A 117,258-nucleotide genomic window follows, 5' to 3' on the forward strand; every position below is an offset into this window, starting at 1 on the left:
TTGGGTCATTTTTTTGCTGTAATTTCGTGGACAAAACTGTTTTAACTGAATTTGAGTCATCGATGACAAAAATACTGGTTAATTGCTGCACTAGTGAGCATGTTAGCATGCAAGAATTAGCATTTAGCTCAACAGAGGCACTAGTCTGGTGGTGGACTGCCAGACAGAATAACATTATTAATATACTGACAAATATTTCAAGGTGCTAAATGTTAAGTTGTCTGTGCCCCTAAATGTGCTTTCTTGACAAGAGCAGGTGGTGGTGGTTGGAATAGACCCTCCTATCAGCACTAAGTCATTTACTCATGCTGAACTAAAGGCGGACTGGACACTACAGTGACTCACTACCACAGAGTAGTATCATGAGCTGTGGTGGGCCGGGGCAGGGGCACGCTGTTAACATACAAACTTCACATTTTTTAAATTTGGCCTAGAAATTGCATTAACAGTTTCAATTCACACTGTGGCCACAGAGAAACAGCATGTGTCTGCATAATCGCTACACTTGTCTCCAGCATGCTGCTCACCCTGATGGGGGCGGGGGGCTTCAAACTGTCATATGCATAAAGGGGAAGATTTGACATCCGAGAGAGACCCAGTTATTGCACAACAAAGTTGCTTAACAATCAACAGGGGTGATGATCATCCAATAACTAGTAATTATGCTTTTTACGTAAAGACGCGCATTGTATTGGCGCTCACACATTGTAATGGTGTTAATCTGACAGACACAAATCATATGTGAATTCAGGGCGCGTGCACACACACACACACACACACACACACACAGCTACATAACTCCCACGCATCGGCTTTGTGTTGAAAAGCATGAACAGACTAGTGTTATCCAAAATAACAGACTGAACAGATTGCAGCATGTCCCACATCTAAAAACCCAGCTGATTTACTGGACACTAATATGGAGAATCGTTAGATAATAAACCGTGAAACTGAGGCACAAAACGTCAGGTAACCACACGTCCTTGTGGGCCTTCATTCTTCTAGCACGGCATTCACATCCAAGTGACATACTTACTATGCACACACAGCCTTAAACTAGATTTTCAATGAAATGCTGTGGACACTTTCTCTTCCTGTCACCCATTCATTGTGTCATGTAATCATGTCTCAGGGCGACGTGAACTCAGTGACACTGAAAATATCACTGTAGATCAGTGGTTCCCAACCTGTTTTGGCTCGTGACCCCATTTTGACATCACAAATTTCTGGGGACCCCGCAATCACGTTACTGCGGCCGCCAATCAAAATGCGCCAGCTCAGATATTTCTATATGCTGCATTTTATTTGAACTCAATTTATATTTGAGAAAGTGAAAGTATAGAATACAGTTGTTTAAGATTGTGTAGTGTTTTTTAATCATAACAACAGTTAAAAAAATTAATCAGTAATGTTCTTTATCAATTACTAGACGTTTTAGGCGACCCCACGTGGGGTCCCGACCCCAAGGTTGAAAAACACTGCTGTAGATGGACATAGAAGTACCTCTCCATCTCCGCTATACATGTTGAAAAAAAACTGTATCTGGCACACAAACACTTAATCTTTTACACTCACACATGCATATGCATATAAGAATTCCTAAGTCAAGAACAAATTTTCAGCTCTTTAAAAAACAGTTTATTACACACGTTGCTTTTGAATGTCACTTTTTTCACGACACTCTACAGTAAATATCTTTGAATAAATAAAGAAAATACGAAGACAAGACACTGAATCTCACAAGGAGACGCTGTTTGAAGTCGATGGAAACTGTATTGCTGTTGTTGGCAGGTTGTTTAACATGCAACAGTTGTTGAATGTTTAGCCACATATTGTATCCAGGCTGCAAGACGAAGCCCAGAGAGGCTGATGACAAACACGTAGTAGAATATACGTATTAGTCATCTATATCTGAAGTGTTATGTGGTGTGTGTTTACGGAGCTGTGTGAGAGATGGTCGTCTGGAAGGCGAAGGTGATGTGGTCTCGCGCGTGATCGAGGTAGGTGTCTGAGAAGGTGTGTGTGTCACCAGAGAAATGTCTCCACTGCATCAGCTCGGACATGCTGAGATGCTTCTGTGCCTGTGCCGCCGCCGCCGCCGTCCCCCCTCTGCGGTCACCATGACGACCGAGCTGGCATGACCTGCCTGAGACCGGGTCCTCCTCCTCTGTGACAGCTGAGAACGAGGACAAGAGTGAGTTGATGGCAGATTCTGGTGCAGGTGTAAATCGGGGGGCGTGTGTGTGTGTGCGTGTGCGTGTGCGTGTGTGTGTGTGTGTGTGTGTGTGTGTGTGTGTGTGTGTGAGAGCCGTACCCTGGACTGATCCGTCCATGCTGCAGCTGCAGTTCAGCAGGTCGTGAGTTAGAGACGGCGTGTCCGTCAGGCTGAAGAGATCTCGCAGGTCATTGGTGGAGAAGCTGGTGTGCTCCGCCCCTTTGCCCAGGTCAACCACAGTCCCAGAAAGCCCCTGTTTGGACACCTGTCTCTGGAAGATACGCTCCTCAATTGTGCCTGGGAGGAAGTGACACACCCAGACTTAAAACTGCAAATCCGTCCTCATTTATCATAGTCGAGTATTTCCTGGCTCATTGTGCGTTTTAGTGTATTCTGACCTGCAGTGAGGAGACGGTAGATGTGCACAGTCTTCCTCTGTCCATCTCTCCATACTCGAGCCATGGCCTAAATACAATACAGAAGTATTATTGCACTGGAGAACAACACACATGAACACAGTGCCACCTGGTGGACGGGAACATATACATCAGTCTGGTGGTGTTTTCACACCTGTAGCTCAGTTGTATTTGGTCTGAACTCAGGAGAAAGACTCATTGTTGCTCCTACTCACATTGACTTTGAACACTGACAGTGAAGAAATCGAGAGCTCTGAGTGTGAAGTCCTGTGTGTACGTAAGTAACTCATTAACTGGACAGTTTTGTTGGTGATGCCATCATGAGGACACACCTTGGGAAATCTAATTAATCTAGGTAATCAATAGCTTGTTATCCTGTATTTTACTGCCTTTGTGTGTGTGTGTTCTTCAATGTCACAAAAACACCTGAGCAATATGTGTCTGGACTGTCTGGACTGCAAGTGGACCCTTTTTAAGCACATTACATGGGTGGGGTCGGCGCGGGACGTTCATTCACTGGCTTTTCATGATCACCTTCCAAACAGAACAACACATCTCTATCACACCTCAATCTATAACCATAAAACTCCTGTCATTGATCTGCTTTTGTATGTACGGCTTTGAAGTGGACACACCTTCCTTTACAGGCAGATTCAGGTTGATTGTTGCGTAGTGCAGCTATTACAACACTTTACAACAGTTGCCTATTACAACAATAGGCAAAGACACAACAGTTTGATAAAACCAAACGGGACAGATTGGGACAGACAGTTGTACAGACTTTGGCCGTTGGCATGACACTCTCACTCTCTCTCTCTTTATGTATCTTACCTGAATGTCATTGGCAGGGTTCCAGTCGATATCGTACAGCACCAGGTGGGACGCACCGATTAGATTAAGCCCCACCCCGCCGGCTTTAGAGCTCAACAGAAACACAAAGTTCTGCGAGTAGGGGCTGTTAAAGCTGTCGACCAGGCGCTGTCTCTGGTTGGTGGGTGTGTGTCCGTCCAGTCGGCAGAAGGTGTAGCTCATGTGCACACAGAAGTCCTGGAGCAAGTCAAGTGTTTGGGTGTAGTTGGACACCACAACCACCCTACATTGGCACACAGATACACGGTCAGATCTTCAGATGCAGTTTATATGGACAAAACTACACTCTCTACACACACACACACCTGTCTGAAGGGCTGAGTTGCTTGATGGCAACAAGCAGGTCTGACAGAACAAGGAGTTTCCCTGAATCAGCAGCGCTGTATCCACCAGAAGAGTAGGTTTCTGGGAAGAGATCTGCCAGACCGTCGTACATTGAACTCTCCTCTGATCCACGGTCCGCTCTCGCCTGAAAACAAGACATCACTCACAGTTAGACAAATCGCACAGAAATACAGTCATTACCACACAACTTTTTCCCACAATGATACTGAGCATTTCATAAATAACAACAACGTAAGTACAATATTCATATATGAATATGAAAAAAGCAGAAAAGAATAAACATTTACAACCTTGACAGTGGAGTGGAGCAGACCAGGGTGGTTACAGAGTTTCTTCAACGCAGTGATGCAGGCAAGATGTGTGTGGGTTTGCGTGGTGCTCTGGAGGCAGGCTCTGAAGACCCGGTGGCACAGGAGATGCCTGTAGAGCTCCAGCTGCAGAGGAGACGGCTCGCAGAACAACGTCCAGTCGAGACGAGGAGGCAGGTAGCGGTTGATGATCTCCTGCGTCCGCCTCAGGATGAACATGCCGGTCAGACGGGAGAGCTCAGCTGCTCGCTCGTCCCCCAAGGCTCTCTCCTCCTGTTGACAAGGAAAGATATGAGATATCTCTACACAAGGGATGCAGATTCACAGAAGAGAGAGAGAGAGAGGAGAATTACCCCTCCGCAGGACGGTTGTCTAGAGCGTAGAATTGGCTCCTCATACACTTTCCTATAAGCAGTTGATGACCCGAGGATCCCTGGGTTAACAAAATCTATGATAGCATAGAACTCCTGCAGGTCGTTCTGTACAGGAGTGCCTTCAAAACACAAACAAGTCGTTATAAACCTTTACAACACGTCCTCATATCTTGTTCAGTAGCCGCAACTGCATACCTGTAAGTATGACCCGGCGGTTACAGCTGAGGCTGCTGAGAGCAGAGGAGGTTTTGATGCTGCTGTTCTTTAACCTGTGACCTTCATCACAAATTATAAGACCAAACTCCACTTTTTGCACCTGGAAACACAAGGAAAATTAAATATAAAAAGCAGGTTTCAACTGGTGCATTTTAAAGATTCATGCTTGAAAGCCGGACCTCGATGTGAACGTACCTGCTCCAGGCAGCGCAGCAGCATCTCGTAGCTGATCACTAGGACACTGTGGAGAGGAGATAACACAAACTGCTCGATCCTGTGGTCCTGTACCGCAATGAAGAAGTTATGTTGATTATGTAATACACACATTTATAAAACCTACTAACCATTAAACCAAGAAAAAATACAGGTGGACCAATATATTAAAGAGGAACTATGCTACATTTTTACCATAATTAAATGGCTTCAGAGTAATTGTGATAAAAATAAAAAAATGAGAAAATGAGATGTGACTTGTTACGAGGGAGAATGAAGTCTCTCTGCCTTCCACGTAACATCTCTGAAAACCAACTTTACAAGATCGGGGTCATCGTCTCTGCGACACAGACGTGCCCCATAACCTGTAATCTCTTGTTTAGGACAGATAAGACTATAAAAATATACATGTCGTGACATCGTATATGATATATAACATTATGTACCGCTCTACTGATTGATTTCTCATCGGCTTCGTTGTAAACAAATGCGCATGGCCAGGACGAGGGTTAGCAAAACAGCAGGAAAGCGACCGGACTTGCACAGTTCCCCTTTAATAAAAACTCTGAATGGAGAAAGACAGAAATAAGAATGAGCATGTAGGACCCCACCCACCTGATCCACAGTGAAGACGCTGATCCTCTCGCGGCCCAGCCACTTGTTAAACTCCGCCCCCCAGTTCTGCACTAGGCTGCCGGGTGTGACCACGAGGACGCGCTTAGCGACTGGTTTCCCACCGTACGGCCCCTGCTTCAGCAAGGTCCAGGACAGTGCGACACTCTGGAGGGTCTTCCCCAGACCCATCTCATCAGCCAGGATCGCACCATAGCGACCCACAGCCCTGAAGCAAACACACCAAACAAACCAACACAGTCTATTAGGAATCTGTTTGCAGCCGTCGGGCTAAATGCGATTAATTTAGATTTTCACAGGAACAACTCCCTCACTTCATGCCCATGACAGACTCATAGAGGAAGAGCAGGCCGTCTCTCTGGTGGGGTCTCAGGTGAGTGGTCAGGTGGGGGTCGACCACAACATCAACGACAGGAAGCCCTGACCTGTTATAAGACCACTGGTGGGTGGAAGATGGTCGAGGCATCACCAGTGCACCTGAGGATGTACAGAAGAGTATACACCAATCAGACATGACATTACGACCACTGACAGGTGAAGTCAATAACACTGAATAACACTTCATCGTGGCACCTGTTAGTGGGCGGGACATATGAGACAGCAAGTGAACATTTTGTCCTCAACGTTGATGTGTTAGAAGCAGGAAAAATGGGCAAGTGTGCAAGATTTGAGTAAGTTTGACAAGGGGCCAGACTGTGACAGCTATATGACTGGGTCAGAGCATCTGAAAAACTGCAGCTCTTGTGGGGTTTTCGTGGTCTGCAGTGGTCAGTATCTATCAGAAGTTGGTCCAAGGAAGGAACAGTGGTGAACCAGCGACAGGGTCATGGGCGATCACGGCTCATTGATATACATTGGGGAGCAAAAGCTCAGATGAGTTGTTGTTCAAATTGCTGAAGATGTTCATGCTGGTTCTGACAGAAAGGTGTTGAAATACACAGTACATCGCAGTTTGTTGTGTATTTGGCAGCAAAAGGGGAACGAACACGATATTAGGAATGTGGTCATAACGTTATGCCTGATCGGTGTATATTATAAGTAAAATATGTTGACACATATTGGCATAGCAAATACAATCAAGACTCACACATGAAAATGTGCATCCAGAAAAAGTTAATCATCCAGCATAACATCTGTTCCTAGAAGTTGAGTTCCTGGTTTAAAACTCTGTACCTTGTGCTAGAGGGTCATGGCGGGGTTTACAGATTTGTCCCTCCTCGGGTTTGGTTCCTGGCTGCTCTGCTCTTCCTGCCTGAGTTGGGGGGCAGAAAGGTTTGGATGCAAAGCGACGAGGAGCAGGTGGAGCCGACTTTGTGAGCGGCTCCTCTTTCTCTATTTGGACCTCTTGAAAACAACGTCCCCTGGCAAAGTCCTCAGCAGAAATAAACCCCATCACCTCCACCTGCTTCCCACCAATCATCAGGGTCTCTCCCTCGGAGAGAGAGGCCAGCTCAGACACCTTGTAGCCACTACCTGTACACAAACATGCGTAAACATCAGTAATTAAATAGCTTTAAATGAGGCTTCAAGTAAATGCCTGATATCAATGGCCACAGCTGTTATTTAAACATAAAAACATATAGCTGTAGAGAAAATATAGAGAGCAGCCTAGAACCATCTAATGTACTTTCACTGCTAGTCTAGTGATGTTATACCGGTAAGTTCAGTAAACCAGCAGCAATAAAATGAAATAACAGTTTATGTTAAAACATACAAGAAAACAAGAAAACAGTGTTATAACTTATTTCATGCAGTAAAAAAATATTACTGACTTTAGTGCAAGCACATTATAAAGGATGTGATTGGTCAGCGTCAGCCACTTTTCAAGGCTGAGCTAAAAAACCCAAATCACAACATAGTGTAATGAACAACATCCATCAAATGAGTGTTAGTGTGAAATATAATATAAAAAATAAAATAAAATATAATGCTCTACACAAAGTGTTGCCATTTGTATCTACAGTACTTACCTGCTACTGCTGAAAGATCTGGGATTAGGATTTAAATGCTGCGTGAACGTGGAGCTGCAACTCTACTGCTTTTTCCATCGTCACACAAAGTTCCACTCACTGATTTAAAAAATCAAACGCAGGTCTCACCTTTGCCGATGTCCTTTCCCTCCATGTCTTTAAGTGTGGCTGTGCGTCCTCTGGTCACCAGGACTGCGTCGCCCTCCCAGCGCTTGTGTTTCTTCTTACTGGCTTTGCACCACATCACACTGAGGTAACGCACTCCATCCTGACTGCAGCCGGAGTCTGAGCCTGCAGGAGGCTGAGGGGTTTGTGGAGAGCCATTCACGCCTGTAACACAAAGACAGAGTGAATTTAAACACATCACACGAACCATCAGCAGAGGTCACTGTTGCACCAAGTCTACACATCGCACTCGTCCTTCAACCATGATGACAGCCACACACCTGCAGCTCCGAGTGCTCCACGGTTCAGTGTGAAAATACAACATTTAATGCACAAAGAGTTATTGCAATATGCAATAAAAGAGCAGATGTACATTTATTTGGATTCAATCTGATAAAATAATAATAATAAAAAAGACAGAATAGCTGTAACAAGGTAAAGGAATGTCGGTCATGTAATAATCATAGGACAATAGAGTACTGACTTTTAATTTGTTTTTAATAGAAATGAGGAAACATATGCAAACAAACATGTACACTTGTAGACCAACATAACAATTCAATCATTATTGTGATTACACATTTTAAATAACAGTTTACATCACAAAACCAAAACCACATCCGCCTTCGTTTGTTTACTCGACTGGCCAAATCAGCAAACAAAAAGAATTTCTGACTGACCGTGATTCACTGAATTTCTCGTTATTAGCATAATAAATTAAGGCCTTTCAAAGTTTAACTTGTGCTCAAATCCTGGTATGTTTGGAAATCTCTCAGCTGATCTAGAGTATTCATCTTCTCTTACCTCATAAAATCAAAATTTTCACATTTCATTTCCAAGGACGCCAGATTACACGGACGTTTTCAACAGGGCACTAGGTAATCTCCTTGATATGACTGTCACACTCCTGTCATTACCTCATGACAGTAAATACTGTCCTGTACATTTAATGCCAACCTCACATTCTCAAACGATGGGACAAAGTCACAACTACAAATATTCCCTTCCAAATCTGGACGTTAATGTCTTTTTGACCTGTTTTGGCCCTTCACAGTGCTAGTAATGTGAGCATTTAAACTTTTTTTTTTTTTTTTTTTTTTACTTCTGCTCTCAAGAAGTGAAGGAATGATGATGAATATCTAACCTGATGAGTAACACGATGACTGATCAACAACACAAGTCAGCCCTATCCTTCAGTATGCGTCTGTGTGAGGCACTATGTTTGAAAAAAGAAATTCATCAAACAAATGTGTGCGTTCATGCTTGTTATAGAGGAATCGGCAGTCCGTGTCTCAGCCGAGCAGCCCTTAGTTTCTCCACTTTGATCTTGGCTCTCAGAAGTTCCTCCTCCAGATCCTGCTTCCTCTTCAGCCCCTCGCGTTTCTCCTCCAGGTACAAGGCAACCTTCCTGTGATTGGCTACCACCAGCTCGTGCTCCTCTTTGGCCAGGTGCATGGGGCGAAACCTGTCGGGTTCGTGGTGGGGGTAGATGTCGTTGGGGTAGAGGTCGTGGCGTAAAGGCAGCGGCGAGGTGGACAGTGGGATGTTAACGGAGGAGGCGGCGGGAGACAGGGATGCTTCGTAATCGTGGATGCTGCCCAAGTCCTGCTCCCCCTCCTGCTCCTGGCCTCCATCCAGCGCTGGCCCCGTGTGCGTGGAGAGGATGGGGAGATCTGGCGGTGGTTTTACATCCTCTTCAGGGTCCAGCTGGACCACCTCATGAGGGATACTTGGGACAGCTGCTGAGTAATCCTGGAGTCCAGCCAGAGAGGAGCTGCTGCCAGGATGTTCAACTGGAGAGTTGTGCTTGCTGTATATTAATCTACAAATGGAAAGAAGGATGAAAATAAGTGAGACTGGAGTGCTTAAACTATATTTACAGAGCGTCTACATCTGTTGGTGTTAATGCATACTAAATAAATCAATCGCAGGATTATCTTATTCATCAGAGCTGACGCACAAATCACTAACATACTGGCTGCTCACTGTGGTTGAACAAGTTGAAAACACGATTTAAAGTTCAAACATGTGTTACGTTTTTGTCTCAAAACAGCAAAACAGTAAACAAGTTAATCAATACCGACTGCTGAGTGTTTTCTGACTAAAGCACATTACTGACCAGCTACAGGCAAGTTACTGCAGGACACGCTCTATTTTCCCGCTCTGCCTATGTACAGTGTGTGTGTGTGTGTGTGTACTCTGACTAGACTTGGGAGGGTGAGCTCAGCCCCTCCCCTCCCTCCCTCCCTCCCTCCCTCCTCCTCTAACAGTTGAATCAGTGAATTGAACACATGCTTGGAGCCAAGGATGGATACCTGCGTTACCTAAACTCTCATCTGACCTGCTCCGTTATCCTTTTTTGAACTTTATCAATCAGTGTGCGTCTGCTCGTAGGCGTATATAACATTGTACCTGCGCAGCGCCTGGTCCTTTTCGTGGATGGGCACGTGGTGAAACAGGTGAGGGATCATCTCCATAATTCTCCTGGTTGGCTCGGAGATGCTCGCTCTGTACTCCGGCTGGGCGTGTCTCCGCTGCATCACTTCCTGTTTGCCCGACTCCTTCAGCCTCTTGTAGAGGGTCCTGAGGCCCTGAGCGGTGCGATGGGGTCTGTCCCCCCCCAGCGCGTTGTACTGCTCCGCCACTGTGTCCCAGCACTTGTTCTTGTCCACGATGACGGCGTGTTTGTTGGTGTGCTCCTCCAGGATGCGGATGTGAGGACGGACCAACTTCAACAGGTCGAGCTTCTCGGAGAGGGTGAAGTTGGAGGAGCGAGCTTTTCCCACCATGCTGGACAGAAACACGGAGCTGGACGCCATCTTATAGCATAGCGGACTCACAGAGACCAAGTCAGGCCTATGTGGGCTGTCACCACACTCAGCACTGTGGCTCTCCACTCTCCCCACCTGTCTTTTTCCTTATCCCTGCTGCTGGCTTTTCTTGGTCCTCGGTGATAAAGCCACTACTGGTCTAACTCCCCATGCATGTCTCATTTGTCTTCTCTTCTTCCTTTTCTAAATCAAGCATGAGCTATGTCTAACATGTGCATGGATTCATACTCTACTTCTGGCTTCCCCTCTCAGCTACGTTGCAAAACAAAAACAGGCTGTGCAGCACACAATAAGAATCAGGCTTAACTAGGCCAGCCTCGTTTAGGCCCCCGCCTACCGCGGAGGGCTTTGGATGAATTCCTCCCAGCTTAGGCTGACGTAGCTAAGCCGCTTAAGCCCAGCCCGACCTACTTACAGCTCGGTCTCTGTAAACCCCAAACCAAGCACAGCACAGAGCAGAGCACGGCCACCACACCGCCTCCACATTGTAAAGACAAGGACGGCAGCTGCGGCTCCGTGTGCCCGACACATATTATTGGGGTGGTGTGTGTGTATGTGTGTCTTCAAACAGCGTGTGTCAGGTTAGTGGAGGTCAGGAGTCTATTTTCCTAAAGTGAGTGAGGTTTTGAAATAGCGCTGGCTTAACTAACTGAGTAAAGGGGGGAGGGGTTTGTGAACGCGCTGCGCATGCCCGAAAAAAAAACACACACACACACACTCCGTCCGGCGGAGGTGGTTGATTACAATAAACCCGCAGCTGTGCGCCCTGCTGCACATTAAACATCTATTCACATTATCGAAACACGTGCTCGCGGGGACGTTTTACGGGGAAACTGTAGCCCGCCACATGCACACAGAAAGAGAGAGGGAGAGAGAGGGGTGTGTGAGTGTTTCCAGGCTGGAAAACAGAGGCACTAGTTGCTCCTTCAGACACAGACAGAGGCAGCGGTGGCTCACTGATCCCGAGCACAGTCCTAATCTGCCCGGCGCTGCCGCCGCACTACCGCGCTCATTTGCATAATGCTGGACCTGCTGTCACTCAACCTCAGCAGCCCGCCTGGTTTAACATCTATATCCAGTGTGTGTGTGTGTGTGTGTGTGTGTGTGTGTGTGTGTGTGTGTGTGTGTGTGTGTGTTATTATTAGCCACGGAGACGGGACACTCCAGCACCGGGGAACCGGAGAGCGCCGCCACTCCTGGCTGTCGCCGACAACATACGCTACACGGTTATTTGTGTAAACTAGAATAGTGACAGGAAGGAAATGGATATTTAACCGCAGCTCACGGGACCTGTAACGCAGCCCCGGTCCGTAATTACCGCGCAATCAGCAGCGACTGAGAGCAACACCGACACCGTGTCGCCGCGTGCAGCCGCTGGTTAATGTTTAGCAGGAGAACAAACCGGTCGGGACCAGGCTCTGGGTTTTAAAAATGGTCAGACAGACTCATGTCTACACACACAGAGGTCAATTATCTGTCATGACTGAGATAAAAATCCCTTTGTAAATAAACATCATATCTTTGCAGAGAGGATCAATCCACTGTTACACGTAGTCAGTAAATTACACAACAATGAATGGCGCATTTTTCACGTTTCCCCACATCATCTAATGTTATTGTCCATCTATGCACTCAGATTCTGGTATAAGGAAATGCACAATGTCAATTTCTCTGATTATGTTTGTATGTTTCTCTACAGTGTATGCAGTGATTTGCATCAATTTTTGTATTGGAGATAATGACAACTAACACGCAACAATGAAGTAGTTGAAGTGTCCTTATCACTACAGGATGGGTCAGATGAATTTAGTAAAGCAGTAAAATGCAACAGCAAATACATACAAAATACATCACTTCAATGATTATGACAGTCTCCCATACAGCTTAGGGGTAGAAGGAAGACACATTATGCAGGTTAACATAATGGAGAAGTGATACAGCAGAATGAATTACACTGTATATTTGGATTTTACTTTAGAAACATATGTACACTAATTGTAAATGGCCATGGGTAATATGACTGGCATAAATTGATTGAGAAACATTTGTGACTAAATTACCCACATCTAATTGGAGACGACCTGTCTGCTCTAATTAAGCACTTGTAGCAGGAACACACTGATGTCTGATGACAGTTTGCATGCCTGCGCTGCCTTAACGGGTGATGTATTCACTACATTAAACTGATCACAAAGTAAATTTCTTAGTGAAGTGTTTGTTTGAAAATAGTGTTTGAAAATCTTTTCATTTGTGGACACTTTGCGGCCATTATTGAAGGGAAATGACAGGTGGTGACAGAGAGGAAGCAAACTTTTAGAGAAATTAAAAGACCTAAAAAGTATAATTACATTGTCAGCACACCTGAGACCCGTCAGAGCAAAGAGAAATGTTTTCAACCTTTGGATGACATTTTGAGTTTTAATATGATATCAATGTGGGCTTTGAATATGCATTCCCCTCACTCTTCAACCATAGCCATAGTTAACCATTATGACATCAGTATAACTGTTAGAGCTGCAACTAACGATTATTTTCATTATCGATTAATCTGTAAATATTTAAACGATTAATCGATTAGTTGTTTGGTCAATTAAATGTAAAAAAATGTTGAAAAATGCCAATCAGTGTTTCCCAAACCACAAGATGACATCCTCAAATCTCTTGTTTTGTCCACAAACCAAAGAGATACTCAGTTTATTATCATAAAGGAACAATGAAACCAGAAATATTCACATTTTAGAAGCTGAAATCAGAGAATATTGACTTTTTTCTGTAAAAAAGAACTACCCAAACCGATTTTTCTGTTTTCTGTTTCTGTTTTCTACATACACAACTTCCATGAAGACTCGTGTTGGGACAAAATGCCACTCAAAACCCCCCCCCCAAAAAACACACAGTTCTGATTTCTGTGTGTAGCTGCCTTTCTATTTTCACTCATATTACTTATATCCAGCAGCCACCAACAAGGACTCAACTTGTTGGTGCTCTACAGTGTGCAAACACAGCCGTTGTTTCAGCCATAAATCTTTGCATCTTACCTGCTGGTCGGTCCTCCTCTGCATAGTCTCTGGTGCCACCGTCAGGATATTCTGTCTCTGCCTCGTTTTCCTTACTTTCCGTTGCATTGAGCACACGAGCCAAAGCCCTGGACAATGCTGGAGCGACCTGTGCAGGTTTCGGCTGGACGTCATCACTCTCTGTTTTACTCAGAGCTGGTGCTGCTAAACTCCTCTGGACCTACACGGTAACAGGGAAGGAAAAGAGAAGAGAATTTATGAGAGGAAATTTCAAATGTCACCAGTAGATGTGTGAAGATGATGGGAATCAAATAAATACTGGAGGGTGTGAATAAATTACCTTTTGCAGGAGATTGCCTAATCCAGGTTTAGGGTTCAACGGCTTTGATTCAGCCACAAGATATGAGGTAGAGGCTCCTGGAGGCACAAATCGAGGCTTTTTCACTGCATTACCCTGGAGCTGGCTGGGAGCTGCTGAGCGCCTCATTCTTCCCCACGGTAATATATCTCCTGCACACAGGAAGAAATTAATGTCAACATACTCATATATTGTAGCAGTAAATTACATTACAACAAACAATTTATTATATCTGTTAAAGATACGCCCCTGGCCATATCCTAACTCGGTGCTTGCTTCCTCTGTAACAATTTCATATGTTTTTGTCCACAACAGAGAGGAGGTTCATACCTTTTTAAGTAGCTTAGAAACAAGAAAATACAGATATATCGTAGGCTAATGTTTAGAGAGTGTGCAGGGTTGATCATGAGAAACAAACTGATAACAAATGCGACACCGACTCCAGATCCTGATCTCTTAAACACTCTTATCATCAGACACATAACACGTTACAGGTTTAACCAAGGATGGTTTGTTTACATCATAACGAATGTAACTCATATTGTATCATGTAGGCTACAACTTTCCTCCGATTTCGTATCTCTATGTTTTGTGTCTTGTGATTAGGAGAGGTGGGGAGTGGGCACCACTTTGACTGTAGTAGCCCGTGTTTTGACATTTAACACTTTCACTCACTTGGTACATGATGACCCCATGAACCGGAAGACTGATTTACAACTGACAACGTTTGATTTAAGTATTACATTTGCCCTTTTTTCCCCAAAAAAAACAAAAAACATGTAACGTTACTACGCGAACTGCGAGGTACAACCAAAGATTTTCTAGATGAAACTAATGCTGTGATTTGTCACGACGTAAAGTTACGTCACTCTTGCAGGTTAGTTAGCAAAGTTAGCTCAATCGCTAGTGACAAACACACGCTGACACGGCCTAAACTCGGCCGTAATGTCATGTCACACATACACACGTGTCATGCCATACATACCCGGTCGAGATAAAAGTTTAACGAGAGCATAAAAGGTCAGAAAATTCTCATTTAATCCCACAAACTCAAAGACAGTCTTCCTTCTTCGCTTCAACTCTCTTTTCCGTTTCTCCCGCTGAACGGTGTGAAGAAGCTGATTGGCTGAGCGCCGCGCAGGGGGCGGGGTCAACGTGAAAGGGGTGCGTTCGATATGTTACGTCACCAGAGTTCAGCGCTCACGGTTTCATTGGTAGTTTAAGCGACCCCGCCGATCCCTGAGTTAAATCGAGCTCACCCAGCAACCTCAGGACAACTGACCTCACTTCACCCCTCAGCAACAACGTTGACAAGGAAAAATGTAAATATGACAGGTTTGTTGTGGATGTTGGATCTTTATACTATCATTTCCCATCATTTACCAAAGTCAATTACTGTATCATAGTACAATTCTGAGGCACATGTGCTTTTCTTGAGGTTTTTCATTCATTTTTTTTGCTTTATAGCCTTCTTCAATTACACAAGATTTCAGAGGAAAACAGTGTGTATCATTATTTTAGAAACTTGATTTGATTGATTGTTATTCATTGCATAAAATGTCACCAGCATTATACAAAATAATTTAAAATAGAATAGCCTCACCCCAACAAGCAACAACTTTGCAACTTTGCAGACCCAGCGATACAAATCATAGGTACAAACATTGGTTTACTTTGGTAAATTTATGGTAAATACAAGCTCTAATTTTCGGTTGAATGTTTCTATACTGTAAAGGATCTGCTCTTCCATCACAGTATAACCTAACAGACTATAAAGGGCCTGAGATGAGTTGAGGCATTTTGGTTGCTGTTTGATGTTTGTGGTCTGAGAGTATGTGTCATCTGATGTCCTGCAGTCTGTAATCCAATCAGGGAGAGAGAGAGAGTGTAATCCATGTTAATCCCACATCCAGAGAGAGGGAGAGGCAGAAAGAGAAACCCAGGATAGGGTGGGTCATTAAGGGAGACAGAAACATTTGAAGGACAGCGGTAATCTCTGACGGCTACACTACAACCAGGCTTTATCGGTGAGGCAATGAGCAAAACACACTGCTGCAAAAATGTGTCTGTCATTGAGTGTGAGTGTTATTTCACCTGTAATTCTGCCTGTCTCTCTGATCTGATCTCGTCTGACAGCTGCCCGCCTGTGTCCTGAAACCGTGTTGTCAGGGATACCTCTCCATGGAGACACAGTCTCAAATGCAGGGGAGGGCTTTAACATAGAGGAGACCCTCACTCAGTCACCCTGATGGAGCAGCGAGTCAAGACAGAGGATGAAGAGGGAAGAGCTGTAGCAGCAGAGCCTTAAAAAGTCACCGTTGGAGGAACCAGTGGAGTGGAAATCAACAGAAAGAAAGGAAGAAAGGGGGGGAAAAGGAGACAGTAGAGTTGGATGAAGTGGAAGTTCACCTGTCAGGTAGGAGAACTAATGTCAGAGCAGATAATGAAAAAAAACAAAAACAAAAAAAACAAAGACATGAGCCAAAACCATGGCCACATTTGACTTCCTTCCCATGTTTTGTCATGTTTTGTACAACCTGTCTATATGGTTGCAGGATGGGCTATGATCTTGAGAGGTTTGTGGGCTATGTGAATGAGGGTCTGCTGTGCTGTGTGTGTCGGGACGTGCTGGAGCGCCCCCTCCAGGCTCCCTGTGAACATGCCTACTGCAGCGCGTGCATCAGCAGCTGGCTGGTCCATCACCACTCCTGTCCCGAGGACAGACTGCCGCTGGATGTTGGCAGTCTCAAACCACTGTACAGGTGTGTCCCTCCCCCGTCTCGGCACGCAGCTGTGTGCATCTTTGTCTGCGTGGTCACATCTTTGTCACTCTCTACATTTCACAGCTTGTTTTCAGAGGCATCATTGACTTATACTACGCTTCATCTTCCTTTGTGTTTCATGATAGGTACATGCGTAATGACCTGAACCGGCTGCAGATCCGTTGTGTGAATGCAGGGCAGGGATGCGAGGTGGTCTCCTCCCTGGAGAGCTTGCACACACATGAGGATGAGTGTGAGTTTGCCTTCATATCCTGCTCCAACACAGGTAAGACACCTCACTCTGACTATTTAACAAGTTGCTCTTTAAAATGTGTTACTTTACTTCCTCCTCTGATAGTAATTGTAAAATCAAATAGGACTGAGGTAATGTGACACCTGAATGTGTGTGTACGGGAGCGACAGGTGGCCCTTTTGTTGTCATGGCTACCACACAAACGAGCGCACCAATGGGACTCAAAGCCCCCACAGACCTCACACTCAACTTCCCATCATTCTTTAATAAGCATTTTAGCAAAGTGTGCTTATAGTGTACACACACCATCATCGCATCTTCTGCTCATAAACTGTGACCTGTCATTGGCAGGTGGAGAATACATTTGTTACCTTTGTGGTATGTATAAAGTGTAAAGTGTGTGCATGCTGTGTGACTTTTTTTTGCAGTGTTAAATACAACAGGTGCTGAGAGCAACATGCAGAGAGGCTGCTAGATGTTTTAGTCACTGTCTGTGTGAACTGTTACACATAGTGCAACATGAGGTATAAAATAGTAGTGATTACAATAACCAGAAAATAATAACAATCATCATCATCATCGTTTATTATCAGACTCAAGATTCATAATATAAACATACAACACACAATACATAAAAACAAATCACTCAATCAAGTAATCTGACAATTTATCAATATCAACAACATATCCTAAACATAAAAAAAAGTTTAAGAATAATACAAAATTTCAAAAAAAACAATGTGATGTAAACTGTCACTTACACAAAGAAGAAAGCAGATTTGTAATGATTTGAATTATTTTGTTAGGGAAACTCCATTTATGTTAAGTTACATTTTTACCTTTTTTTTTTTTTTTACCTTTTTGCATGTTCATATTGGATCTGTGCATCATAAGTGATCAGTCTTTGAGATCTCGTCATTTTGCATGAGTCATTTCCAACACAAGGAATCTGTGTTATAATCAAGTCAAGTGTAAATTCTACTTCAACGATATTTTTGGTGTTTCCATTTCCTTCTGTATAAAGTTCAGTAAAACCCACGTATTTATCACTGCTCCCCCTTCTGCTCAGGTTGTCCTGTGCAGGTGGAGAGGCGGGGTCTGGAGGCTCACCTGTCGGAGTGTAACTTCCGCAGCAGGGAGTGTCCCAACGGCTGCGGCCACACACTTCTCTCCACCGATCAATCCCAACACAACTGTGTAGCGGAGCTGCGCACAGAAGTGGAGATGCTCAGGTGTGTGTGTGTGTGTGTGTCTGCAGTGAGGACAACATCTTCACTTTTTTCCCCCTCATGAGCAGCTGAGCGGTTTGAATTAGCTCTGCAGGTTGTAACTTCAGTCTCGTGTGATGTGCACGGCAGGGCCGAGATGCTGTGTAAGGTGGAGGAGGTGAGGCGGGAGATGGAGTCTCGGTTGGATTCACAGAGAAGACACATGGTGCAGAAGGAGTCGCAGCTCAAGAACGAGGTGGAGGAGCTCAAGGTGACCTGGCAATTCAATACACTACAGCACAAAATACATTCCCTACATTTTAAAGTGCTGACACACAACTGAAGCTCTTCATAGCACCTGATGGTTAGCCAGTGCTGTGACAAAAGAGGTTTTATACCCTGAGTCTGTACTAATGCTAGGGCAAGATCATATTTTCTTTATTTTATTGTTGTTTTATCTCTTTCATTTTTTTGTCATGTTTTTTTTTAAAATGTTCTTATGTTCTTTTAATGTTCCTTCTTTTATATATAAATCTTATAAATCCAAGCCATTGTTATTATGAATTATTGTGAAGCACTTTGAGCTGCTATAATTGTATGAAATGTGCTATACAAATAAAGTTATTATTATTATTATTAAACCATCTGTCTCATGTTAGACCATGTGTCATGTTGAGGCATGTTGGGTAATATTGTGCGTCTCCTCCCTGCAGGGTCAGTTGTCCCGTGTGATGTGCGACATGCGAGCCCTGTTAGGAGCAGAGCGTCTGAGGAGACAGGAGCTGGCAGAAGCAGAGCTGGAGAAGAGGGAACTGCTGGAGCTACTCAAAGACCTGCAGCCGATCAGAGGTCAGCATCCTGCCGAACAGGCGGCCACAGAGCAGCACCAGGGAGCGCAGCAGCAGACACCCGGGTGGGAGATGCACACTAAGCCGACAAGACACCAGCAGAGGGAGTCGTCCTTACACGCCTCCAGTCTCTCTCTGCATTCAGCTCAGGCTTTAAACGCATCAGGTCCACCACCATCGCCGCAGCTGGGCGAAGGGGCTCGCAAGGGTGGTACCCGCAGTCTGACTCTGGACTGCATCAAGAGGAAAAGCCGGGAGGTGACGGTCATCTGAGTGGATTTAAGATGGATGAGGGAAGATTAAACCTTTATTTTTTAATAAGATTTGGCAATAAATTTCAACAAAGGTCTAGTACATTCATTGCATGTACAGTCAGAGTTTCTGGTACTTTTTCTTTTTAAATCAAATGCAAATATGAAGTTGTAGATAAATTGGTATGCCGTGGACTGAAAAAGTGAAAGTGATTAGACAACCGTTTACTTCATAGACTCACTCAGCCCGTTCCTTATCCTTGTACTGTCCCTTGAATTTTATATCCATCAGTTTCCAGTTAAAAAGTTACTTTAAGTTACTTCTCAGGACCAAGTCATTTCAAGTTTTCTCATTATTGACCCGTCAGGTGTAGGATTTTCTGTGCAAAGATATATTTTTGAATTTCTTGGAACAACTTCCCCACAACTTTTAATATTTTTGAAATGTAAGAATAGCTGGTGTATCTTTTATGATATTTAATGTAGAAAACATTGTGATTTAGCTGTGACAGAGACGACAAAACTGTATGTATCACTGACAATACAACTTTTGACATCATAGTGGTGACCTGGATTGTTCATGATGTAAAAGTTTCACTTCAAGTGGGTAATAAGAGCTTTTAGGAAACCATGGTTACTGTCTGTGTCAGTGCACTAGGTGTTTGCATAAAAACACAAGTAAAGCCTCAATTACTATCATCTTTATTCTCCAATCACAACTCAAGATTACAAAACATAAAACATTAACACAGGATCTGTTCGTCGTCGTCGTGATGACGTCATCTCGCCACTTTTTCATGGAGTCAGTATATATAATATCCTGATTGGTCCATTTGTCGCCGTTAGAGGCTGCAGTCACATCCCAGGTGAATTTACCTGGTGAAGGAGCGAACGTGTCTGCCCCTCCCTCCTCCACTTCCTCCCCCGCCACTGAACTTGCTCCCCTGAGATCCTCTACCCCCGCCTCCTCCTCCTCCACCTCCGCCACCTCCTCCGCCTGCGCTGCCGGCACCTCCCCCTCCGCTAAGCCACGACAGCCCGGTGCCTCCTCGGCCCCGCGGAGCTCGGTCCCGGGGAGCCAGGCGGTACGCACCTGGGGGAGAGGACACAAATATTTCTTTTAACTACATGCTGAGATATTCATACAGCAAACTCATTACAAACGTGTGTGTGTACTTACTTGCTGGGGGTTGTCTGGAGGGCAGCGGTCCACGTGTGAAGTTGCTCTGGCCACCGCGGGGTTCGCTGTAGGTTCCTCTGTGAGTGACAGCTGGAACTTGTCCGCTCCACGATGAACCTCTGCCTCCTTCTCTCCGTGTGTAGTTACCTACCAAAACAAAAAGAAAAGATTTGTCACCCTCTAGTGGCCATGAAGTAGTTTTGAAAAACAAACAAACATCAAAATTACCACTTTTTACTGTACAGTAATGGTGATCATCTCCATGACAATAAGCAATTATAATGTGCTTGTGGTTGAAAACTCTGGAGGATGTTCACATACGATTTTTGAGTCAGACCTTTGTTTCTATGGTCAAGATTGAATTTTCATGCATGCAATGTTTTAAATCTATTAACCATATGTATATTGCCTACAAAATGATCAGGTTGCAAACATAGAAATCTATAATAAAGTTCAATTTCATCATTGTATTGATGGCACAAATAGCTGGTAACGAGAACTATGTACGTTTACAATGCAGTCACCTGAGACATTAAACAGTTGTTTTGCATTGCTGAAACATAGTGGCCCATAAAAACACTCAAATGGAGTGATGTTATAATGCACATGAGCAGCTTTGACCAATGTCTTATGATTGAGCACAAGTTGAGTCTATGAATACTTAAACAACACAAACTTAAACGATCATGAGCACAAGTCTTATTGACACAAAACATGTAATGCTTTTAAAATACGATGGTTGCAAGGACTGTGTCTATGACTGAACATGTGTACCCACCTGACAGCAGAACACCTTTAGGTTGTGGAGGAGTGAAAAAGCGCGTTTGGCTGTGAAAGGTGGCTCGGCCTCTGTTCCCGGTGAACAGTCCTCTGGTGGGGGGTTTGGGGGAGCTCTTGGGCGGCCGTTTAGGCGGCAAAAGCCCGAGAGGGGTAGTAATGTCTTTAAACTCTGCTGCCACAAAGTCATCCACGTGCATACTGGGAGGGCGGGAAGTGTTCTGTTTGCGCTGGCGGAAGATGTCGTGGGGTCGGTTGAGATTTTGTCCGAACCCTCCTCGACCTCCACGGCCGCGCGGAGCAGGCATGATGTGGGCTCTTTTCGCCGGCTCAATGTAGTCCGATTTGCCGCTGCAGGGACAGACATGAAATGACAGTCGGTACATTTATTGAAACAAGTCTGTGAACAGCACAGATGAAAAGATACCCCACACTTTAGCCAGAGACTGAAACCGCACCTTGATGTAATGAACGTCTCGTGCTTGTGTTTGCCCAGTCTGAAGCCTTTTGGAGCCTTGGTGTGACCTGGGGAGGAGGGTTCGGACAGGAAGGAGCGCTCCAGCTCGGCCTTCAGGTCCAGTTCTGGACAGCACTCCTGAGCCAGACCCACCAGATCCACCTTCATCTGTCGGACAGAGAGGGACGAGTTATGACTGATTACAAACTATTCACCCACAGACAGAAAGAAAGCTGTGCTGAAGCAGTAATTATTTATTACTAGAATTTGTAAGAATTATATTCAGTCAAAAATACATTTTTGCTGCGTAAATTTCTGCCTGAATTATTTGTAACTTTGTGTTAAAAAACAGAATGTAAACAAAGTTGAGGAAGTTGACATATTTTGACAAATATTGCGAAGATGAAGATTAAATATAATGTGAAACGGGGCAGGAAATAGTCGATTCCACCAAAAGATAATAACCAAGCTGTGGCAAAATGTGCCAAATGATCAGGATAACAGATTTTGCCATAATGGTGAAGTCATGAAGCTTTTCCTGAGGGTCTTGGGAATACATGTACACATATACACTTACCATGTCGGGGTCTGTTTCTATGTCATCAGTGTGGAAAGGAGAGAACCACAGAGCCTTGAGCTGCTCATCCAGGGCCTCTGACAGAATGAACACTGTCCTACAGGTAACAATACAAACAGGTAACAATTAGGACACAGAAAAAGCAGAGCAAAAAGGACACAGAGAGAAATCTTGATCCATGCTATCTGTACCTGTGATTGAACTGGGCCCCGAGTGTCTCCGGTGCTGGCAGCGTTGGCTCAGTATCAGCTGCTGGAGGTGTGTCTGTGGATGTCTCCAGCGTCTGCCTCAGAACAATCACATTCTCCAACATGGTCTCCAGTGACTCATCTTCTTTACAAAGTTTCTACAAACACACACACACACGGTCATTAAGTCAAGCCTGCACCATCGCATTTACTCTAAACAAATTAATGTGAGTGTATAATTTTCTACCGTAATCTGTTTCTCTAAAGTAGGGAGCGGATGTGAATCAGACTCCTCCCACTGCAGCAGAGCTTTCATCTCAGAGCCTGACAGCAGCCGCGGAGGAGGAGAAAAGTCCTCACCAGACCCCTGACCCTCGTCAACACACTGGATCAGTACAGAAGAAATAACAATCACACACTGCGTGGAACAGATGCTCGACGTAAAACATGAAGTGGGCACAGAACAGGGACTCACCATTGTTTCTGTGTTAAGGATCTGTCTGAGGAAGTCGAGCAGAGCTGAGAGCAGATCTGCTGAGTCCTTGTTAAATGGAAACACCAGCCTCTTTAACAGTGAGCACAGACCCGCACCGTGTTTCTTCAGAGCACTGAAAACAAACAGAACTGTTGTCAAAGTCTGGACTAAGAGAAGGACTCTTTTCTTAGAGAGAGAGACAGCGGTGATGCCGAGGAAAGAAAAACATGGTAATTTACACTTTGAGGTGGTAGAGTCCATAGTCGTGCTCTGTGAGGAACGTCAAAGTCCTGATACAGGTGAGCAGGAGCGGGACGCTGCTGTCCGAGTTCCCCAAAGCCTCTAACAAGGCGTTGCACACCGACGACATCATCTCTCTCCCTGGAAGTGCGTTGGCCAGCTGCTCGGCCTCCGACAAGCAGCTTTCACCAGGTGGAGACACCACCAGAGAAATGTCCTGATGGAGATACGGATTTCCATTTTAGATTTCGTCCTTCTTTTATACAGATTGTTCACATGTGCGGTTTGCCTTGGCGTCTTACCTGGTCACAGAGTGACTGTAATATCGTCCCCACTAGTTCGCTGCATTGCTGCTGTTGCAAGGAGTGGTCGGTCGGGGGAACCAGCAGGGACAGGAGCAAGGGGAACAAATCGGCCAGTTGCTCGTCTCCGGACACGGACCCGGAGAACAGGTGTAACGCTGCGCTCTTACAAGCTCTCTGTGACACCAGGGCGTCCATCAAAGAAAGCAGACGCAGGGGCTGGCCCCAGCACACAACTTTACCCTCCGCCCTGCAGTTAGCACACGTTACTTACAGTTAGAATACAATTTACAGCGCACACACACACACATATAATCACACGTGTTGTGGTGTCCTTCACTCACGGCTGCAGCTCCTCCAGAAGCAGCTCCACCAGGGTCTTCATGATCAGAGTTGCAGTGGGTGAGGACAGGTCTGCCAGCTGAACACACACTCTCCTCAGCATTGCTAAGAGAGGAGGGCAGCTGGTTGCGCACACACACCTCAAAGCCTCAGAAAACACTTTCCACTGCGCCCGAATGTGCATGCTCCACAGCTTCCTGGTATTTAGGGCTACAGCCACATCTTGGACGGATATCACCTACGGAGGCAGCAATATGTCATTATTAAAGAGGAACTATGCAGGACTTTTAGCTCAACTATGCTACATTTTTACATTAATCAAACAGCTTTGGAGTCATTGTGATGGTTTATTTAATGACATGTGATTTGTTACAGGGAGAATGGAGGCTCTCTCTCGCACCTCAACACAAACGCGGCTCGTAACCCATAATATCTTATTTATGACAGATTTAACTACACAAATATACACGTTGTAACATCGTATATGATATGTAACATTATCTACCGCTCTATTGATTGATACCTCACCGGCTTCGTTGTAAACAAATGCACATGGCCGAGAGGAGGGTTAGCAAAACAGCGGAAAAGCGAAAAGCATGTTTACCTTCACTTTCATTTTCTGGGGAAACAAAGTACAACTATGTCTATTTAGTTACCTGAGTGCTCTGCATTGGCAGTGGTAAAGGCAGCAGCTCGGACAGCAGAGTCAGGCCAGAGAAGAGACCTTCAGGGGCTTTGAGCAGTGAGCCCAACACCTCCTTCAGCATCAGAGACCAAGTGTTACTGGCCAGAGTCTCTTCTGTATGGGTCACCTGCAGTGAAAACACACTCAGTCTGAGAAAAATGACTGTCAGAGATTTTTTATCTTTGTTATTGTTACATTAATTGGCTTTAATGCCGCTGCCTTCTTCCGCCCTCCCTCCCTCACACACCTCTTCATTGACACCCTGTGTGAAGGTGAGCAGCACGTCAACAATGAGCGCCTGCACTCTGGTCTCCTCCCCGTCCAGACGGCCAGTAGCAGGGATGGAGCAAACGATCATGTGGAGCGTCACCAACACGCTGGCCACACGAGTGTCCCTGAACTGGAAAGCCCCCCCGCGGAGCAGCTCCGTCAGCATGGTGCGCAACAACCTGAGAGTGCTGATGCATATGCTGAGGATCATGCAGCGCTGCGGCGTGGGCCCCATGTGTCCGTGCACGCGCCATGGCTGCAGCAACACGCTGCAGAGTTTCTGCAGGACACGCACACACGTGTCCAGACCCTCCCCTGAGAACAGCTGGACCCCGGCAAGACTCCACTTAAGATCCCTCTGTTGACCTATAGAAAGGAGGAAAATACAATTCATGGCAATGTGATGAAATACTCTTCAGTATATTGCAAAAAAAATGTTTTATCGAAATGTAAAGGCAGAAAAGTCGATGTAGCTACAGAATATTTTTGGTTTAATGAACACTGAAAAAAAAAAAAAAAAAAAAATTTGGCTTTACCTTCTACAGCAGGAGGGGGGCAGGCAATGTGACAGAGGACCCTGAGCGCAGTGACGAGTCCCGTTCCCTCAGCAGTCAAAACATTTTCCACATTCTGAATTCAAGTGAAAACACAGGTTTAAAAAAAAGTGCACAGGACTGTATTTGCATACAGCCTTGACAGAGTCGTCCTACACAGCAGGTATATGTCAGACTGAGCAGTTCAGACTTGTCGGTGAGTCATTGCAGGACACATAGTTGAGTGTATGACTTCAAAATACTTCCTGCTTTGCTAATAGGTTTGTTGTTTATAAAAATTGACATTTCGTCAGCTGGTCTAGTTACTGTATAAGCAGCGACAACATTGCACTGTTTTCTTCTAATAGTAATATTCAATCATATATACAGTATATATATATATAAATGTAAATTTTTATAAACAACAAAACTATTGCCAATGCAGGAAGTATTTTGAAGTCATACACACATCAGCTGAATAAAAAACAGTAAGTTCTTCTCTGAGAGGCCAGTCCCTGTTGGTTAGTCTAGGATGAGAGGTCTCGATACCTCGACTGAAAGAGTTAATGGACTCCCTGAATGAAATGTTACAGACACTTCACTGGCAGCTGTCCAAAAACTGATAACTGAAGACATTTATCACTCGCTATATTCATATAACTCAATATTATAAAGATTGACAGCAAGTTATATAGGAGGATGAAAGATACATTTACTCAAATTGAAATGTTGGCTTCCTTTAGCAGAGTAGATATTGAATGAGAGAGCGAGAGATTTGTACCTGTTTGATGTAGTCTATGAGGGTGGGAATGCTGCCCATCTCAAAGCGAAGTTTCTCCAGGGGCTCCAGCCATTTACTGAGCTCTGACAGAACAAAAATACAAACAATTTGTAACGAGATTTGCTCACATTGCCTGATGCGTGAGTTCGACATTTTGTAATAGTTACCCTGTAACTTGGCATTGGTGTCATCAGCTTTGGCTAAGGTGAGCAGTGGAGCGGCAAATTGTTCCATCGTCCGCAGATCATTCGAGCTCTGCACCACCAATAACACCAACATACAGGCGTAATTGTACGTCACCGCTTTGCGAGCCTTCGCCTCACTGAAGAAGACAAAAAAGCGAAACCATACTCAGACATCAATGCAAGGTTGGCTGAAATTAAACCAAGAGGAACAAAAGATGGAGGAGACGACCGCCCCTACCCTTGTCCGTCTTTGCTGTGGTGTTGGAGCAGAGTGACCAGACACGAGAGGTTGTTTTCCAGGCTAAAAATGTGGGCCACAGCGCTGCGACCGGTCTGAGTGAAGGTCATCAGGTAGAGCGCGTGGAGCATGCCCAGCACCTCCGCGTTGTCGCCTTCCTCCAGCCCGGCTCCCCCGTCCCCTCCCGCTGCGACGTGGCTCATGAGCTCAGACACGCCCTGCAGAGCGTGCAGACCCTGCATCAGCCACACGCCGAAGCCCTCTTCACCGAACCCGGGCCCCGTGAGCGCTCCCTCTCCGCCGGTGAATGTGCTCTCCTCGCCCTCGGCCTCCGCCATGGACGCCAGGAGGCGCAGCAGCAGGTTGATAGAGGACGGTTGGGCGAGCAGGAAGAGCAGACCTGACTGGGTGAGCGACAGGAAGCGCAGGAGCTCTCTGACGGCCTGGGTGACGCTCAAGTGGCCGGCGGCCGTGGCAGCCGACAACACCACTGTTGTGCTCTCCAGGAAATGACACGCATGCATATACCTGAGAGAGGAGAGAGTGCAACATTACAAATCCACACATCAGCACTACTGACTTTTTTATTGTTATAAAACATTTAATTTAATTCTTATTTATTTATTTATTATTATGATCTTTTTATTCTATTTTAATTCATCCAGTTTTTATTCTATTTTATCCTACTACACCTGTCTATTTTACTTGTCTTACTTATCTAGTGTCTTTCTCGTCTTCTCGTTTTATTTATTTTACTTAGTGTTTTCCCCATTGCAAATGACTGAGTGTAAGATAGCGTTTCCCTGATGTTTCTAAAATCCTAAAATGATTGTGTGAATGTGTATGTGAATGTATGTGTGTCTTCCAATATGTGTTCCCTATGTTCCTTGTTTTTATCATGTGAAGCACTTTGAGCTGCCGTGGGCATGAAAAGTGCTATACAAATAAAGCCTGATTGATCGATTGATTGATACATTCAGCTTTTCAGAGTCTCTACAGGGTGCAGGGCTCGAGATCCTGTGTGTGAGCACGTACCTATACAATGTTGGATATGGATCGTCTCTCTCCTGTGGTCCCGTTATCCTGGCACTAGTTGGGAAGGCTTTCCCAGGCGGCTGCACCATGCAGTAAGGGGCCGTCTCTAGCAGGTGATGCAACTCTTCCAAAACCCCTGCCAACCGATCGAGCTCTGCTTCGCTGACAGGGGGGGAGCTTAGTGATGGCTCCTCCTCCATGGGACTGTCGGCATCCTCCATCTCCTCCTGTGGTAGACAGTTGTGATCAGCATTAAAAAATACTTTATCTCCGTGTGTGTGTGTGTGTGTGTACGTACCTGCTGTGGTTCACTCCATGCTGCTGCTGTACGCTGTAAGTCAACCAGTACTTCATACATGTGACTTTTTTGTAGTATGGCGTTGCCAGCGGTTATGACCCTCACTGTTTCTTCTCGCAGGAACAGCTGGACTAAGTGCTGGAAAAGAAAGAAAGACCAGTGACTGCTCCTGTTAACGAGTAACACTTAAAATAATATTGTTTCTTTAACTAGTCAATATTTCCTGATGGTTTTCTGCAAGTAACATCCAGCTTCAATAACAGAATCAGTTTAGTAAGTGCTGCATTTAAATAAACTGTAGACACTTTCTCATTTTGAAGTGAAAGTGAAATCAAACCTCAAAAATTTTCATCCCACTTTTTTTCTTAGAAATACAGATGCAGTTTAAAATACTCTACTATTTGTGATCTGGTGTGTTGCTAACCTGATAACCACTCTTCTCCAGCTCTTTTCCATGCAGGAAAGCCTCCACCCCATCGGGAGCACTGATCAGAGCATCCAGAGCTCTCAGGATACTGAGCTTCAGCGTGGATGAGACGTGGCCGGCGTGGAGCAGCTCTAACAGCACGCCCAGGGCCCCCTCGCGCAGCAGCGCCGTGAGGCCCTGCGGGCACTCTGCCAGGTGCGATGCTAGCTTGGCACCAGCTTTCAATTGTCTGAGGTTAAGAGCAATGGGTTGTGTGAGAGCAATTTCCATATTCAGAGCTTGGAGAGCCCACTTGACTAAAACTCCAATAGGATCTGCCGCCTCAGCCTCTCCCTGTTTCATTAAATATGCCAACCCTTTGGCTAACAGTCCGGTTGCCTCTTCCAGAGCAGTGACCCATCGAGTGTCTCTCTCGTCTCCAGTGCTGGCAAGTAACTCTTTCAGCTGCGCAACGGCTTCGGCCTCCTCCCCGACTGCTGGTTCTTTTGTGCCACTGGTGTCCATAGGCTCCTCCACCGTGGCCCTCTCGAACTGGGTCTCAAAGCGGGTTTTGTACGGAGGGGTGAAGTAGAGCAGGGGTCTGAGTTCTCGCTCGAAGGGGTCATACTGGACAGGTGGGACAGACGCCAGGTCCTCAGGAGTGTAGTCCATGTCAAAGGTGGGCAACTTGAAGCTACCGTTATCCAGGTCGTCCTCATCGCTGGAGATCTGCTCGTAGCCGTCGTCACCTGGTAGAACGGACGAGACAGCGAAGGGCAAAATTTGACAACGTTAATTCACTGCATAAAAACTCCATCATGGCTTCAAACGTCATCTGGGTCATTGAAATGTGCATGAGAATGAATGAGAATGAGGAGGCCGACGACTTTTTACATATACCCTTACGCTCCCTCGTTCATAAATGCACATTTCTGGAAAAACCTACTCACACATGAGCAGCATCACTGCAGACATGCAGGGTTAGATGGACATGCAGGATGATGAGACTACAGCACAAGCTCAGCCGGGGGCTGTGGGGACGTGTGAGGTGCACCTGGACACGACAGCTTATGAATCCTGATCATAAGCCTTCAGAGTCGGCCCGGGGGGCGAGGCTAGCTGAGAGTTTGGAGCATCCAGCGATTGTGGATGAAAGCGGCATGCCAGAGCGCACACACTCTCTCCAACTGCCACTCCCAAATGGACCCTTCTCCCGTGGCCCCCTGGGAAATGTCTGACGTGTTTGCAGCACTAAAGGGGGTTCACGGCCGAGAGTCCATTTGAAAAATTTAGCCTATCCTACTCTCGCACGAGAACTCCCCTACCTTCCTCCATCTCCTCTTCCTCGTCCTCACCCTCATCTTCCTCCTCCTCTTCCTCCTCGTCCTCCGGAGCGCTTCCCTCGGTCCGGGCGTCCTCCTCCTCCTCCTGCTCCTCCTCTTCCTCCTCCTCGTCACCTTCTTCCTCTTGCTCGGCGTCCGAGTACGTCTCTTCAGCAGGAAGGGACCTTTCGGGCGACACGGCCTCCAGGTAGTCGTCGCGGCCCTCGCACGGCTCGTCTTTGACCAGGCCCACTGCAAATGTCACGTGTTTGCACAGATCACACATGGACACACTGTTAAACCCTATGGGCTACAACTCATGCACAACCATAGTGGAGTTGCACGTTGAAACCTGCTTTAAAAAAAATACATTATACATCATACAATTGTCAACCATTTCCCCAAGCCATAACTTTTTCTTTTTTTGGGGGGGTTTTCTCAACTGGCAGGCAGCCACAGGTTTTCAATCATCAACAGCATGCAGAGACTTGCTGAGGATATATAACGGCATAATGAACATTATATTTGCCCTTTAAGTGAACAAGATAGCACTGGCAGAGTTTTCAGATGAATACACCACCTGTACAAAAAAATATATCTATAAATCATTGTAGAAAAATCACTAAGACATGGAAAACTATGTAATAGCTTCATCATATGTTGGTTAAAAAAAAAAAGAGTCAGCAGCCGAGTGTTAACACAACAGACTGCAACGCTATCGAGGAAACTGTAGCGTAACCGATCCTGTGTGTGTGGCTTTTAATGAACAAACCAACGACTTCATGTGACAGCACAGCACAGCCCTGACCTGTCACTTGGACCTGCTCTTCGTCATCATCATCGGGAGGTGGAGGTCCTGGTGGAGTACGAGGTCCTCTGGGCGCCGGTCTGGGCGGGCTGCCGTTGTATTGGTCGTCTTTTTCCCATTCTTAATAAGACAGACACAGAGTGCAATGGATTTAGGATGTGACAAACCTTTCAGTTTCAGGAGTTTCAGGTAGTTTCTGTGCAACGATGCTCACCCTGTTTAATGATCCTCTTGGGCCCACTCGGCTGTTGAGGGGGCGGAGGAGGTGGAGGAGGGGGCGAGTCCTGGTCGTGTCCATGTGAGCGCTCTGCTGTACCGTACACTGCCACCGTCAGACTGGTGTACCAGCCACGCAGCACCAGGCCATCCGTGTTTATCTGCACACACAGACACATTCATATTTTGTCATTCACAAATCAAAAGTAGGAAAAAATGAATAAAATTAAATAAGAATAGAAATGTTAAAAAACCACTGAGATTATTTTTGTTTGCTGACAACCATTTACCTTTCCACTGGGTCTGAACACAATGGACTTGTTCTCATCATACTCCAGACTGAGGACAGAAAACAAGATAGGGAAGATTAGAAAATCAGTGCAAACTGAACTATTAGTAACTACAGATATTATCTTTATTAAAACTAATTTATTCATTTTAAGCAGTCATGTTTAAACTTCTTCCTTTTTTCTTTTCTTCTTTTCTAAACTTCTTCCTAACCAGCACAAAACTGCTGTGCGATTGTGTCTGAAAAGCACTGCCTCATCATATGCATAAAAAAAAACATCTATGCAGAAATTTATTGTTGCTGTTTTTATTTTGGCTTTTGTTTGGTTTTGCCAAACAATTTCTGAGATCTCTGGAAATTATTCACATAAAATGATCTGCACCTGGTTTAACTGGTCTCAACCTGGTGCTGTTTTGCAATGGACAAACACATCTCAAAGGTCGGGAACACTGCTTTTAATCATGTCCTTGCCTATGATCTGGACAGCAATCTTTGTATCATTTCTGGCAAAACAAAATGCAAAATCTCTATTCAAAAGAAGTACTGTTAACAGTATTATGATGGTAGTCTGGACGATAATCCTGATAAGGATGGTCTGGATCCTGATCAAAACACCAAAACATCTGGCCAAACTCACATACTGGCTACAAATCATTTGTCAGAAAACATTACATTCACACGATCTGTTGATAACATTTGGAAGATATTTTGATAGCAATCAGAAAGTTTAAAAGAAACGTCCTCCCATGTTTGTCAGCAGAAATAATAATAACACGGGTGTGCCATTACGCTCCTGTGCTATTGTGCACACCTCTCTTATTATTATGAGGTTAGATTTTCAGTTTGACTCATTCAACACTCATCTGTTTCACCGCGACCTCCAAATCAAGTTTTTGTGTCACTTTCAGCTGCTGTGTGGGTGGGGTTGAGTTTCTGGAGAGACCAGTTAGCCGGCATAGAAACAAAGAGACGCGAATATGGGTGGGTGCAGAGTTGGCCTCTGAGAACGGGGCCTGCAGAACCGTGACTGGTTGTACAGGTGAGACAGACTTTTAAGACCTTGAAATTTATGGACGGAGGAGAATGAAGAGAGGCTTCAGAGGGAAACAAGAAACAAAACAAGGAGGAGGAAGAAGAGTGGAAATCATTCTGACCTGCCCAGTCGGTGGAAGGTGGGGCTGTTGGGTTTGGCGACATTATTGAAGAACAGCTCCAACTGGAAGGCGTGAGGGGAAGTTTCCCTGGGAACGCAGAGACACACAATGACACAGTTAGGACTCGCTCCTCTTTTCGTCCAACAGGCTTCACTCCATGTGAATAATGTTTCTATTTTTTCTCATTCCCAATTCACATACATGACATAATGCAGTCTGTTACCACTTTCCCACTAACTAATGACGCCAGTGCTTTATGACACCGTCAACAAAAACTTTACCAGATTTTCTATGTGTGCTGTCAAGGATACACTTTAACACAGCTAGGTGTGTTACAATTGCACATCCATTTAAATTGATAAATACAGCGGGGAAAATAAGTATTGAACGCGTCAACATTTTTCTTAGAAAATATATTTCTAATAGAGCTATTGACATGAAATGTTCACCAGATGTCGGCATCAACCCAAGTAATGCACATATACAAAGAAATCTGAACATTAATGTCCATAAATTAAGTTATGTTTAATTAAGTGAAATGACACAGGGAATAAGTATTGAACACATGAAGAAAAGGAAGGGCAGAAAGGTATGGAAAGCCAAGAAAGCAGCTGGAGTTGGTCAGTATTTAGAATGTAATCCTGTCTCCTATCAGTGCAAAGTAATATCTGCTGGTTTAGTCCTGATTGATGCCTTTTAAAAAGGTTTCTCACCACCAAGGTGTCAGACAAGAAGTATTGCATGGTGGGCAATGGCAAAGAGCTGTCTAAGAGCTGTCTAAAGACCTACGCAGCCAAAGATTTCAGACAGAAGAGTCAAAACAATAATCAGATGGGTTCCCTAACAGTCCAGGACACTGGTGGAGAGCTTCAGACAGACCTGGGATCAGCAGGTACAGTTGTTTCAGAGAAAACAATAAGTAACACACTCAACCGCCATGGCCTCCATGCACACACACCATGCAAGACATGGCGGTTGAGTGTGTTACTTATTGTTTTCTCTGAAACAACTGTACCTGCTGATCCCAGGTCTGTCTGAAGCTCTCCACCAGTGTCCTGGACTGTTAGGGAACCCATCTGATTATTGTTTTGACTCTTCTGTCTGAAATCTTTGGTTGTGTAGGTCTTTAGACAGCTCTTAGACAGCTCTTTGCCATTGCCCATCATGCAATTCTTATTGTCGGACACCTTGGAGAAACCTTTTTAAAAGGCATCAATCAGGACTAAACCAGCAGATATTACTTTGCACTGATAGGAGACATGATTACATTCTAAATACTGACAAACTCCAGCTACTTTCTTGGCTTTCCATACCTTTCTGCCCCTCCTTTTCTTCATGTGTTCAATACTTATTCCCTGTGTCATTTCACTTTATTACACATAACTTAATTTATGGACATTAATGTTCAGATTTCTTTGTATGTGTGCATTACTTGGGTTGATGCCGACATCTGGTGAAAATTTCATGTCAATAGCTCTATTAGAAATATATTTTCTAAGAAAAATGTTGACGCGTTCAATACTTATTTTCCCCGCTGTATATGTCCATATAAAGCCTGGTCTGATCTTCTTATTTTGGACATTGTTAAGCAGTGGGACAATTCATTCAGTTAAATTACATCACACATTACCCAACAGGCTCGGTGACAATTAGGGTCTGCTCAACAAAGGAGATCAGGTGTCAAACTTATTCATTCACACATTTACTCATACCATGGGCCCCTCCGTTTCCTACAGGCACACACACATCTCAGGTATCTGGAGCAAACAAGCAGTTCCAGAGGCCTTATATCATTAGGGCTGAGATTAAGGATTTCCTGCCACTAGGGATGCACTAATACAACTCTGATATTTGGTCTCAGGGTATCTGTGATACCAAGGACAGCATCAATACCAGCATTAATCTCATGTCCCAAATTTAAAATCTGTGTGGCAGGCATTGGTCATATGTTTTAAGTAACGTAACATAAGGCCAGGTAATGAAAAATAAGGATGAATGTAACAGTCGGTCCAAACATTAATTTCCACAATGACAGTAATAGAGAATCTATATTTATTATACGGGAACTGAGCTGTTATTGATCAAGTGAATTGGACTGCTTCATCCTATCTGCATCTACTGAACTGTTCAAAGGTTTTTAGCCCTTTAGATGTTTAGATTCCTATCCATCAGGCACAGCCATCTTATGACCTGTCCCAAATGAATTTAGCATCATGACGACAACATCAAACATGCAGCCGGGGTAATAAAGAATCATCGTCAGTGACTCAATGATCAGCCTAGTTGCTACAGACGGTCTGCCTGCCGCAGACCCCTGATCGCTACATCATGGACACTCACTGATTTAAACAGCCCAAATCCACAGAACAACTGTGGAACATTTTCAAAGATCAAAGCGCACACGTGTACCCAGAAAATGTATGCTTTTTTAAAGGCAAAGGGTTTTTTCTCTAAATACTGATTAGACCTATGTGTATTATGTAGATAAAGTCGACCGATAAATCAAAACAACAAAGAGGCAGATTGTTGTTGTTCAGCTGTAAATCACGAGATAGCATTAAACATGGTTATCAACATAAGTCATCTGCTTAGTTGTCTTCTTGTATGTAACAATTATTAAAACCCAGCTGATTGGGTCTAGTTGGAGCGGGCCGTCCAATAACCAGAGGGTTGGCGGTGCGAATCCTGCTCTGTCCCAGTCGCTGTCATAGTGTCCTTGGGCGGGCAAGACACCTTTCCCAACTTGCCTCGAGTGAATGTGTATGAATGATCACAGTGGTGGTCGGAGGGGCCGTTTGGCGCACATTGGCAGCCACGCTTCCGTCAGTCTGCCCCAGGGCAGCTGTGGCTACACACGGAGCCTACCACCACCGGTATGAATGTGTATGAATGAATAATGGTTTCTGTAAAGCGCTTTGGGTGTTGGGTGAAAAGCGCTATATAAATGTAATCCATTATAGTGGGGGGAGATTATAAATGTTTTTACTTGTTGCATTATTTTTGAAGGCATTCTCACTTTACTTTGATGTACCAGCCAGATACTTAATTTTGACTGGCTAAAACTTTTGCACAGTAGCCTATAGAATATTCAGATGTTGGTCAATTGTTGTTTAATAAGGTGTTTATAAACACCTGTATGACTCAATATAATTGACCATACATGTGAATAAACACCTTATTAAAAAGTTTTTGCAAAGCCATAATGGCAGGATATACTGCTGTAGAAGCTGTAAAAAAAAAAATAAATAAATAAAAAGGAGAAAAAAAGGGTTTACCCAGTGTGTGTGTGTGTGTGTGTGTGTGTGTGTGTGTGTGTGTGTGTAGTTGTGCACTTACCCAAATGCCCTGTTGTCAGGTAAATTGCTGTGAGCTTTTAGCCCTGGAGGAATGACCCGCACCTCTGTGATCAGGACGCCGTAGGGAAACCGCACCACATCCACGTTGGTTAACTGAAGAAGATTGATAACAATCAGTACAAACACTTGGATAATTGACCTAGATCCTGCATTTCCACCGCCCCCTCCCCGAAGTAAACATGGACATGTTGTCACTGTACAGTTAGCATTGACCTAGCCGCCTGGCTAACCAGAAAACAAACTGCTCATGGGCGCATAAGAAAAGGGGCTAAATAGTTACATGATTAAAAGACGTACAAGACTACCGCACACCCGTGTGTTTATTTTACTCTAGCTGTGTGTGGTGCAATAAAAGTTGTGAACTGCATCGTTACCAAAACAACCACGACACACTGGTGCTAAGTTACTGTTAGCCAGGTTAGCATCGTTAGCACGGAAGTTGAGCATCGCTGCACAAAACTCCTGAATAAATAACATGTACGTTTATGAATGCAGGCAGCTCTGGGGTGAATATACGACAATGTATGCAGACATCAGATATTATTACCTCAGCACTCTGGTGTTTAAATGTATCCAGGAAGAGAAGCTCCGTGGAAATGTCCCCCGCCATCGCTCTGTGACTGAGGCTCGGGCCGGGGGTCAACTTCCGGTCCGGCGAAACACTTCCGGGATGAGTTCATCAACATCAACATAAACAAACACACACACACAATGTATGAAATGATATTTATACACACATGTTTATATTTATATTGATTGATATCATGATAAAAAGGTTTTGCCAATGCATGATTATTATTATCATTATTATTATTATTATTATTATTATTATTATTATTATTATTATTATTATTATTATTATTATTATTATTATTATTATTATTATTTTTGTTGTTGTTGTTGTTGTTGTTGTTGTTATTATGATTGTTATTATTATTATTATAAATTATTATATTGTTGTTTTTGTTGTTGTTGTTGTTAATGTAAGGGCAAGGTCATAAGACTAATGGTAATGATCTTATATAAATATCTCATAGCCTACATATTAAATCTGAGGACAGCTGAACGTTTCTTATACTACATAGAGCAAGTGTAGCTAATGATTCATTTTTGTTTTGGTATTTAGCAAGTACAGCGTTTTAACATGTTGATTGACAAGTTAATAATATTTACATCAGTTAGATGTATTCCAGTGGTGGGCCTACACCTCTTGCTCCACACCTTTGGGTTAACATTTTTATAAGACAAAACTGAATTATCTCTGTATTTCTGCTTGATTTTTGAGTTTTCAGGACAAAATGCAAATTAGTAATTTTATTGTCCCTTTAATATTGGACTTTGACCTTTAGACCTAGGCTATTAGCCTATTTTAAAAAAAAATCTATTTCAATACTCAACTTAATACTTTGTGTAGGCCTATAGCTCGTGGGTCAAAGCTTGTGCGTTGATTATTACAACAGGTGATATAGGGGACCAGGTTACTTTCACTACCTCATGTCACTAAATCATTGCACACAGAAAACCTGTGTTAAACAAAGAAAAGTTCATGTTTTTCTGTTCTCCGTGGTTTGCCACGTCCTAATGTGTAAACCACCTGAAGGAGGGAGGGGGCAGGTAGAGAGTCACGTGGTCACACAGGTAGATGCACTACAAAAACGGGGGCCGTGCAGCCATTACTCTGAAATGGTGACTGCGGGAGGTTAGGCGTAACATTTCTCACGCGACGAAACCTGGATTTGAGGAGCTCACCTTTGCGTTCAGGTGTCAAAGTAAAGGTGATACCTCTCGCCTCCCGCCTGCGTCCTGTTTTTCCGGCGTATTTTCACTTTCTGTCCTTAAGTTTTGAGTAGTATTATATTAGTTTTCTTTTTGGCGCTGTTTGTGCTCAGATGACGGCGCAGGTAGACTACCTGGTGGTGCTTTTCACCGCCACATCTGGCGCGAGCGGAGAGCTACTGGGATCTGACGAGAAGGAGCTCGTGCAGTTGGTTTGGCAGCTGGTGGATGTAAAGAACAAAAAGGTAAAACAAAAAAAGTTATTCCTATACCATAAAGCTATTTAACTATATTTATTCTAAAACACGAGACGTGGTGGTAAATAAAGGAGTGAGCAGGTAAACTCAACTCCAGTCGGAAATAGACACAAATGAAAAACGACAGCCAAAAATGAAACTTAAAATAGTAAATAAAAGGCTGTATACACACAGTGCCTCAGAAAACATCTCCAAGTTAAATGTAAGCCAAAAAGTTATCCAGTGTGATAGGGTATAGCCTACAATGTGAGGTAAACAGCTCCCATGCTTTTGTTTCTCTTCCGTGTTATAATATCTACGTAATAAACTATCTATGTTAGTTCAAGTTAACACTATTATATATCACAGCGATACTATACAACATGTCCTACAGCCCGTGAGTATCTGTGTAAGCCTGTTTCAAGACTGACGTGTTTTTTTCTTTCTGTGAACCAGTTGGGCAGGCTGCAGGAGCTCCTCATTAAGCCTGACCTCTCAGACTTGACAGAGGAAAAAGAGGAGGAAGATGTGGTGGAGGAGAGCGCTGAAGAGGCCAATGGATCCGGGGCAGATTGTTCTTCCACAGCTGCAAGTCTTGAGGCAGCTTTAAACCTGGTAAAAATAAATAAAAAAAAGTCCAAGAAGTCAGCTGAAATAAGCTTTTTCAAAACAGTTTCTTATGTAGTAAATAGTGTGCTGGTTGAGATGCAAGAGTGAGATTGTGAATGTTTTTTTATTTCTTGTCTGACTGTTTTATGTCCCCCATTTTTGTTTCCCTTCTGCAGTTTAATTTACAACTGACAAACGACGTGAACAGTGCGGGCGCAGGCACGTCGGTGTGTTTGTGTACGGACGGGCAGCTCCACATCCGCCAAGTGATTCACCCTGAGGCCGCGAGCAAGGTGAGTTGAGTGAGCAGCTGGGTGGGTGAATGCCTCGCAGCCAGGGTGGATACCCACTCACTTTGTTGCTCAGAGCCTCCGCAGCAGCAGCAGCTCACACAACAGCGAAGGGATGTGTCGTGTCAGCACTTTGCTCCTGGTTCAGTTTAATGTTACGCTCACAGTCAGAGCTTGAGAGCCGCCAGTGCTGCAAACCTGTCTAATGACACATGCCCGTGCACATACCGTACCTGTACACGTAAAGCATAGCCGCGCAGTGACGCTGGTGAAATTCTCCCACATGCCTTGTGTGAAGTGTTGCACAGGCGGCTCTACCGGCCTGAGCAAACAGGAATAATGAGAGCAATAAAATGGCAGCTGTTGATGGGCCGCACATTCACATCCTCTCATCTAATCTCTTCCCTCTCCAGAACATCCTGGTGCCAGACTGTTTCTACTCTTTCTTTGACCTACGGAAAGAGTTCAAGAAGCACTTCCCCGCATCTGACCTCAAAGCTTTGAATGTCTACAACATGTCAGAGTGTATCCTTCAATACGTCACCTGTTGACGTTGTTGCGTGGATGTATGTGTTATAATTTGGACAATTGTTGACATTTTTGATTTGGTTACTCTAATGTGTGTTTTCCCTGATCCCGTGTGTCACATATTAAATTGCAAAACACACACACAACACACACATTAAGTTTTATAAGGCACGGGGTGTTGGCTGCAAGACTAGAGGTTTTGAAATGCAAATAGGAAAACAATGGCTGCACCTTACCTAGTGCTCAGTGAAAGAGTGTGTGTTTAACCAACAGAGCAAATCCCACACACCCTCTGGAACAGGAAAACTAACATCTCAGTCTGTGTGTGTTTGCTTTAGTTTCTTTTTGGTGAGCTTCTTCAGTTTATTTCCTTGTTATTTCTCTCCTACACAGAGGAACCTTTTCATTTTTCCAGTCAGACACCATTGTACACACAATATTTTCAACACAAGTGTTTACCTGTTTCTACTGTTTCTGGTTGTTTTCATTCCTTGACTTCCTCCTCCTCAGCTCTTAGTATACCTGTTGATGTGCCCCCCATGTGGGACCCCTCAGCAACCCCTGATCCAGCAGCCATATTGCCTGCAGAAATAGCAGTACAGCAGGTCCAGATTATGGCCAATGTTGTCCTTGCGCTGCTTTCTGAGCCATATTGTGAGTAGCACACATGACATTACACCATGATATCAAGAGTGAAACACTGGATATTAGTTAGTTTGACATATGGACACATTGTGTGCTCAGATCAGGTATGACACCTCAAGAAATTAATCTATTTTGAAAATTGTTTTATTCAATCAGTTGAAGTGACAACTGTAATAGAAAACTCTTGGTTAGAAAATAAAGTTTATTTTTTAGCCTAAAGACTTTACAGTTACCATGCTGAGTATGTTACATATATAACAACTGTATTGATAACAAATTGCAATCAAACCGTTGCCTTGTCATTACAGGTCACTTGTTTTCTAGCTCTGAGAGAGTTTATGAGAAGTTTGAGTCTGGAACTTGGTGAGTAAAGTTCGCTCAAGATAAATATTCATTTTGTTCTCCACCTCTGAAATCAACCCCACTTTGACTCCTGCTGAGCTAATGTGTGTGTGTGTGTAATTGTGTTTGTAGCAGTAAGATGGAGAAAGTGTGCGACAACACGGTGATCAGAGCCAGAGGGTTGCCATGGCAGTCATCCGATCAGGATATAGCTCGATTCTTCAGAGGACTCAACATTGCCAAGTAGGTTTTTGGCAAATTTAAGGCTTGCTCACCTACAGTAAACAGACTGTCACCATTTATACTGATCATACTGTGGGGCCTGCTGCTCATGTAACAGTGTGATATATGTTGTGTTGTATAGAGGAGGGGCGGCACTGTGTCTTAATGCTCAGGGGAGGAGGAACGGAGAAGCTCTTGTTCGTTTTGTTAGCGAAGAACACCGAGACCTGGCGCTGCAGAGACACAAACACCATATGGGCAACAGATACATAGAGGTAACCTGTCTGAACCCGGCTTCTCATTACAGATAAAACAAGTAGGCCAGAATACGTATACTGTACACCTGATGATACGCTGACAATCCTAATCATTCATCATAAACCCCTCTCCCTCTAATGGCAGGTTTACAAAGCAACAGGAGAGGACTTCCTGAAGATAGCTGGAGGTGAGGCAATAAAACTATGTACACCTAATCTAACTCTACTTAACAGCTGTAACCTGTATGCATAGTAAACGTTTCTTCATGTTATTATTTTGCTTTTGGTGTTATATTACAAAATATACAGTAGTTAAAATAAACAAATGATGTCCCACAGCAGTGACATGCTCTTACATACTCAAGGTGAAATTCTTGGTCAAGGGTTCAAATCACCCGATTAAAGAAACAAGAATTAAAATTCACTCATCTAGTGTTATTACCCAGACTTTTTGTGGCATGTAGCAGTTTATATTGATGTATGTCCATTAATTTACTTGGATTAATGATTATCAGAGTTCTTGCTGCTCCAAATCGTACACCCACTAGGAGATCGTCTGTCCTGAATGCACAGATTCCTATTGAGTCACCTGACCTGTATTTTTTGAATGGACTGTAACACTAACCTGGTTCCTTGGACGCGTTAAAAAGACGTCTGATTATCAGGCCGATACATATGGTGCTGATGTTTATCTTTGTAAAAATGGAAGATCTGCACTGTCACTCAAAACTAAACTATAAAGGGATAAGAGTCAAATTTAACTTCATCCCCAACAATTATAGAATCAGAAAGACAGGAGCATCGAAGACACTCCCAACCATTACAGCGTGTTACTCACGACATAAATACTTAATCCTGTGAAAATCTAAGGTGTGATAATTGCTGTTTATTAACTTAATGGTTAAATAGGTGTGCCTCTGTGTTTGTGTGTGCGACAGGTACCTCCAATGAGGTAGCTATGTTCCTGTCCCGTGAGGACCAGATCATAGTGAGGATGCGAGGTCTTCCTTTCTCCGCCACACCTGAGCAGGTGCTGGCCTTCTTCTCCTCTGGAGATGGTCTTAAGGAGACATGTCCAGTCAGTGGAGGGAAGGATGGCATCCTATTTGTTCACTACCCAGATGGGCGGCCCACTGGCGATGCCTTTGTTTTATTTGCCTGTGACGAACACGCCCAATGTGCTCTGAGGAAACACAAGGAAATCCTGGGGAGAAGATATATTGAGCTATTTAAGAGCACAGCAGCAGAGGTCCAACAGGTATGTCAGGGTGTCTCCCTGGATGTGGGCGTGCTTCCTTGTACACTGTGTACTTTTGCACTGTGGATTAATTTGTTTATTTTTAATTTGTTCATTATTTTCTGTATTAGTCTAATGATTTTGAATTAAGGCTTTCTCATCCAGTTCTTTTTCTAAGGACAAATAGACAGGTTTTAGGATCTGTGCTTGTTTGTGTGCACAGCAGAGTGTGACAGTGGGTGTGTTTCTATTTTCCTCCGTCAGTCCTAGGAATTATTAGAGTAGAGTTTAAAGGTGGGGATGTGTGTATTACCCTATAATAGATGGGTACACACAGTTGGTTTAGTCTTTCTTTCTTTCTTTCTTTCTTTCTTTCTTTCTTTCTTTCTTTCTTTCTTTCTTTCCTGTCCTCCACTGCTAAGCCACTTCACTTGTTGAGGTAGCCACACGTGGACTAATTTTCTTATCTTTGCGGGCCGATAAGCCTACACCCACATACATATCTCTGCAGCTGCTCTTTCGTAGGTATAGCAGACTTGGTGGTTTTATTGGTCCTCTCCAGAAATGCAAACATGCTGGTGTCCTGCCGGCAACAAGCCAGCTCCGGTCTGACACTGCTGCACATTCAAACACAATGTGGACATACAGTATCTTGGTTGTACACAGGATGTCTGTTGACCATGTGTGTATCATGGTGCTTAGGTGTATATTCCTAAAGTTTATGAGACCAAAGTGGAGAAAGGACTCCCTATAACAGTCAGAGGTTGAAACTCACAAAGACAGCACTTATTCTCCTTGACAGTATTTGCTATAGGCAGAGTATATCATTTGTAACTGACTGTTTGTTTTAGGTGTTGAACCGGTACTCATCGGCCCCTCTGATCTCCGTGGCCCCTGCCCCCTTGGTGCCTGTGCTGCCCTCAGTGTCACTCCTTCCCCCTCCTGGGGGTTTGAGGGACTGCCTGAGGCTGAGGGGGCTGCCTTACACAGCGTCTATAGAGGATATCCTCACCTTCCTGGGCGAGTTTACACACGATATCAGACAACATGGTGTGCACATGGTCCTCAACCAGCAGGTACATGCAACAACCGCACCGACACACCCACAGACAAACATGCTCATGATGACACAGCGTTGCAGTATTTTTGTTGACATATTTTTGGCCTGTTTCCAGGGTCGTCCATCAGGTGACTGCTTCATCCAGATGACGTCGGCAGAACGAGCACTTCAGGCCTCACAGCGGCTGCACAAACACGTGATGTCCAGCCAGCGCGGCGCAAACAGCCGCTACGTGGAGGTGTTCCCCTGCAGCGCAGAGGAGATGGGCCTGGTGCTGATGGGAGGCTCGCTCTCACACACACATACACACACACACACCCGGAGCAGGAGTGGGACAGGGCTCAGCCCGCCGCCATGTAAGTCCAGACGTAAGTGCTGCTGGGAGCTGGGGGTGCTTCGGGACTGCAGGGTAGGTGGGCTCCTGCCGTGGGGGCAGGGCTGCTGGGTTTTCTCCAATCTAGTACTGTGGGAGGATGAGGACATCTGGCCTCACTAGGAGGATTCAAAACTGTGTGTGAGAATGTATGTGTTGGCGTGTGTGCATTTGTGGAAGTGTGGTACCTCTTTGTAATTTTAGTGTGATTAAATCACCCATCTGCATGCACTGAGAAACCTCACGGGTAACAGATTATTCTACAATTTTCACCTGTGTTCACACATCCTGATTGAATCTTGTAGTTCATCTTTTCAGCAGCATGTTACTCATTCTTAATTTTACTCCCTTACCACTGCTTGAGTAATTCATAAAGATCTGAAAGGGTTGGAAAAGTGTAAGCAAGACAGCTTCAGTATCATCAAAACTACAATATGGCAAAATGGCTTACGACTCTCCAGTCTTATCAGATTGGTAGTGGTGGTTGTGGGCTTTAGCCTCAATAAACGACGCACCTCAGGTGCGTGTGTGTGTCCTGTGCTTGTCCAATCAGAAGCTGTGGGAAAGGTGGGCGGAGCTGAACGCTAGTGCGTAGATGCGCTTTGTTCTCTGTCTGTAGTCCTTCACTGTAAATGTGCACTGGAGCACTCACAGGTTACAAAATATTGTTTTTAGATTGGTTTAATTAAAACTCTGATGTACATATGAGTGAAAAGGATGCAGCACAGGAATTCAAGGCAAGACATGTGTGGTTGGAGGTGAGGTAGTATGATGTCGAACAGGAAGACCCTGTTCCACATGAGAGCAAACTGAGCCTGTGGCCTGAAAGATATTTTGAAGAAGGGAAAAGTGTTTAGATGTCGAGACTGAAACTAACAATAGGCCTAAAATGGCACGGAGAAAGAACATTTTCTAAATTAGTTGTTACTCGTATAACTTGTTTTTCTCATTTCCACAACCACTGCGGAATACATTCACAGTCCTGTTTAACATATACTGCACAAAGTGTCTTTCACTCTTTAACTTTTACATAGATACTCTACGTGCGTCAGGTGTTCAGTGAGGATAAACGTGGTCATTGTTTGCAAGTTTGCATGATCTTCTCATCATGAAGCAAACAATGACCAGACTTCACCAACGTGACTGTACTTCTGTTGTGTGTCTGATTTTAAGTCTTGTGTGTGTGTCTCTCTCTCTCTGTTATCTTCTCTCCAGGTTTATCTCCTCCATCCTATTCCTTTACTCCTGTACCGCCTGTGTTGCCTACAGAGGCAGCTGCTGCTCTCTACCCTCCCATTGGTCAGGTGTTACTGGCCCCTCGCCCCCTGCCGCCTGGACATGCCTACTACCCCAACGCAGCTCAGCTGTACATGAACTACACAGCCTACTACCCAAGGTACATAATAATTATCAAAGATGTGCAGGGATAGACCCTTATATTAAAATACAGCTATTTGTTCAGTTACCTGTTTCATCAGTCTAGTGACTTTTATTCTTGTAAATGTGACCAATCCTCACATTATTTGTAGGGTTAGGGTTATTTCAGTGATAGTGTTGATTTTATTTGATTTCACAAGAAAATTGTATCAATATCATTCTTTTTTGATACTTCCAATAATCTTTAGTAATTGTCATTAATCCTGATAATCATTCGCTATGTCTTAATGGCTTTTTGACAGTTTGATTTTATCCCCAAAAATTGTCATTTGTCAGATTTGGTAATTTGCCAGAAGTCCTTTGGAGATGTTTTCAAATTTAATGTACATGATGATTTCACATTCACACATAAAGTGAACCACTCCTTAACCAATACAAATCATTTTTTAAACCAACTGATTTTCATGCCCCACACTGAGCCAGCCACACAGTGTTTACTTGGAGGCTGTGTGGTGCTGAGTAAGCAAATAAACTTAACTAGTGTTGTTTACACGTCAGATTTTCTGAACCTTCTGTTTACATGGGTGTTAACGTGGTAAACTGAAGCAAACAAGTGCGATAAAGCATTTCATGATACATTCACTGGAACTTTTAAAAAACTTTTGGAAAACTGCTGCAAATTAAGTTATTTTGGCTGCAATGCTCAATATACATTGGGAAGTAGATTGGTGATTAGTGGGAGCTTTTTCCACATATTTTTGTTTGCATTGTTCATTCAGCTGTGGTTCACAAAAATAGACTCTTATTGTTAAAGTGCAAAAAGGGCAGCAGTTCCCCTTTGATTAAAATACATCTTGCTAAGGAGAAACACTGGTGCAAGGGTAGTTAATAACTGAACACTGTGGTATCAGAGAGCTTGGTAAACATCAGCGACCTCTGGTTCTCCCTTGTCGGCCCTGTGTCCTTGAGAAAACGGGTGATTTAAAGACAACACCCAGGGTTACTCCCACTTTTGTGATTCTTACATGCTTTGTTTGCTCGGAGATATGCTGTTGACAATACATTGTTTTTCTTGCCTCGTAGATGTTTTTAGGATAACAGTCTGTCTATACCTTCTCTCTGTTCTTTCTCCAGTCCACCTGGCTCACCTACCACGTTAGGTTTCTTCCCTTCCCCCTCCTCCCTCTCCTCCCCAGGGGGGTTGGTGCGCATGCCAGGTTTGACCTACAACAGCAACGGAGTCAAAGACCTCATTAATGCGATGCAGGGATACCAGGTAAGAGACGGCTCTGTACAAACACACCTTCTATGATAATAAGTGGCCAGTAATCCAGTTCCTATAAACTCAAATGTTCTGTACATTCAGAGTTCACACGGACGCTTTCTGTAAGATCCATGTGTTGTATTCAAATCTCCTTCTATTGTGGGTGTATACTGTGAGGCATCCACTGTGTTTGCCCAGAGGCTATCAAACGAGTTTATCCTGTCTACTCTCCCTGTTCTGTCACTCATGCTCTGTTGCTTGCTTGGACTTGAATTGGAGGAACTCAAACCTCATTTAAACTTGGAGTAGAGTGAAGAATGCCAGGGATATGATAAATAAGCGGATTTAAAGTAAGATTATAACAATTTAACAGACAAATGTGGATTGGATTTCTTTTTTTCTTTTTTCTTTTTTTTACAAGAACCAATTCTTCTTCCTCAAGGATTTAACGTGTCCATGTGGTCTTTAGGTTAGTTTCTGTGGTTACTTTTATCTCAGCCCCATGTCTCTGTCATTCCTCCCCGTTCCTCACACCACAGTACACCCCAGAGGATGCTCTCGTGCACACCCACGGGCCTGTGCACGCTCACGACCCGACCAGGACATTGCTTACGCAGCCCAAAGAATGGGTGTGTATTTAAGGTGTCTGAGGCAGGTGGCAGGTAAGGATTGGCTGAGGGCTCAGTGAAGGGGGTTTTAGTTTTAGACAGGGATCGTAGCTGTGGCTTGGGTCTCGACTGGTCCCCGTGGGGTACAGGGCTCGACACAACAGTGATACTTTTTGTGAAAACAGAAAACTTTTCACTGACTGCGCACAGTAGCAACAATGGCTGACTGAGTTGAGTGGTTAGAGGAATTGTCTTTGGATTTTATTTCACTCCTTGGGTTTCGTTTTGAATCATTTCGATGGGATGCTGCTCTGACCGACTGTAGGATCTTTTACACTGGCTGCTACTGTCATCTCAGAAAAGTCTTTTCTGGGATACAGCAATAGCTATAAGGGTCAGTTGACATTCACTTAACCCTGCCCCAGACACAGCTACAACTACAGGCACGACAGACCTGTCAAGCTTTGGATTTCTCCTTACGTTAAAACAGACTGGATCTCTAATTAGAGCTTTATTTGGTATCTGATGAGTTTGGATTATAGTCCTTTAATCGCACAAACATTTGAAAAGCTTTAGGGAAGTGATTAAGATATGTTTTCCACTCTGACGTCAAATGGGATTATTAAATCTAACTAGCTTTTTTATCAGTCGTAGTAATAAAGCTTTAAAAGAGCATGTAATGGCAAAATATCATAGAAAAATGAAACACTTATTCAGAGCTGGAACATTCACTGTGTGGGGGCTGAGGTGCTAGCCAAGTTTTGAGTTACATTACCGTCTGATTTCTACAAGACAGAATTGAAGAGGACTTTTGCACAAGAGGTAAAAATGTCCTCAATATCAAACAAGTCTGTTTGTCTTTGTAAAGCTCTGAGAGTCTTCGCTCTAGTTTTAGTTCTTCTTTAGCTAGCTACAGCCGTTAAATCTGCTGGCAACAGTAGCTTTTTTTTAAGCCGAGGTTGTCTGCTTATCATTGGAAACCGTTGCCAGTGTGTGAAAATGTGAGAAAAGCTTGACAGTCATAGCAACAAAAACTAAAAGGGGCGTGGCTTAGTGAATGGTCAATTGGTGGTGTTGTAGTGTAAAAGCACAATATTGGGTAATTACAGGTGTAGCCCTCAAGCGGTTGAGAAGGTGATGGGTAACATCTGGTGCTGGTGTAAGGGCTCTGTGTTTGTCGTTTTTTACCCTGAGATAATACTCCTCTGTCTTTCTCTCTCTGTTCTCTTCCCCCCTCCTCACCCTCCTGTCCCCCTCCAGAGTCCCGCGGAGTCTATGTCTCTCCTGAACAGCGGTCTGATTGGTCAGTCCAGTGGAGCCGATGCTTCTCTCATGTCCCTTCCCGCTCTCATGACCAAGCCGGCCGGACAGTACCTGGACCTGACCCTGCTGTAGGGTCGTACGTGATACAGAGGTCATGTGACAGTGACTCATAATGTATTGTTAGGTTTTTAAAAAATAGTCTTTTAGATGTGTTATTTATATCTTTAAGAACAGAAATTAATGTATTTTATACCAAAATCATTGTGGCCTTAGCCAAAAAAAAATAGCAGTTTTGTCTTATATTGCACAATGTGTATTTTAAAAGCTTTATAGAGATTTTTGTTATGTTATGATTTTATCATCGAATATGATATATTTGCTAGCCAAACTAGAGAAGAATGACCTAGTAGCAACTGAGCTAAATCTTTCCTTAAGCTTTTCTGTGAAGAGTGAAAGTGTGTGTGAGTGTGAAAAAGATGAGAATGAGTATTATGCATGGCTGTGTTGATACGTTTTAATACTTAATCTGTATATGCATTACATTTTGTGTTTATATACATTTGATACAGTACATAGTGATTGTATTGAAAGCTTTAGTGCATGAAGAAGTTAGTAGTAAAACTGTAAGATGTTTACATAATGCCAAATATCAATGCACTGCTAATCAATAAGACTTTTAATGACTATAATAGCAGTATATTTGAATGATAAAATGTTACACTGTGAGGTTGTCAAATAGTCTGATCCTTGCATCAGACTTCACTTACAAAAATGTGACATCTCACTCTTCATAAGCCCCCCCCCCCCCCCCCCCTCTCTCGACTTTAAGGCACTCTACATGGGTCCGTTGTCTGTGTTGTGTAATGCCAATGTTGTCTTGCCTTTTGTTTTGGAGTCTCACCTGAACAGAGGACAGCCCCAGTTCTGGTAACCCAACCATGGGATTTCATTCTTCAGGAATACTCATGTCACAAGCTATCACCTTACTGAGTGAATATCAGGAGCCTTCAGGAGTGCTTGACAGATTTTATTACATATTGTCCCCAGATAGAATCGCAAATATTCATCCCTTTGCCAGTAAATCATTTGGAGAGTTGATTGAAAGCTGAAAAGGGGAAGGATTTTGTTGAGATATGTATCTTGTGGATTTAATTGCCATTTGCAGCCTGAAAAAGCCGCTGTTTCGGGCTCCATGTTGCTGTACGACATCCTACAGTAGGACTTTAAACTCCAGCTCAGGACGTCCTGCTGCGGTCATGCTGACAAAAAACAATAAACATAACGTGAAGTCTGACTGTGTTCAGCTGTTTGATTTCACTTTTTGCCTTTGTGTACGTTTTAATCCACTTTGCAGCGTCTGTGCTTTTTGAAGTGCGGTGGCACAAACACACAGGTGGAGCTGCTGATGACAGAACGTGGCTCGAGGCAAAACTGGGGGATCTCACTGTCCTCTGTGATTACCACTGTGTTTCCCACATTCACACACATGCTATGGCAAAGAAACTATTGTCACTCAGACACACTAAACACATTATGTGAGACCATGGCCTTTTTTTCACAGGGTAGAAAAGTGGAGCATAGAGAGCGCAGGAAGGGGCAAGAGAGAGAGAAAGAAGACAGACAAAACCATGTCAGACCCCCTCAGGGCAGATTTGGCATTGTGTAATACAATCTTGTGCACTCCGCCCAACTTGATCCCTTTTAAACACACTCACTCATTCTCCTACTTTCAGTAAAACACACTATCTAAACCAGCATAGCAACACCATTAGTATCCATGCAACAAAGCCCAAAATACTTTTTCTCCCTAACGTTTCTCACTTTATTGGTGGTTTTGTTGTCGGCAGAGTTTGCTCAGAAACATGTTGTCTACCGAGGGGCGGAAAAGTAGCGTGTTGTTTCATGATTTTAAGAAACTGCTTCCAGATTAAGTGGAAATCCTGTGTTGAGTGCAACAGCTTTAGCCTATAGCTCAAAGTGTTTCATTTAAAATCTATTTATACAATTAAAATTTTGGATATACAAGTTGGAGTGAGCTTATAGGTTTCAACAAATTAGGATAGAAGAAACAATATTTGCATCTTTGTTAAGTATAATCCAAAGAAATAGAGCCTGTGGGGGAGGTGTGTACAGAAAAGGGAGTGTAGTCAACTTAAAATAGTCTCTTTAAAACCACTTCTCTTATTTTCCCCTTTGCTTTACTCTTGCATTGATTAAAATAAAAGTTTACAGCTACAGAGTTACTACGTGTGCCCCCATTCACCTCTAAGTAACTGTGGTTATAAATATTAATTTAGTATCTTTTGGTTCAAAGATACAGAAATGAAATGCACCATTTATGACCTTCATCATAATTTTGGCAAATGCTGATTTCACTCTGATGTGATTTGGTAGATGTAAATCCTTAAACCTCAGCAGATGGTTCAGGCCTCCTCCTGTTGAATACAGTATGTTTCTTTACTCACCATCTTGCCCACATAAGTATTTAATAATATAAATGTGTTATAACAACAACAACAAAAACACATTTACAGCACATTCTCTCACTAATACCAGAACCTGTCTGCTGCTGCGTTGTGCCGTTCAGATGAATTATCTCTTAGCTGTCTGTGGTTCACTGAAGGGCAGAAAGGAGCTGCAATTACAGGCTGACTCATTGTGCCGTAACAGGTGTGAAGAGGCAGATAAATCGGTTATATTCTTTATAACAACATTCCCTCAGTGGGTGGGTTAGGGCCTGCACACACTCTTAACGCTTGGGTACGCAGGGCGCGGCCAATCCACATTCCCATGTCAGTGCAGAGACCAAAGATGCTGCCACAGAGCTGTCAAACTGATGTGGTGACTTTTATTAAGATCCGACCGATGGCAGAAACAACTCAACACATACAGAACAGCAGCAGATCATATGCTGCCTCAGATGTGGTTGTGACAAAAGAGGGAAAAAAAAAGCTGAAATAAAGTTGCTGAGCAGCAGAGTCATGCTTACTAATAACTCATTTTCATGAACAGGACTTCTGAGAGCAGTTTTACACTTGAACCGTGATGAAAACGTGTAACTTCCTGCAGAAAATAAAGCAAAGTGATCATGACTTGCGTCTCATGACAACCTGAAACACAGGTCCAGTGATGTCAGCTGCTACAGGAGCAGCGGCTGCACATTTGTCTCCTCCTGGTGGACCGACTGAGACTACAGCTTCACAGTCGCAGTGCAATCCAATCACAGTTCACCTTCACTCTCCTCAGGATGTTTCTTCAACCTCAAATGCTGCAGATGTTTTGGCGTGTCAAAGTGGATGTTTGACATGAGAATAAATACAATAAGGAAGTAAGCATTTACAGCGCCTGCTCTGTTACAGTATCAGCATATTTATTACAATGACTATTTACATTTTGAACAAACTGATTTGAAAGAGAAGTGACTTTTCACCTCAGCAGTGCTATTTCTTAAAGTGTTCGATAGCTCGATGCTTCAACAGTCAGCGTCTGAAACACAGTTTAGGCATCAACGTGGACACAGTGATGATGAAATCACAGAAAACCTAGACACAACCCTGATGCAATTCAGATAAACATTTCATCTTGTGACACTGTTATCATGCAGGCAGCACCAGTCGTATCTGTAGCTTGTCTGTATAGTGTGTGTGTGTGTGTGTCAGTCAGGTAACTAGTGAGTCCATTTGAGTCACTATCTCACTCATAGCTTATACAGTCTCAGTTTGATGAATATAAAGAACCATCTTCTAAAATAACATTTAAGCAAATATAACAATTGCCTTTATGCAAATATATATTTATAACTGCTGAATGTTTTTATGCAAATGTACAAATGTTGATTGCAGCCAACGATTCTGGGACCTCAAGGGTCAAGGTCTCAGAGCTCTGTCATCAGGAGCGCCCTTAGTATCTTCTCTCTGTCCACCCTTGTTTCCTCTCCGCTATATAGACACACATAAGCATACAAACTGTTTGTTATAACAAGTTACAAAAAAAGATAAATAAAATCAGTTTTCATTAGGCAGCCTGGTAAAAGTGGCTTTGAGAATGATGCAGGGAGATGAGGTCAAGGTGGCAGCATGAAAGCATTTTTATAACAACATAAATAGAGTTACAGTAGACAAGAGACAGTGATCATAAAAATTTAGTTAAAATTCAAAGCCAAACATTACATAAAACAAAACAAAAACATTTGGAGACATTTTTTTGTTTGGTCTAGCTGACAGATTCAGTCATCTTCTTGTTTCTTCTTAAACTCTTGTCAGTTTGAACTAAATTAATTAAAATGAATAAAAAATGCTTAACCACATTAAATTATGTGATTTTCAACAGAGTTAAAGGCTACAGCGGTCTGCTAACCTAAGATAGGCTATTAGCTTTAAAAGGATTGAGCCTATGTTAACTTTTGAGTTAGCTACTGTCTTATCTAGATTATCTCTACACTTTACCTCGGTAACAGACTCAGTTTCTAAAATGATGAAGCATTTAAACTATTTTTTTTTAAGTTACAGGATTTAGTGGCTATGCTATCACACCAGATAGCTGAATCCACAAAGCATAAGTTTGGTTTTTACCTGTGTTCCCTGCTTCTAACAAATTGAATATTGTCTAATTACAAATTCTGATGAAATAATCAGTCAATAATTATCTTTTATGGGGTAAAACAGATATTTGACAGTCTGGTTTTTTAGCTTTAAAGCAGAAGTAAGCGGAATGTTTGTGTTAATGTAAGTCTTAAATAGTTATATCTTCCGACAGCAATCACTTATATAGAGTGTTTGGTCTGAAACACGGGTCTGTCAGTCACTCTGCTCTGCTGTAAGCCGAGGAGAAAACTTCTTGTATACTTCCCTGTATCCTACAACCTTTATCCAATGAGGAGAGAGAACGGCATGAAGGGCTGTGTGTGCAGCCAAGGGATGCGCGTGAATGTGGTGACGTAGGGACGAGGACCAATAGATCCATGACGAGGGCGGGGGCTGCTAACTCCATCGGCTGACAAAAAGTTAGCCAAAACGACCGGATCGCTTACTTCTGCTTTAAGTCAATTTTAACCTAATGTGTGGGGACTGCTCTTGCACTCCTGCACTGGCTTGGTAAAAACATAACTTATATGAATTATGGATTATGTAAACAATATAGTCCGGATGAAGAAACTGGTAGGCTACACGTTTCTAAAAATGAACACAGAACAAGAGTGCTATTATTGTCAAGTATTTTAGGCCTCCAAGATATTTTTCTTCTAAGTTGTATACAGTATTTGAATCTATTTTTAAAGAAAAGAGACAAGATATCCACAGCACTAGGCTACCAGGACCTGCTTTAAAATTTTCAAATAGTTTTGAGATAAGCAAAGAAAGCAAATATAAACATGGTAAAGGAAGCAAAAAAGGGGGCAAAGTACTTTTTTCTTCAATACTTTCATGTGAAAAGTTACTACAACTGTTAAATTTCCCTTTGCAGTGAGGTAGTGCAGGTGTTGACGTGCATAGTTCCTCTCTACCACTGTGTTAATGTGTCTCAGCGAACGGAGGAGAGTTACCTGTCGTTATGGGCAGCAAGGTAAGGGGCCAGGTGAGGGACGGAGCTACGGTAGTAAGAAGGGGACAAGTGGGGGGAAGGTGAAGGGGAGGGACGGCATGGACTACCCAGCTCCAGCGCTGGCATATTATCCACCTGGAATACACATCAGTATATTCGCACACAAAGAGAAATCTCTGTTTACTTACAGATAACACCGAGAGACTGAATTAATCTCCCCATAAGTGGAGTGTAATGCACTAAACAAACGTGTGTGTGTGTGTGTGTGTGTGTGTGTGTGTGTGTGTGTGTGTGTGTGTGTGTGTGTGTGTGTGTGTGTGTGTGTGTGTGTGTGTGTGTGTGTGTGCATATTACCTGTGGGTATATGGAGGGCTGTATTTGTTTGTCCAGTGAGCTACTAGAGCCTGACTTTGCTGTACTCTGGGAAGAGATGGCTGCAAGTGCTTCTGGGAGATTATCTTCATCTTCATGGTTACTGATGAACAAGATACATTGAGAGACTGAATGACATGACCTGCAGACTGCTCTGACCAAAATGTAATTTCCAAAGAGCCACAGATGACATTGCTCTGTGGAGTATTTTCATTTCAGTGCAATTTCCCACTCATGGAGGCCTGAGCGTTGCTATTTTCCTTCAACAGTAATCAAAGGCGGTGCGTACTCACAAGCTGAACTGTCGGACCAGTCGTTTCCTGCGGTTGCTGCTTGGGTTGGCCTTAGGCTGCAGCCTCTCCGGTGTTGGGCTGCAGTCTTGCCGGTGGGGCGTCTTGTCTGCAGTCAGACTGGATGCAGCTGAGTCTTGGGATGAGCTCTGGTACCTGAAGCCCAGTTATCACATGGAGAGTCAGTCTTTCCTACATTTGTGTTTAAATGTGAACATATGAAGAAGGAAGAGTGAGACCTCTCACCTGTCGTTGAGGGTCTCATTTGAGTTCCTCCCTCTGGGCGTTGTTGGAGCCTCCTTCTTCATATTAGAGGAGACAAGGATGGAAAAAGTAAGCCTCTGGAAAACACTGCTGTTCAATACCCAGCTCAGTGCACAGGACTCCGTCGTCAACTCACCCTGAAAGCTGCCTCCATCTGCGCTTTGAGGATGTTACATTTAAGATGGTCAGGCAGCATCGCTGGACAGGCAGGGGCGTGCAGAGACTTCTCAGACAGCTGCTTCTCCTCTCCCTGCCAAGAGGTGACAAGATAGACCTGAGTAACACTGCTTTATGTGAGCACAATGTGACAACATTCAGAAATGTGTCTAACCTTGTTGTCCATGTTGACGTGCAATGAAGGCCAGGGAGGAGAATCGCTGTCTGACTCCAGGGCCTTGAGCAGAGACTGAGAGATGTCCAACTCATCCACTGGGCAGGGAGGAGCTCGGCGCTCTAATGTACAGACATACAGGAAGAAAGAAAGAAAGAAAGAAAGAAAGAAAGAAAGAAAGAAAGAAAGAAAGAAAGAAAGAAAGAAAGAAAGAAAGAAAGAAAGAAAGAAAGAAAGAAAAGGGGAAAGTTCACCCATCACAAACCTGTGCTCTTATGGTATCCAGCCGTAATGCATCTGCAATGAATATAAAAAACTTGACAGCAACATTACTATGCAGACACATTTTCCTCACTCGTCTGTGTAACAAATAGATTTCACTGCATATTTTCCACTATTTTTTTTACTGTGTCTTGATGAAAACACTCAGGTCTGAAATATTCATCATAAATATTTGCCACTCATGGAAAGTATTAACTGATAGCTGCAATTTTTCTCAAGGCTGCCTCAAACAACACTGTTGGAACAGGTGCGGTTATCATTTCTCTTGTTCATGTTGTCCATCAGGATCATTGTTGTGAATTATTTCCACCCCCCATCCCTGGCTCTGAAATTGCATTTAATGGCCACTATGGACAGGAGTGATGAGTGGAGAACCTGTTTCTGTGTTATAAAAAGTGTTTATCTACCCGATAGGTAGTAAATTATAGCTGGCTTAGCGGACTGCGGTCTGAAAACGCAGGCTGCTGCTGACCAGAACACAGTGGTGAACATGAAAAGAGCATCAGGATACAATCTAGACATATGACAGATTTTGCTGACACTTTTTTGGACAGCTCCTCCTCAGGCTACGACGAGTACTCACTGTTCTTGGTGTGTGTGTGACAGAGCGTATCGTGGCTGTGTGTGTGGCGTCGGTGGTGGTGGTGGATCTTGCCAGAGTATGAAGTCTCATTCTCCTCAACGCTGAACTGATGCTCTGAAGCAGGACCGCTCAGAGGGAAGCTGAAGATGACATGTAAGCTCATCAAAACAAGCCCCCCCCCTCCTAACAAAATGACACTTTATACCAACACTGCAAAAACTCAAAATCTTTCCAAGAATATTTGTCTTATTTCAAAATGTCATTTCTAGTCAAAACAAATCTCATTATACTTAAAATAAGACTCATCACAAATAAAAAGTAGCTTGTTTTTAGACACCTTTTACTTCTTTCAAGCATATTTTCACTTGAAATAATCTGATAGTGGAGCAAGTTTTTCTTTCTTATTACAAGCACAAAAAAACTTGCTTTCACTGGCAGATTTTTCTACTTATTTCAAGTGAAAATTTGTTTGAAACAAGTAAAAATTATCTAAAAACAAGTTGATTCTTAGGTGATGAATCTTATTTTAAGTGGAAAGAGATTAGTTTTGACCAGAAATTAGACATTTTGACAAGAAATAAGACAAATATTCTTGGAAAGAGTAAGGAAAGTAAGAAAGTAAGGAACAATTACAATCAGGCTTCAATTATGAAATCATGCACATTTTTGCTTTTTTTTTTTTTTTTTTTGCAATGATAAACATTGAGTTTATTTGAAAAGCAATAAAGAGACATCCCTAAAGGCATCACATGATATATCGGAGTAAAAGGCAACACACAATAACAAGAAAACCTTGGCCACATTTTATGTAAACAGTTGGTCAATTAAGTTAATCCATGACCTGATATTAAATTAATGTTCAGTTTATTCAGCAGCCTAACAAACACAACATGTGCAGGATTCTACTTCACACTGATCTACGTACCATAAAGCAGCTTATTCCCTAAACCAGCATACAGTATGTGCTTAACTGGACCCCGTTCACCTGTTGAGAATTTACCTTTTACACACTCACAACACTTTATTCCATTTACATGAAGTTATTTGGATAAATTAGCTGTCATAAGGTTTCTAAGGCATTAAGATAAATTTAATCTTCATGGCAGATTTAAGAACTTGCAGTAAACAACGCAGAGCAATTAAAACATAAATTACATGTAAATGTTCACAAGCAAGCCAAGGCACAAAGCTATTCAACCTTATTTTTCTTATTTGTGTCCCAGTGTTGTCTCTTAGTCTATTTCATAAGTTTGACAAAAGGTGTGTGACACTGTACACACTGATCGAAACCAGGTGCCAGTATAAATGTTGTGGCTGACTGGTGTATGTGGATGTGAATGGACAGAGGAGAGTGACGGTGTTGACAGAGATGACAAAGAACCACGCTGAGACACAATGAGATGTAAAAAAACAAAACAAAGATAGTGCAACATGAAAAAGTGTCTGTCTTATTTCAACTTCAGCGCTAACTTTTATAACAATAATAATTTTGGAGTCTCTGGGGAAATACGATGTTGCCATTACGTTTTCTATCGGCTACAACATGAGCACTATTTTCTAGCTTATATTTGTTTACATTTTGGCAAACTGGCACTTTAAAATTTCACCCAATAAGACTTTAGCAGCTCATGTTTGTAGTGTTCTTGTGTATGACTAGATTTCTATCACTAGTTTCATTTCACACTAATAAAAACCTAAAACTCTGATTCTCAGGCAAAGGTGTGCAGTTATAAGGAGCATATTAATTTATAGGTGTTCAATTCACAAAGGAAATCAAAGATAATGATACCCCCCCCGAAAATGTTAATCACACTGAATCTAAAAATATGTGGATTACGTCCTATGAGACGTTGAGACTTCTGGTGCAAACTGCAGAAATTTGATTTTTTTTTTTTTTTTTTAAGTATCAGTATCATCGTGTTTATCAGAAGGCCAAATTTAAATAAATAACTTCCATGCTTCCTTGTCCCTTTCACCTCAAACAGCGTCTCTGCCTCACTTTCACTCAGCTTGATAACACCTCTGTGATATCGACGTCATAAGGTCTTTTGTCCAAATGTGGGTTGATGATGATGGTGATGGTGATGATGATGGGGAAAACTTTTGACTTGTTTTTTCTGTTGAGTCCGTCAACAGAGGCTCCTCTCTCTGTGTGCACCAGTCTGTGTCAGCTTAATAAGAGAGTCTGGGTTTGAGTTTGGAGCAGAGTCTCCCAGAGCAAACATCGGTCAAAGTGCAGTCATGACTTTATCCCTGTAAACCACACTCATGGCTCCACGAATCATGCTGCTGCTTCGCTCCGGGACGGGAGGGTGACTGGACACGGGACTCGCAGCCTCAACAGAAGGCCTGAACATGACAAGGAGATGGACATCACACACACACACACACAGATACACACACATACAGCGTGGGTGCCACACATATATACAGACAAACAGGTTTATGAGTGACACGAGGAGTGTGGTGATGAAACACAGATAAGGTAAGGTGGAGTACCAAGCGGTGGCTGTGAGATGAGTGACTTTGACTAAAAATAGGAATTTGCCCTCCAGTCAATTTCTGAACAAGGACTCATCATCATCATCATCCTGGAGCAATTTCACAACCACATCCTTGAGTCTCTAAAGCCTGCTCTCCTCCTCTTCCTCTATGTGTGTGTGTGTGTGTGTGTGTGTGTGTGCTCGGTCGTCTTACCTGTGTGGTGGCGTGTGTCCGGAGGGCTGCAGGTAAACTGGAGGCGTGAGAGCGGGGTGGGGCGTGTGCCACGGCTCGTGACCAATAGGAATGTTGTGCTGGTACTGGAGAGGGGGGGGAGGAGGGGGTGGAGTAAAGAGGAGAGGAGAGGAAACAAGAGGAGAGAGGAGAGGGATTGAAAAGATGCTGAAATTAAATGTTGTCACAAGGGCGAAGCCAGATCAGTGGCTGCTGCTGCATGTGTGTCCGTGTGCTCGCATGAAAAAAAAAAAGTGGGTTATCTGAGGTCAACTCACTGGATGAAGGCTGGGATCAGGGCTGGCGTGAGAGCTGGAAAAAGAATGACAACAATCATTAATAGCGGATTAACAAACTAACTGAAAATGTTAATTTATCTTTATCTAACGGTGGTGCAAAAAAAAAGTGAGGACATTTTATTTCTCTTTTCACAAAAGGCTATTTTAGTGCTAGGGTTAAGATTATCCAAGCCGTTACGTGGATTAAGGTCAAGGTTAGGGGATAAGGAATGAATGAAATAGATGGAAATCCTCACAAATGTGGTAACATGAATGAGCTTGTGAGTATTACGTATATTAATGCGTGTGTTTTACCTGATATGTGGCGGCTTGGCTGGAGAAATGGCAACTGACAGGGAGACATAACATCAGTTAGCAAAGACAACAAGAGAAATAGAAAACAACACTATTTGTCACTTTGTGTTTTTTTCCCCACAGTATAAAGTGTAAGTCCGATTTTTCAGCACAGACTTGTTGCCTCTTCTTCAGTCTTCATACATTTCTTTGTATTTTCCGTCTGAATGGCATCGACTAAACAGCAGCTGTTTGGACATTGACACTGGCAGTCTGAGAGTAAATGCTGTCTGCACTTGATCATTTATGTATGTATGTATGTATGTATGTATGTATGTATGTATGTATGTATGTATGTATGGCTGTGAGGCCTCTGTGGCTGACAGAAGGTGGGAGTGATGGAGGGCTGAAGAAACGTGACAGAGTCGAAGTTATCAAAGAAAAAAAAATGCAGAATTTAAACAGTGTGTGACCTTTACGATAGCATGTGCAAGCATGTGAAGGAAGAAAAAAAAAGAAGAAGCAAGTGCTGTTAGTCATCAGTGTGTCGAGAAAACCCACCTTTGCCCAGCGACTGTGTGCGGGAGGGGTATCGCTTGCTCGGCCTCCTCTCGAACGTGCTGGCTCTCCTCAGTCTGCCTCCGTGAGTGGCCTGATACTCTGTCTTACCACTGGCAAACAAACACACAAAAGTGTGACAAGTACAGAAATGCAGCTGTATGGTGGTTGGTTTATAGATTTCTCTGTTAAACGGATTAGACCTAAAATAATTTATTTAACATACACACTTTTTAATTGAATATGCTGACGTTGAAACGATTTAACTGTGCTGAAATGTTTTGCTTATTTCTTCTGACACACAGCCTGCTCAGTTTCTCATTAATGGCTTGTTATGAAATCAAATCACAAAGTTCCTAATAGGTGACCCTGATATGTTGATCATGCTGGATTATTACACTACAGTGCACAGGTATTCCCGTTTCTGCTCGCTGCCACCTGTAACTTGAGAGTTGCTCCACTCATTCTGATGTTAAAACACTCAGCGCTGCTTTTGTTTCAGCCGCTCCAACAAATGACAGGAAGTGCCCTTCGAGTGTGACAATTTGCTTTGGACCATCTCTGGTGATAGTCGGGAGAAAACAAACAATATGAAGGGAATATCTCAGTCGCCATAGGAACAGATCCACGTAACCATAGATACACTGTAACCATAGATACAAAGGCTCTGTTTTATGTGACATGCTATTCCCCATATGCTGGCACAAGTGCTGGCCGCAACTCCCTGAGTGAGCCAACTTGTATTATCCTTTTTCAGTTGTGTGTGTCAGTGTGTTCGCTGTGTCTGGTGATGTTCACTTTGTCAGCTCGTCTCCACCTGAATCTGAAGCGGGACCCGAGGCGAGTGAAGTCGCTGCGGCTGGCTTTGCCTGTGGCCGGTTGTCGGAGCCGGAAGAAGGCGTGGCTCTCCACCGCACACTTCCACAGGTGTTTGCAGGTCTTGGCGCTGGCCAGCTGGAAAACAAACGTATGCTCCTGCTCCCGGCCCTACGCAGTCCGAGACAAAAAAACAAAACAACGCACTGTGAGTGGCCCGTGGCTGTTTGCATGTAAAGTATGAGCAGGTGGCAGGATACAAACCTGATCATCGTCCTCCACCACAACCAACGTGAGTCGACTCTTTTTAAAGTCCAAACGAGTGATTTTGGGCCTAAATAACACACACGGGCAAAAAAACAAACAAGGAAGTATGAATGAAAAGTTGCTTTTGTGTTTTATGATGCCCAACAAACATTCACCTACACATAAATGAACCAACTAACATCAATAATAAGTTAACCATGAAAGACAAGTTTTAGGTCATGTTGCTGTAGATTGATATTCATATAAACCTGAAACTAACAGATGTTTTATTTGTCACTGGATCGACCAAATATTTTTCAGATAATCAATAAATAACTTGGTCTCAAAAAAATTAGTTTAAAGTTAAATAAAAACTCCCCAAAACCTTAATATTCAGTTTACTATGATATAAAACAAACAAAAGCAGCTGGAACCAGATTATTATTTGGCATTTTATTTCATTATTTTACTTTGAAAATGATCAAAAGCATTTTTTTTTGACAATATATTACTTTATTAATCATTTATGCTGCAATTCATATGAACAATTTATGCTATGTACCATGAAATGTCAGGAGCCAGAGAGAGTCTTACTTAACTACTACACAGCTCAGCTTTTTTTAAATTAATGCCTTTTTAGGGTATCACTGTGTACGATAATTTTGGAAATGTGACAAAATGATACCTTCTTTTATTTCAGTGTACAAAAAAACAAGAGAAACTGCCTGTCCTCAACGCACCCCACTGTGGGAATCACAGGTTTGATGTACTCACCAAAAGAAGAGGCCGATTTTGTTGGAGCCTTCAAATACTAAAATACCAGTGGGAGTGAGACCTAGTGCATATTCTCCTCCATCTCTGCCCTGAAAACAAAACACACACACACACACTTTTAGTTCTCTCCTAAAGTACCAACACATATGAAGTGATATTTGTGACAGAAAAACACTCACACACCTTGACAAAGTGCATATCTACTCCATAAAGTTCCAGCCACTTGCATTTGTTGAGGAAGGAAATCTCTGCTTGAGACGGGCTCTTTCCCCTGAGGATTTAAAATAAGACACCATGTTGAGCTGTCACAGTGGAAAATATCACTCTCACTCTCTCATCACCTCACCTCGGCCTGAAAAAGAAAACCATCGCCGACAGCAGTACTCTGCTGCTGATTGCTGTTAGCTCTGAGGAAGACACTCTGTGAGTAACTATCTGGCTGCATCCTCGACTCGTTCTTGATTTGGTGCATAAGAGCGACTGTGAACTCAGTGTGGGTTCATCCTTGTGTAGCTTGGTGAGGGAAAGCATATGTGTATGTAATCTAATCCGAGATGGGAGCAATCAGAGCGCGGCTGGGTTAAATACTGCCTGGAATCAATCAAGACCCTCCAAGGATTAATCCTTTAATCCTTCGCACAGACCAGTGAGGCAGAGGGGGGGAGAACGAGGGGACGGTGAAATTTAGACATCATCGACAGTGGAAGCACTGGCACTGAAAAAGCAGCAGCACACCGACTTCCTTTCCTGCCCCAGTGAGGAGAGACACCTGCTCAGCCCAGAGCAGTAAGTTGCTTTAAGGCAGCACCAAGTGTTGTTGCAGCGAGTCCAGATGCATTAGGGGGCGTTGTTATTAAGTCTCACCTGAGCTCAAGCCACCGGCTGAAGATGTCCGCCTCCATGGCTTCGCTCTGTTTGGGAGCGAAACGAAACTCAGACACCAGCTCAGGAGAATGATCCAAGGGATCACAGTCTCCCATCTCACCTGAATGAGGACATACACATCAAGTAAAGACATGTCAGACATTCAGGAATACAGATGCTGCAAAGAACAGGCTGTCAAACTTATAAAGTCCACAACGAGTATGCAGCATCTTTAGTGCAGATCTATAAAGCTCCTCTCTTATTACACTATGTTTTACCATTTACCATTATCCAATAATTGTCATGTATGGCTTTGTAGTGGGAACAAATTCTTGCTCTAAAGCAGCAAATTCCTGCATCTTCAAACAGCTGCACCCCAGTGTTTGAACATCTAATTGTTGACTAAAGACCTGTTTGACATAACTGACATAACTAATCTGCTCTGAGTATTTAAATGGTTTTATTTAAAAACAGTGAATGTTTTGTTTGCGTGTTTAAGCTCTGGCATCTCAGATTTGAGAAGAAGTCACGGTGGGGCAACTTTTCCCATGCAATGACACACCAGATCACATAATGTACTTCTCACATTTTTGTCCATGTTTGCTTATCTTTTGTTCTGTCTATCTTCTGTTCCTGTCTGATTTGATATGGATATGGATGTTTTCTGCAAAACTTTGATATCCAACTAAAATGACTGGAAACCAACTTGCTTTGGAAAAACAGGAAGCACTAAAAATTAATTATCTGCAGTTAACGGGCTAAACATGTAACATGACCAGGGTGGTCCTGTGAGAGGAGGAAACAATCTCTTACTGTAACTTAAATACAAACACATGCATTATATATAATAACATAAATGTTAATAATAATAATAATATAAAATAGTACGTGAAGTTTACTTACTTTGTAAACAATAAGAAGCGAGCTCCACAGAGACGTCATATGGACATTTCAGTCTGAAGAGTGATAAAAAAAAGAGAAGAGCTGGTTTCAGTGCGGATGCATTTACACACACTTACCAAATCTAACACACTGTGATGTGTACATGTTATCATGTGTCAGAAAGACGTAACGGTGCTGGGATGACCTACACAGTGTTTGCGTGTGTGTGCGTTTGTGTGTGTGTGTGTGTGTCAAGGAGGAGAGGAGCAACCCTTTTCCTAAAATAAGCAGCACTCTGCTGTTCCTGATCTTGAGCTTTATAATGGAGCTGGACTCTGGGGATCTCTGGCCCAGATAGAGCCAGGGAGGGAGAGAGAGAGAGAGAGAGAGAGAGAGAGAGAGAGAGAGAGAGAGGTAACACAATGTCTGAGTGTGTGCTTGTGTTTGTGTGTAAGAAACAAGCGCCACTGTACAGAAGTCTCCCAAACTCTAATGTAGGTGACCTGAGCGTACGTCCTCACAGGTGTGTGTGTGTGTGTGTGTGTGTGTGTGTGTGTGTGTGTGTGTGTGTGTGTGTGTGTGTGTGTAAAGCAGGTTTAATGCTACTTGTGATATCCAGATGTGCTCACAAATGAAGGAGGAATTACCAGAAAACCACTTGTTTTGTCCACACGCGGAGAGAGACACATCATTTAAGGAGAAAGCTCTCCTTTGTTTCAGTTAAGGTGGATTCATTTATATGCATGAGAATTTAAGGTTATGATCCAGGGGAATAAAAATCCATGCATTAATTTTGCACTTTTCACTCACTTAAAGCTTTAACTGTCTTTGCTATTAATGCGCCACAGATTTGTATATTTATGTATTCACAGAATAAATTCATAACTCTCTTTTCACATCTTCTTTCAAACAAACAAATTCATTCATTCTCTGCAGAACATTTTCATCTTACAAGGTGAAATTGCCTTTACAGACAAAAGAAAAGATTTGAATTGAACTGCATATTGTCCATCATCATCCTCACCTTTAAGAAACATCATAAACAAACTGTAAACACCTGCTCTCCCTCTCAGATGCTGTTTGTTTTACTCAGACCCCTCCATACTGAGTGCAGGTGAGTGTGGGTGTGTTTGTGTGTTATGTATTTACATGTCTGTAAATAAGCATCTGTCACAGTGTTTTCTCAACATTATGTACTGTATGCGTTAACAGGGACAAGGAAACTCACTTGCCGGACAGAATGTCTTGCCGGAGCTGCAGCACAAACAGATACCTGTTGGTGTGAGAGACGGAAAAAACAGAGTGAGAGCTTCTTCTCCCCGACGTAAATCAACCGATGTATCACAGGCTTCTCCTCGTTGCTGACACATAATCTGCTTTAACAAGTCTCTGTCCATTTGGCCTTGATTTGAATCTGCCCATAGCAGCAAAGTAATTAGCCTCACATCCCCTTTGGACCTCTTCACTGGGCTCCAGAGAAAACTGAGCGTGTGTGTGTGTCTGTGCGTGTTTGATTTGTGTGTGTGCGATTTCTCACCTCGTAAATTCCTCGCGCAGGTTGTTTGGCTCGGAGGAGTAAAATTTGACTCTGAAGAAGAGTCTGTAAGGAGGTCCGTCTGAAAAGCGGAGACAGCGGGATAAGTGTGAATAAGGACTGTGCAGGATGAGAAAGACTTGAAGGGAGAGAGAGAGAGGGGAAATCTAATTTACGGGAAATTAATTTAATCAAACCAAATCTTCTTATGATTTATTTCATTCGTTTTATCTCATCTGTCCGTTCTATTCTTCTCATCCTAAATCACTGTCTCCACAGTTAGAAAACCCCATTACTTTTCTGTTTCATTCAACATCAATGAGTCTTTTTTAAACTACTGAACTCTTACACACACAAACACACAAACACACACACACTCCATATCATTTATGCCCGTTACAAGTTGGAGAGCAAACAAGGGTACGGCTTGTTAATGCACATACTAATCGCCATGTCAACACTTGATAATGTACCACCTGCTCCCTACTTAACCTGCTCTCCACACGCTCACTGCACCTTTCCTGTGTAACCAGCCCTCGTCAGACAAACGGGTATAGGGACTCACCTCGGATCTGTTTCTTTATGGGCTTGGACACATCCAGCCAGTGCTGAGAGAGAGAGAGAGAGAGAGAGAGAGAGAGAGAGAGAGAGAGAGAGAGAGAGAGAGAGAGAGAGGAAAATATGAAGGTGAGAGTTATAGAGAGAGTTATATCAGCAGGTTCTCTGACTGGGAGAGAAGTTAACACGTATTACTCACCGAGACTTGGTCTGGGTCCATGTACTGCAGCCCGAAGTAGTCGGTCTCAACCAGATCTATGTGATACATGATCTGGTCAAAAAGGTCTTGGCCTTTCGATTTGCTCTACAACAAAAGGATGAAGAGTTAATGATTTACAACTGAGCTGTATGTGTTTTATTGTTTTATTTCTCCTACTGTACTAACAAAACCCTGCATTGAATGTCTGGATTGAATGGAGCCTTTCAAACTGAATTATTTATTAGTTTCAGTGTTCAGGTGTAATCCAGTGATTCAGGGACATACCTGGTGTCCAAAAGAGGAAGAAAATGAATTATAGTAGGTGTGAAAATGGTTGTTAGTGTGTGCGCGTGTGTGTTCATCTGGGTCAAAAAGAGAAGGACAAGCCTCTGAGGGAAAGGTCCTTATCCTGGCCTTTTGTCATTAACTCACACAACAAAGAGACACAAGCACTAAACTCAGCGTTCAGCACCATTTCATAAACTTTATCTGAGCCTTTTTTTTTTTACGAGCAGATGTGTGTCATTGCTTCACATGAAGACCTAACCCACATCTCACACACAGTGGGGGGCGGGGGGGGGGCAGAAAGATGACAGCCCTGTACTTTGGATCCTGATAACCAGTCTAAACTTCCTGGTGAGCGTATGAATGTGTGAGGAAATCAGTGGTATTAAGGGATTGGGGACAGAAGAAAAAAAATGCTCTTGCTCATTCTGCTGCATGTAGTTTGGAGAGGCTGATTGAAATCACACAGTCTCTATCACATGCGCGCGCACGAGCACGAGCACGAGCACGGCACGAACGAGACACAAACAAGGCCAAACTGACCTCAAGGTGAAGTGAATGTTTCACCGCTGCTGTGCTACCTTTTGTCTCGGCTGCATTCAGCCTGAAGTGACAGACTAATAAGCTTTAATAGGTGAGCTCCAGCTCTGTTCAGCAGCGCACCAGTATCAATGCCGTTGGGAAAAACAAGTGGACATGAACAAACTTGTTCCAACGCACCTGTGACTAAGCCACCGGCTCGACAAGCCATGTGTCATTTTTGTTTGTAATACCTCAGCAGAAGCTACGGCCTTGTGTTATTGCTGTAATCTCCCTGTAGGACAAAAGAAGAGACTTTACCCTGATCAAAAACCAAGCATTCACCGTTCGGAGGTGACGCATGCACGCAATGGCTTCAGTGACACACACACACAACCTTCAAGATGAAAACATCTTACGAGAAACCACTTACGCACGAGTGCCCACGTACTGGCTTATTATCATCCCCCTCCCCACACAAACACACACAGACAGACACACTCGCCGTAATGCTCGTTTGTGACACAGAGCCCCCCCACGTTTGTTAAATCAGATCAGGGAGTCGGGGAATACAGAGAGAGACATGGAGGAGCGGGAGGGAAGAGGAGAGGAAGAGAGAGGACGTGGAGGCAGAGTGTGAAAGAGTAAGATGATGAGCAAGGGAGAAGAGCCTCAGAGGGTGTGTAAAAGAAGATTAGGGAGGGAGAGGCAGAGGGGGAGCAGAGATTGCTTGAGATCAGATACAGGCAAGTAGACTGAGGGAGAGAGAGAGAGAGTGAAAGAAAGATGCTGTAAAAGAGCAAAAAAAAAAAAGAGGAGGCAGCTTCAGGTCTGTAGATTTTCCCTACAGTCAGTGTGGGGAAGTAATGTGACGAACTGGCTGATCACACAACCATCTGGAGCTGCACCTCTCACTGCACACACACACACACACACACACACACACACACACACACACACACACACACACACACACACACACACACACACACACACACACACACACACACACACACACTATATAGGCCACTGTGATACTACAGGCTGTGAAAGTTTGGTAAAGGCAAACTTATCTGTGCCAAACTCCAGAAGAGACATTCCAGTCACATTTTGCCGTCACTGATACGACCTCAGGATGAAACTACCGGTGATGTTGTGCATTACTGATTAATCTGGTGCTCAGCTGTTTACACCATCATCATCACATGTCAGAAACAACATCCCACATTCCTGACGAGATCTGCAAGCTGCTCATTGTTGCTTGACCAACGAACGGCCCAAATCTCAGAGTCATTCAGTTGACGCTGACTTTAAACAGAGAAAAGTTGAAAATCCTCATATCTGACTGAGATACTGAAAAAAGGAAATCCATAAACCCTAATTAGAATCTTCTAAATGAACGGTGCAACAGGATAAATCATATTTTCTAACTATAAGTGAGTTCCATCAACTTTAAGCATTGCAATTCAACACTGTCCTGTCCTTGGTTTTCCAACTTCTTGTCATATTTTGAATTTAAAAAGTTGTCATTAAGTTGAAAACAACCTTGACTCCTCACTAAACTGGATAAATTATAGTAGCTAAATTAAACCAAAGCCAATAACCCTGCCATCTTTGCTGGGGGCCACCAGGAGCCTAATGGTCCTCATGTGGCCCCCGGGCCTCACTTTCACACACACACACACACACACACACACACACACACACACACACACACACACACACACACACACACACACACACACACAGAGCTGGTCTGGGCTGCCACCTGGTCACCTGCCCTTTACTGTGTGTCCTCTTGTTTACACTCTCCAATGTAAACACACCGAGGAGCTGCTGTCTCTGGATACGGGACTTCACTCACAGGCAAATCCACGTTGACATCGGAGCCGTCCAGCAGCAGCACGCGGCAGGTGATGGTGGTCCTCGCGGTCCCCGCCGCGGGGATGTGAACCGACGCTCCTCCGCTGACCACAGCGGGCGCGTGGACGACCTGCTGCTGATGGGCCAGGAGCAGGGGGTTCCCGGTCATCCCTCCTCCTCCTGCTCCTCCTCCTCCTCCTCCTCCTCCCTTACCGTCCCGCTCGTCCCTGTCTCGCGCCTGGAAGCGGCTCCGCGAGCGGCGGCTGAACGTCCGGCGCAGAAAGCCCATCATCTTCTTGATCCACGAGGCGAGGTCCGTGTTGTGTCCGTGAAGAGCGCACCACACTCCGGTCGCTGCTGCTGCAGCCGGGGTCCTGCTACTGCTATCGCCGCCTCCTCCTCCTTCTCCTCCTCCACCTCCTCTTCCTCCTCCTCCTCCTCCACCTCCCCGGGGCGAGGAGTCACTCCGCAGGCACGGCGGAGACTTCAGGGCTGCCGATCACTTCCTCAGGCTGGATGAGACTCCAGCCGCATACTAATGAAACTAACACCGATCAAACCACCGGCCGAGGCGCCAACCAGTTGATTACCAGTCATTCGGTCCGGTGTGGACGACGGGACTGTGTCACGGAAATACAAGCAGCCCTCCTCCTCCTTCTCCTCCTCCTCCCCCTGTCCTGTCCTCTCCCGTGCACCTGCCTCCTCCTGCCTCGCTCGCTGTTGCGCACCGACTCTTAAAAATCCCGGAGAAATCCCGTCCGACGCTCCGCAGCGGGAACCCCTGAGTCACACGGGGGGCCGATGGAGGAGAGAGGGTCCTGCTGCCACCTCTGGATTTCGGGCTGGTGGTGGTTGTTGTTGTTACTTACTCCGACCGGTGAACCGAAACTAGTCCGTGTCACAGGTAAAAGTCAACCAGCGAAACTGGACAAACAGCCTGGTCTGCGCCTGCGTAAAAACACAAGCGCAGAACAAACTTCTGTTCCTCCCGACCGACTGGCCGACCCGCCAGCGCCGGTCAACCAGCGCCACCTGTCTGTCACGCCCCCCACCTGCCTACAGGGAATATATTATTATAGCAGATCATCAGCGGTTCCCAATGTGGGGCCCCGGGGCGCCCCTGGGGCCGTCAAAGGGTTTCCACCAGGTCCCAGTGTAGTGATGATCAGGAGACCAGGAGTTAAAAAAGAGTAGGCCTATATACAATTAATATAGGCTACTATATTATTATACTATATACAATTTTTTTTTTAAAAATTCAATTTTATTGGTGTTGCACCTTTTATGTTAGTATAATTCAAAGTGCTTTACAGATCATAGAGCATTCAGGACACATGAGGAAAACAAATCATAATGAATTAGAAATAGAAGGAAGTTTTTTAAAAGTAGTGAAAAATACAATGGCAAATGTGAATTCATAATATTCTAATCAAAAGTCTAGATGAAGAGGTGGGTTTTAAAAAAGGGTCATGGGTCATTCTCCACCAAAACAACCATCATCATCATACATTTATTTAAGTACTTGAATTTTTGATTAGTTGCATTTTCTGCAAAATTGTTCCCAACATAAAAGCTTAAAAGCTCTGTGCACACTGCCAGGAGTGAGCTTCTCTGGGAGAGATACTAAAACCTTAATTCCTCTACTGGGTTAAAGTGGTCAAATTACAATATATTGAAATACTGGATTCTGCTGTCAAGCATCAAGTTGTCACATCATCAGCTCTACTCATTTAGAAAAAGTAGCTACACAATGTTTCCACACACACAAAACTCTCTCAATATCCAGTTTCCACCCACACACACTGGAACAAGAGGGATCAACCAAGTAACAAAGTGTCTTTCTTATTAAAAAGAAAAAAGAAACAATACCGTTCTAAGAGAAAGAGCCAAAGCAAAACTCCCACCTCATATTTTCACTTCTCACTTGGAGGATAGATATTTTCCTGCACTATTCAACATGCTCAATGACATTTTTCCATATTCAGCAACTTTTCTCACGGGTCCCGAGAACAATTTTCTGTACAATTATTATTTCTGTCCAGCTTGTGTGCATGCGTGAGTCTGCTCAGCAGTAGCTATACCAACCTGCTCCTTATCTTTAGTACAACATAAACCCTCACAGATGCATCTCCTGGGTGAGGCTTTCTCGTAAATGGGGATTTTCCCAGCAGAAGCCTGCTCGTTGTGGATATGGTTAATCTAATTTATGAGTGAGGTGATGAGATTCTGTGGTGTTTTTTTCCTACATATTTTATTGATATCAGTGGGCACATTGTGGATGCTTTACCTGCTCACATTTTACCACAGAATTAGGCCTGAACACATATAACACTGTGAATTACAGGCAACAAAAATGCTACAAAATATCACCAAAAACCTGCAGAAACACTGCGATATTACATTTTGTTATAGGGTCTTTTTTTAAAGCCAGTATTTTGTCATAACCAGACAGGTTGAGCTGATTTGTGATGCCGAGATAGTTCCACTGATGTGATGCCAGCTTTCGAGGCGCTCAGCTGAAGGTTAAATAAGCAGACTGCTCTTTGCTTCAGTGAGCAGCCTCCTTCTGCAAGAAGTGTGAAAAAGGCTCGTGTTGCCTGAAAGACATCGCTGAGCCTGTGACGGGAAGCAGCATCCACATTTAATGATCCGATTCACACCGTACACCATCAGAGGAAAAATGACAGAGCGGACACATCTGTAGAAATCAGTGTGTTTATTTAGTGTCTTAATAATTTAAGAGTGATGAAGAGTGGATTTGGTGCTCCTCTGGTGGACAGCGTGCGGTGCTGCACCACCGCGACCTTACAGTATCTGCTGTAGTGATCTAAAGCCTGCCTTGCTCTTCGCCTTTGGACACACAGATAAACTAGAGATTACAACGATCCTGGCCCCGGCCTCTGTCGCCCTCTTCCATCCATTGACCGGGAGACACAAATCTAAGGCACACGTAGCTTAACAAGTGGAGGCGTCATTCCTGAGTGGCCTCGTGGACAGACATTAGCAGCTCCTGTCAGTCTTATGTCAGTCTCGATGGAGACCACGGCCTCTACAAGCTTAATGCATGATCAGCAAAATCTACGTCCGACTAGGTTTAAGATTCGTACTCTCACACTGAATCACAGACAGCTGTGAGCTCTGAAGCTACTTATACTCTCATTCTCCAGTCTGTGTCCCAGCCCCTTTAACAGGACAGAGGTGAATCTGTTATTAGCTCTGTGAGTCTCTCTCTGGAAGTTGCTTTCTGTGAGATGAGGCTGAAACGGTAAGTGTGTCTGTCTTTGGTCCTGTTGCTGATTGGAGTTAAGGTGCTGTAGATCCGTCCTGTTTCTCTTTGTAGACTCGCAGGATGGCTTCGCACACAAACTGGAACTGAGACTGAAACACACAACAGTGTTATTAGTTATTGGACAACAGGTCTGTCTTTAAAATGAAAACACTGCTGATGTTCTTTATTTTTCTGATTGCCTGTGTGCTGTTTTTCCTCTGTGCAGTATAACTCTACTGTTGTTAGACATCTATTAAAAACACACAAATGTATGAATGTGGTTGCGGCACAGAGGAATGTGGCACAATCCTGCCACAGATTAATACACACAGAATTCCCTTTTTTCAACTAGTTAGGTTAGATTTCTTCATACGCATTACCAAACCTATTTAACAAGACTAAGAGTAGCTTAGTTTACATTTACTGAGGAGACCTCGAAGTCAAAGAGTGTTTGGAAATGGAAAATTGGACTCAAACATTGTTTTCATGGGATTTGCTGGCATTATGACAAATACAGAATAATACCAGCATTATCCTGCACCCTGACAAGAGGGTGTGTCACCTAAATACGCCAGCTGCCATTTACAGAGACACAAACATATGAGGGAAAACCTTCACATCAGCACAAAAACATCAGAGAGAAGAGGCCGCAAAGGTCCGGATCTCCTTTCAAACTGAGGGTGATAGTGGTGGAAGCAGTGCCCGAGAAGCTGGGCATGTGACTCGAGAGCTGCCAAATTCCCAGCACTACCCCCTATTAAAGCAGTAACACTTTCCTCTCCTTCGACTACCACCACAGAGCGTGGCTTCCAAACTCAGCTTGCCTGCTCCGGCTCATCAGTCATCAGTGTAAAACCGTGGCTGTCAGGTTTCTGCGTGCGAATGAATGAATGAAGGTTGTAGATGACAGCGCTCTACAGGTGTCAAAATCTGTCACACGGTGACAGTAACTCTGGGCTCAGTGAATTTCACAGCAGGTCTCCTTTCTGCTGATTTTTCAGAAAAAAAAGTTTGAGCACCCAACTCATTTTTAATCTTCCAGGAGCTCTCTATTAAACCGCATTCCTGAAATTTCTAGTCACAGTTGGGCCTAATGAAATGTAAAAAACCGTCACGCTATTTCCATAAATTCATTCATGCACTTGAACAGTCTGTGCTGAGACATGACAAGGTAGTGTTTAGGATATAATTGTAGCTTGCAGCATACTATAGGCTATGTAACATGATGTTCCCTATGGTCACACCTTGCCATGTCAAACCGTTTTGATAATAAAACAGATTTCTTCACCTGATACTTCTGCTACGTAACATAGAAAGACGTGAATGTGTTTTGAACTAAATGATGAAGACACATCAGCTGGACCTCGACATCATTAAAAGTTCGTCTTGTTATCAGCTACAAGATATTTCGAGCCACTAAATCTGCAGATCAGGTATCATAATGTTATTGATCTGTGTTGTTTTCTGTTTTTTCTTTTTAAATGTTTTTTATGTGATAATGTCTTTTTAACACAAAACACAAAAATCTCCCCTTGAGGGACAATAAAGTTGACTTTACAATAAAACAACAATAAGTCTTTGTACCGTGGTCTGAACCATCATGGCTCGCTGATCTCTCAGTGTTTTGACGATGTCTAGCGGAAACACCGGCTGACCCTTATCCAACAGACCCAGAGCAGTTTCCATGGTAATCAGAACACCTGTCCGTCCAATCCCTGCACTGAAGATGTAATTCAAAACAAATACAGCATTAGGTGTGTAGCAGAAGCAGGTACAGTACATGCTAGTGGTGTTCAATTACAGAATAACCTGTGTGTGTGTGCGTTGGCGTGGGCGCGTGTATGTTACCTGCAGTGTACCATTAGTGGCTCTTCTCCTTTCCTCCTCTCCCTGACCGAGCTGATGAACAGCAGGAAGTCTGAAGGGTCATCAGGTACACCGTGGTCCGGCCACGCAACATACTGCAGGTGTGTGACTGCACGCTCCTCACCTCGCTAAGTCCACACGCACACACACACATGTACATACAGTGTAAAAACACACAAACGACAAAAAGAGAGCGACAATGAGCGATAAATTAAGTACTGCATAACCACTAGTTAACATGATAAACAGGTGACCTTTGGGAAACAACTCGCCCACATGAGACGAGGCTCAGACGCCGACACTGCTCAGTACGTGAGCGGGAGTAGTGGAAAAACAGAGCAGGTGAGGAGAACAAAACACGCACGTGACCAGTAGGTGACACTGAGATTAGGAAGTGAAGAGAGACACAGAGATGAAAACAGAAAAACAGGTGGGGTGGAAAATGATAGAGGAAAAAAAACATAGCTGGGAAAAAAAAGTGAAGGCGGGGAGGAGAAGGACTGATTTTGAGTTTATAACGGGCACGTGGCCTGTGACTCCATGCAGGGATTAACTCGCTCCGCCAGAGGAACAGATGGGCCCACACAGCAGTATCTGTGTATGCATGTGTGTGTGCATTCATACTTCACGCACCCTTGAGCATTATCTATTTATTTACCTGTTTGCTTTGGACGCTTCTGTGAAAGACGGCGTCGTCAGACCAGATCCGCTACTGTTTCAAGTTTTTCAGACTTAATCAGATAAACTTCTAAATAAAATACCTGCACACTGAAACACACCTGTCCGCCCACACCTTCATGGGCAAAGAAGCTTTTTTTTAAACACACTAAAACACATGACCACCCACGCACACATACTGTACAGACTGCGCTGCCCACACGGAAGTGACTGTATGTTGGTTGCACTTTGCCAGGAGTGGCTGTTGCCTGTCGTGAGCTCTGTTACGTGACATATGGCGCAAACATGGTACATGCCACTGGAAACATAAAAACAGAAACGCACCATGTTGTGTGACCACGGTCATGCTTTGGTCATGTTGCATGTGGATTTGAAAGATGTTGAGTATTTTCTCGACGATGATTAAAAAAAACACACCGCAATGTCCCAGGGGGATATCAAAATCTTGTTTTGTCAGTCACAAGTCCAAAAAAAAACCAAACAAATATATAGAATTTACTTACAGTAAATAGGAAATAAAATATTTTTCCACTTTAAACAACCTTAAATAAGAACATATTTTGATTTTGAACTATATATTTCTCTTGCTGATTAATTTCCTATCTAAGTAATTGCCTAATCAATTTCATCTCTGTTTGCTACTGTACCTGAGTGTGTGTCAAGGTGAACTGCCGCGTCACATACGCCATGTTACACTCCTCCGAGTGGCACTTCACCCGAATGTGCCCGTAATCCTTCACTTCTGGTGGATGCGGCCAGTACTGGTGGCACTTGGTCTGGAAAGTGAATGACATCACCAACAAACTACATTACATCTGACATGAGTCATCAGTTAGTCAGGATACAATTTATTACTGCTGCTACGTGACGCTGTGTTCTCCCCCGCTCGTGAAATCAAACCCTTGTTCAACAGCGTGCGTGTGTTAAAACCTGGCAGTCTGAAGAACAAGGGCGATTCATCACAAGCTGGATGTGAACTGACTGTCAAAATATATGTGTGTATATGTGTGTGAGTATGTGTGTGTGTGTGTGTGTGATCCTTAAGTAGAGAGAAACTCGGGGCACTTGACGAATATCAGGAAAATGATCAATTAATGAGAGCATCTGGTAACCAAGCAACAGGCAAGCGGCGACAGAAACATCTTCACTCAACAAGACCTTGATATCTCGCTGCCTCCGTCTCTCTCTGTGTGTTGTGGATGTGACTTCACCCTGGAATTATTTCTCACTGGTGCGACAGTCAGTCCTTACATTCAGCCGTTCTCCGCACAGTGAAACCCTGTAATTACTCAACGTTTTGCCAATTGACGATTTCTGTGTGCAAACATCACCAATCAAACCTTTTATTAGCGGTAATCATCTATTGAAGGAAGCAGCATGGAATCATTTGCTGCTACAGTAATCAGTGTGTTAATGCAAAGCTGATACTGAGCGTCTCCCTCGCTGTTTAGTCATCTCCACTCCTCTGTGTGTGTGTGTGTGTGTGTGTGTGTGTGTGTGTTTACTGTGTGGAAGTATGAACATGTAGAAGTATGTATATACCCGTCCCCTCTCAGTCAGAGTTGTTAGCATGATGATGGTGTGTGTCTGTTGCTCCCAAACACACTGCCAAAAGTGAGTGCAGGTCTGTGGCAATGGACCCTGAGCCGCAACATAACGTAAACATGCACCAGACACTGGGGGCGCCACCTAAGAGACAGACAAATACACACACACATACACACACACACACACACACACAATGCAAGAGGATCAATTTACATTAAATGCTAGACAGGGACATGACACACAGCTTCGTATATGTGATATTCACCGTGATGTGGCTGGCGTTGATGTAGTCCTCCTGGCCCTGGAGCACCACTCTGGTGGCATCATCTGAAAGGAGAAGGTTTAATCAGTGTGTGAGGGTCATAACAGATCTCGTCCACGCACCGTAGGCTCAGACGATTAAATTTCATGGGGTGCCACGGAGCTGTGCTGAAAATAAATGTTAGAGAGGCACTAGAGCTACATGGCTGTGGGTAGAGGGGAGTGAAGATAAGTCAAGATAAGCAGCACTTACAAGGCAAAACATCCTTGTATCGATTCTTGTCCATGTTCTCTGGGAGACGAGAACAGCAAAGCGACAAACCAGGTTTCCTCCTGTGTAAATTCTAGAAAGTGCAAGCATGCAAACACACACATGCATAAACACACACCGAAACATACACAAACATGAAGTACAAATTCCTGCTCTGTCACAGCATCTTTGTTTGTAGACTATGAGGAACAGTCGTAGTGAAGATTAAGGCCAACATCTGTCCTATATACAGCATTAAAAGGCTCATTATGATCCAAACTAAATCCTGATTAAACATAAAGACAAATACACACATATATATTAAACACCTGTTCAGTGTTTAGCTCCTGCATGGGTTTTAAATACCTCAAAATGGAAACACAGTGTGCCAGACTGTATCCCTCTCTCCAGCTGTCTCATTGATTCCTCCAGTGTCGTGACACGCTCCGACTGGCCGGCCGAGTGCACTTTGTCACCCTGTGATTGGCCGGTGAGCGTGAGGGCAGGAGGCAGCTGCAGCAGGGGTGCCACCCGGCCGGGACCTGGAATACAAGGACGGTTCAAGGCTGTCATCAATATTCATGAATACATGTCAGGCAGCGCAGCGCACGCTTGGATCACATGCCGCTTCAGCACTTTTCTCAGCTACACACACTCACCTTTACGTCTGATGAGCAAGGCCAGCTGTCTGGAGTGGGACTCTCTGCTGGCTCGGATGAACATGACAACTTGGTCGTGTGTGTGTTCAGAAATGTCTCGACCATTGATGAGGACCACCAGGTCTCCCTCCAGGAGTTTGGGTTCACATCGACCCGCCTGCAAACAACATGGCGTCGTTTAAAACCCGACAGATACATATCGCTACGTGTCATAGTTCACTCAGCAGAGAAGTTGATTTTTCAGTTGTAAAATGTCCCATGGAGTCCATATCTTGGTCATACATATATTTAAGGACTATAATGAGAGATGAATCCAGATATTTTGTTTATGTAAATAATGATAATCTAATATATGATTACTGAAATTTTAAAATGAAAACCAATCATTGGACGGCACATACTTTATTTTCATCTCTGCCAGTCGACTGATTGTTCATTAACCATGACCACCACATTCTCCTCTTCCAGTTGTTTCTTTTAAGAGACGGTTCAAAACTCAAAGTGCTGCACGTCAAGTCATCTCAGTGCATTTTGCTGAATCTAGCAATTAGTCCATACAGTACTGACATTTCATCTTAAGGTTATTTCTACACAGGTGGGAAACACAAGCGCATTTTCTCACCGGAGAGTCTGGTTTTACGTGCGATATTGCTAGAGGCATCTTTTGATCCACCCCACCCTGGGAGGAGTTAAGAACAACATAATGGAGTCAGGGAAGAGTAATCACAGTGCAAACATGATGTGAATGTATAACAAAAAAAAATCAGACTTTGTGTGGCTTTGTGTGGTGAGTGTATGCACACATATTGTGGAACAATTGTTAGAGAGACAGAAAGAGAGACTTACTTTAACATTGAAGCCGAACTTGCCCTCATGATCAGGGGTTATACATGTCAGCATCAGGTCACCATCGCCGAGGGCACCCTGTATAGACACAAGTAGTCTGAATTAACACACACATGAATGGATACACACACACAACTAGAGATGATAATAAGACGACTGACCTTGTCGTAGTGATGTGAGGTTTCCTCCTCTCCTATACTGTCGTCAGCTTGGAACAGAGCCTCATCTGGGCCTCGGGTGTAAGTGCCCGAGAGGCTGAAGGAGATGAAACGAGGAGATTATTTCACTCTGATCTGTAGCTTAACACTCGACTTTCATGTTCGTGATAAGAATATAATTCTAGCTCTTCTCATGTCTTCATGATTGTGTGCTTTTTGGGGAGTTTTGCACAATGTTGCGACAGTGATTTAAATATCTGTTACTTGCTGTAAATTTAAGCACAGGTACAGAATGTGACTTATTCCCTCTTCAATCATCCAGCTCTAATAAACATTGGCTGTGCAAAATTTGACCAAAGGCACATGAATATGTTATGAGAGATTTCTCACAAGACCCACAAACTTAAACTTAATTAGCTAAATCTGAGTAAATCTGGTGGCAACGGTTAAGCTAAAACATTAACCTCTTACATGTTGCGACATTTATACTGTGCACTTCTTTCCATTCAAACATGAAACCAAAAACATTTTCAACCCAAAAATGATTAAACTACCTCCTAACATGTGTCCTGCCTGAGCCCTATATGGAAAACAGTTTATGTTGTAATTGATACTAACTTGTGTGGTGAAGTGTCTCCCTCACTGCCCTTGCTGCTGCTCACAGATGCCCTGTAGGTGTAGAAGACGTCCTCCCCCTCCGACATCTCTTTCAGATCATTGGACAGCTCCACGGAAGATGGACGGGGTTTACGGATGCCGTGGCGGACTCGAGGGCTTCGCCTGCCAGAGATATAAAACAACCGTTTCAGGGATTTCTGCAAGATGTAATGTAATGTCACATATAAGAGGTTAAATTTAAGACTTTTCAAGAAACTTTTAATGACACAAAGGATGCAATTTTACACCAGTTTCACGGTCATAATGGCTAAGTATGAAAGAAGCCAGTGGGGATGATAAGGCCTAAGAATATATTCATATTTAAATCACACTTTTCTCAGTGCTTTCCATCAGTATATGAAAATAATTAACATATTCTAGCAGAAATCCAATATAAAACATTTTATAATGTTACTGCTGAGAGAAGTAGGTTAATTTCTTTTTAATATCTTCCTTTGCCGTTTTAGAGGAAGACCTGCAGGTGTCTTGATTTTTTACTAAGAACCAGGTTAGTCTGAGGACAGGACAGTCTGAGTTCAAGAGACGGGCAATGATGACGGGATTATTTCTGAGTGGGTGATACCAGTTTGGGGTGGTCGGGGGTGATCTAGAGGGTAGACTCTTGGTCTCGAGATGCTCCGATGAAAACGACCGCCGCAGGACCGGGTTCCACACCATCCCTCCCACCACCCGCTGGCACACTGGACCACTACCAATTGAAGAGGTGAAACACTGAAAAGTCTGTAATAGTTCAGTATTTATGACAAGAATCTGCGAATACAAACGTAAAAAGGTGGAGGCTCACCTCTCAGGTTTACTGTGGCCGATGCCCAGGTGCTGCGTTATCAGCTTTGTGTAGGCATGAACTGTGCTGTTGTTGTGTCTGGGGCTCCGGCCGGTCCGGTTGGAGCAGAAGAAGGTGTGATGATCCACACAGGAGCTCCACAGGTTCTTACAGGATTTGGGGCAGGGCAGACTCAAAGACACCTCGCAGTCCTGGGTCTCTCCCTACAACACACAAACTTTAGGTTCTTTTTGTGATTCTTTATAATGCATCATCTCTGAAAGATGCTCAGGTTACTTGGCAATAAAAAAAACTGCCTGTTCTCATATTTTTCATGAATGATTTATCTCTTCTCTCTCACAGAATTTGTGGAAAAATGAGAGTAAACCCCCACAGACCCCAGGTCCCAGAAAGAAAAATAAACTTTTCTAATTTTAGCTCTACAGACTAACAGCTCAATATAAACACAATAAAAAGGGAAGAATATTGTACTGACTCCACATTTATAGAGGATTTGGCAACAAAGTGTGCATAGCAATTAAAATCTGGCATTGGGACTCACATGTTTACGTTTCAGATGTATAAGAAAGCGTTTCCTCTTGAATGAAATCTTGATTATATTCCCCCTGAGTGCACAAAGTACAATTAGAAAGAGACTCAAAAAAGATACAAGAACCTGTTGTCCAATTAGCAGCATCATCACTCACCAGGGGAAGAAACTGGAGCAAATCATATTACAGAATACTGCCACACCACTGGAGGCCAAACCCACCATCAGAGGGGCATCGTTGGCGTTCTGAGGGAGGAGAGAGTGGGATGAGGGAGCAGATCTAAAGGACCCAGAGGAAGTTAAAACAGAGCATGATATAGAAAGTAAACACTACCATGGCTGCATGCAGCTCCACTCCATACAACTCCAGCGTCCGTGCTGTGTTGAGGAAACACAACTCTGCCTCGCTCTGCTTCAGCCCCCTGAGACGACACACACGCACACACGCACATACACAAACACAAACACACACAGAGCACACAGTCACCCACAACAACAGGAACCAACAGCCAAAACAAAGCGGTTGTTTTCCAGCAGCTGTTACTGTCGATACATTCATCATAATAAACTGATTTACTTGTGCTGTGGATGCAGATCCTCCACTTTAGAGAGAAAGTCTTCATCTTGCTCAGGGATAAAGTGACATTTCGAGAGGTAACCAGGGAGCAAGGACGGACAGTGATCCCCCATCTCCGCTGCAGATGGTGGAAAGAGACCGTGAGCATCCACACAGAGACAAACAACCAGACACACACACTGACATCTGGGACTCTGTCAGAAAGCTGCTGCTTATTGAGAGTGTCCTCAACAGGAGTGATTACGCACACTGTTATTATTAAGTCATTAATCATTTGTTTCTAAGAGACGGGACTTACACTGCACAGCGTAAGAGGCCAACACTACAGCTGCACTCAGCGGGCACTGCAACCTGCAATCATGCTCCATGATTACACACTGTAACAGCTCAATGCAACAACGATGCACAAAGGGATGGGCGATTTGAGGTTCGGGCTTGTTTTTGTGTTTGTTACTTACCGTCCCTCTCGGATGTCGCTCCTGATCTGGAGGAAGTACAGGTGTCTGCAGGAGACACAACAACAGGAACTTAAACATCCAACTCCTGCATTGACATGTTCCACAGAGAGTGAAAATCAAGCTGATAGCACGGTTTGACTCGAGAGCTGATTACAGAGTTGGTTGTGTGAGAGCCAAAATACTTTGCACTGACAAGATGACATCATATCCATAAAAGCTGGGTTTAACTTCAATGTCTCTGGCAGATATTTATTTTGTTTTCCGTCACTTTTGTATTGTTAAGTGCCCAGGCAAGCTTTCAGATCAAAAAAATAAATCTGTGTTTACCAGTTGCAATTACAGCTTAGAAGTTGATGCGAGAGTAAGTGTCACTGTTTACAAGTCAGAAACTTGTAATTACAATATGACATGAACGTGGCATGGGCACAGCCTCCTAGAGCCGATTGTGTGACTTTCAATATGAGCTGCCACTGCATCACAAAGAGAGGAATTCATTTGTCAGGCCTAGGGGTGAGCCAAAAAATCGATGGTGCAATAAAAACTGTCAAAAACAAACACCAATGAGTAAATTCTTCATTTTTATCCCAAACCCCTTCGAATACGACCTTTCTGTGTCACAATCAATATCTAGTGCTATACTGTTTGTCCGCTATAGCCTACGTCAGGGGAGAAGCTCATATATTCACCTTGTCTGCTCATGTTGCAGAGAGTTGGGATCAGAGATGAAGAATCGGACTCTGAAGTTCAGATAAAATGGAGATACAAGACCTGCAAAGAAATGTCATCTTGTAAAATAAGATGTACTACATACTCTTCCTTTTTAGCTATGCATTTTCATCATTTTTTAAAAGCAGTATTAGATCAGACAACCCAGTCTAGGTGAAGCTTTCTGGAGTCAGATACCTTTTATCTGCTTCTTCAAGGGCTTCTCAGGCTCCAACCATCTCTGAGAGAAAGAAATTCATTAAGTGTAATGTCTAACTGGAGCTAAAAAAAACATTTATTTAAGTATACCCTGTGGTTATCACCATCTAAACAGCAATCAGCGAGTGTAATACGTTACAGTCTCAGCCCAAATGTGCAGCAGATGAACAGTGAGCTTACGGGAGAGTGTGTGTTGGCTGTGATAGAGGCGATGGCTGTGCTGGATTCTCTGATCTGCAGACTGAAGAGCTGCCTCTCCTGCAGGCCCAGGTGGTCACATACGAGGTCCAACAGCACCACGCCTTCATCCTGCTTCTGAAAGATGGAAACAACAAACAGCATTATTACCAGCCAAAACTGCGAGTGACATTTAACAGTTGGTTTATTTTGCATGTGTAATTTTACCATGCCATATGCTGCCTGCTGCAGTGATCAATGTATAGACAGTGCTGATTATTAAGGCCTTTATGTTTCAAAATACCAGAGAACTTCTCTATAAAATGATCAATGTATAAGAATCAGATTTCCAAGAGACTATCTGTAACACTATAGTTTAACAATTCATTGTTTTATTAATCACCCTGAGGGATAACCCGCAGCTCATCTGAATTTTCCCCTCATTTCACTCTCCACTTTGAGTTGCCGGAAGATATTCCACCACATTACCTCCCTGTTTACTGTAAACTGCCGCAAATACTATGATCTAGCAACAATAAACAAAAGAAATTTTGATGTGTGTGGGTGACAATCGGTATAAACTGGCCTGGACACCCTTAAAAACTTGTTTTGTTCTTTTGACAGTGTAGATCTGTAAAAAAACAATGAGACTAATGTAAAGGAGAGAAGCACAGGTGTCGTATGCAGAGCTTATTAATGTTACTTCTTTGTTCATTACAACCACAGCACACTCTCTGCTCTCCCACTGTTAACATGAGGATGTTGCACAGCTGCTGTCAAAGAAAGCAGCACTGTGCCCGTCTTCCTGCATATGCCAGTGTGTGTGTATATTTATATATATATATCTGCTTGTCGAGCTGCCTGTGACATAAAAGGCTGATGATGCAAATGGCTCCCAAGTGCGACAAGCTCCAGAAGCCGTGGGAGGTGATCATGTCCTTCAAACCAAGGTCAAAGTGTTGAACGAGAGACGTGGATCAATGTGAGTAGGAGAGAAAAGTCTGCCACCGTATCACGCACTGACGTTACAATCATTAGCGCAGCAGCAAGACAGATAGGAGCAACATACGATCCCTTCAACTACAGACAGGAAACAGTGTGTGTGTGTGTGTGTGTGTGTGTGTGTGTGTGTGTGTGTGTGTGTGTGTGTGTGTGTGTGTGTGTGTGTGTGTGTGTGTGTGTGTGTGTGTGTGTGTGTGTGTGAGTGTGAATGTGTGTTACGCACGCTGACTCTGAAGGTTTGGATATTGCCGTCCAGCAGCTGAACTAGGCAGAGCAGGTCCGGTTTTGGCATGTCTGTTACCACGGTAACTCTGCCTCCCTCTCAAGACAAACACCCTGCCCTCAGCTCGTCACTGAGAGGGGACCTGAAAACACACACAGACAGACACACACACACACACCACAAAACCAGTGTCAGATGTTTCCAGGCTGTTGTCTTCCACTGAAAGCACCTCCCTCAGGATGACACTGTGTGGTGACTAATATGTGTTAGTTAGTTTCTAGATGGAGCATCGGGCTGCAGTGAGTAATGCATCATGAATGTGAAGGAGTGACTCCGTGTGAGTCTGTGTGTGTGTGAGTGTGAGTCTGTCTGTGTGTGTGTCAGTTTGTGTAATTCCTTATTATTTGGCCTGGGTCTGAACATGTCCCTTCCCTCTCCCTGCTGCTCTCCTTCTGCATCTCCCCGCCTTTTGCAGGCAGCTGAATGATAAGAATGTTAAACATTTTCAGAGTTGAGCACGCCCATCTACAGCGCTGCAACTGATCTCAGACAAGCCGCTGGAAGCGACGCATGGATAACAAACACACAAACACACAGACACTGCTAATGCATGCATGCACGTAAAACTTACCCGTGATACTTTGATCACAGTTATCTGTCTATGAGTGTGTCTGAGCATCTGAATGCATCCCAGTGTTATGTACGTACATGTGTCCTGCGTTGACTCCCAGGTGAACAGTTAATGAATCCAGGCCAGTCTCAACAGTGTTTCTGAAAGGACACACAGTGTTAAAGAGTTAATGTTTGAACACAACAGCACACGCTGAATACATTAAACCTAGAGCTGCTCCCAGTTTGATGACTGGTTTTCCATAGAGGCCGGCAAGTAAATGCTACACCTCAAAGCAGATTCATCATGATGTGGAGTCTATGACTGCACTGGCTGTAGCCTACACCTACTATCTCTTTTAGATATGTTGAAGTTAGTGCACATATGAGAGTTACAGATGAGGAAATGAAGATAGATGTTATTTTAAAACCCTCAAACACACACATACACATTGTTGTCAGGGGCTAATCTGTACAAGTTGAATAGATTTAAAAAGAAAAACACCCATTTTAAACCTCATATCTAGCTACAGCCTCGTCTCTACTGCTTCACCTAGATTGCTCAATTAATGAATAACCACCCAGGCCTGTCTGAGTAATATAAGGCCCATAGTTTTGTTCTCCTACAGAATCCGCCTATCGATAATAACTACACTGTGGTCTCGCTGTACTTTGAGCCGCAGAGCGAACAAGGAACCTGTTGACAACCTGAAGTTTTCTACAGCTACACCCAAAAGGAGGAACTCCGCACGGACAAACTTTCCTCCAACCACGGCGGTCCTCGTAACTCCGACTCAATGTTGTTGTTTTTGTTTTTTGTTTGGGAAGAAATGGTTTAAAAGAGGGAAAACGCATGTCTACCTCAGTCGTCCCGCTTCAGAGACGGGTCATATCCCTCAGACTGTCCGCTGTGGAGGCTTCAGGACGGGGCGCGTCGGAAGAGCCAGGTAGAGTTAGGTAAATATCCGGGACAAGTTTCTCATCCCTGGCTGCGCTGCTGGCTCCGCCGCGCGGTCCCGCCCCTTTCGCCGCCGCCGCGCGCGCTCCCGGTGGGATGCGCGCTACAGGGGGCGCGCGTCAAAGTTTACTGTAAAAAAACAAGAAAAACTAAAGCAGCAAAGTAGATAACACACATCTAGGCAAGTAGGCAAATACCACACTGTAAAAATAGTAAATCTAAGCGAAAGTCTTGCATTCAACGTGTTCATCAAGGTAGTAGCCTATGTTACTACTTCAAAACCATGAAAAATCTGTTTAAATTAGTAAAACAACTAAAAGGGAGAGTAGCAATCAGCAAATTCCCACGTGTGAGTAGATGAATAATGAAATGTTGGTATTTTGCTTGAAAAAACAAACAAACATGTAAGAACAGCTGATCAATTAATCACCCAACTGCTTCAGCTCTATAGCTGTAGATTATATAGTAGGTCAATTTATTTCAATTCAACTTATAACTTTTGTATCATATTTCAAAAGGATGATAAATCATGTGTTTTATATTGTTATAGCTATAGTAACTTAAGCTCTTAAAAGTATTGTGTAAAATGTAGGCCTTAAACATCTCTTGATAATACTACAGTACTGACATAATGGTTATTGCTGTTACTTGCTTTATTTTTAGTCAGTATTATGATAAACAGAAGCTTAGTTTGTCCAATTTATTTGCTTTCCTTTCACTTTTATCCTATCATAGTTTTATCTAGGTCATGACAAAGGAGCACCATGTGATGGAAAATCAAAGTTCAGCATGTGAAGCTGATGAGGACTTCACATTGGAAAATATAAGGATATGGAAAGGGGATTTTTGTCCTTTTCTGGTGGGTTAGTGTGTCTGGTGTTAAACTGGTGTGGTTGATGTTAAAGTTGTTCACTTACAGCAGGTTTTTGTCCATTTATAAGAAGGTAACGATCTTCACAGAAAGAGGAAAAGCACAAGGCCCTCTGGTTTGCTGTCACCACCATCTACAGGACAGATGGAGTACTACTGCTGCCATGTGATCTACTGTTCATACTAGCACATGTGGACTGTTGTATTACATAATATCATTTGAACACCAGAAATAACTCCATTAATGAACTTTACTTTCTTTTTTACTGATCTTAAACAAGCTGGTTGAAATGTTTGTTTATAAGGCATGTTTCTTTTCTTGAATTAATACTGGATATTCTATTCTTTTTCTTTACATTAAATTGCTGCATATCTGTATGGATATATAGAAATGTATTTGTTAGTGGGTTTCAAATGAGCAACTTAAATGATTAAAAATATTATTGAAAAATACAACAACTTTTTCCCCCTTTTAACTCCACCATTAATGATTTCACAAAGCCTCAGATTGACATAACATGAGCATATGGAGGGGCGTCACCCCTTCGTTATGAACCATTGGACTAAGTTATACAACATGTAAAGTAATCAAAACACACTTATCTTATAATGTACTCTAATTATGAGTACTTTTATTTTTAATACTTAAAGTAGTTATAGACTTTTCCTGCATGAGTCCTACTTGTATTCTAGTTGTATATTTGTTATATTACTGTATTGGGTACCACTTCCACCAGTGGTCCATCTGCTGTCTTTTTGGTGTTTATCCTGCACACTGTTTTACTGAGATGTCTGCTTGCCGATCAGTGTCACCTGTCGCATGCCAGTAGAAGCCAAAAACCAGCCTCAACCAGTTCGCCTGGTGTCGGGGTGATGGGACAAGAGTTTGCAGGGTAGAGGGTGGGCGGGCGGTCGGTCGGACCAGAAGAGACCGGTTCACTTTAGGGTGGTGGTGGTAGAGGCTCTGGCTCTCCCACCCCACCACCACCACTGTAACTGACAGGATCCTCCCCCTGTTGCTGTCCAAGGATCAGCTTTCTGCAACAGTAACCAAGACACCCTGTACTCCCTCTGCCCTGAACCGAGCCGCTCCAAAATTAGACACATCACGACACAGGGACAAACTGGCATTATTTCAGTATCTGCTCTTCACGTCCCATTAATCTGATTCACACTGAATTCCTCTGGCACTCATTTCCAGTTTATGAGGGATTCTTCTTGTTAAACCCTTAGGCTGATTTCATCTTGTGACAAAGCCCAGTCTCTCTTTTAATCGCCCGTATGTGTGTATTACCTATAATGCTTTTTGTTTTCACGGAAGTGTGAGATACATTTTGTTCCAGTGGGTCTCTCTCCAAAGAATTTGTTTACCACCAACTGTGCCAAACTCAAGATCCTCTTTCTATTTCTACATATTATATAATTATATGTGCATATAAATTTGCTTATGTAATGAAATGTCATTCTATCAGAGAGGTGATGTGGGGGTTCGAGCACTTTTAAATCCAGGTTAAAAACATTTCTCTTTTCATGTGCTTATAGCTGAGCTCTTTTTAAGAACTTTTCACTTTATCTATTTTCTTTTCTTTTACTTTTTTATTCTTATTTGCTCCTGTTTTTAACTGTGTTTTTTTTTATGCTGTTTCATGCTGTTTTTTTTTGTTTTTTTTAAGTTTTGTCTTTATGTAAAGCACATTGAGTTGCCTTGGTATGAAATGCGCTATATAAATAAAGATGCCTTGCCTTGCCTTGCCTTTGACCTGCTTTGACATCAAAATGATAGGCCACCATAACTGTGTAATGTAATGCAGCTGGAGTTATATATCACAAGCATTAAAACTAGGTCTGGTGTGGGCAGGCCGTGGTGTTTCTTAGATAGACTGTGCAGCCGCCACATGACATGACACACAGGAGGGCACATATAAAGAGCGGTCATGTGCTGGAATGCTGTCATGAATGAACACACGTAGTTTCCATGACCTGATAACTATCCTTAGCTCCAAGGGGAACGTGCACACACATCATAAAAAGTGGTATTGATTTTCTTTGTCTGCATGGTGTGAATGAAATGCCCCTGAAATGACATAAACCAGACTGTGTGTGAGTGTGCCTTCTATTTAACAGTTGATTTGTTTTCCCTGTTCGTCGTACAGGTCACACATTGCACATACGCACATTAATTCAGTAGATGTCCTACTATTGGTGTTGCCACCCACTCACAGACTTCTGCTGGTATGCCGTCCTCCCTCTAACCACCTGTGACTGGAATATGTGAGGAGAAACCCATACCCATAATAAATAGGCCCACAGATACAAGAGTGAAAAGAGCACAGAGAAAGTCCGTTACTTTGCCAACTGTACGGTCACAGAGTACTGTCAGCTCATGAGAACCCAGTTCCTCTTTTCGCAGGGGAGCATGAGCTCACTGCTGCCTTCATGTGCCAGCAGCTGGTCTCCTCAAGAGCTGAGGTATTGTGCAACCTGCTGTGCTGTTCAGGGACCCAACTTTTCCCACCCTTCTCTTTTGACTGCAAAAAAAGTGACACATCATAGAGTTTATGTTGCAGGATTAGTCCCCATTTTGACCTGCTCACTAACAACACTCAAGTCACATCAGGTAGTGATCATCCAACTGTGCTTAAATTAGTCCCACATCTGTCAGTTTTGCTTATTGTTACTCTGATCTTTGACACTTACAGTATGTCCACTTTCAAAAGTATACTAAAGATATTTGTCAGATTTAAGGAACTATAGGCTATGTGTGTGTGTCTAGGCCTGTATTTTATGTCTTGAGAAAAACTGAAATTATTCATAACAATATAGCCTATACCAAGAATGAAGATACATTGTGTTTGTTTGCCTTTGTAGCCTACTGAAAATCACATTTTCTGAAATGAATTTTTTATTGCCCTAAATACCATGTAAATGATTGAATCAGTTATCTGAATGAGTTATCTGAGTTATCCACGGTCATTTACAGTAGTTAAATACAAAAAACAAACAAACAAGAAACACTAAAGGAGAAGTTCTTGAGAGATTAAATAGAGCTGGATGCCCCACCCAACTCAGGTGGGACATGGCTTTCAGCCCAATTAAGTGACATAAACCACTCATAAATAAATTACATTTCAAAATCCTCTATAAATGGACACCTTTTGTGAAAATGGCCCCATTTCCAAAGGAGCTCTCTTTGTTTGCCCATAGATGTTTCTCTGTTTCAAAGCTGCCCTCTATCTGCTCCTAGATACAGCTTCATACTAAGAATGACTGCCCCAGATTCTGTCCCAGATGCTGACATGGGAAATTTCATGGGTGTGAATGGGGTTACTGGGCCTTGTGGTCTGCTGAGCTGAGAGCGCACATAGCACTAATGCTGACTTCTCCGAGGGTCCGCGAATGCCACATTGCCCGTGCGTGCCGTTTTACGTCAGCGGGCTTTAACGGAGTATCAGGACTCTGGTGGAGCGAGTGGGACAAGTGAGACGGCTCTGCTGCTGCTGGACAGTCCGCCTCTAGTGCTGCTCACCACCAGCCTGTCCTCTCCGCTTTACAAGCTTCCCTATCTGCCCTAAAACCTCTCAGCCAGTCGGTCAACCCTCATCCAAATGACCGTGACTCGAGACCGGCCGATGACCTACGCCAAAATGAGAGGGCTTGTGACGTTTTTCTCAGGTGAGGTTCAAATAGCCTAAATATTTTTTTTTTCTTTTTTCTTATTTTATTTGGGTAAACCATTAACTTTCTGTAAACCAACAAATCATACGTAAAAGACAAAAAAAAAAGTAGTTTAGATCCTGCTGCAGAAGACAAAATGGGTATAAAATAGCCTAGGCTACCTATATTCAAGTAGGCTAAGTGACCAATTCTCTATAAATTTGTTTTAACACAACCCAAGTCTGTTTCAATAGTTATGACTTTTTATTTTATTTTATATATTTAATTTAGTGAAAGTGTGTCCAAGTCATGAAGTTGACCTTTGTACATACAGCTGTTGAACTATGTACCCTCTGCCTGTGTTGCAGCTCTGCTCAAGGGGAAGAAAGCTGGCTTCAGTGACTTCTTACACAAACTTGTTTCCAGTCAACCACTCTGCCAACAGTAAGTCAGAGAAGAAGGGGGGAAAAAATCACATTTTCCATGTATAAAACACATTATAATTAGTTATATAATATAATTTGTGGTCCCAAAAAAGAGAGTGAGAGAAAAAAACTAAAGTACCTCTTACTTTTAACCACTTGATTGAAGCTTGGACACCGAGAAAATCCTGCGGCGTCAAAGCAAACTGAGGAAAGAGAAGGACGAGAAAAGTGCCGTGGTGAGTACAGAGAGAGGCGTTTTTTTTTAAAAAGACTGAGCTGCGCATTGACAGGAGATGAAACTAAATCTGACCTCCTGACCGTCCCTGTCTCCTGTGTGTCTCCTCTCTTCTCAGAGCTCAGCGAACACAGAAACCTCTCTGTAAGTCATTTTTCCCACCGACACCCAGAGACATTTTGTGATTTAGCTGCACATTACCACAACGGTGCATTAATCATAAGAGGTTAATTAATCAATTATTTCATTAATTCACTAAAATAAAAACATAAGTGACAAAGCATGTTTTCTGTTGTGGTATTCATCAGGATGAAGCCATCGGACTTTGACTACCTCAAAGTTATCGGCAGAGGAAGCTTTGGAAAGGTACAGGAGTTGTCTGTCCTTGCAGGTTTCTGTGTATTTCCTCCCATCTTTGGTACTGGAATATAAAATGTCATATTAAACACTTTTGCAGGTGCTGCTCGCTAGACACAGAAAACAAGGTGGCTACTATGCTGTCAAAGTGCTACAGAAACAGATGATTGTCAAGAGGAAAGAGGTTATTATCTATCTATCTATCTATCTATCTATCTATCTATCTATCTATCTATCTATCTATCTATCTATCTATCTATCTATCTATCTATCTATCTATCTATCTATCTATCTATCTATCTATCATCCACTTACCTATTGTGTGTGTGTGTGTTTCTGCAGCAGAGGCATGTGATGGTTGAGAGGAGTGTCCTACTAAAGGGACTACAACATCCATTCCTGGTGGGACTCCACTTCTCTTTCCAGACACCAAACACACTCTACTTTGTCCTCGACTATGTTAATGGAGGGGAGGTACGTGTATGATAATGACTTATCTCTGTCAACTGTGTGATGGATAATGAAAATTCAAACAGAATCTGGATCATAAAAACTGATTTAGTTACAGTACTTCTAAAGGCTATGTACTGGTATATTTGTTTGAAATCAGCAGTCATCAACATTGGGGTCATGATTCTGCTGTGGTGTTGAACGTCATCTATGTCATTTCTGAAATCTGTGCACCACTTATCTGCTTGTCCTCAGCTTTTCTACCACCTGCAGAGAGAGGGGTCATTCCCTGAACCCAGATCTGCTTTCTACGCAGCAGAGATGGCAATGGCACTGGGCTACCTTCACTCTCTTGACATTGTTTACAGGTACTGTATGTACATACATGCATATATACATGAATATAGATAAGACACTCCTCTGAGTTTTCCTCAGCTTTCTGCTCACTCACTTGCTCGCTCGCTCTCCTTGCTCATGTTTGATTTGATCCTGTTCTGCATGATTAATTCATCTATGCGGAGAGATCCCAGTGAAATGTTCTTTTTTTGAGAGCGCTGCATAGCAAATGTTTGCCCACAAAAATACCACCAATGGCCTTCAGCAGCGCATTAAAAAATAAAGAGTAAAGAAAAGGCACATGTGAAACAACTGGGAGAAAAACAAGAAGAGTAGTCAATGTACCTTTTCTGCTGGTACTTGTAGACTAAACTTTTTTTCCATCTGTTTCTCTGCCAGAGACCTGAAACCAGAGAACATCCTGCTGGACAGTGGGGGTCATGTGATGCTGACGGACTTTGGGCTTTGTAAAGAAGGTGTGTCCACAGGTGGCATCATGCATACATTCTGTGGGACTCCTGAGTATCTTGCTCCAGAGGTGCTACAAGGTGACTCCTATAGTCCAGCGGTGGACTGGTGGGGGCTTGGTGTTGTGCTTTTTGAGATGCTCTATGGACTGGTGAGTAATGGTGACTATCGTCTTTTTCTTTTTCATCATCTCCTCTTCCTCCGTAGCCTCACCTTACCTCATCTCTCTGTTTTCTCCCTCTCAGCCTCCGTTTTACAACCGTGTCAAAGCAGAGATGTTTCAGAACATTCTTCACGCTCCCCTGCAGCTACGTGGTGGGGTGTCTCAGGCTGCACACTCGCTGTTAGAGGGCTTGCTGGAGAGGGATGTCTCCAAACGCCTAGGGGGAAGCTGTGACGTTGTAAGTGCATACACACAGAGAGACAAACTGCGATCAACACAAGCACGAATAAACAAAGAGCTTCTCATTGTGATGTGTTGATGCAGGTGGAGCTGCAGGAACATCCCTTCTTTGCCTCCATCAACTGGGATGACCTCCTGTCCAGGAAGGTGACTCCGCCATTCATCCCAAAAGTGGTATGCACCATTCAGAAATGAGAAATGTGCAGAGCGCACTATTGTTTTTTAATCTGTGCACAGTGTGCCTCAGTGTTTGTTCATCCCTTTTCTCTGCTGCAGACTGGCCCCTGCGATATCAGCCACATCGACCCCGAATTCACGCTACAACCTGTCCCTGCCTCTGTGAATGAGCGGTGCCAGGTGGGCGTGGCCAGCGAGGCCTTCCCGGGATTCTCCTTCATGAACCCAGCGGAGTACATGGCAGCACAGCTGGTTTCATAACATCGCCAAATCCTCTGGCAGCGTGTTTGTTCAAATATTTATTTTTTAAGTCATAAATTATTAAGATCACAAGTCTATTTTTAAGCACTACAGCAAAAATACTCTTCTTACTCCAATGGTGTAATCAACTATGTTTGTATATTTTTATTACTGTTATTTTCAGTATTGGTATCAGTTCATGATGTGAAATAGGCTGGTTACTGTTTCACTGGTCCTTGCAACCTTAATGTTTAAAGGGATGAAACAATAAACTCCTAATTCAAAGCATTTTTATTGTTTTAACACTTCATATTTACATTTGTAACATGTATTGCAACATTCCCATTCATCTATTACATTCACAGCTTACAAAGGTACTACAAATACTTCACAGGCTGCCTCGAAAACCTGCATAGTGACTGAGGCATTGTGCATCACAAGAGAAATACAGCGACCTTCTCCTTGTAGCATTTATACAAGTCGACAACCCTAAAACACGAATTGGACCGAGCTGATTTTATGTGTGATGGTGTGGAGTTGTTTTTGTGTGTGACAGAAACAGAAAAGGCGCATCACCATGGAGAATCTAATGGGTGTCTCACAGAGGCAAGCATCTGGTCTGATCCTTTCTTCCCCACTTCAAAAGGCTGTTTCTGAAACGGTCTATCCACAGATACTTTTCTGTGTGTCAGTAGATGCTGAAGGAGGCGTAGCTCTGCTCGCTCTGGCAGGTGAAATAAGCTATCAGCTGACCATTGCAGATCATCAGAAACAAGCCGCTACCTGAGGAACAACAAAAAAGGTGGAGCGTTAAAGAGAAGCGAGCACACAAAGACAGATACAAATGACTTGTAGATAAAGTGCTGGTTGTGTTTGTTTTACCTAAAGCCAGCCACCACTGCCACACCACGGGGAACTCTAGCATCACTGCAACAATACGGAAACAAACGGTACAGTTTCACAACATCTGGAGTAATGTGTGTGAGTAATCTGGGTGGATACATTATCAGATTTCTGCTCACCAAGGCTGGTGATCATAACATGCAGAAGTGTGACAGTGAGGGCGTAGTCCCACACCCGCCTCCTCACCACTGCTGCAAACAAAAGGCCACTGCAAAAGTAGGTGAGCTCCAAGGACAGGAGGTTCACTGAGGGGAGACCAACACAGCCAGACACGATGTTATCTGTACAAAGTTCACGCTCAGTATTTGTCATCTTGGCTGCACTGTGTGCTCACCTAAGTATTTGGAGTTGGATTCAGCAGGTTCGGTCTTAAAGTCAAATGGAATCAACCCATCAAAGTGGTCCAACCTAAATGAAGAGAAATAACTTAAATTGGTGCAGGCCAGCAGTAACAAAAAGGCAGTGAGTGTTAATTGTAAATGTCTCTCAGCTTTTGTATTATCTGTCTGGATTAAAGTAAAGAGAGTCTCAACATGTGGACGAAGTAATGCAGAAACTCATGAGAGAGATAATAAAATCCTCCTCCGCTGTAAAGACCAGAGCTGTTTTTAAGTCTTCTGGGTCAAAACAAACATTACGGCAAAGGTGGTTCCATGGTAACACTGATCTGGTAATGGGACCCTGGAGCAACAGCAAGATTTTGGGGCGTATTGATCCCCTGTTGCTGCTACTCTGTGTGCAGTCAGCATCATTACCTTTAAATACCCATTAAATACAAACTGCAAACTACACATGACAATATAGTCTGCCAACAGATCCACTTAAACACACACACAAAAAAAGACTATCTTATATGGCTTTTCTGTTATTAATTTGTACATTTAAAAAAAAAAAAACATAGCCGTCTATGTTTTGGGTGTATATATTCCAAAATTTTGGAAAACAAAATTGCAGTAGTCGTTGCAATTCAACGCATTCATTTGTGACGCAGAGTGAACCTGGAGCGCTTGAGGATCGGGGGGCCCAGAGGGACTGGAAGTTATGATCATCATCACATTAGGTTTCTCAAATTAGATCAGTTCAATTTGTGTGCTGGTTGTCATTGCAGAGTCTGGTACATATCTTCAAATCTGAGACAGTTTATCTATTTATGTGACTGATGCACTTAAAGCCTCTCTTTAAGTGCATCTGTTAGTTGACTCAAGAGGCTAAAGTGAGAACTGCCAGACCTCCCATATCACCAGTGGAGAAAGTATACATAATTATTTACTTCTGCAAAGGCAGCAAACTTACAGTGTAATAATTCAGCGTTGTAAGTAAAACTCCTGAACTGAAAGTGGTACTTTGAAAGAATGTTGCTATTATCAATAAACTTTACTCGAAATATAATTTAGGAAAAGGGCACTGTTATATATTGTTAGAGGATACAGTTATAACTAGCTGCGGCTAATTAGTTAACACAATTATACTACAACACTCTGACAAATTTATCTAAAGGTTCCTGGAAATATATTTAATTAATTTGATTTTACAACAGTCATGCAGCTCTGCTGGTATACATCCAACTAATTAATTCCACCGAACTGTCTGTGTTACCCAGATATCCTTGCGGGTAGTCAATGAGGTTTTACTGTTGTTATCTTTATAAGTCCAACACAACTGATTGAACAAAGAAATAACTGTCTCAGAATGAATATAAATATTTTACTGGTAATTAAAGTTAAATTCCTGGGGGGAGTAGCCTAATATTACACATTACGTTGTTGGTCCTTTTACCTACTGTAAGTGCTGTTGCTCAATCTGTATAACTATACCTTACATTCCCATTATATGGTCTGAATGAAAATTGTTGGCAAGGAAACTAGAGACTGAGTATAGAAGTGGTGGGTGAGGATGCTTGTAAGAGCATAGCTGAGCTTGCGTGTGTGCCTGTGCGCATGCGCGTGAGGGATTCACACACCTGAAGGCACCGAAGCACACACTCCCAATCATGTAGAAAAGAGAGTAAAATATGAGCAGACACAGCAGCAGGTTGAAGAGCACGGTCTGTGAAGAGACAGAGAGGGAGACATTACTTTACAATATAACATCCAATGTGTCCAATAGGCAACTCAGCGCTTATATTTTCAATGTATAGCAACACTAACCTGAAGCTGTATGCAGTCGTACATATTATAGGCTGCCAGGCTGCAAGGGGGGAGGGATGCGCACAGTAACAGGCAGATAGCGACTCTTATCTGCTGCAGCCTGAGCTGCTGCTACATACAGTTAGTGTCATATTAAATGGCACATCGTGTGTTTATAGATTATTAAGAACATCTCCAGCACACTACACTACATTGTCATATCCTCTTTATTATTTTATCGCACAGGATTTCCCCACAGTCGGTGCAACACGACTGACAGACTGAGACTCGTCCACAGAGAGAGAGAGACGGCTGATGCCGGTTAAATCATGACACACCACCTTGCCCTCTTACCTTCGAGTCGACCGCTTTGCCTTTGAATGCCATCTCATGGTTTTGTTCTTGATATTGATACTACAAAATAATAAATAATAATCCAGGCTGCAGCAGGCGGCTGACCGACCCGGTTAATCCCTCGGAAACTGGACTTCTCCTGCCATCTAGCGACAAACGCAAGACACGATCCTCCACTATACCACCGACAACGCCGCCGCTTTTCTTCCAGCCGAGCTCTGAACTCATTTCACCTCGCATTGAGGGGTGGCCTTTGTTGACTGAAATAAAGACTTTTCTCCACATCTACCTGTTTGGCAACGTCGCAATACAAAGTGGCGTTTATCTTTTTGCAAGTTTGTGCTTCGGGTAGTTAAAAAAAATCAAAAAACTATGGGAGAAAAACGACGTAGCGTGTTATTATCACCGGAGAAAAACCATAACCGCCCTATGTGGGAGGGATTGAATACTGCAGGTTGGCTGGAGATGATTTGTCTTGAACATCTAGTCTGAGAAGCCACCACCACTTCACAAAGACTCCTATCAAGGAATATGTGGCCAATGATTGACTTTAGATGGATGTTACATTAAAATCAGAATAACCACACATCAAATAGCCTTTAAGTGCCATGAGAGGTGGTACCACAGAAACCGACGCAGGGGGCAAATAGTCAGAAAATAAAATCCTGTTGTCGTCACATTATAAAAACACACATAACAGTATTTCATCGACATCGTTAAATCAGTAAAGTGAATGTGCATGTCCATTCATTCACTCCGACTTCACTGTTATTTTACATACCAGCCCACACAACTGTAAATAAATGTGTGTGGTGTGATGAAGCCAAACCGGTGCAGCGACGTTTTTTTTTTTTTACTTGAAGATGTTACTTCGGTTGGTTTTACAGGCCTGGTCAGTGTTTAATCCTGCACTTGTACACCGTGTGCGCGTACACACTGATTATCGCCTGGTCCTCATGCGCTGTGTGTCGGTAGGCTGCATTATAAAGTGCCCGGTATAAGGTTATAAATCAGCCTGTGTTTTGGGGGGGAGGGTGTTGGGGAGATGGGGCATAGATGATGAACCGGCCGCTCATGGACGATAATAAGACACACTGCGGTCCGTTTCATACTCATACTTCTTTATATGAGGAGGAGGAGGTGAGGAGGAGGAGGAGAAGGAGGGAGGGGGGCACTTTCTGTGGCTGTTAGCGGCCACGGGCTGAAACATGAGCCCCCGGTCCCGGTGGTGGTAGTATTGGTTATATCGGCAGTGAACGGAGTTTTTTGGGCGTGTTATAAGTGCACACAGGCCTGGTATTGACCACCGATAGTGTACTGAACTTTTCCGAGACCCAAAGTTGTCAGGCAGCGCATCTCACACGCATGCGCACCCCCTCTTCTTATCCAGCAGCTCTAAATAAGAGTTAAAACAGAAACGAGGTGAGTTCCACATTTTATAAACAACAAGAGCGCTGATTCTTATTTATTAGAAATGGCGTAATTTGGGGAAAAAACGACCTTCGTTTTTTTGGCAAATGAGATTAGTTCTCATTATTTCCACTCTGATTTAAAACGGCGAGAATAAATCGTTTTTTTTTTTTTTTTCAAGTTTCTATTGGAAGAAATTAATCAAGCAACAATGTTGAAGCTCGTAACAGGAGCGACGTGTTATTGCCAGTGTGTGCAGTGAGTGGTCTGCGAGACGTAAGCGTTTGGTAAATAAAAAAACAAAAATGCATTTTTTCCTATTGTTATTAACCGGGAAACTTATTTATTACAGATTGTCCTTAGCTTGGCTGCATCCAGTCACAATGCTACCACCGCTGCTGCTAGCCGCGAAGCTAACCTCCTCCATTCAAGTGGACGGAGCGGAGCTAGCAGCCTGTTAGCTCCGTGTCAGCAGCAGCGCTAAGCTACAGCAGCCTGGGCTGACATTCCGTGACAAGGGGAAAGTGAAGAAAACCACCGGAGGGGAGGAAAACACCAAGTCAGGAAATTACACAGCACGCGTTTGGCTTTGTTCGATGCGTAGCGGCTTTTGCATGATTTGTTTAAATTGGTAACTTGAGTAATTTACATAGTTTAAACGTGTTGGTGGCCCTCTTCCCTATGCTCCGCCATTTTGTATTATAAGACGAATGCTAATCATGGGCGCTCTCTTACAGACACTTTTATTTCTGGCCGGAATAAAACTGAGGCATGGGGTGTGAAGTCAAACTTGATCAGCATCCATCAGCTCGGGCTTTCGTTTACTTTTCACCTGGTTATGGCCGCCGTGCAATAAGAAAATACCACCCTAATTCATTGTTGATCATGCGTCAACAGTAAAACGTTATATCGTAATATTAGTCGGATTAAAACGTGTTTAAGTTTGGCCAGTCGGCGCAGAAAACAGTGTTCTCCTTGAAATGGATAAAGAAATGACCCCCTCAGTTGTTCATTGGCAGGCAAACACCCGGTTTTAAGAGATACTGTTAAAACAAGGAAAAGATAAAGTTGTGTGGTTAAGTTAAAGTTGAGACATCTCTCTGCATCTTTGTCAATGATCTTGGTGAAGATTCACCCTAATGAGGCCGTTTGTGCACGTATTTGCCGGTTAGTTGACCAGGAAAACAATATTATTATTGACTGTTTTGTCTGAAATCGAAGTGCATGGTGTATCCTGCAAGCCAGCACACAGTCGCCATCTAGCGGTGATGCGGCGCGACGCTGTTTACAAGTGCAGAGAGAAACTGCATTTGTAGTTGGGAGCACACACCGTGGGTAACACAGCGGCCGAGGTGGAGGTGGTTGGAGGTCTGTCCAACTGATCATCACACACACAGTCAACGATAAAGACTAAAAAAACAAAAACAACAATGTCATAATTTATTCCACCTGTGTTTTTTGTTTTGTTTAAAAAAAAAAAAATCATTTTAAGAATTGCAATGTTTTGGGGTCAGTGTGTAATGACATCTTTGATCTGACTGTTATGTTTGTGCAGGTTGGGGATATTAGAGGAGTGGGAATGACTGACACTCCACCCAGTGATGGCCCCTCCCAGGGAGCGGAGTTCGACATGATGGGTGCTCTGGACTGGAAGGACGGCATCGCCACGCTGCCAGGCAGCGACATCAGGGTACCAGTGACTTGTTTGTGTGTTCAAATGTTTACTGTCTCTGATTACACTCAGATCTACATGAGCTGGATTCCCTACAGTGTTTAATAGCAGAGGGGAGTCGCCTTGTTTGAAGTAAATAAATAAATTAAGTAGGACCACACCTGCAAGCATCGGAGATGATTAACTTATTTAGAGAAAAAAGTGAACTTTCAGAGGGAAAGAGTGTGTGGCTATTGCCGAGACGGTCATTTGAGATGAATGAGGATCATCATGATTGCCTCTAAAATCTGAGACGGTGCAAGTAAAATGTTCATCTACTTGCGCATGTGCAGCCAGTAAATTTGCTGTGTTTTGTTTGTTAACTGGTAAAATGTGGAAGAGGCGACTCAAAGGATCTGGTATCTGTCATTACAGGTGGCAGGCCAGTGTGTGTGTGTGAGGATCATGAATGAAAAGGAAATGTGAATATTTTCTTTGCAAGTCAATTTACAGTGTGCACCCCTAAATTTTCTGTTTGCACTCGTGAAATTTTAAGTTGGGGGCCACTGTGCTCCTCGTAAAGAAAGTTAGTCTGGAGCCCTGCAGATTCCTTGGAGGAAACTTGATGAGCATATCAGTATCTTTTTTTCCTCTGTGTCTTTCAGTTCCGCATGACAGAGTTTGGGACTCTTGAGATTGTCACAGACCTAGAGGTCAAAGGCCAGGAGGCAGAGCCTAACCACAAGACCTTGGACCCGACTCCCACTCACACTCCCACTCCTCCTCCAGAGGGCCAATCACAGGTCGGCATAGCCAAAGCACCAGCCAATAAGAGTCAGCCAGGGTCGTCTCAAGCTAAAGGTATGACAGCATGTGTTTAACCCTTACACCACTGTTATTATAAAGAATTGCAGTCCATATTTACTCTACCAATGTTTTGTACAGTAAACAGATTCAGATGTATGGCTTTTGTCCCCACAGTCAGTATTACATTTAACAGATACATGCAACATAGGAAAAAAAATCTGATGAAATTGCTACCTTCTGCTGAGGTTGTTAAGAGCATCAATGGCAGATGGAATAAAACCTTTTTCCAGAGTGTGTCTTTTTGAAAGTTATTTGTCTGTATCTGATGCCAGGGGGGAGAGATGTGAAACACAGGTGAAGGGGGCAGCGGGGGTCATGTGATGCGGGCTGTGCTTTGTCATATGACAGTGTCATAAAGGGCTGGTAGATTGGAAGTGAGGAGGCTAATGTTTTTTAGAGCATGTGTGAGTGATTTGTGGGAGTTTGTTTGTTTGTGTTGTTGACAGGCAGCATGGAGAAGTAGCAGAGTGCGCAGTACAGAGAGAGGACTAGCTTCAATGCTACTGCTGTGTCATTAAAGGCCACAGTTTCATTCCCTCTCCTCTCTGTCCTCCAGCTCCGGGTCCTGTGCTTCTGTCTTTGGAGGAGGGCCCCAGTGTGGAGGTTGGGCCCAGTGTTGAAGTTGGCTCTAATGCTGAAATGGGCCCAAACGGGGAGCTGGCAAGGTGCCGGGCCTGTGGTGGCCGTATTCCCCGAGATGCCCTGTTTCAGGGTAAATTCTGCAGCTCTGTTTGTGCACAGCCCTCCAGTGGCAGGTAGGACCACACGCTTTGTATTCTCTAACAGCTTTTCATTCTTGTTCAGATTATTTTGTTTTGTTATTTTGTCACAAGCCAAGTTTTTTTTTTATTTATTTTTTTAAAGATCGTCTCCAGGGGAAGCACGAGAGAGCCAAGCAGCTGAAGGAGAGAGACTCGGTAAACGCGTGCGCAAAAAGAGGAAGATCTACATGGATTCTGGTGAAGAAGAAGAAGACAACCAAGAGGAGCCAGAGGTAAGGAGGAGGATCCTCTCACTTGTATCATCTTCCAGAGCTAATAAAGTGTTAAGGAGTGTTTTGCAAATTAAACATCATAATCTGGATTTTTTTCCCCATGTGTATCTATTATGTTAATATAGATGGCGCTGATTATTGACATGTTCACCCTTTGTAGGAAAAGGCCAAGACAACCAAAGGCAGGAGAGGAGCCAAAATGGCAAAACTGGGTATGTTATACGACTGGCTCTGTAAAGGAGTTGTTTTCTCTTTATCTTATGAAAGTTTGTAAATGTCTGACATTGTTATCTAAATTCAAGGCCTCAAAGAGTCCTGGACACATCTATAAACAGTGTTGCTTTTTTATTGTTGCAAAGTTCTGGTGAAGTGAAGACCACCCACTGATGTACATATCATCAGTGACTTTTGTTTTCAAATATTACAACCTTAACATTAGTCCTGTTAAAACTCAAATGCAGTGTGATATTAGACAAGAAGGAATGAGAACTGATAAACACAGACTTAAGGTCTACACATTGATATCATGTGCATTCACCAGACTCACAAAACTCTCAGAAATATTAGTCTAAACTGGGTCAAGTAGCATCTTATACTGAATGCATTATGTGTTATGTTTTTTTTTTTTGTCCCAACCTTAGTGGCAGCCCCTCCCAATAAGAAGCGGGCATGGAGCTGGCCTGCTTACCTTGAAGAGGAGAAGGCCACTGCTGCTCCTGTTAAACTATTTAAAGAGGTAGGATTCTCTATACACACCTGTCACCTGAGTGTCATTTAGCATAACCAAACTGAATTGTGCTGTAATGTGATGTACATTTGTTTGACAGCACCAGTCGCTTCCTCAGAGCAGGAACAGTTTTAAGGTGGGGATGAAGCTGGAGGGCCTCGACCCGTCTCACCCCTCCCTGTTCTGTGTGCTCACTGTTGCAGAGGTATGGGTGTTAATGGTTGTTAATCAAGACTGTGTGGGTTTTATAATTACGAATATATAATACTCTGTTTATTTGTCTTGACTGTGTCCCTGGTGTGTCTCTTACCTCTCAGATCCAAGGTTACAGGATAAGGCTTCACTTCGATGGCTACCCAGAATGCTATGACTTCTGGGCCAATGCTGACTCATGGGATATAAAACCAGCTGGCTGGTGTGAGAAGAACGGACATAAGTTATTGTTGCCCAAAGGTAGCCTCATGATTTTAACAAATGAACAAAACATCAGCTATGAAACAATTCTGTAAATATTTGGTGGAAAAGTTTCACAACATATTCGCCTTGTAGGTTGTAAAGATGGAGAATTTAACTGGAGCATGTATGTGAAGAACTGCAGGGGGCAACTGGCCCCAAAACACCTTTTCAAGAGCCTAAACACAGTGAGTATTTACCTCACTAGTTTAAGTCATCACATGGTTATTTAATTCATGGACATAAGTGCAGGGCATTGTGTATATGCAGACTAAATATGTAAAAAAAAAATGTTGTCTTTCAGTCTGTGACTCCATCTGGATTCAGAGCAGGGATGAAGTTGGAGGCAGTCGACAGGAAGAACCCTTCGTTGATCTGTGTAGCAACCATTGCTGCCGTTGTCGACAATCGGCTGCTCATTCACTTTGACAACTGGGACGACACGTATGATTACTGGTGAGGACACCCCCACCCCCCAGCCCCACCCCCCAGTCCACTTTGGTGGAGGCTGAGTGAAATCATGTGGAGTAAAATGTCTGTTCGGCTTCTTAGTGAAGCTGCAGTAGTGTGGGTAGACAAACTATGAAAAGGTAGGGGAAATGTAAAATGACGAGGTCCCTGAAAAGTAGAACAGATGCACATTTACATAAACATTTTCATGTATCATGTTCACCTGCGTATTGTGGTGCGTGAAGGTGCGATGCCAGCAGTCCATACATCCATCCTGTGGGGTACTGTGAAGAGGCCGAGCTAACACTGACCACTCCAGCTGGTAAGACACAGACCAAGACACATGTGGGTCAGTATAAACTACTTTAATATACTATAGGGCCCTGACTAATGTATTTGCTAATTAAGATATTTATTCTGCTGGTAAATTTGATTCTTTTTAACTTGTAACATAGATGTGTTTTCTTATAGAAAGTATTCTGCACTTTTCTGGTGTTTTCCAAATTTTTTTTGCAAGAAAATGACACTAACATGTTCAAGCTAATTTTAGATCGATTGAGCTAATGCATGCTGCTGTCACTTTGTGTAGATGCTCTGTTTGCTTCTAGATTTTAAGTTGTGATACCTGCATGAGTGACATGAGAGTGTCTTTTATTCATGTGGACCGTCTTTATTAAATTATGGACCTAATGATTGTTTTATTTAATCTTCTTAGAATATAAACATCCCAAGAGTTTCTCATGGGAGAAATACCTGGAGGAGACGGGGACACAGGCAGCTCCTGCTCGGGCTTTCAAACCGGTGTGATACACTCACACACACACACACACACACACACACACACACTGGAGATTTATAGTGCTGTATCCATCTACTCCAGTTGCCTGTCTAAAGTTAGTGATTGTTATTCTGTGTTTTCAGCGGCCTCCTCATGGATTCCAGATTGGGATGAAAGTGGAAGCCGTTGATAAGAGGAACCCCATGCTCATCCGTGTTACAACCATATCAGACACAGAGGACCACCGACTGAAGGTACGACACGTCTCCTCGTTAGGACGCTCTATGTCTGGACTCTGCGCAGCTCATATGGCCAATTTGTTTGTTTTTTTTGGCATCTAGATCCATTTCGATGGCTGGACTTCAGAATACGACTACTGGGTGGAGACAGACTACCCCGATCTGCATCCTGTTGGGTGGTGTCAGAAAACCGGACACCCACTACAGTACCCTAACGGTGAGACACGTCCACCTGGCCTGGTCCTCAGCGAAGCCAGTCCAGGTTTCTTAGGAAAAGGATCCAAAATTTGTAATTTCAACAGATGAGTCAGCAGAGTTTGTCTCTGGAATGGAAAATGGAAATGATCTTGCAATAGTTTTATTATTATTAACACACTCCTGTGTCTATGTGTATGTGTGTGTGTATTTCAGGCTCCAGTGATTTATTGACTGCCCCAGGACAAGGATGTCCTACCCCGGGATGCAACGGGGTCGGCCACATCAGAGGCCCTCGCTATGGGACCCACTACACGTCCGTACCACATATTCAGTTTTGTGCTGTCACAGTCTCCTTTTCCATTATTACTTTGCCATTTTCATTTCATGTAGTTCATATATTTTCCTCCTCCCTTTATCTTAGTCAATGTATTTCATTTCAACTTTTTGTCTCCTTGAGGTCAACTACTGTAGACTCATGCACCACTATTTCACTAAAAAATGTAGATTCTATATTTTTGATCTAAAATTCGTATGTGGGAGTTGAAGCTTTTAGCCAGGTTCTTGACTCGTGCACCTTTACTGCATGGAAAAAATGTCCACAGGACTCCGGTGTAAAAAGATTAGAAAGAATGTATTTATTCCTTGTTTTCCAAAGGTATCTTATTACAGGAGTAATCCAAAATCAAAGTTTTCTCATTCAAAAAGGCACTACGGTAAGAAAACTGTGTGGCTCATGCCTAACCAAGCCTCAACTGCCTCTGTCTTCTTAAAGCGACAGTAACATAGGTTACAAAAATCACATTTAACTTATCATGAATTAAATCACATGAATTTAACTAATCTTTTGCCTATTTTTAATCAACTATTTATCCAAAACAAATCAATTATTTATTTACAATAATGTGAACTTTACGATAAACAAACAAAACCTGTAGAAGCACACAAAACACACTTTGGCTCCCACATCGTACATTTAATTTCCTATCAGTGCTGGTCTTATGGTGGTGAAACGAGAATTATTTTCAGATCATTAAAGTTTAATGTCTTCATATTTTATCTATATGCATGCGCCAAGGACAAGGGTAGAAGATAGAGTTTTGGTTTTAGTGTGTTTTTGAATGTCATTTGTGTTTGCGTGGGCTGTGAGTAGTGTAAATGGTTCTTCGTATGCGTGTGTGTAGGAGTTTAAAGTCTTAAAGGTATTCTTAAGCTGCTTCTCCTATTTGTCAAAACATAATTAACTGTCTCATTCACTGTTATGAAATACATTTTTGTCTGTGAAAGGTTTATTTAAGGCCAGAGTTTGTTTGTCTCTTTGTACAGTTCGGTTAGCTGTCCCTACTCCGAGATGAACCTGAACAAGGAGGGCTTGCTGCCAGACCGCCTCAGTGGAGAACGACCTCTCACCCTCAGCGGACCTCATCCTCGTGGCCGACGTCCCGATCCTCACACGAACACCACCACACAGTCGTCCTCGACGCCCGAGCATCCCGAAGTAGCCGAGGACTCACAGAACAGGTCCGTGGCTGAAACATGCTCCAGGCCAAACTGTTGTGAAAAACAGCACAAACCCTCCAAGGAAGATTTCTATCAATGTTTTATATGCAACTCTTTCCCAGTGGTCAGTAGATAAGAATGAATTATCTTGTGTTGCTAGGAAACCAGCAACAGTGGAGGCTGAGCGTTTAGGGCGCAACAACCAGACGGAGCCACCGAGTGGAGCCACTGAGCAGAGCCACAACGGAACAAGGCCTAAACGGTACAAGCCATGAAAGTCACATCACAAGAAACAGCTGCTGAAGTTCAGGACGGAGGATGTTGGTGTGTGTTATTGAGTGAGTGCTGTCTAATTTTTACATCGATGTCTTCTTTAAGGACTGCTCCAGTTCCTAAATACCTGAAGATGCACTACGTTAAAGAGGAGATTGGTGACAGTAAAGGTGCGTGTGCAAAATGGGATGAGATAAATGATGTAAAAGAAACACCTCAGAGGCCTCACTGACCGTCGTCTGTCTGCCTCCTCAGCCTCTCCAGATGCCATCTCTCTCCAGCAGGCCCTCCACGAGTCTGTGTTCTCCCCCGGCATCTCTGCCTCCCCCCCTCACCGGGTGGCTCTCTGCTGGGACAAACACTGCCAGCTGCTGCCCGAGGTCCTGGGGCTGACTGCCAAGAGAGTGGCCACTTGGAGCGCTGAGGAGGTCAGACATGCTTAGTCGCTCACACTGTGTCAACACAGACATTCTCCTCATTCACTTATCCAACATGAAGGCATCTAGTTGTTCAGAGAGACTGCATGAATTATCAAGTAGAGCTGCCTGTCGGCTTAACAACTCAGATTCAGTAAAGACTTGTAAGCTGCTTTGATTAGTAGATACATTATACTAAAGGAATAAAAGATGTCAGGAGCGTTTGCTGTATGTTTTCTCTCTTTGTTCTTCAGGTGGCCAGTTTTGTCAAAGGACTCCCTGGATGTAAAGAACATGCTGCTACATTTAAAACAGAGGTGAGCATTTCATTACTAATATGGACTCTGATAAAAATCGTGTTTTTCATGTTGGTCACGTGTTCATGTGGCATTTTTTTGATGCTACAGGACATATCAGCAGAAAAGTAAGTGCGAAATTGCATTTCTGAGTATCTCTGCCTCCAAGTTGCTGTGAACCAACAGCAGACGCTAACTGGCGGTTTCAGGCAGACTGGGGTTGTCGCGTCACAACCCCAGGGCGGGGCACTAGTGCTTACAAGCCCCACCCCGCTCTGCATCTGGCTCAAAAATGTGAGGCTGGATAGCTTTGAGCAGGCGCATTGCTAATGAGCTACTGGGGCTCTGCAGAAGGAGAGCCCTGGGAAATGGCACATGTTTTATATAATAACATAATAATAACAATTTAAAGACCACTGAGAATGCTTTAAAATATCTAAAAAATTATGATTGGAGGGGGTCTTAAAATGTAGTGACAAACACAAGATCTAGTTTCAAAACAGATCAGTAGCCAGTGATTATTGTTAAGATTATTCTTTTCTAAATATTAATTAGTTGTTTTTTTTCTGTCACAAAATCACACTTACCCAGAGCTAACAAGATGATGTCTTTAGCATTATTGTTTTGGGTGTTTTAAAAGCAAATAATTAATTAATTAATTAATTTTAATTTTTAATTTTTGTTTTTCTGTATTTTTGATCATTTTAACCAGTACTAGAGATTTGTGCTTTAATATCCAGCTATTCTATATAAAACCAACATTAAGTTCTCTGAGGCCTCTTGGCTCACCATTCTTTCCATCTAGTTGTTTGTCTTACCCCCCCCCCCTTCATCAAAGAAAGTAGACAGAGATAAAATGCATTTTTAGAGTCAGTTCTATTTTGTTGAAAAATGGGCTTTTTTAAATGCAGCACAGGGACGATGGAACTTGAAAGCTGATTCATGAGCTGAGACACATAATTGGCAGCAATATACATAGCACTGAGTTAATCAAATCAGTGTGTGCTGCTGCCATTTGTATTTGGTCCTCTGTCTGACATAAAACAAACAGAAAAAAAGGCCTCAAGTGTCTACCCAGACTGCGTTTGCTGTGCAGACGTGAGTAATTTTATGCAGCTCCCCTGCGTTTCTCTTGGAATTTGCATACATTTTCATATCATAGAGGCATCTCTGAGAAATGTGATTTTGAAAACAGTTGATTCATATTTTCTGCACTTTAAATGTTACCAAATGATTGATATGTCTAAAGTCTTTATAGACACACAATACAGTCCGTCGAAATTTTCCCACAAGGTCCATTATGAAAGTTTAAATGATGTATTGAGATTTTTTACAGCCCATGAAATGCAAAAGTGTTGATGCACCCCCGCTCTAATTGCATGTAGAATAAGTCATGAAGGTCTATAAGTTCTCATGTGATTAGAAAGTCATCCAAAAGTTTTGCCAGTCAGTTGTTCATGTTCGAATCAAAACTTTCATTGTTTTGAAGGGGGACAAACATTAGCAACTAGTTGGTTAACTTTGTGGAGCATGGAGACACTAATGAGACAGATGTTTATCTCAGGAGTTGGTGGAGACCAAAACCGGAGCTAAAAGAAAGACTATATTGGTGTAGGTTCTTCAGGGGAACAGAAATACAACTCCAGATGACTGATAATGTTGTCTGGTAACTGCTGGATGTATAAATGAGCGACTGTCAATTAAAAGGATGTTAAACTGAATTCCAGCCAAACAAACCTTTTTTTTTCTGTCAAGAGTATGAAACTCTGTAACTCCGACTTCGTTTCTAGAAACAGTGATGTGGAGCTGATATGAATCATTTTTTTCTCTTTAGCAAATAGATGGCGAGGCCTTTCTTCTACTCACCCAAGCAGACATCGTCAAGATCCTTTCAATTAAGTTGGGACCTGCCCTGAAGATTTACAACTCCATCCTTATGTTGAAGAACGCTGATGAAGAGTAGGAGTTGACTCCACGAGGGATCTCTCCCTCCTCACAGGACCTCAGCTCCGGTCTTATTAACACTCAACGAAAGACATTTGAAATAATCTGTCTGAGCGAGCTTCATCCGTCGATCTCTACGACGCTGCGGCTACAGAACAGGAACAAGAGGAAGCCATCATCTCAAAAACGTCCATTGTCCCCCCCCAGTTCCTCTCCTCTCTCTGTGATGGAGACCACCGGTCGACCTGAGGGAGAGTTTTACACGAGACCACGAGGATTCCTTAACTTATGTTGTGTTTGTTTACTGAATCATTAAAAAAAAAAAAAACTACAGCACCTTCTAGGCTTCTTAACATTGTACAGTTTATGGGTTGTTGGATTTAGTGTCTTGATTCTGTTGCATTTCTTGTTTTATTTGAACTGTAATGACATGGTGCTTGAGCTCAGAGCAGACGGAACAAGCGTTTTTGTGCTTTGTTGCTTTTTTTTACACGGCAACAGAACATTTTTTTAAAGCTGCAAAATACAATCGTGAGGTGGCGAGGTTTTTAAATGTGAAACCCAGTGGAGCAGAAGCACTATGTAGTTCAGTGTTCCTCCTCTAGAGGGAGAACATGGGCCGCTCCACAGGCCCAAAGGCAAGAGAGGTTGGTTAGTTTGGAGTTGGCTGAAGCTTAGATTGAATGGGGGATGGTTAAAAATTGTGTGTGTGAATGTGTGTGTCCAGATGTGAGTAAGTGTGTTTGAGAAATGAGGATGTAATTTTCCACCAGCCCGTTTGTGTTGCTTTACTGGTTAGGGGATTGTCTTGTGACGAGCAGGGCTAAGGGCTAATTGTTGAATCAAGGAAATTTGCAGTCTTTTTAAGGTGGAATGCAACTATGAACCAGCTCTGTTTATTTGTATCTATCTGCTTTTTTTTTGTTGGGAATGGCACATGAATATGAATGTTTAAAAAAAAAAGGCTTTTAGTTGTTTTGTTGATATTGATCATCTTGTTTGGTTAAAAATAACCTCTTGTCATTCACCTTGTAAATAGTATACAGCTACAAAAGGACTGTCCTTGCTTCCTTACAAGGGTTTACTCCTGCTTGGTTATGCAAAGCCTTGACGTCGGTCGCCAGGGAAGGACATTGTGACAGTGAACTGAAAAAATGAGCCTCAATTCATACATAGATTTTGAGAAAAGAAACAAAAAAACATTTGTCGGGTGTCTTTGTAAATCAACGTGCACTTCAGCAAGTTGGAATGTGTACATCAGCAACTGTTTATATGCAAACAGCTTTTATTTATGTATTCTAATTTAAGGGGTAATGGTACGCTGTTCTGGCTCCGAGATAGCTGTGGCTGTTTGATGGAATGTGTGAATGGGTGAAAATAAATGAGATGCACACTGCCTGCTGTCCTCGGCTGACCTCAAGTCATTTCACCACCACCACACACAGACACACAAATGCAGACAGACCTCACAGATTATCTGGAACTGCTCTTTATCTGTACATGTTTGAACTTCTAAGGATGGAAAACACATTTACTCTTAAGTACCTTTTTAAAGGTACAAAAGTTTGATTAAAAAAGAGTCAGGATTTACCCACAAGCTTTTTGAGGAGCTTTTACACAATACAGTATCAAGAAAATTGAGTTGCTGAGTTATTATGACCACTGTAATACTGCACTTTTTGACATTTAATCTGCGCTGGGACAAAACTAATTGTGTAACGTTACGCATTCACTGCAGTCACTTTTTTTTTTTTTTTTAACAAGTACTCAGTGGAGCGTTTCATTTCTATGCCATTTTTTGAACAGTGGCCCAAAAAGCTCAATGCACTTTACAGTAACACAACACATGCAGATGGACAAGCACACTGCAAATTCAGAAAACAACAATTTGACAGCACATGCAGCTGCAAATACACACAACAAAAGTGTTTCTCGGGGACAAAAATACTTGTTGAACTAGGCTGGGACTTGTTCATGATCGTGACTTTTGAAGTTAAAAACGTTGGACAATGAGTTAATCCCCGCAGGTTTTCCCTTCATTTCAGTCGGGTTAGAGACAGGGAAGTCAGGGTCGGAGAGAGACAGAGGACGAAATGTGCAAGGGGCAGCTGGACCAAGACATGAACCAAACCCCGGCCGCTGCAGTTAGGATCTCATGTTCAGGGTATCTCTCTCTACACTTGGATCTGCTGGAAACATTTTTCCTTGTGTTGCAGTCTGTTTGTGTCTTTGCATGTCTTTTCTTAAGTTGCAGTGCATTGAGCTCTGAGGGCTGTAACTTAATGTTTCCACTGCACCACAATTCAAAGAGGGGAATATTGCACAGCTCTTTTACTAGATTGTACTTCAGATGATATATGACAAGCCTGCAAAGTATTGTGCACTGTTAAACTTAGAAACAGTGGCTTCGTTTAAAATAAATGCCTGTGGCTGAAGTTCCTGTATAAATATAAATTAAAGTATCAGAACTTTACTTTTTCCACTTTCTCTCTCACTCATCTCATGATGACCCTTTACATTCATCTTGTCGTCCTTCGGCCCATGGGCTGGGAACCACTGGACTAAACAACACTAAGATGCAACTTATTCAATGACGGCTTTAACATCATATAATAAAACTTAGTGTCTTTTGTGACCATGACCATGCTTTCTGTGCTTAAGAATTTAATTTCTTTTTCTGACATCCATTTATTTGTTTAGTTTATTTATTCAACATGATAATTAGGTTGCAGCATGGCAAAACATGTTGTGTAATCTATCACAGCGAACATTATATGTATTAGATCACTAGCTTGCTAAATCCTTGGTACCTCGACAGTGTGAAGGTACGTGGGTTTTCCAATTATCCAAAAATAATTCAGAAAATGTATAAACCTTTTAAGCATCAACCATGGAATATTTCAAGTCAAAAAATATTTGATGTGAATTCAACACAGGGCCAGTATATGGTAATGTATGTAACATCAGAACAGCAGGGCGTACATCTGTGTAGTCATGATGATTTAGTTGAAATGAAAAGCATCACATTTCAATGGTTGTGACCCACATTTACTGTAAAATTATAGTAAGTTGGCCTTTTTTTAGACAGCATGCTGCAATGTGGTCACGACTCATCGTGTAACTGAAAGCTGGCATGCTGTGTATCGCCTCGACATGACCCGTATGCAAATAACCAAAACCCACCCACAAACCAGTTAAAGCTCAGTTCCAGGCAAATTCAACCTGGGGCTATAGTTTCTTAATATTTTAGGTCTAAAAGAAGGATTTTTAAGATTTTCTTTTTAATTGCTCGTGTTATGCAGTAGTTCTGTCTGCCCCTGCATCGCCACAGTAGCGTATAATGGGAGCGGATGGATCTTAGGCTGTTTAGGCTGTTTACTAAATAGCCTAAACAGCCTCTTCAGATTCATTCTTTTAGACCTAAAATATTAGGAAACTTCAGCCCTAGGTTGAATTTACCTGGAATTGTCCTTTAAACTGTGTGGGCCACACATCTGGTCTGTACGCAACAACCATCACTGTGAAAGCACCATGCTGTGTACTGACTACACCTGGCCTCCTTAGAAACACATGTGTATGCCACGTGAGCCAGGAAACTAAATGAACACAAGTTTGACATGCATTGTGTTTTGATTTCACAGCTGAAAAGAATACTTCACCCATTTAACATCAACCTCCAATAACACTGTCACACTTTAAAATACAAAGCCACAAAACTTTACAAGCTTCTGGGCTTGTACTCACTGCACATGTTGTTTTCTGTTTGCATCACTCGTCCTGCCTGTTCACTTCTGCTCTGCCCGGAGACTTCACACTTTCATCAAAATACAACTCACTAATGCTATGATCATCATTATTGGATTTTGTCAGTACTTGTAGTACATGAAGGAAGTTTTTCCTCATCACTGTTGCCATCTGCGTTTTTTCTTGCTGGAAACAGTAGGATCTCTTCAAATATTACTTCGATACTACTTTGTAGTGTCGACTGTTTTTGAAAAGTACCCTGAGATAACTTATGTTGTGAACTGGCTCTATAAAAAATGACTTAACTTGACTTTTTTCCTCTTCAACTTTTGACATGATCTCCAGGAAAGTTTTAAAGAGGAAAAAACTTTGTACCTAGAGGTCACCTGTTGACAGTTTTACTTATATTAATTTTTGATACCAGGAGCAGCCACTGGGACAAATTGGCTGAAAGGATGAGAGGCAGCAGTGCCGTGTCCACAGCTCTCTCGTTGACTGACAGGTGAGTGGGTGGATGCTTGCTACACATCCAAAAACACCAAAGTCTCAGCTGCACACACGCTCCCTCTCTTTGGCAGAATGTTCAGTTTAGCCAGGAGTTCACACTACGGCCATGTTTGTGCAAATGGCAACAGTGGGACATCCCACTTCACGCTCCAGAGATGCTCTTCACAAAACTATTTGTGACATCACAAAGACCCAGCTAACACAGACCCAGAGTGACATTACTTAATGCTATTTGGATCTTGCGTAGGCAGGCCCCTCTGGAGCTACAAAAGTCTTGATACAACTTTTTTTTATTTTTTTTATATGCACTGACCATGACCTAGAATTGACATGTGAAATTGGTGCAGATAACCTAAATGAGAATAATATGCCACTGCAAAAACCAAAACTAGGGCAGTGGAAAAAACAATCAACCAAAAAAATCTTAAACAGCATGTGTTTGAAAATGTTAAGTGTATACAGTGTGAGAGAGAGAGAGAGAGAGAGAGAGAGAGAGAGAGAGAGAGAGAGAGAGAGAGAGAGAGAGAGAGAGAGAGAAACACTGAGATGGCCCTTTAAATAAGATAAATAAATTAGACTTATCTAATATTTACTTTACATGCTGTAGGTTTATGGTGGAGAATGGCCAACTTCACTCGTTTTAAAAAAAAACAACACTTGATGTGCTGCTGATCACTAAGAATAACCGGGCTCACCGTGGGACTGGCCTGGACCAGCCACTGATTCCCACGACCCCTCCTCCACACACACACTCATACTCACACACACTCATGCTTACACAAACCAAAACACGGGCTGCATAGACGCACAAGCAGCGGGGAGACAAGAGGAGCACAGAGCAGCTTTGCACCACTTTTAGTCAGGACTGCTATTCACACTAAAAAAGCTTCATTTCCGGCTCAGCGGCTCCCGCTGTTGCGTTGGCTCAACACAGTGAAAGACAAGGATGGAAAAAGAAGAAAAACATCTTAATCTGAGGAGGAATTAAGAGGGGGAAAAAAGTGTGGATTTCCCCGCGGTTCAAAGTGGTGGAGGAGATTTCACGGAGGAGTGGGAGGAAAACGTAACTCGGGCTGGTTTATTTTGATAATGCTGAGGAGCCAGTTTGTGCTTCGGATTTGCGTCCAAAACAAGGCAAGTACACTCAATCTGGTTTCTCACACACACTGCGTTAAAATAACGGGACAGTTCAACTGCAGCGAGTCAAGCGCTGGATTTAAACCCACCATTAAAGATGCATGCGTAAAAGCACTTGTGTGAAGCCTGACGACTTAATTCATCATCTCCGTTTGCGTCCTGTTCTGTCACCCGTAATGTTGTATAATGCGTTCACTTGCCTTGGGGGGGAAATTGAATTATGAGTTCACTTGGAGCTTTAATCTCTGGAGTTAATGTGGCTCCATTTTTTTTTGTCCAGAGCTGCAGTGAGTGAGATCGTGAAGTGAAATAATCACAAGGTCCTGATAGTGAGGAGAGGAGAGGGTCAGGCGTGTTTTTATTGGCGTGATGCGATGGTGGGAGAGTGGTTCAGTGACAGTTCAGTCCGGGTTCAGAGGAGCTGCCGTGGGGGTGGGGGGTGGTGTGTGTGTGTGTGTGTGTGTGTGTGGAGGTGGGGGGTTCAGTGTGTTCCTCCACAGAGACAGTGGAGGAGCTGCAGAAGGGTTGGCATCTCATTAACTCAGCCACATGTCTTATTAAAGCAGCTATTTCCTGTTGTGTGCAGCACACTCCAACACCCCCGGTCCTCTCCTCTCCTCTCCTCTCCTCTCTCCCCCACCTCCTTCACCCTCCGACGCTGCGAGCAACACTTGTGTAATTCTTCGGTTTGTGCTCTTCTCTGTCTCCCTGTCTCTCTCTCGCTCAGTGTGAGGCCAGAGGATGACAGCGGCCAGTCCTGCCTGCAGCCCCTCCACCTCCCACTCCACCCAGTCCTCGCCCGTCTGCATCCCAGCGTCATGCCACAGACACCTGAGGAAAGGAGAGGCCTTCAAGACCAAGCTGCACCTGCGCTCCGCCCCGGGCGTGTGGCTCCTGGTGGGCGTGCTGGTCGTCCTGGTGGGGATGTGTGTGGCCGTGGCAGGGTACGTGTCCGCGGCGCCGAACCCGTCCGGCGTTCGTGGAGACACCCACGCAGATAGGATGAAACTGAGCGGGCCGGTGGTCATGGGCGTGGGCCTGTTCATCTTCATCTGCGCCGCCACGCTGCTCTACGAGAAGCGGGACCAAGAGGTGCCGAGACAAGATGATCTGGAGGATCTGAAGGTGAGGGACGGCTGGGAGGATTCGCAGGAGCAGTCCAGCTTCGGCTGCCAGGAGCAGTGGGAGTGTAAAGACGGAGAGCAGGGATCCTGGGCCGCTCCAGCCCACGCGCTCCCCCTCCTCTCCAACCAGAACCGCGTCCCTCCTACTCTGCTTCTTCACACCAACAGACACAACATCAGCGGCGGACCATCTCCGTTGGACGCGGGCGGTGGAGATAGAGAGAACGTGGACAGGAAGGAGGAGGAGAAGGAGGGAAGGTCAACCCTGCTGGCCCGAGTTCTGCATCACCAGGAGCCAACTCCTCAGCCTCCCTCCCCCTGCCTGTCCATCTCTCACTCCTCCGTCTACTCAGACTCCTGCAACTCCAGTGAGATCCACTTCAACATACGGACAGAGTCTCCCCTGCCGCCCCAACCCTGAACCCCCTCCTATTGTCTCCTCCTGAAATACAGTATGCATGATGAGATACATTTTAAAGTTTCACGTGCCGACACCACACAGTAAAGACTATGCATTCCTCAATAAACAGATGAAATGTTTGTTTGTATGTTTTAGTGCCTCTGAGTGGCGCAGAGGCTCTGAGTCACTGTCTGTGAAGGGTGTTTTTGTCCTACATCGTTCTCTGACTCACCCACATTTGAAAGATTGGAGCTATGCTGTTTGATGTCAACTCGCCATCTTTGTTGTCTTTGAACTCACCCATGCCCAAAAAAATCCTTAAAGCCGTGGCTTCTTTGACCATATTTGGACGTGAGGAGGATTGTTGAAAAGTTATTTGGGTGCCATACTCCGTCTTGGCTTTCCCCACTTCCCTCCCTCACACACACACACACACACACACACACACACACACACACACACACACACACACACACACACACACACACACACACACACACACACACACACACACACACACACACACACACAAACATCCTTGTGTAGAAGAACAGCATCTACATTTCCTCGCTGGAGAGGTTATGCTAAGTGGATGAGCCAGATTAGGTCTCAAATGAGTCTTTATCTAATCTCACACATACTGTAATCTACTCTTTATCTAAGGAAATTGTATCTCAGTATAAACAAGAGAAGCACACGAGGCCACAGTCCTCTCACTCGACTCCTACAGCCATGCTATAAATACCAGCTGGTGCTTTGTACACATGTAAGTGTGGACTTGAATTCATTTCCCCCCCCCCCCCCTGTAATTCATCTTTTTTTTTTTTTTTTTCCGTAATTCACAGTGTGAGCGGCTCAGTGTTAGCTCTCTCAGTGATGTGAGATCTTAAAGGATTTGGACAGAATGAAAAGAAACAGCTATGACTTAAAAAAAAAAAAAAAAGCAGCAAACCCTGGTGAGGTTGGTCTGAGTTATTCCTGATGCAGCTTAACCGAGAACAGCGGGTCCTGTGAATCGAGTGAGTGAAGTCCTCACTCTCCCACCATCCATCCCAACCTATCATCCCCTCTCTCATCACAATCTGATTCCTACACTTTATCCGAATCCTCCATCCTCCGTCTCAGTTCTCTGGCTCCAGAAAAACAAGCGAAAAGCAAAATAGAGAAAATAGGGCAAAACTATGCAGAGTGAAACGTTATCAGGAACAATTAAAAGTGAGCCTGTTTGAACAGTCAGAGAGGTACGGGGGTAGGATTTTAATTATCGCCAGCATTTTCTCCTGCAGCCTCTAATTACACAGGGGATCAGTCTGAAGGTTTTTATAGGTGCTTTAGGACTGCAGAGTATTTCCTTGTTGTTTGGGCCCATGCTGGGATCCTGCCATCCAGATGACGACTGAGACTGAAGATACAGTCGTGTTCAGCCGCATTTTGCTCACAAAACCGGCAGCACCCATCTCTTCCCTCACACACACACAGTGGAAGGATTTGTGTAGGTACAGGATGCTCCTCTAAGATGTATATTTCAGAGGCAGGGGATGAGATGTGTCTGAATCTTGACTGAATCTCGCAACACCCTGCCTCCTTCACACTTAGAGAAGCAGCTCTCTCCTCACTACAGCACACACACGAGTCCCTCTCAGCGTGAGATGCCCTAATGTGCGTATTATTTAGAAGGAGAGCAGCTGGACTGTAGAGTTGCAGTGAATGATTTCTTCTGCAGATAATATTATTGATTATTGTCCATTTCCTTTTTTTTTTTTTACCAAGTTACCAATTTATTAGAAAAGCCTGAAAGCTAAAACTAACACAGTCCAAAAGTAAATCATCCCTTTGTGCAGGTTATGATATTCTTCGTTTTTGTTCCATCTCTTTTAAAGAGATCTTGACTCAGGTGTATGGTTATTTCTGGCAGCTGTTTATATCACTTCATCCACCCTTTTTATGTCAGTGAGAACGAGAGAAAAAACACAAACACCTCTCCATACAGTAAATTCAACAGAACCACAAACTACTTCCTGCAAGATAATGTGAGATGAAAGCTGCCAGAAAGGCGCATGACTGTTTCCCAGAGCCCAAATCAATGTTTTAAAATGAACAACAGCCTAAAATTCAAAGATATTGAGTGCACTCATCTATAAAACTAAGACGAGCAACAAATCCAGACATTTAAGATGTTTCACTGGGAGAGAAAAAAAAGAGATTCATATGATGAAACCTTTATCAAAATTCTTGCAAATGAGCAGAGCCCAACAACTGAGCCAGTTACATGAATAATAATACTCCTGTGTCTTATTATCCAGGCTGCACATGAAGTTTGATTTGAGCAGGTATTAATCCTGATGATCAGGCAACATTTAGATGTGAAATCACTTTGAACCTGACCAGAGGGAATTTCAACACGGTTACACACCTGCACACATCTCTGCAGCAACAGAAGTCAAGAACTCTGTGAGGTTTCTCATTTGAACAGCAGCGTTACATAATTCAGTGACACGTTTTATGCTGCATTGAATGAGAATATAACTGAATTGAATCCCCCTGTGCTGAGAGGGGAGAGCTGTGCATGTGTGTGCATTGATACATATCTGAGCAGACGGACGGGAGGCTGTAAGCAGCTTAACCCTGCGCTGACTCAGGACGCACGCATTTTCTCTGTTCCTTAAGAGAGAGAGAAGCTATGATCAACACTTTTTGGCACAAAAAGATGAGTGACTGAAGATCAGCCTGCCTGAAGACGCCAGTGTGATAAGTGTTTTTTTTATTTTTATTTAAACCAACCCTGTTACAGCAGAAAAGGGGATTGAGTTAAGAAGTCTTCGAGTCCAGATGGAGAAATATTTTCCACCACTGAGGAGGAGTTTTAACCTTTGTCTACATCTGACATTCAGCGGTTGTTTTAGAAATACAGAGACAAGTTAGCAACTTTATTTTATATGTAACAGTCTATTACACCAAAATGATATTTGATGACATTTAGGGAGGCAAAAAAATGCTCCCTGGTTGCCAAACTCTACATCCCACCTCTGTGGTATCGCAGCTATTCCCCGGAACGTCACTTCTGTGATCATCTGCAGCCTTTCAGCAGCTGTGATTGGTGCAGGACAAACAGCAGGTGTATTCCTGACTAATCCAATTTCAGCCATGTTTTCCGGATGTCTCATCAGTGCCCATGGTGTAGTCAATGGAGGAAGTATCATGAT

General features: G+C 43.3%; 11 protein-coding genes across 16 annotated transcripts; 5 read left to right on the top strand and 6 right to left on the bottom strand.

The window, feature by feature from the left end:
- Window positions 1-1,849: 1,849 nt before the first annotated feature.
- Window positions 1,850-15,017, bottom strand: rad54b (RAD54 homolog B). The gene is made up of 16 exons (XM_083989153.1): window positions 14,917-15,017; window positions 13,914-14,083; window positions 13,595-13,793; window positions 7,690-7,890; window positions 6,764-7,063; window positions 5,905-6,067; window positions 5,573-5,798; window positions 4,940-5,026; window positions 4,724-4,844; window positions 4,508-4,647; window positions 4,137-4,427; window positions 3,807-3,970; window positions 3,463-3,724; window positions 2,614-2,680; window positions 2,315-2,512; window positions 1,850-2,176 (listed from the first exon to the last, which is right to left on the bottom strand). Exons 2-16 carry the CDS (start codon window positions 14,058-14,060, stop codon window positions 1,935-1,937), a joined length of 2,808 nt encoding a protein of 935 aa, XP_083845279.1. The 5' UTR covers window positions 14,061-14,083; window positions 14,917-15,017; the 3' UTR covers window positions 1,850-1,934.
- LOC310998901 (fibrinogen silencer-binding protein-like) lies at window positions 8,369-11,546 on the bottom strand. The gene is made up of 2 exons (XM_083989154.1): window positions 10,138-11,546; window positions 8,369-9,547 (listed from the first exon to the last, which is right to left on the bottom strand). The coding sequence occupies exons 1-2, from the start codon at window positions 10,542-10,544 to the stop codon at window positions 8,992-8,994; spliced, it is 963 nt and encodes a 320-aa protein (XP_083845280.1). The 5' UTR covers window positions 10,545-11,546; the 3' UTR covers window positions 8,369-8,991.
- A 1,470-nt stretch (window positions 15,018-16,487) lies between the features above and the next one.
- rnf41l (ring finger protein 41, like) lies at window positions 16,488-19,275 on the top strand (the record flags this gene model as incomplete). The annotated part of the gene is made up of 6 exons (XM_083990179.1): window positions 16,488-16,693; window positions 16,840-16,979; window positions 17,298-17,324; window positions 18,016-18,178; window positions 18,305-18,425; window positions 18,868-19,275. 6 exons carry the CDS (start codon window positions 16,488-16,490, stop codon window positions 19,273-19,275), a joined length of 1,065 nt encoding a protein of 354 aa, XP_083846305.1.
- Window positions 19,276-19,938: 663 nt separating this feature from the next.
- On the bottom strand, window positions 19,939-35,997 carry virma (vir like m6A methyltransferase associated). 2 transcript variants are annotated; one of them, XM_083990178.1, is made up of 27 exons: window positions 35,915-35,997; window positions 35,348-35,460; window positions 32,012-32,098; window positions 30,859-30,907; window positions 30,567-30,729; window positions 30,353-30,472; window positions 29,578-29,796; window positions 28,241-28,971; window positions 27,817-27,954; window positions 27,519-27,745; window positions 26,484-27,011; window positions 26,228-26,382; window positions 26,061-26,143; window positions 25,283-25,376; window positions 24,724-25,112; window positions 24,448-24,603; window positions 23,794-24,029; window positions 23,450-23,699; window positions 23,147-23,364; window positions 22,908-23,040; window positions 22,680-22,817; window positions 22,436-22,590; window positions 22,245-22,341; window positions 21,669-21,835; window positions 21,212-21,561; window positions 20,434-20,580; window positions 19,939-20,346 (listed from the first exon to the last, which is right to left on the bottom strand). In XM_083990178.1, exons 1-27 carry the CDS (start codon window positions 35,975-35,977, stop codon window positions 20,126-20,128), a joined length of 5,427 nt encoding a protein of 1,808 aa, XP_083846304.1. In that variant the 5' UTR covers window positions 35,978-35,997; the 3' UTR covers window positions 19,939-20,125. The 2 variants fall into 2 exon arrangements, with proteins under 2 accessions (XP_083846304.1, XP_083846303.1); XM_083990177.1 differs by having other exon boundaries at window positions 29,548-29,796.
- A 1,259-nt stretch (window positions 35,998-37,256) lies between these two features.
- esrp1 (epithelial splicing regulatory protein 1) lies at window positions 37,257-47,586 on the top strand (the record flags this gene model as incomplete). Its single annotated transcript, XM_083988930.1, has 16 exons — window positions 37,257-37,388; window positions 37,836-37,994; window positions 38,165-38,281; window positions 38,692-38,803; window positions 39,317-39,460; window positions 39,760-39,814; window positions 39,926-40,036; window positions 40,158-40,290; window positions 40,418-40,460; window positions 41,211-41,530; window positions 42,361-42,585; window positions 42,685-42,937; window positions 44,158-44,338; window positions 45,454-45,595; window positions 46,123-46,212; window positions 47,452-47,586. The coding sequence occupies 16 exons, from the start codon at window positions 37,257-37,259 to the stop codon at window positions 47,584-47,586; spliced, it is 2,352 nt and encodes a 783-aa protein (XP_083845056.1).
- Window positions 47,587-51,328: 3,742 nt separating this feature from the next.
- epb41l4b (erythrocyte membrane protein band 4.1 like 4B) lies at window positions 51,329-68,608 on the bottom strand (the record flags this gene model as incomplete). Its single annotated transcript, XM_083988843.1, has 23 exons — window positions 67,501-68,608; window positions 64,833-64,937; window positions 64,641-64,683; window positions 64,079-64,157; window positions 63,770-63,814; window positions 62,563-62,615; window positions 61,660-61,780; window positions 60,979-61,066; window positions 60,796-60,884; window positions 60,040-60,109; window positions 59,777-59,946; window positions 58,963-59,072; window positions 58,423-58,456; window positions 58,108-58,141; window positions 57,812-57,915; window positions 55,115-55,254; window positions 54,250-54,371; window positions 54,055-54,168; window positions 53,901-53,956; window positions 53,658-53,810; window positions 53,347-53,467; window positions 52,994-53,127; window positions 51,329-51,392 (listed from the first exon to the last, which is right to left on the bottom strand). Exons 1-23 carry the CDS (start codon window positions 67,789-67,791, stop codon window positions 51,329-51,331), a joined length of 2,340 nt encoding a protein of 779 aa, XP_083844969.1. The 5' UTR covers window positions 67,792-68,608.
- Window positions 68,609-70,174: 1,566 nt separating this feature from the next.
- Window positions 70,175-84,011, bottom strand: ptpn3 (protein tyrosine phosphatase non-receptor type 3). The gene is made up of 27 exons (XM_083990447.1): window positions 83,856-84,011; window positions 83,094-83,156; window positions 82,386-82,527; window positions 81,164-81,298; window positions 80,963-81,005; window positions 80,746-80,827; window positions 80,060-80,104; window positions 79,900-79,952; window positions 79,602-79,719; window positions 79,359-79,446; window positions 79,182-79,270; window positions 79,037-79,100; window positions 78,496-78,698; window positions 78,274-78,399; window positions 77,652-77,813; window positions 77,037-77,130; window positions 76,876-76,953; window positions 76,652-76,708; window positions 76,030-76,186; window positions 75,737-75,912; window positions 75,374-75,464; window positions 75,125-75,186; window positions 74,854-75,000; window positions 73,959-74,087; window positions 72,616-72,761; window positions 72,352-72,487; window positions 70,175-70,877 (listed from the first exon to the last, which is right to left on the bottom strand). Exons 3-27 carry the CDS (start codon window positions 82,452-82,454, stop codon window positions 70,803-70,805), a joined length of 2,625 nt encoding a protein of 874 aa, XP_083846573.1. The 5' UTR covers window positions 82,455-82,527; window positions 83,094-83,156; window positions 83,856-84,011; the 3' UTR covers window positions 70,175-70,802.
- Window positions 84,012-88,252: 4,241 nt separating this feature from the next.
- Window positions 88,253-91,693, top strand: sgk2b (serum/glucocorticoid regulated kinase 2b). Its single transcript, XM_083989163.1, has 12 exons — window positions 88,253-88,494; window positions 88,845-88,920; window positions 89,068-89,137; window positions 89,255-89,280; window positions 89,445-89,502; window positions 89,594-89,677; window positions 89,836-89,967; window positions 90,199-90,311; window positions 90,679-90,898; window positions 90,993-91,148; window positions 91,235-91,324; window positions 91,427-91,693. The coding sequence occupies exons 1-12, from the start codon at window positions 88,428-88,430 to the stop codon at window positions 91,586-91,588; spliced, it is 1,254 nt and encodes a 417-aa protein (XP_083845289.1). The 5' UTR covers window positions 88,253-88,427; the 3' UTR covers window positions 91,589-91,693.
- A 562-nt stretch (window positions 91,694-92,255) lies between these two features.
- LOC310999957 (putative transmembrane protein 244) lies at window positions 92,256-94,986 on the bottom strand (the record flags this gene model as incomplete). Its single annotated transcript, XM_083990580.1, has 6 exons — window positions 94,951-94,986; window positions 94,431-94,516; window positions 92,805-92,878; window positions 92,590-92,715; window positions 92,450-92,494; window positions 92,256-92,350 (listed from the first exon to the last, which is right to left on the bottom strand). The coding sequence occupies exons 1-6, from the start codon at window positions 94,981-94,983 to the stop codon at window positions 92,256-92,258; spliced, it is 459 nt and encodes a 152-aa protein (XP_083846706.1). The 5' UTR covers window positions 94,984-94,986.
- A 1,261-nt stretch (window positions 94,987-96,247) lies between these two features.
- l3mbtl1b (L3MBTL histone methyl-lysine binding protein 1b) lies at window positions 96,248-108,519 on the top strand. Of its 5 annotated transcripts, XM_083990114.1 has the most exons (23): window positions 96,312-96,372; window positions 96,542-96,647; window positions 97,916-98,050; window positions 98,677-98,872; window positions 99,435-99,633; window positions 99,743-99,872; window positions 100,033-100,084; window positions 100,514-100,608; window positions 100,700-100,804; window positions 100,917-101,052; window positions 101,149-101,240; window positions 101,357-101,508; window positions 101,748-101,851; window positions 102,218-102,303; window positions 102,424-102,534; window positions 102,622-102,736; window positions 102,931-103,030; window positions 104,041-104,235; window positions 104,375-104,476; window positions 104,593-104,657; window positions 104,743-104,915; window positions 105,158-105,220; window positions 107,034-108,519. In XM_083990114.1, exons 3-23 carry the CDS (start codon window positions 97,940-97,942, stop codon window positions 107,160-107,162), a joined length of 2,511 nt encoding a protein of 836 aa, XP_083846240.1. In that variant the 5' UTR covers window positions 96,312-96,372; window positions 96,542-96,647; window positions 97,916-97,939; the 3' UTR covers window positions 107,163-108,519. The 5 variants fall into 5 exon arrangements, with proteins under 5 accessions (XP_083846239.1, XP_083846240.1, XP_083846241.1 ...); XM_083990113.1 differs by lacking the exon at window positions 96,542-96,647 and having other exon boundaries at window positions 96,248-96,372; XM_083990115.1 differs by lacking the exons at window positions 96,312-96,372; window positions 96,542-96,647 and adding an exon at window positions 96,661-96,919.
- A 3,698-nt stretch (window positions 108,520-112,217) lies between these two features.
- Window positions 112,218-114,138, top strand: LOC310998708 (uncharacterized protein). Its single transcript, XM_083988875.1, has 2 exons — window positions 112,218-112,528; window positions 113,259-114,138. The coding sequence occupies exon 2, from the start codon at window positions 113,273-113,275 to the stop codon at window positions 114,074-114,076; it is 804 nt and encodes a 267-aa protein (XP_083845001.1). The 5' UTR covers window positions 112,218-112,528; window positions 113,259-113,272; the 3' UTR covers window positions 114,077-114,138.
- The last annotated feature ends 3,120 nt before the right edge of the window (window positions 114,139-117,258 follow it).

Source organism: Trachurus trachurus (genome assembly GCF_905171665.1).
Source record: "Trachurus trachurus genome assembly, chromosome: 16".
Lineage (NCBI taxonomy): Eukaryota > Metazoa > Chordata > Actinopteri > Carangiformes > Carangidae > Trachurus > Trachurus trachurus.

Bases quoted from the DNA above. Each gene is read 5' to 3' on its own strand.
- LOC310998901 (XM_083989154.1), bottom strand. From the start codon at position 10,544: ATGGCGTCCAGCTCCGTGTTTCTGTCCAGCATGGTGGGAAAAGCTCGC. The intron at 9,548-10,137 runs GTACAATGTTAT...TTCCATTTGTAG, and splicing joins AAGGACCAGGCGCTGCGCAG to ATTAATATACAGCAAGCACA.
- rad54b (XM_083989153.1), bottom strand. From the start codon at position 14,060: ATGAGGCGCTCAGCAGCTCCCAGCCAGCTCCAGGGTAATGCAGTGAAA. The intron at 4,648-4,723 runs GTATGCAGTTGC...TGTGTTTTGAAG, and splicing joins CCGCCGGGTCATACTTACAG to GCACTCCTGTACAGAACGAC. The intron at 4,428-4,507 runs GTAATTCTCCTC...CCTTGTCAACAG, and splicing joins GACAACCGTCCTGCGGAGGG to GAGGAGAGAGCCTTGGGGGA.
- virma (XM_083990177.1), bottom strand. From the start codon at position 35,977: ATGGCGGGGGACATTTCCACGGAGCTTCTCTTCCTGGATACATTTAAA. The intron at 26,144-26,227 runs GTAACTATTACA...TTGTTCTGTCAG, and splicing joins CACCAATGCCAAGTTACAGG to AGCTCAGTAAATGGCTGGAG. The intron at 25,113-25,282 runs GTAAAGCCAAAT...TCCTTTCTATAG, and splicing joins CCCCCCTCCTGCTGTAGAAG to GTCAACAGAGGGATCTTAAG.
- ptpn3 (XM_083990447.1), bottom strand. From the start codon at position 82,454: ATGCCAAAACCGGACCTGCTCTGCCTAGTTCAGCTGCTGGACGGCAAT. The intron at 77,131-77,651 runs GTTAGTATCAAT...CATCTCCTTCAG, and splicing joins GGAGACACTTCACCACACAA to CCTCTCGGGCACTTACACCC. The intron at 75,913-76,029 runs GTGAGTGTGTGT...CTTGTATTCCAG, and splicing joins CTTGCTCATCAGACGTAAAG to GTCCCGGCCGGGTGGCACCC.
- sgk2b (XM_083989163.1), top strand. From the start codon at position 88,428: ATGACCGTGACTCGAGACCGGCCGATGACCTACGCCAAAATGAGAGGG. The intron at 91,149-91,234 runs GTAAGTGCATAC...GTGTTGATGCAG, and splicing joins TAGGGGGAAGCTGTGACGTT to GTGGAGCTGCAGGAACATCC. The intron at 91,325-91,426 runs GTATGCACCATT...TCTCTGCTGCAG, and splicing joins CGCCATTCATCCCAAAAGTG to ACTGGCCCCTGCGATATCAG.
- l3mbtl1b (XM_083990111.1), top strand. From the start codon at position 97,904: ATGTTTGTGCAGGTTGGGGATATTAGAGGAGTGGGAATGACTGACACT. The intron at 100,609-100,699 runs GTAGGATTCTCT...TTTGTTTGACAG, and splicing joins CTGTTAAACTATTTAAAGAG to CACCAGTCGCTTCCTCAGAG. The intron at 104,477-104,592 runs GTACAAGCCATG...GTCTTCTTTAAG, and splicing joins AACGGAACAAGGCCTAAACG to GACTGCTCCAGTTCCTAAAT.
- LOC310998708 (XM_083988875.1), top strand. From the start codon at position 113,273: ATGACAGCGGCCAGTCCTGCCTGCAGCCCCTCCACCTCCCACTCCACC.